Source organism: Pecten maximus, chromosome 15, assembly GCF_902652985.1.
Source record: "Pecten maximus chromosome 15, xPecMax1.1, whole genome shotgun sequence".
Taxonomy (NCBI): domain Eukaryota; kingdom Metazoa; phylum Mollusca; class Bivalvia; order Pectinida; family Pectinidae; genus Pecten; species Pecten maximus.
In genome coordinates, this window is record NC_047029.1 from 29976025 (window position 1) to 30102160 (window position 126136).

The 126136-nt window shown below is 36.6% G+C and overlaps 3 protein-coding genes across 8 annotated transcripts in view; 1 reads left to right on the forward strand and 2 right to left on the reverse strand.

Annotated features, from left to right (window-relative positions):
* The window catches only part of LOC117343979 (testicular acid phosphatase homolog), a 10597-nt gene extending 6889 nt beyond the window's left edge, over positions 1-3708 (reverse strand). For 2 of the 6 annotated variants that reach the window (XM_033906569.1, XM_033906567.1), the window contains exons 1-2: positions 3337-3696; positions 2132-2224 (exon numbers count right to left, since the gene is read on the reverse strand). In XM_033906569.1, the coding sequence (XP_033762460.1) occupies positions 2132-2224; positions 3337-3438 (195 nt within the window). In that variant the 5' untranslated portion in view covers positions 3439-3696. Of the gene's footprint in view, positions 1-873; positions 967-1674; positions 1839-2131; positions 2225-3336 lie in introns of all 6 variants that reach the window. The other 4 variants (XM_033906568.1, XM_033906566.1, XM_033906570.1 and 1 more) reach the window with 4 other exon arrangements.
* Positions 3709-30783: 27075 nt separating this feature from the next.
* LOC117343378 (suppressor protein SRP40-like) lies at positions 30784-31374 on the reverse strand. Its single transcript, XM_033905719.1, has one exon. The coding sequence runs from the start codon at positions 31372-31374 to the stop codon at positions 30784-30786; it is 591 nt and encodes a 196-aa protein (XP_033761610.1).
* Positions 31375-46174: 14800 nt separating this feature from the next.
* Positions 46175-117119, forward strand: LOC117343116 (melanopsin-like). The gene is made up of 4 exons (XM_033905430.1): positions 46175-46502; positions 89654-90461; positions 105065-105269; positions 116604-117119. Exons 2-4 carry the CDS (start codon positions 89667-89669, stop codon positions 117050-117052), a joined length of 1449 nt encoding a protein of 482 aa, XP_033761321.1. The 5' UTR covers positions 46175-46502; positions 89654-89666; the 3' UTR covers positions 117053-117119.
* The last annotated feature ends 9017 nt before the right edge of the window (positions 117120-126136 follow it).

Genomic DNA, 126136 nt, shown 5'->3' on the forward strand with positions numbered 1-126136 from the left:
ACTGAATCGATCCCTTATCAATTGTCCGATTTTTTTCACATATTTGCCTGTGAAATAAATCAAGGATATTGAATTGCTTCCCGTTCAATACAACATACATTTCAAGAGTGGCAGAAGTTCGATATGTTCACGAGTGCAAAGCACGAGTTCGATATGAAAATATTCTGTCATACGAGGGAAAACATATGTTATATTTAACGGGAAACCATTCAATTTTCTTTTTATTGCATTTCTTATACTTAAAAACAAAATTGAAAACATCGAAAAATCAATAGTTTCAAAAAGTATTGGAACAAGTAAGGATTTGGCCAAAAACGGAAACCTTTCATTTTCACAGAAAACTCTTATTCTTTCACTGCTCTTAGCTGTAGTAAAAATGCAAGTTTTATTAGTTTGATAAAAAACATTATGACACTAGCAAAAATTCAATAAAGATAGATATCTAAGTTTTTGTCACAGAATGAAATCAATTGCGCACACACTTTATTTTAGTAATCGTGGTAATACGGTATTTAAACAGCAGATATGTATCATCCTTATTGCTTATTATGCTATCAATAACACGAAGCATAACATTAATATACACGAATATCTAGAGATGCATGTCTTTAATAGCGACAAAAATATTAAATATTATGATTAAAGAGAATATTTTTATATTTTCAAAACATTCTCACTTCAAATAATGCAAACTGATTATGGGTTTCTTACAATATATTCATTATTCAATCAGAATCCAAATGCAGGGTTTTATATCGATATTATATATTAGTCAATTAATTGCTACATTTCGCTTTGTGTAATTTCTTATTGGCAATGCGATGATTTTTTTCAAATAAAACGTATAATTCTAATTTCGTTAAAGATACTCACCTCTGAATTTATGTATCTTGAACTCAAAAACTCTCCTTCTCCATATCTCATATTAAATAATTTCCCTAAGTTATATTCCTGACGCATTCCTTCCTGTTATTGTAAACAAACACTTCATCAAAAGTAAATAGGTAAATAAACAAGGTTACTCAAGAGAAACGATTCTACTCGCTATTCAACATTGACCAGTGTGCATCAAAAAAAAATGTTTATCTTATCCAATGTCTCTTGTTTAAAGACTGTTTTTGAGGTAATAAAAGATAATAGTTGTGTGTAAGAGTTTGAAATAACAGAACCTTACATGAACATATCCAGTAATTTACAAAGTTGTTAGATTGATGAAGAAGAAAAACTATTTCTAGTAAAAGAGTCCATAATTTGTATCCTATGAAATAGAAATACGAATTTATTCAGGTGATCATAGTTGTGAGTAAGTGTATGGAGTTCCAGCTCTATCTAAAACATAATGAAACATATAGAGTATGGACGTCAAAAATATATATGTAGTAGCAATGAATGCAATTTTAACCTCTGATGGATAAAATGCAATTTCGTAAAGGAAATGACAGTTGTAAGTATATGGAGTTTCTGGACAACTGGACCATTTATTAAATGGGTAGAGCGAGGAATCAAAGCATTTTTAGTAAGAGTGACCTAATTTGTGAACCCAGGTAGTTGAAATATTTACTAATACTAATAAGTGTTGTTAGTTGTGGGTAGGTGTACGGAGTTTCAGGACGGTTGGGCAAATTATAAAACTGGTAGAGCGATGACAACGAAAATCTATATTTAGTAACTAACCTTATTTTCCCCGGGTGGGTTGGGTCGCAAATTCGTACAATAAGCGATGGTTATGAAGCTTCAGGACATCTAGATCTTTTCTGAAGGCGGTTGAGCGAAGAGGTCGTTAAGTGTTATGTACAAATGTACATACATACGTTTAAGCCTTATCCTTTATTCCCGCGCTAACTCATTGTGGGGGGTAATAAATAGATACAATAGATATATAAATAAATCAATGCATAGATAAAATGACTACATTAATCAACACCAGGAAACAACATATTAAACAATTGGACTGCAAAACAAAGTACAGTATCCAATACTTGCTTTAGCCAGCGAACAATGAGATAATGATTTGATGCAAAATCAAATCAATGGAAGAAAACGTAACGTCCAAAGGATAAGAACAGAAGAAGTTTATATCTGATAGCTAAAGGCAAAAGAGTGTAATGTAATGTTCATCCTTTCCACTGACCTTGGTAAGTTGTCCCAATCCACGATACCAGTAGCTTCTGTGTTTATCGTTCGGAAATGTGCTTACTGGACTTCTATCTCCATGACGAAATATCTGCATTCAGGAATACAATATAATGAAATGAGTGATATTTTGTTTAGATCCATTACCCGATGCCTTAGTTGATTGCTTAATTAGATAACTTTGTGTCGCTTGTTAACTTTATCGGATAAAGTAATTATGCGAAAATAAAACTCAACATTGATATATCGTCATTACTGACGGTCTATAATTGATATTAATGTGTGATATTGATATGTGATATGTTATTTGAATATATCGATAGGCAATGGGACGGCAATGTATTGCATACAATATAATGACATTTTAAAATATCCTAAATAATAGATGAAGCATTCTGTTTTCGGTTCTGGGTTTGTTTGTTTTTTTCACATATGTACCCATACTCGCTACAACCAGGTTCTTATGAATTTTGATGTCAAAGAAACTCGAAAACCATCATTTTGTTTTAAACATTCTCCCAATGAAACATAAGTTTAACACCAGGTGCTCAGTTTAAATATCAAACACCAATCTATCTTTTTATTATTTTGACATTGAAGTAATATATATAAATAATTGCATCAAATATGAACACATTTTCCCATTTTTCAGGTAGATTTCCAAGTAATCATTTTTCCTTTATATACATGTATATATATATACCAAATACTGTAACACATCAAACGTCCAATCGAGGTTTTTTATTACGTTATGATTGGTATAGTGAAATATTGATATGGAAAGAACAATATCCTATTTGTTTGAATTTCTTTATTTATTAAAAAGAACAGCGGAAAGTATGTTAGCTAACATTCATGCTCAATCGAAGTAAAACAATACATTGATACTTATTCACAGAAAAGAATATCTATTTGCATTGGTGATAGCCTAAGTAATAGATATATAAGCTCATATTGATTCTCAGGCTCGTATAAGTAAAACGTATATTATTTAGCGTTGGTGCTTATTTACGTAAACAACGCATAACTGAAACTCGTTCAAGCAAGTTCATATACCAGACACATACGATAATCAGTGTAACGAATTCCAACGGAATTTGAAACATACCAAGTTTTGGCAAAAAATCATGAACACAACTTACCTGTTCGCATGCTCTTGATACCAAACTGAAATATATCATATGATAATAAATAAATGCTTACCGCCTGAACTAAAACCAACCGATCCTTTGCAGAAGATGTAATGGACACGACAAACATTACAATCACAACATTGTAACATATGGCTTGTTTGATATCCGCCATGTCTGCCTTTAAACAATCACATTTTAGTTGGTACAGATGAACAGGATCATTTCACACTAGTTGCTGTTTGTAATGTTCCGAACTTGTATTATCGACCATAATACAAAGTTACACCATACACCAGACGGATGTTTGTTTCATGTACACGTGATAGCTAGCTAGGTCATGTACACGTGATAGCTAGCTAGGCAAGCTGCTTGACTTTCCTTACCTGTACAAACAAACGTTGTCTTAGTGCGGTGTTCGTCATTCATTTGGTTGTTTTAAAGGCCGGTGATGACCTACATACATAAAAAAACCGGGTGGTTAGCAATTAAGCCGATAAGGGAGTAGGAGGGGCTACAACAGCCTTTGCTGCTGCTGTATACACAACCACATGGGCCTAAACCACGTGTACCTGGTCAGTGTTTATACTGTAGATATTGTAAACTGATCACTACATACTGGCATGTACATATGACCAATAGCAATATCCAGTATAAAGATTTTACAAATGTATTGTTGAACATAAATGCTTATTAAAGTACATCAATACTGACGCACTACAGTATAACCAACAGTCATTTATGATTTGATACCGCCTGCATATTTATTTAGAAATATTCAAATAAAATATAGACATTTCTATTTACTTGCAAAAAAAAAAAAAAAAAAAACTATTTGATTAAATATATCTTTATTTCAAATACAGACATTTATTTTTCTTATATATACGAGTTAAAATATCTTAATGAATAGGGCCCCTATTATTATTATGTACTATACATTTTTTTCAGTATTGAATTCATACATGTAAATTTATCTGAATATTTGTCAGGAAGAGATATCAATTTGTACCGTATTTAGCCTTCTAGATAATAATTATCTGAATAAATACTAGATATCTATAAATAAAACCTGAAATATAGTATATATGCCTATACCATAATCACAAATTATTAACCCACTTAGTCACATGATTGTTCTCACATGTGCAAGTAGGTTGTGGATTGTACGGAAGCGTATTAGGGCCACTTTAAAAAAAGTTAAATCGTACGTACGATTTACTAATTCGTACGAACGGATTACTAATTCGTACGTACGAATTAGTAACTCGTACGTGCGATTTACTAATTAGTTCCTACGATTTACTAGTTCCAGAGACATATACAAGAGAGATAAGTAACATCGCTATTTATTCGTGACCAATCAAGCATATCCCTTATCGAGAGCGTCTTGTCCCCTATCAAACACACGCGAGCACAGGTAAATCGGGCTTTGCGCAGGTGTGTATTGATGTACTGGAACTTATTCGACATGTTCTGGTATATCCACCATTACATCAAACCAAAACATAGTCAATTTTCAATACACACAAAAAGCACATGGTTTTATTTAGTCCACTACAAAAGTTACTACATAAGCCAAAGACTATAATACTTATATGATATAGTCTTGATAATTATGTACGCTGTTGTCATTAAGCCGTATTTTCGAAAACCCCATAGGTAATCGGAGATTCCCGCCGATCTTCCCTGTGGTGTGCTTGACTTTCATACTGACAATACGAACACTTTGACAGCAAATGTGATATATTTCATATTGATGACACTTCTGCATTTTGCTATTAATGAAATTAAAGCACATCATTGGATCTTTGTTATGATTTCAAATAGAAATTATCGAAAATTATGTGTCTGGTTTTCAAGTTTTCTCCATTATGGCATCAGGAGAAGACTGAACAGAGTGACCGCAATGGATTGTGGGAAGGTCAGGGGCCACCACGTAGACATAAGGACAAATAGAGAGCTGCCAATCTCTCTATATATGTCTCTGCTAATTCCTACGTACGAATTAGTAAATCGTACGTACGGATTAGTAAATCGTACGTACGGATTAGTAAATTGTACGTACGAATTAGTAAATCGTACGTACGAATTAGTAATCCGTACGTACGAATTAGTAATTAAAAATTAGTTTTTTTTATATTGGCCCTAATACGCTGCCGTAGGATTGACATTTAGTACCTTCATACAAATAAAAAAAAACTACTACCGTGTCCAGGTTGGCCAGCACCTATTCAAGTATTCTGTCCCGCCTGGTCGGACTCGATACGTAGTGGTTTAAGTAATGTTCACTTACTATGTATGAACGGTTACTCCTCCTAAACCCACCCCCCCCCCCCCCCCCCCCCCCGTTAGTTTCGTAAAATTTGTCGAAATACGATCATTCCTTAAAATGTTCCGTATCCAATATTTCACTGCTAAAAGCACCATTATAACCATATCTCCGTCAAAACTTTAATGTCAAAGCCTGTAAGACTGTTACACTTCTGACATTTTGATAATAAAAGTTGATATTGGTAGGACCAGGGTTGATCTCGACGTTCCCACACAAAAGCAAATCATGACATATAGTGGTACCAAGGACCGAGCGTTTGGAAGAGAAATGAATTGCCCGTAGAAGTCGGTAACTGTGTATTAAACATACATGATATTTTGTCATACAGAACAGAAACACCGAGATTTACCTTCTCATCGTTATGCAAACTGCAAATTAGTTCTTTAACTGGATCATGGACACTCACGTTTACTGAGTGGGACTCATTATCATTGAATAACGTCGGCGGATTGCGTATAGTTGCTTTGTCACATTCTTAGAACGATACCGATTGCGCGCACACTTAATTTAGCAAGCGTGGTAATATGGATATGAGCAGAGCAAACGTATCATCATTATAACTTATTATGCTATCAACAACGCGATGTATACTGTTAATAAACAAAAATATCAAGAGTTTCGTATCTCAAATAGCGACAAAGTATGAATTATTATGATTAAAGACCAATTTAATGATATTTTCAAAACATTCTCACTAGAAATCGAAATAATGCAAACTGATAATAGTTTTCATACAATATATTCATTATTTAATCAGAATACAAATGTAGTGTTTCATACCGGCATTGGCTTTTGTCCATATATTTCTACCTCCCACTTTGTGTGTTTGCCCACTGATAATGTGATGATTTGATATAAATAAAACATCTCATTTTAATTTCGTAAAGGATACTCACCTCTGAATGAATGTATCTTGAAATAAATAATTGTCCTTCTCCATATCTCACTTTAAAGAAGTTATTTTCCTGACGCATTACTTCCTAATATTGTAAACAAACTCTTCATCAGAAGTAAATAGATAAAAATCTACTCAATATTCAAAAATGACCAATGCGAAACACCAGATGTTAATGTAATGTAATGTCGCTCATGCAAAGACTGCTTACTAAGGTAACACAGGATAGCAGTTGTGAGTAAGAGCTTACAATAACAAAACCTTATAAAACCAGGAATTTACAAAATTGCTTAAGTGATGAAGAAGAAAATTATTTCTAGTAAAAGAACCCTGATTTGGATACTATGAAATTGAAATACAAATTCATTCAAGAGATCATAGTTGTGAATAAGTGTATGGAGTTCCAGCTCTATTAAAAACATAATGAACCAAATAGAACATGGACATCAAAAAATATATCTCTAGTAGCACTGACTGCAATTTTAACTCAAACTGCTGATTTCCTGTAATTTAATATTATCTTTTTCCCCTGCTTTTAAGTTTCTACAAACTTTGTGGACTGACAATAACCGGTAGCCAGAAACTACTTGCGACAACTTGGCCGAATATGTAAACATGGTTTGCACAATTATGGGAAGAAGAACACCCTATATGTTTGTATTTGCTTTGACGTTCATTCTAATTTGCTAAATAAAAAAGGAGAAAGTATGTAAGCTACCATTATACTCAATTGAAGTAAAAAAATAAATGTCCAAGCATTGATGCTTATTCTTAAAAAGGTATATATGTTCGCGTTTGTGTTTAAGGGGCATCTAAACACCAAATCCAGACAAAACAGGTGATATTTTACAAGGCTAAACAACCCTACAAGGGTGCAATTTGATAGAAGTTGCTTGATAATTTTTTTTGTATTATGTCAAACTGTGGGCCTTGCTGTTGACATTTGATTTGTTCAGTAGTTCGTAAATTCAACAAAACATGAGAAAAATGCAGTCTCAGGGGGACATAATTAAGTCATTTGTATCTCATTTATTGTGCAAAACAGTCATGTCGGTTTGCTCAAAAGGATCTAAAGCACAATACGAGCATTGCTTTGACTAGATTGGACTTTATGATATGGTATAACACTGATTTAAGTTAGACCTTGAAATGCAAATGGCGGTTGTGATAATAGCACACAACTGCGGCATATAAGAACGTATTTCAAACGTTAAAAATGTTCATATTCGATGCTATAGAGAACTCTAGACATGGCAGGAAGACTGTTTTTAGGAAAAAATGTTCATCAATTGCGTTTGGGGTAAAGATATATACTTCTGAAAAAGGTCCAAAACTCACCAGTTTCACAATTTGTCTTAAAAGGTCATTCTTACTTTAATCAGATGTTTTCAAAGTATGATATTTGAACATTTTTAATGGCTGAAATGCCTCCCTTTATTCCATATTTGTGTTATATCATCCACAGTCGCCATTTGCATTTCAAGGTCAAAACAAAATATTTGTTTATACCTACATAAAGTCAAATCCGGTCAAACAAATGCCCCTTCCTTGTGCTATAGACACTTACATTTTTGTATGAGTATGACATCTGGGCTATTTTTCAGGTTTGGTTATTTTTATGACTTAGAATTATTCCATGCTACAACTTACCACAAAGTAACTCTATAGAAGAAAATGTTAGCATCTACATCAAATTATTTGTGATGTTAAGACACTACATTTCCAAACAAACATTTTGGTATATTACATGACTATTTTTTTGTGCAAATTTTAAGATATTTATTCGTGTTTGAAATTCAACATTGTTATGCTATATAGATGACCCTTAACCAAAGTAATAGGTATATTAGTTCATGCTGGCTCTCTGACTAGTATAGGTAAAACGTATATTAGTTAGCGTTGGTGCCATTTAGGTAAACAAAGCATAACTGAAAATCGTTCATGCAAATCAGTGAAACGAATTACAATTTTGTATTCTAACGGAACATACCCAGTTTTGACTAAAAATCACTAACACGACTTACCTGTTCGCATGTTTGCCTTTCAACCATCAAATTTTAGTAAGTACAGGTGAACAGAATCATTTCATATTACTAGCTGATTGTAATGTTTCGAACTTGTCTTATCGACCATAATACAAATGTTTGTTTCATGTACACGTGATAGCTAGCTAGGTAAGCTGCTTGACTCTCCTGTCCTGTACAAACAAACGTTGTCTTAGTGCGATGTTCGTCATTCATTGATAGCTTTAAATGTGTTAGTAGGTTGTGAATTGACATTTAATGTCTTCATACAAGTCATACATATATATTTGTTTAAAAGATTTTTTTATGTTTAAAGTGCCAGCATGTTCGAAGTAACCACTCAACATGACATCTCTATTTAATTTCTTTACTTTCCTCATAGATAAAATGGTATTCACTGTTTTCCCTACCAAATGCTTGTGATTCAACTGAAATAAATCATGCATTACATTTAAACACACAATCGGTATTGTAAGACTATGAGGACCTTATATACATATATGCAAAAGAAAACTTGAATTCGAGTTATCGCTCCTAGGACGCAAGATTATTTGTCAAGCAACCTTCCCACGATGTAGGTAGTTTGTATATTTGGACTACATCTCGAAATTTTCTATTACTTTATCAAAACGACCCAACACATTTTCTGTTGCTTGCATGCTTTATACCAATTGCTATGGTGGTTTGTGCTATTTTTTCAAAAATATCTTATTTTTTACTGACAAGTTACCATGATACCGGGACAGAATATGTCAGTTTTCAGATAATAATGCCAGTTCGTAACTCCTGATGACACATGTTTTCTTCGGATTCGTTATTTCCTGTGTGGCTTAAACAGATGTTTCGTTCGCAGCATTTCTAACTCCTGCTGATGTCATTGCTGCACGTGTACTCAGAATTATCCTATCGGTTTCCTGTGGACATGTCACAAAATTGTAGTCGATCGAAGAATAACAAAATATGTTGATAATGAATTAATTGACCGAGTTATGATGAACGAGGTACATCTGTGTCTGTGGATCGTACATCGAGCCTTTGAGTGAAACAAGCGAATCCTTATCAAACCAGATTACCCATGGATTTCTTGTAACAACGAAGCCATATTATTTGTAGTAATCTTTGGTGTTTGAACCACTTGAAGGATGCGTGGACGCCTGGGGATGACAGTCATCACTTGAAGGGGCGCACTTGTTACCAATGTATATAATGATGTATTGACAAATGTTGGACACCAAATGACAATCCGTGGATCGGGACGGGATTAAAAGAATCTAAACAGGATGTTAGTCCATGGTTAACAAATAATTTATTATTAAGTACAAAGAAAATGTTCCCGAGAAGCCCGATAAATGCTCCTGGAGTCAAAAGTACTTCCATACGAACTAACAATTCTTTGTATTTCACCAGAGAAAGATTCCTTGATCAAACAGAGGCTTAGATGATCAAGTCCAGAGTGGTAATATTCATAGTGTATCCGACAACTTTTCCCGTGTAACACTATCACTGGAATCATATTGATAAAATAACGATATTTGATTACAAAGACCTGTTCCATGGGCCTGGGTATTGGTTCCTTTAACACAACAATACTGACATTGCACTTAAAACACAATTGCAATAAAATGGTGTTAGATGATTATCTCTGTAGTGAAAACGGAGTTTTTGGGAACTGTATTTCCGCTGATATATAAAATATTACCTCAATACGACCATATTCATATCCCAGTTGGTCGCATATTAAAGGAATAGAGAGACGTCTCAAACGGAACTATTCTATTGTAACGGGAATGGTTTGGCGAGTTATAATGTACCTTTATTTGAGAGTTGTATCTCTTATTAGAAGTTTGTATATTTGAGAATGTACATTTAACTTGTGTAGAACATATTTGACCTAAAGTTGTCAGGCGGGTGTTGTCGATGAAGCAGAAGATGCAGGCCCCGGAACACCAGGGCCCAGTTGTTCAGAAGGTGATTAGGCTAATCACGTTTTAAAAACCTTTTTCAAGGATATTAATTCCTTTTCATATTTTGTCCTTGTTTTATCCTATTCTTATCGTTTGTAAGAGTTATCATTTTCAAAGTTTCGTAATCGTAACGGTATACCCTGTTGTGTTTGTCCTCCTTTTTTCGATTTTTTCCCCTTTTTAATATGAAGACGTGCTGTCAACTTTTTCTTTTCCTTTAGGTATTAGTTCGTCCATAGGGATCATACTTGACAATTTAATTCAAATGAGGTGGAGGCCCGGTCATGGTCTTCCTTCATCAGTTGTGTGTTGCTATGTTACAGATAGCATAAAACCACGCTTGACAAAGAAATCCGTTTTGAAACGTCTGGGTCTTGATTTTTATGATCTAAGCAACCAAATCGAACTTACATATTCGCTGTGGAAAGTATGCAGTCGGCAGTGAAAGTCGATCCGAACCAGTGGATTCCTATGGGGTCTTTAGGGGAAATGACTACATCTTGCTTCAAATTCTGTCATATACACTTATTCTGCCAACACTCGTTTGTCATTGTTTCGGTATAAAGTGTATTTTAACCGATAATTGAAATTTGCATGTGAATGAAAGCTCTTGCCCTTCGTTGACAGAGTTCATTTGTTCTTTCATTCTTCTATGAAGAAACGCTTCCTTCAAATGGTACACTACTTGTGATTTTCATTACAAAAATGACCATTATCTGTGTGGTGTCAATATAAGAGATGGTCATAAATAGTCATTATGCAAAAGCAATTGGCCCTTGGGATCAATAACAGTTCCTGCGGTCCAAATACTCAACATGCATGACCCGTGGACAGATATTTCTATGTGGCGATGTATGCTGTTATATTATGTCATTCCGTGCTCCGCTACCATTAAGTGTGTTTGAAGGCGATAAAGAACGTCTGTTGTCAGTTTAGGTCACGTTTGATAGTACTCTGTCAGTTATTGTTTGAATACGCTGTCTTGTTGGGTTTGTGCACAACAAACACAATATATACACACTTTTATCACACATTGAGAGTAAGATAAAGTAAAGACAAAATAATTATACTGCATTATGCAGTCCTTCTCTCCTTCTCGGTTAATGATGCCAAGGTCCCAATGTGTTGATGTATAGAACATAAAAACGTCATGAAATGCGTTCCTTTCAAATCTTCAGTTCTAACTACATATTTTCGAATGTGATATATTGTTGTGTTTTAGATATTTTAACAGATTGTTTTTCCAACACTTGATTAATGGCCTTTTATTTTTTATGAAACTCGTCACCTGATATTTATTCAGACGAAGCGTATTAGATAATTCTTGTATTTCACAAATACATCATCTTGACAACCTCTTTTGATTAACATTATTATATGATCCGAGGAAACCATCATTAATAATTCTGTTAATCATCTTTTTTTTTTCGCTTAACAGGAATCATTATAACATGGTTCTTGCTAGAAGGATTCATCATAAATACGTCTAGTAATTATCAACGTTTGTTTTGCTACAAAACTGGATTTGTGATAACACATGCTTTATTATTGTAGTGTCATTTCGGGCCCTTATGTTGTGTTGTGGTTTCGACTGTGAGTAAGGTTCTACCCTATGGTACTGCAGATCTGCAGATAGTGAAACAACAGAATTGTTCCCGTTGAACTATTAAGGCAATTATATTTTGAATCTGACTTATTATCTTATAACAAAAAATGTTTAGTCCTTACGTCTCCCTTGATACTGTCTCTCTTTTGTGATTTTACTTATGCTGTTTGGCTCTATTCCATGGCCATGGAATATCAATGCTACTAAAATGGATTGGAACGGATGCATAGCGAAACATAGCTGATCCATGCCAATGGCAGCACATGTGGCCGGAAAGCGGTCATACCAGTTTGCTGTGATGTGAACTTTAACTGCAAACAAACTACCAATTCGCATTTAAGGTGGACCGGCTTTAAGGAGGTGTATTAATAGGACATTTCCAATGCTCAGGTGAAGATAAGCACATCCCGCAATTCAGTTGTCAATAGATCAAAGCAAACAATGGAAAATGTAATACACTGCGAGGTTTCCATTGAATAATGGGTATGTTCTGTAGCTTAATATATGTCAATTAACGCCGATAGTTTCCCGAGATAATTATCCATTAACGATTTTAGCGCATGTATACGGCACAGCAACACATAGTTTGTATTAATATATAGCTTTAGATTATGGATTTTCATATAGAATAATCTGTTTGTTGGATTATGATTAACAATATTGAAAACTTAGTCTCGGGAGTATTTAGCAAAGCCCGATTCATTCTGTAAAGCAGCATTTAATGTTAGATCAGATATGATGTCCAGATTGCACTTATGTTATATGTTATAGCCCCCGATTTTCTCGTTTCACCATTTATATATTTATGGAGTTATAATGACGAAATACAAACGTGTGTATTGTGTATGGTGATGAAGTCGTATAATGGCGATAATCCTATTAGAAATACATAGCAAGGAGGGACAGTGAGCAATATCTTCCACACGTGTCTTTGTTTTTGGAAAAAGTAACGGTGTGCTGACCTATGACTACTTTAGGACCTACGTGACTTCATTTTCCGTGAAGCATTGTTTACAAACATAAGTCGAGGTAAACAGTTTTTTTACCCGTAGATATATATTTATAGAACATTTTTACAGTATAGGCTCCTGTATCCCTATATCTTTAACCCATTTCACTGTTTATAAGACAAAATCGACCGTAATATCAGTATCAAATTTACAGTTATAGTCGCTTTAACTCAGGGAAACAATATCCTCCAGGCAATGCAATAAAATATTAGATCAACTGGGATCTGAAAAGAGGTACATTTTGAAATGGATAAATCTTGTACATTGAATGATGAGGTAAACAAGAGATAGCATGGTGCTGGTTAGTTCTAATGCTTCAAGACAAATAAAATAATAAAGAGTACGCGCTCATGTGATAAGAGGAGGATCTTAAATGAATGATTTTGTCAACTTAGTAAACAAGTTTACTAGTTAAACATAAGCCTTTATAAATCTGATATTTCTTATGTTTCTTTACAAAGACAATCTTATGACGTCATACATTATCTTATCAATTTTCGATTACTACAAAGCCGTACTGAACATGCTATTCATAAGGTAAAACATCTAAAAATCATCTAAGATCCAGTCACAACGTTGAATGCAACATTTCCCCTAAAAGTAAGAAACAGTATTTTTAACAATCATATGTACATCGATATATATTATTAGCCTTAAACTGTATAGTTTATCTGGTATAAATTAAATTCAGATTTCACATCAAATATATATGCATATGCATGCACATATCAGAATGCTGTAAAGTCGTATCTATTTTATTTGTATATTTATTTTATGCATTTATTCATTTATTTATTTTTTCGCTTAATGATGGTAGAAAAGAAACACAAGATATCATCAGAATATTTCAATACGAATCGAGGGTAGTATACAGTAGAACTAAAATGAAATAATCAGCCTTTTAGGACTCGTCAATGAACCGAGTCTCAAAAGCTTTGACACCTAGGAGACGACCAAACATGGGCAGTGAAATGGCAGTATGGAAAATTACTTTCTGAGAACCCAAACCTCAAAAGATGAAAATAGGCTGATAAAGTGGTATCTATCCTTTTTATGTATTCAGCTAAGAACACACATATATCGATAGCTGAATTAAGTATCGAGTATAATGGCAAAATCATTATCGGAATTGTCGGTGACAATCAGCTTTCAAGATCAGCTCACTTATGGAAATATTTATCATATATACTAAACTATCTGGGGATATATGTAGAGCACTAGTGGTAGGCGATACATTTAGATTAGCTCTCGGATACTGTAGTCAGCCCAAGATGAGAAGGCCTGGTGGAAATATGTAAACGACAGCTATAGAACTGCAATCAGACATCAACATCTTTTTATCCGCTGCTATAGTGAGTAAACGCAAAATGATCAATAGTGGCAATGACAACGTATGTCTCAAAGTGTCCATGTAAAAAGTGCCAAAATATAAGCATCAGTAGTTGTAGAAAATGAACGTGTGTCGATATTGACCCTCACCATATTACATATAAGAAGGCAACACTCAGGGTTTGATTAAGAAGATAAAGAATGTGACATATAATACCTTTTGATATACATTAAATAAAACGGGGGAACTGAAACTGCAGCACAGGAACCATTGAGTACTACGAACCGCAGATTATTAACAGCTTGATCTATTTCATATTTATATTGGGTATAATAGACATGTTTTACTGCCCTGCAGGTAGGGCGTAAGAATTGTACCTGCTGCCCCCATTGCATGATCGTAAGAGGCAACTAAACTTGGGATCTTATCTTTTCTCTTCTTTCTTAACAACTTTCTTCTTCCTAATGTCTCCCTTGACAATGCCTCACTTTTGGCCTTTAGTTGAGCGTTCGCCGCTGTGAGGAAGGTTTTGGGTTCTGTCCCCTGGCCGAGACATACCGGAGTCTTTAAAAATGGTATTTGCTACTCCTGCTTAGCGCTCAGCATATTTGGAGTGGAACGACTGGTTCGCCCGTTGTCAGTATAATGTGACGGGTGGGGTGTCCTGCTGGGTGTCTTCGGCAGTATGCTGCAGTGGGGTAGCACTATAAATCGTCAAAAGTTCCGGCCTATCACAAGGAGACTTAACACGAACATACCGCAGCCTCCCAAAACACACATACGCACTCACCACACGCATGCATGTCGCACGCACGGGAGGCCGTCCTTAAATGGCCTTAGCTGTTAATAGGACGTTAAACAAAATAAACCAAACCAAACCAAGACATTTTATACAATAAAATTTGAATGAGAGGCAAGTGGTGTTAAGGACATTTACTTTACGGGAAGCTTAACCTAAGACCTCTTATTCCTGGCAATCCTTATTTTCAAAATTATATTCACTCTGCCGTCCCTAAGATTTGCCGTAACCACTTTTATTTCATACAAATACTGACACAGGAAAACAAATTACATCTGCAAGTTTTTTTTTAAATTGATTAAGGGTCTGTTGCATCTCTTATTGAGATTTTGACATTCCTGTCACCTTCTAAAATGTCAACACTTACCAATACTGACAAGCCCTAAAAAGGATGAGAACCACTGTATTATGCAGTTTTTTATTGCACACATATAAACATATTTACATTTTCACTTCACTCCGCCTCAATGAACATAGTAAACTCAGATCACTTCATTTCCCGTTGAAGATTTTGGGTCGCGTGCTTCTGTTCTGAGAGACGAATCACTGTCTTGCCGGCGTGTGAATACATTCACCGAGTTTACAATGGCGATCGAGTTCTGTACCGCCTCAGACTTGAATGCACTTTCATGTTGTGAATTGTGTAACATTGTTATAAACGTATATGAACACAAGTGGAATAGCCGCTTTATGTGCTAATAAAAATGCCAGTATAATGCAGACAGTTTAGAAAATAGGATCTGACAGAACACTGACACTCTCGATAGCACCGAGCTCATGACCTACGTAGCGCAGTAGGTCTAACGTTAGCTGTATCTCGAATGCCATGCTTAATACCATTTCAGTGGTCACAGAAAACAAACCAAAGTTTAAACACTATTTAACAACACAAAACAGACTGGTAGCAGAAGTATGCTATATCGTGAACAGGGACACATTATTGTCGTAATTTGCACTCAATCTAAACATATGGAGGACACAAGTTTCCGGCCGTCGAATACCGCCAATTTTCAAATCAATGTTTCTTTACTTACTATTATCAGAATTTACATCCCAAAACGCCAGTGCGACAATGAAATCCAATATTTCAAGAACACCATGTACATCACCAGCTAACCTGCGACTAAAATCCACATTGTTACACTTTTTCTCGAGCTCTGAATATCCCGGCTAGACTGCATCACATCATTTTTTTAACCGAGTCCCTGTGTCTCGAGTGACCAAATCACACACATACTATATGGTCAACACTGCACTTAAAATTCGTATCTATATGGGTATTGCTAGGTTTGTATTATACAATATCATAAATATTTGTTATAAATGAATATTTTACCTTGAAAATATCGTATCTATGTGTATCAACATCGTAATAATCAAAAAGTGTATGGCACTATATTTTGTGTTGCCTAGGCGACGGGATAGTTGACTGTCTGCTGTTCCACTACAGTGCACACATGTACGATAAGTATAACAATGTTACAAAGTGACGCACTTACGTCACACTGTTGCGACCGAATTTTGCAATCTGGTGACAAAGTTTTAAATTTGGTTAACGTAAATATAAGGATTGATTGTCAATTTTGTTGCTTGCATGGACTGATGAAGGGAAGTGAACCTCGTGCAAATGAAGTGAACTGCGAAGCAGTTCATGTACCATTTGCACGAGGTTCACTTCCCTTCATCAGTCCATGCAAGCAACAAAATTGACAATCAATCCTTAATTGCTTGTTGTCACTCTCTACAAAGTTGATGTCGCCTCCATCCCCCAGCTCCCCCCCCCCCCCCTGTCATTCTGTCTCTCATATATATCAGCATGTCATATGGTGGTCATAACGCTGTTTCTATTAGGTCTTCATTGGTACATTATTGGACACGAGGAAAATACTAGACCATCCACCACCATCCATGGTGTCCCTGGATCCTCATAGCAAACGTTTGTCAAAACTGACATAACTTAATTATTCCTTCAAAGCAATTTGTTGATAATTGCATAGGGGAAATTGCATATTTAGAAAAAACTGGTTCGACGGGACGGTAACTCAATTACGAGATATACAGGAGAGTCGGTATGGTATCAAATGGAATAAAGAATGATTCCTTTGAGCGTGTTACAATACAATTGCATTATATTCAAGAGTATCTCCACTAATACTACCGGACAGCGCCATGTCAGAGATTGAACATTGATGAATGAACAAATGTTCTGTACTCTCTGATAGCTTTATTTACATTGGGAACACACGATCAACAAGTACATGTCTATGCTGTTTTTGCCCGTATGCATAGTCGATACGATATATATGTGTTTCCTGACTACCTAGATGTTTCGTGGTGGTTATATCTTTCCTTTACAGTTCTGTTGTGTTGGTAATTCAGCAATGTCATGTGCAGGCATGTAGTAGTAGTACTACTACCTTTATGTAACTGGTTCTATAGCTTGATCTACGTTGTTTACCTGAAATTGGAGATGATTATAATTACATGCATTTGTTTGGGGTTTTTTTTCTTCATGAACATTGGAATAGCCTTTGGTTGTTTCAAAAGCCTTAATTTTGATAGTATAACAATTACAATGTCTAAACAATGTAGTTTATTCAAGTACTCATGACTTATTTGGTCATCAAAAAAATATCGTCATGTCTCCCTACAACCAGGGCAATGAATTGTTTATTATACCGAAAAACAGAATGAACAAAAATACATACATATGCTTTGGAAACTATAAGTTTGTTTTCCTCGCTCCACAGTAAAATGATTTCAGAGAATCGTTAAGTAGGACTGTTCCGTACGTTTCAAAGTCGATGGATTTACCACATTCTTGTAAAACAAATCCCGGAAACATTTTACAGCACACTTTGTGGCTCGTTCTGTGTTTACTGCGTCCTTTGCCTGCAGAATATTGTTGTTGATTTCATTGGCGTCTGTCAAATGAAAGCGTCTGTCGTCTGCCATGTTTGATCAACGCAGGTCGGAACACCTCGGAGAATTCCGTATCACGAACGACAACTCTGTAGAAAAATCACGCGAGGGGCTCTATATGGGGTAGACATGAGAAATTGGACATGACTCGAGACACGCGAGAGAGACACGAAGTGTAGTCTCTCTGACACGTGACGGCTCTCAACCAATCCCTGACTGTGTTATATAGTTGAGATATAATACTACATGTTAATGTAGTACTCTGGGCTTATGAGGTCATATCTGCGCCGCGTTCATCTAATCACATTTGGTTCAGATCAACGGCTATGGTTTGTGTTTTGTCTCTGAAAGTCAATAAACACTTGTCAAAAGTGATCGAAAAGTGGCTTCTTTAGTACGGCAATGCCAAATAAATCCATATCAATTTAAACGCAATTCGTGCAATACATCATACAAAAGCCACTATTATTTTAATCAAGCGGCATCTCTTCTTCAGATACATTCATTTCTAAATTTAAGATGATTGAAACGTTTTGGAATGAAAGCGTGATCATATATCTATCATTTTCACACGAAAATGCATCATTCTGTAGCGAGGCAAATGACAATAGTGTTACCAAAGTACTCTCGACTCGATATTACAACTGTCCTCAATACGTACACCTATGCTTGGGACTATATTCCAGACATACCTACCCGAAAAGTGCCCCAAATTACTAGCCTAGGCTATGCTCACTATTCAAAAATATGAACAAAAAATTGTTATTTGGATAGAAAATACATTCCGATCTCTTCAAAGTGTCTGAAGTCTAACAATGATTTATCGTATGAAAATCGTATGAACACCTCGTCTTTATCTTTTGAACTCTGTCAGGAGTGACCATGTTAATATATCTACACATTTGTCCCCATTTAATCGACTTCAAGTTAGAATTGCGATTTTGTTTTACATGTCGGTAACCTCTGTTTTATTTTCTCGGTGTTGTATATAGTTATAAAACCAATTGGCTTTTCCTAAAGATAAATGTCAATGCAAATTTATCATCATAATAAAAAGTGTTTCGATTTAAGTGTAAACCAGGCATTCAATTGATCGCAATGTTCCCGAAATTCCGAGATTTCTGTTGAAAATGAATTAGTCTGGCACAAGATTGTATAGAGATTGGTAAGTTTATAACTACATTTTGTACTTATCTTCATGTATACACATTTCAAGATTAAATTTAACTACATAAAAAAGCGCATGCTGCCTCAAGCAATTCGTTTTGCATGAATATTTACGAGAATAGTAATGTGTATTCATATATTTTAGACTTAATGTGGAGGATATAGGTGATACGTCATTCTTATTGCGTCTTCTTAGGTTGGGAATCTTGTCCAAGGAGTCTTGGGAGTGAGACGAAAGCTTGCAAAGTCAATGTTTTCCCAACTCGTTCGCTTGACATGAATTTGTTTTTTCAAAGAGACAAATGTCTAGTCAATAACACTATAATAAAATGAAAATAAACAAATGCCCATTCACAGACAGACAATTGCTTACATAGAAATCTCTTTTAAGGGCACACGTTTTAGATCAATTTTGTTTTTCAGAAAAAAATTATGTAGTTATTGTTTTATCAATTTTAATAAATAATTATAATAAGATAGATTAAATTCAAATGATCAAATAACACAAATATTAAAAAAATAATGAATGCGACCTCGTTGGTATTTCATTAATAATATCTGCATATAATCAAATGAATTGTCATCATGTTTGTTATAATAATCCTCAGAGACTGAAAAATCCACCAGCAGTGCCTACCACCTGCAATCTCACAGCATTGTGAAAAGAAACACAAAACATGTTTTAAAACTGTTCCGTAATAAGAAGCATTGTGGTTCCTGAGAGTCTAGTCTTCGAGGTTTTCGATTATATATACATGTACATCCTATTAACAGGAATACATTATGCAGCATCACTATCCATTTCCTCTCTCAAACGGTATACAGTGATACTGAAGTTTGCCGTTACCTGTTGTCACGATTTAACTCTTTCCAATAGTGAAAAAAATGTAGAATATACACATGTACTCCAATATTGAAAATTGTGAAATTTATCTAATTATAGGTTATTTTCGGTGGCTGATTGAGGACACAAAAAGAATTAGATTTATCTCGTTATAACGAGTAACCATCTCGTTATAACGACTAAGTATCTCGTTATAACGACTTATTATCTCGTTAAAACGACTTCGTATATGGTTATTACAACATAGTAAATCGTTATAACGACTTCGTACATCGGTATAACCAGTTAGTCGTCGCTATAACGAGATGACTAAGTCGTTACAACGAGATACTTAGTCGTTATAGCGAGATATTAAGTCGTTATAGCGAGATAATAAGTCGTTATAGCGAGATAATAAGTCGTTATAGCGAAAATGCTTAGTCATTATAAAGAGATAAATTTGATATTTGGATGTCCTTAATCAGCCACCGTAGCCATTGCACCTTCCCATCTCATTTGTGGCATTTCTTTTGACCTATTTAATCAACGAAATAGCGATATGTAGCAGTTCAAGTCATTCCTATTGTCCCTACTGTACGTAAAACCTAAAAATTTGGGGCCGCGGTGACTGAGTGGTTAAGGTGTCCTGACACTTTAACACTAGCCCTCCACCTCTGGGTTACGAGTTCCAAACCTACGTGGGGCAGTTGCCAGGTACTGACCGTAGGCCGGTGGTTTTTCTCCGGGTACTCCGGCTTTTCTCCACCTCTAAACCTGGCACGTTCTTAAATGACCCTGGCTGTTAATAGGACGTTAAGCAAAACCAAAAACAAACAAACAAACCTAAAACTCAATTTGTGTCGGAATTTGATAATAACTTACGCATCTTTTTTTTTTACACTTCTCGGGAAGTGCAATATGTCATTTAGGGTGTTGCAATTTTTTCCAGATCTTATTACAATTTCCTAACCTCGTCTAAACAATGAATTGTTTTGAAAATAATGAATGGTCCACTAGCAGGCATTGCTATTGTTGTCAAAATTCATAATCACAAACATTTCATCTTTGTATATAGTGTAGTGTAGTTATGCTACTTCTTTCATCAGCTTTGATAGTCAATTTATCAAGGCCCTGGAACAGAAACACAAGAGTGGTCATAATGACATTCGTGACGTCACAAGCGTTGTCACGTAATCAGTTTGCGTCTGACAACAACTATCATATCCCGTATTCATTTCAAAGAAAGATGACAAGCAAAACAATATAAATTTTGAGTTGGACTAAATGAAACTGACAGCCCAGTGCGACAATGGTGAACGATTTATCTTTATTAACATTTTCCCTATCTGTTTTAGCGACGGTTTTCAGTCCCTAGAGCCCTCCTGTCGGAGTTCCTCCGATACCCCTTGTCTCGGAGTCTTCTCTATCCCACATAGATCGTTTCGCGTCTAATTTCATAGCAGTACGTGTTTACAAAACAAAGGAGTACAGACGTACAAACAAAACCGTAACTCATATCGATAAAACGAGGGGAAAACATTTACAAAAATAGAGAGAATTCATTCAAGGACACATTTGAAAAAAATAAATGATAATAGGACAAAACGTTCCGCTAGATCGTGTTATTATTGTATACAACATCTACGACTTACTTTTGGTATTCTGCTGCTAACGCGTAAGTTTAGTTACGTGAGAGGCAACGTAACATGTAAAAGATATGTCAATCGGTTATCTGTTTGGTTTTGTTTATTTTGTTTTACTTCCTATAAACAGCCAGACGTTCATTTACCGACGCCCAGGGTTTCGGAGGTGAAGGAAAGCCGGAGTACCCGGAGAAAACCACCGGACTATGGTCAGTACAAAGCAACTTCCTCACAAGGCCAAGAAGGGGGGAGGGGGGGGGGGGGGGGGGGGGGGCTAGTGATTAAGCGGCTACCACGACTCCTTCAGTTATCGGGAAAAAAGAACTACACTGTAATGTACAAACAAACGAATATCCGAGAAATACACCAAACAGAAATTTCTAGATTTCCTTTAAATTTGGCCTAAATTTGAGTGACTGAAAATCCAATTATATTATCGAAAAATATGTCTGAAACTTGTGTCTTTCACGGATTCAGTTAAAATACGAAACGTTCTACAAGGAAATAAACAATAAACATATTCGTGTAGTCATTGAAATTTGTCAAACGGTATACTTATCTCGCTTAAGTTGAGCTCTGAATGTATTCGGTGTCCAATGAATATCTTTATGTCCGTACGCAAACATCGAAGTCTATACAGCGTAGTAACGAAAGCATTCAAACAGTGTCGATGACGTAAAAAGTGAGGTTGTCTCGAGTTCCCAATGACCATTAGCAGTTTTTTTTTATTTTGTTTTATCACTGTTAATTTTTGTTTCCATAGCAACCGATCGCGTGTTTTACAATAGGTACATATACATTGGTTTTCGTCTGTGAACTGGCTAAAATCGATACAAAATATTTTGTATTAAATCAGACTAGTACATTTCTTCAGGTCTAATAAAAACAATTTACAGCAACCAACAAAACTAATCTCTTCGTTGTCTTTGAACTTACAAAATTATTCAAAATTCTTACATGTAATATAAGAAGATTAATATCAACTGATTAATAGGTAAACTTTACTACCGATAGAACAGGTTCAATTTACGCAGCATCGTGTATCACATCCTCTACACTGGCAAAATGTCTTGAGGTCAATTTGACCTGAAAAAAAATATTGAACCGAAATTGACCTGAAATTGATCTGATTTCTTTTGAATTTCGCATGGAAAACAAATCATGCCAAATTCATGCCGAGAAATCGTCCTGAAATTGTCCCGAATTCGGCCAAATTCAGGTTTTCGTGTAACCCCATTCATTTCAATTCCAGGTCAAAATTCATTCTCTTTAACTAATATGGAAACTGATGACATCCCGACTTAAGAAATATTGAATTCATACCGAGTATGAATTCAATTCACATAGTTTGTACAGATCGGTGTACCTTGTTTATTGTTTCTGGGAAATCGTTCGCTCCATAGTCTATTGATACGAATACATACTCTATCGGACGAAAGGATGGAGACAGAATATATTGATTCTACAAGGTTAACTCAATTCAGTACATAATCTAGTATTCAATATATCAAAATGGAAAAGAAAACATTGTTAGAGAAGTTATCAATCACCATCAATAACAATATCAGCAAACTCCCATAAATACTTATCGTATATAATAGGAACATAATTGATAAAGTACAATGAGTTCTGCGCCTTGATGTATGCGCCTGTCCTATCCGTCTGGGGATAACACATCCGGACAGTGTATAACGACCAACTGATATAGAAATCAAGATGAAGCAAGCTTACTAAGATATACATAAACAAGACGATGGACAGGCAATCAAACGTCGTGATTGTTTTTGTATCTACAGCCGCACAGCCATCATTATGGGAGCCAATAATCGTATAGCGCCAGGGTGGCCCCCAAGCCAAAGTCAGCTAGTACTACAGTAAGACATTCATCAGTGATGATTAATGAAACATGACAATTTGATGGACGTAGGGTTTCCTCCGAAAGAAATTACACGGTGATATCTCATTCTTACGACATGTTCCTTGGGTCTCTCTATATATAGCCTCATGTCACGAGCTGTTGCTTCTAATTTTCTGTACTTGATCTTCCCTTAAAGTGTAATAAAGACTTGATGTAACGGTAACACGACTTGATCCTTATATCTTATACAGTAGCCATTTGAGAAAGACATAAGATAAATCGTTCTTTCTTTGTCGTTTAATGATAATTACACAAAGGGGACTTTAACAAATGGCTGCTACTTGATTGAAACCCTACCTGACCCGGTATGGCACCAAACAGTGTTGGATATTACGCTCCCTATGAGCGCTCTACGACACAATTTTCTAAAATCGAACGGAGTCGCTTCTCATACTTGTAGACGTAGTCGCATCGGGAGACGTAGTGGTGTAAATGATCACGGTATTATACTTGTCAATAGTCCATGGCCTTGTCCTACGGTGTATACATAGCGAATCGTTAGCAAAAACACACGACATTTACACGTTGTGAATGATGCGTCCTTGACTGGAGAAACATCTGCGTGATGCAGTTTTATATTCATTATTTTAAAACAACACATGTATCGAAATAATGACTATATATTTATCTACAGTTTATTTTAAATGTTTTTTTTTTTTTTTTTTTTTACTTGTTTATCTTCTGAACAGTCTTTTAAACATTATAAATAGGCCCAGAAGCTATATATTCTTGTTCGGTGAAAGGCAAATAATTTAGGACTTTTTCTTGGAATGTGTATACTCCCTACCATAATTTACTCGGTTAATCCAGGCTTATCCGGTTTTCATTTATCTTGTGTACAACGTATGTTGATTCATTTCGGTTTTATTGGAGTTTAGTTTTGGGGACGAAGCTTCCATACTAGTTGGGTATTAATGTGCATTTTAAAAGAACATTTTATACCAATATCTTGTTAACAATATGTGTTGAATTAATATTACTGACAGTCCTAAATTTCTCCGGGAAATTTTTCCTAAATTATTTACACATTTTACTCAATTATATTCTTTTAACATTTTTTTCCACGCTGAACAACAATTGGTTCTTAAGTGACGCTGTCCTTCGACAAAACAATTTTATGTCGGTGATGCGCAAAATTTAAATGCCGTAAACTTGTTACGACTGGGATAACCAATAGATTTTAGCCTCGTGAAATTGAACAACTATACTGTATACTCTATATATTACTGGATTTTAATTCAGTTGCCTATCTTTAGAACAATCCTTCGATGTGAACATTACTATAATTTGATTTTTTTAAGTGTAGCATGCTAGCGAGAAATGGTCGCACTTGCGATTGTGTTCTGTTAGTGATTATCCTAGAGACGTTGAGAATGAGTGGAAAGATCAGCGTCAGCGACTCGACAAGGTAAATGATATACACGTACATTGGTCAGACAGACAAATGTCTGATCGTGGTATGTACTTTAGGGAACTAGCCGTACAAAGGTCCATCAAATCAGATATCAACCCCTAGTACAGTTCGTGCATCTGTCTGAAATTCTTGTGATTGAAATACACTACGACCAGGTGCTCCAGAATGAAGAGTACGCTAATCATACGTTATTGACAAAAATCCAGGTCATATCCAGTAATGCCACGTTGTCAAATTGAGAACCAGGGAAGTTCTACTGGAAACAATGTTTATTTTCTAACATTGAGAACGCTGAAACTTGATTTCACAGTTTTGTACATTAACACAGAATACTTTCTCGTAATAATTACGATACTTTTCAGGGAGAGCACTTCTTTTGGCTTTTAGTGGTTATCCCTTACATGTGTGTCATTATTTGACATCTTGCGAAAATATATTTGTTAATATAGATGTATATAATATACAAAATAAGGCACTGCGTCAGTAGTGTAAGATATACATGTAGAGCAATGTAATTCACATTATAACGTTCAACTGCGCATGCTCTGAAAGGCAGAACGTCGCAACACTTTACCGGAAAATGTCTAAACTGTTTCTTTTGAAGAGTACTGTACACACTCCTTATCAACTGAGGTTTGATCCATTAGGACAACGGCATTACAGAAATAGTAGGCTTTGTTGAGATAGCAGCGACAGAATCGTTTAAACTTATTGATGGATTACTTCAACTGTCACGTAGGCATTCGAACATATCTTGAAACAACCATAACCGTCATATTTCACTTGTGAATCCGTGGCTCCAGTTTAGATCGGCAATCTCTACATATAAAATGCATTTCCTGCTTTTAGATATTCTTGGATGTTTTATGAAATTTTATGTCCGAAATCTATTTAAGAATATTTGTACTTATTAAAAGACAGAACATCCTCACCGATTTCTAATGCTAATGATCAATGAATGCCAAATACAAACATAATGTTCCCTACTTAAAGAGGATATCAACATTGTGTAATGACGTGGTCACTATTGAAAATTATTGATTATGACGTCATCTACTCAAAACAGGAATAAACCAGAACAAACAACATCGAATTGACACTTCACTGAAATGTAGGTTGTATAATTAATTGTTGGCAGTTGGTTATTAGACGATCCCATATGCTATAAATAGCTTATACAATATTTGAGGTAAGGTTACCTTAATGTTGGATTTTTGATAAAACCATGTATATGCCATAGTCTGTCAATATACGTTGAATCCCTTTGCTGCATTCAAACAGTATATGTAAGTATTCGTATTTGTGTAAAATCGCTTAATATTGTCCATAATTTCCAATTAAGTGCGTAAGACGATTGGAAATAGGGGGTTAACACCCCGACTCCGTTACGGTAAAATAACATACTTCCTACAAATATTGATATTGGAGTAGAGGACGAAAAAGACTTAACTCTGTAACAAAAAGTACATCTATGTTTACAACTGAAGACATATATCAATCTGTCACAGATTAATACAACAGGAGTGTCTGGTACTCCTAAGGTCCAATGATCATCATTGGTTATCGGTATGTGATAGTCGTAATTTCATTTGGTGTCGGAGTTTCTAGTCAGACGTAGGGATGCTTGTATCTAAATACGTTACTGTCTCGAGGAGGTGTTCCAACTCCTTATTATTTTCTGTGTTACGTTCTGTGTGACGTAAACGGACACAATATGGTAATCCATATACACTAGTGTCAGATGTTTATCGTTTTATTTTCGTATGATTTTGTATTCACATCTTACATTAGGTGCTGACTCGTTTCTTTGTCTGGAGAAACCTGATGCATCTAATAATAAAGGTACCTTATTGATGAAAAGATACGCAACAACAACGATCTCCCAGATTAAAATATCTATCATTTCTACTTATAGATTTGGATATTTTTGGACATGGCTTTGTTGATCAATTTGGTTTTAAATAATTCCCATATCTGAGCGCCAACAGGGAATGCCCATCATTCAGCATAATTCAGCATTTCATACAACATTCATCATTTCTGTCATATTCATAATTTCTTAATGTAAGTTCATGCAATCGTCATTAAGAATCTCATAAAAAAATTCACCATTTTCGTCACCAGGTCGGCATTCATATTACTGATATTACTAATGCCTAAAGAGGCAAAAGCAAAGATTGCCGCATACCGTTTAGAAGATACAAATTTTAACTTCGCTAGCCGTGCCGAACCAAGGTAAATGTACGAGTCGTATGAATGTACTGTAACCTGAAGAGGCAACAGCGAATCACTGTGAAAATGAAATATCCAAGCAGCTTTAATGTGGAGTCCAGTTATATGTACAAGTCTTGTGAAATTACTGTAACCTGAAGAGACAACAGTAAATTACAGCACTGTGAAGGCGAAATGATCCAGCAGCTTCAAGTGGAAATGATGCTCAGACTGTGGTTCTGCATCGATTGTCCTGCCCTCTATATCAAAGAAACTAGCAAAGGGACATAATTAACTAGCAAAGAGAGATAACTCTTAATCAAAAACATATTTCTACAACTAAATCTATCAGAATAAAAAATGGCGATCTTTCCCTATAAAAGGTGTCTATTAAATATGATAATAACCGCTAATATTAGATACAATTTGTAACAAGGGTTTTCAACAGCTCATACCAAAGAAACCCTTCTGCAGGATTGACAAGCGAACGCTTTCAGAACACCTTATATTACTGGCCGAACCTGTTGATGCCTCCGGAACACCTTATCTTACTGGCCGAACCTGTTGACGCCTCCGGAACACCTTATCTTACTGACCGGACAGATTGACGCCTCCGGAACACCTTATCTTACTGGCCGGACAGATTGACGCCTCCGGAACACCTTATCTTACTGGCCGGACAGATTGACGCCTCCGGAACACCTTATCTTACTGGCCGGACAGATTGACGCCTCCGGAACACATTATCTTACTGGCATGACAGATTGACGCCGCCGGAACACCTTGTCTTACTGGCCGGACAGATTGACGCCGCCGGAACACCTTATCTTACTGGCCGGACAGATTGACGCCGCCGGAACACCTTATCTTACTGGCCGGACAGATTGACGCCGCCGGAACACCTTATCTTACTGGCCGGACAGATTGACGCCGCCGGAACACCTTATCTTACTGGCCGGACAGATTGACGCCTCCGGAACACCTTATCTTACTGGCCGGACAGATTGACGCCGCCGGAACACCTTATCTTACTGGCCGGACAGATTGACGCCTCCGGAACACCTTATCTTACTGGCCGGACAGATTGACGCCGCCGGAACACCTTATCTTACTGGCCGGACAGATTGACGCCTCCGGAACAAATTATCTTACTGGCCGGACAGATTGACGCCTCCGGAACACCTTATCTTACTGGCCGGACAGATTGACGCTTCCAGAACACCTTATCTTACTGGCCGGACAGATTGACGCCTCCGGAACACATTGTCTTACTGGCCGGACAGATTGACGCCTCCGGAACACATTATCTTACTGGTCGGACAGATTGACGCCTCTGGAACACATTATCTTACTGGCCGGACAGATTGACGCCTCCGGAACACCTTATCTTACTGGCCGGACAGATTGACGCCTCCGGAACAAATTATCTTACTGGCCGAACCTGTTGATGCCTCCGGAACACCTTATCTTACTGGCCGGACAGATTGACGCCTCCGGAACACATTATCTTACTGGCCGGACATAAAGACACTACAGAAACGCCTTATTTTACTGGCCTGACCAGGAGACGCTTCCAGAATAGGTCGGACCTATAGACTATTTCGGTACACCATATCTAACTGGATTGCATAATAGAAACTTCCGAAACAACTTATCTTATCGATTTCGGATCGAATACCTTATTTTACAGGTCTGGCCTGGAACGCTGACGCTTTCGGAACACCTTATCTGACTGGCCTGACCAGTTGACGAGTCCGGAACACCTTATCTTATTGGATTTACCAAAAAGACGCTTTCGGAACACCTTATCATACATGTACTTGTCTGACCAGGAAATGCTTCTGGAATACCTTATCATAATTGACTGACCAGTAGACACTTCCGGTACGCCTTATCTCACTGGCCTCACAAGGAGACACTTCTGGAAAACCTTATGTAACTAGCCTGAGTAGGAGATACTCCCGGAACACCTTCTTACTGGCCTGACCTGGAGATACTTTCGGAACACCTTCTTACTGGCCCGACCTGTAGACACTTTCGGAACACCTTATCATACAGGATTGACCAGTAGACGCTTTCTGTCCTCTCTTCTCTCTCTTTTGGCCTTTTCCTAGACATGCGTCCTCATATGACCCTGGCGCTTGCGAGGACGTTGAACTCCCTAAAAGAGAACAATCATATCATTCTATATAGCGAGGCGAACATTATTGTAAACACATTGATTAATATCTACCTAGAGGAATTACTGACCGAATTGGTTTTTAAGTATATATCTAAGCAAGATCTGATAAAAACAGAACGCCTAACTAGCAAAACCAGCGGGTGCTTACAAATGGGACCAATTAGCTAGTCTGTCAGATGTCTACCATAGCGACCCCTGACGGCCTCCAGACGAGTCCTTAATTACGCGGTCCTGTATCCCTTCCTTAATTGGGAGATTGTGGAATGAAGTACGGCAATGTTTTCCCCCACTACTACTTGTTTTCAGCCCTTGTCGACGACCGTGACTGATTTAAAGTTGTCATAACGATTTCTCGCCATGGCCAATCGGTAACGCAATCTCTTAAATCAAGACACACGCATCCTGTCCGAGATACACTTTCTTTGGATCCATACGTTCTTAAGGCAATAGACAAGATCCATTTTATGTCACTGATATTACATCATCGTTGTACATTAAATATAATTGGAGTTATACATTCAATATATCGCTGCAAGTTTTATTAACATAATGACGCAAGATAACTTGATGAGAAATGATATTTAGGTAGTGATTATATAGTGTACGTGACATTTGATAAACTCTATACTACGTCTTACACTTGGTTACTAAAATAACATTTTTGACTTTAATATTCAAGAAAAGGGCGGTTGCATTACGCGTTTCTGTGGTAGTCAAACACATTCCTGTAAATTAAACAGAGAATGTGTGTCTACTAATTGCATTTCGTTAAAATATTTTCGAAAAGTCCAATGTATCCGGGAGTGTACACGCGTTACTGATGTAATTCTCTAACATTATTTCTAATTGGAGACATGAGAATATGTCGAGTAATTACTGGCAATTGTTTTCTTCAGGAAGTCGTCGGATGAAAGCCAGCTTCTATTTCACAGACTCCGTTTTGTATTTTACCAGTTATGTAGTTGTACATCCTGATTTTATTTTCATTTACTGTGGTTGCTGATTGCGTATATCTGGTTTCAAGCCTCTCACTGGCCGTTTTCTATTTGTTACCAAATTATTGCTTTTGTTCACTTGTGCCATATTTCAAAGGTTTCACAATATATTCTCTCATTTCGTCATTTTTTATTATTTCTGATTTAAATCATAAAAATTAGGCATTGGTAGCTATGCATGTGGCAAACCATTTTTCTTAATAAAAATATGACCAGCATGGTTTCCATGATTTTAATTGCAATCTTTTAGAAAACAAACAATGCTGTGGCGGTAACTTTCATTTAGAGACTGTGTATCAATCTAATAGTCTTGTCACTAGAACTAATAGGCGCACCACAAGAACCAATAGTCTCGTCACTAGAACTAAAAGTCTCGTTACCAGAACTAATAGGCGCATCACTAGAACTAATAGTCTCGTCACAAGAACCAATAGTCTCGTCACTAGAACCAATGTTCTCGTCACTAGAACTAATAGGCGCATCACTAGAACTAATAGGCGCATCACAAGAACTAATAGTCTCGTCACTAGAACTAAAAGTCTCATCACTAGAACTAATAGTCTCCTCAATAGAACTAATAGTATCCTCAATAGAACTAATAGTCTCGTCACTAGAACTAGTAGTCTCGTCACAAGAACCGATAGTCTCCTCAATAGAACTAATAGTATCCTCAATAGAACTAAAAGTCTCGTCACTAAAACTAATAGTCTCGTCACAAGAACTAATAGTCTCGTCACTACAACTAAAAGTCTCGTCACAAGAACTAATAGTCTCGTCAATACAACTGAAAGTCTCGTTACTAGAACTAATAGTCTCGTCACTACAACTAAAAGTCTCGTCACTAGAACTAATAGGTTCGTGACTAAAACTCATAGTCTCGTCAATAGAACTAATAGTCTCGTCAATAAAACTAATAGTCTCGTCACAAGAACTAATAGTATCCTCAATGGAACTAACAGTCTTGTCACAAGAGCTTAAAATCTAGTCACTAGAACCAATAGTCTCGTCACTAAAACTAATAGGCGCATCACTAGAACTAATAGGCGCATCACTAGAACTAATAGACGCATCACAAGAACTAACAATCTCGTTGCTAGAACTAATGGGTTTGACACTACAATATCATTCGAAGGTTATGATGATATCGGGGTACTTAATGATATGCCAATATGACTATTCTTTAAAGTGAACAAAACAGTTGTCATTTTTGCCTCTACTTTATCTAACAGTCAGCAGTTTCAGTAGCTTGTGTGCACCAGGCCAAGTAACCTCAGGTGAGGGGGCAGCGATCGATAGCTCAGTCGGTTAGAGCACCAGGCCACGTGACATCAGGTGAGAGGGCCGCGATAGCTCAGTCGGTTAGAGCGGCAGGCCACGTGGCATCCGGTAAGGGGGTCACGATAGCTCAGTCGGTTAGAGTGACGGCCACGTGACATCCGGTGAGGGGGCCGCGATAGCTCAGTCGGTTAGAGCGCCAGGCCACGTGACATCCAGTAAGGGGCCGCGGTAGCTCAGTCGGTTAGAGCGCCAGGCCACGTGACATCCGGTGAGGGGGCCGCGATAGCTCAGTCGGTTAGAGCGCCAGGCCACGTGACATCCGGTAAGGGACCGCGGTAGCTCAGTCGGTTAGAGCGCCAGGCCACGGGGCATCCAGTGAGGGGGCCGCGATAGCTCAGTCGGTTAGAGCGCCAGGCCACGTGACATCCGGTGAGGGGGCCGCGATAGCTCAGTCGGTTAGAGCGCCAGGCCACGTGACATCCGGTAAGGGACCGCGGTAGCTCAGTCGGTTAGAGCGCCAGGCCACGGGGCATCCAGTGAGGGGGCCGCGATAGCTCAGTCGGATAATTAGAGCGCCAGGCCACGTGACATCCGGTGAGGGGGCCGCGATAGCTCAGTCGGTTAGAGCGCCGGGCCACGTGACATCCGGTTAGGGGGCCGCAATAGCTCAGTCGGTTAGAGTGCCGGCCACGTAACCTCAAGTGGGGATACAAGGTTCGTGGTTCGACGCTCCCCATTCGTTAATCTCTGTGTCGGTTTGTGTTTCCCGGGAAGCTGAGAAACGAACCTGTCTGTGCTGTCGTGATTGTGTCCTTTGGGAAGACACTTTACCTTTATTGCTCAGGATTGCATGCAGCGGGCCACCCGTAAGTTGTTCAGTGAGGTAGTCACCAACTACTACAATACCGCGCCTCAAAATGACCCTTGCTGTTCAGGGGGCGACATGCCCAGCAAACAAACAAAGGAAGAAAAGCTCCTACTAAACCGATAACCACATACTAAATAGAAAACACAGGGTTGAGAATAATAATGAATATATCTATGTGAAAAGAGGGTATTATTGTAACTATATACTTCAACATGTATGACAAAAATATGTATTAAATTAACGAGAAACATATAAAATACACAAATATTGTTTCATGCTAAAATACATAGTGACATTTTCTCACCTTCATCATGATTTGCATCATAATTTAAGTCTCACATATATTATACAAAATAATTACTCAGTTTGGTTTTGGGATTATTACTGGCGAAGACAGAAAGCTAACTCCGATTCCTGACTGGAAGATGTACAAAACCTGCACTAAACAGGATTTCATGTTCTCAAATTACTTTGCGGTCTTATGGTTTGTTTTGTCTAGACAAATCATCATGGCAATTCTTTAGGGGATACAATCTCATGCTGCTGATGTAAAATTTGATTAAAGGAACCGAGATCTATTACAGATGCATGCCTGAAATAACAATAGGCACAGACATTTGAACCTACTGAAATGTTTTTAGACTTAAGGTCATACAAATGTCTGAGACGTAGAAAAATCTTTTAAATGTCGATGAAGTTGGACGATGAAAGTCCCTTTATATTTGGTATATCAGTCTATATTTATAATACTGTCACATACCTACGTAAAACTATGATATAACACCGATATAAAAGCCGTCGAGGAAATTTGGACATTAATGTATAGATGCACCTTGCTATATGTAGTAAGACAAATGACGAAGGAAGACAATTCTAAGACTCGTGCCCTAACCGGGCCTCGAACTCACGATCTACGGCACCTAATCGCCTTGCCAGAATTATATATATATAACTGAAACTTTTTTCTTACCTCTGGGTTGCGAGTGCGAAACCTACGTGGGGCAGTTGCAAGGTACTGACCGTAGGCCAGTGGTTTTTCTCCGGGTACTCCGGCTTTCCTCCACCTCCATAACCTGGCACGTCCTTAAATGACCCTGGCTGTTAATCAGACGTTAAACAAAACAAACCAAACCAAACCATCTTTCGGGATAAATATAGAGAGACAATCTGAATTCCAGATATATGATTGCAAGTAAGTCGTAACAGACATGGCCACAATGAAGCAAATATATAAACAAGACTCCGAAGAACATATGTGGTCACCATCTTGATTAAGTTTGGAACTCTTCTATACTCGGTACCGTGCATGCCTATTTGTTTCGTTTCTATTCTCTTTGGTTTGTCGTTAACACGCATGCCATGTTGAAATTCTTATAAACAGCAGCACCGGGTAGGCATTTACACACACATATCTCATTATCTTAATCATTCAAGAGATATAAATACGAAATTGATTGAACTAAGGGCTAATTCTTTCAATATTATGATATTTATTTTGACATCCCTCCATGTTTTCCACAATTTGGCTCCAAAGATCGCTGATGAGTAGAGGGGCGAAACTGCATAATGTAGTTCTAAATAAAGTATTTCACTGATACCAATGTATCAGTGAATGTATACATGTTTCTAATGTAGTTTACTTGGCATAACTTTGACCTAACAGAGGTGTATGAGACAGGGAATGTGGAGATAATGTTGTATATCCGTCAGACACATACCATGGAACTCTCTACCAGAGGGCGTTGTATCGGCTCCATCTATCAACACCTTCAAGTACAGACTTCATGAGTTCTGGTAAGACCACCCGAAAAGGGGGTGTACAATTATTATTACGACATAACTATTGGTAAGGCTAATAAACCAATGTGTAAATTGTGTGTCCCCATTTGCGAGTTCGAAACCTACGTGGGGCAGTTGCCAGGCCGGTGGTTTTTCTCCGGGTACTCCGGCTTTCCTCCACCTCCAAAACCTTGCACGTCCTTAAATGACCCTGGCTGTTAATAGGACGTTAAACAAAAACAAACCAAAACTCATTAAAGAAACGATAAAAAAATGCCACCACTAAGCTTAAATAAAGCTTTCAACAACACGGAGACTGTGATTCGGTGACATGGTGATTTTTCTTCTCTGAGCAGAATCCTTTGATTGGAGAATTACGGTTTTATCTACACGTCAGAATCGTACTGGTAATGATATTAACAAATATTGTTATAAAATAGGCTGTTGGCTTCCTATTAGTAAGCACGTGTAATAAACTAATACATAAAGGCTGTCTATGTGTGTCATGGTCAAGGAAAGGCAGTACAAACATCAACAAGCATTCTGGTCAAAAGGAATTCTGCGAAACACTCATGGATATAGCACCAGAAGATGTTAGAGTGTCGTGAGGAAACTCCACATCTAAGAAATATTTAATGAACTTCCTTATTGAAAAAAACGGTAATTGGCTCCCCTGGTATTTTCATGTTGAGTAAGAACATATTATGGGACAATTGATAATTCTTTACTTATTTCTTACTGGACACAAAAGTTGTCAATATATCAATACTGGAACATGGTGTTTATATCTCAATATGCAAATCGAACGCAGTAGATTAAAAGAGATGAAAAAAATGAGGGAAATGGAAGATCCGGATACGAACAATTGTTCCAGTAGAGAATGTGTAGTTATATATGGCTCTAGCGAGGACGTTAATCTTCGGAACACAAAATTAAACTTTATAATATAATTCAAGCTCATAGTAATGCAAGGGAACATCCGCGGCACGTCGCATCGCGCCATACCTGTATACTTGGCATGTATTCAAATGGTTACAAACAGATGCCACCCTGCTCCTCCCTTGTTGTTGCAGTCTTGGCAGAAACAAACTGGATCGTCAATATTTTTAGCACAAAAAGACACAAAACTGCTTTGGATAAAATGAATGTGAAGCCCGTATCAATATGAACGACGTTGAAGACGATCCCCATATACATGTATACGTGTATCGACAGACATTTACGACAATGATCTAATACAATTACCTACATCACATTAGAACTGGCGCATTTAAAACAGATTTGGACTATAGGAATGTCGTTAATAAAATTAACTGAGACAGATTGGACCACTGTCGATAGTTACAGCTCCTCTGAGTAATCTAGGATGTTCAATTTTACGTGAAGAACCTCCGAAGTGATTACTAACTACATGCCTCTAGTTAGAATTAAATGGTAATAGCTCGTATACTAATTCATCATCTTCTTTCAAATCCCGCGTCGCCCATGTAATTACAAGCCGCTGGTACCGAGCACGCCTGTGATTAATGATCAGATCTGAACTAACCAGTTGGACCTTAAGATTCGTGTAATCACGAGCGGAATCGAACGCACCCGTCGTCGACAGATATGGACACACACGTAAAAGAAGCGTTATCTGTGATATTTTTCATCCCGTTTTTATCTTTATGAGAAAAATAAATGTTGTTCTATATAGGAAATCAATACGAAGACTCCTTCGGTGGTAAGATAGTCTTCTGTATTGATTTAGTGACAACTTTGATAAACGTAAGAGTACGTTTAAGATGACTGGTCAGGTCAATGTCAGCATCTACATCCTAATTCCTGTTGATTGTTGATAGAAAAATATAGTCAACTAGAATCAAACGTACGAAAACACGGCTAGAAGGAATTAACTCCGACAGATTTCCCGGATGTGCTGCCAAAATTACATGCATAACCAACCACGATCATTCTTGAACAACAAATTTGGGATTCTTCCAAGAAACGTGAAATTATCGACATTTCCATATTCAAATCTTTCTTCTTAAGTGTCAATACAGCTGTCAAGGTCAAAAAACCACTTCAAAATTGAGGTGAATGATGTTTCTGGCTAGTTTGGTCATCGGCTGACCAATTTATTGGACAATGAATGTCTCAAAACAAGGTCGTGCCACTTCCAAAGGCAAATTATTCCATCGTATTGATTTGACTGCTAAATTCTCGACATGCCTGACCGCACACTGCCAGTACTTGAGTGGGCGAGATAGCAATCAACATAGACACTTCATCATCAATAGTTGACAAGTGGAAAAAAACAAGGTCGCTTGTTGTCTGCTTGTTTGTTTGTTGGGCTTATCGTCCCGTCAACAGGATCTTTTTGAGGCCGGGTTTCCGTGTAGTAGTTGGTGACTACGTCACTGAACACAATACGGGAGGCCCGTCGCATGCCATCCAGAGCAATTAGGGTAAAGTGTCTTGCCCAAGGACACAACCACGACAACACAGGCAGGTCCATTTTTCAGCTTTCTGAGAAACACAAATGTCCTTTGAAATTGTACATACACATTTTAGCGGTAATCAGTTTTTAGCACTTTTCGTGTTGAAAACTTTCTGCGAAAACATGATTACACAAAATACTTTAAACGCATATCGGTTTCCACAACAGGAATAGTAGGCGAACAATTAAATTTTGCGTTTTAATCATTGATTGATAGTGCTGAAAGAAGTACTTTAGGAGTAAGAGTTTCGTGGAAAACAAACCGGTTGTTAAACGTTTAGGTTTTGTTTCAAAGAAATGTTTGCATCGTGTCCTTATTGTCCATATGATCATACACGGGTGGCTATGTCAAATGGAATTTATTGAACAATTTTGATTGCATTTCCTTTGACAAAGTCACGAGTCTAAGATTCTGTTTATCACATAACTTAACAAAATAAACGGAATCAAGTTTGATATGAGACATGCGAATTTCAACGGTATATATTTACATTTTCACTTCGCTCCGCCTCAATGAACATAGTAAACTCAGATCACTTCATTTCCCGTTGAAGATTTTGGGTCGCGTGCTTCTGTTCTGAGAGACGAATCACTTTCTTGCCGGCGTGTGAATACATTCACTGAGTTTACAATGGCGATCGAGTTCTGTACCGCCTCAGACTTTAATGCACTTTCATTTTGTGAATTGTGTAACATTGTTATAAACGTATATGAACACAAGTGGAATAGCCGCTTTATGTGCTAATAAAAATGCCAGTATAATGCAGACAGTTTAGAAAACAGGATCTGACAGAACACTGACACTCCCGATAGCACCGAGCTCATGACCTACGTAGCGCAGTAGGTCTAAGCTTAACGTTAGCTGTATCTCGAATGCCATGCTTGATACCATTTTAATGGTCACAGAAAATAAACCTCAATTTCAACACTATTTAACAACACAAAACAGACTGGTAGCAGCAGTATGTTATATCGAGCACATGGACACATTATTGTCGTAATTTGACTCAATCTAAACATATGGAGGACACAAGTTTCCGGCCGTCGAATACCGCCAATTTTCAAATCAATGTTTCTTTACTTACTATCAGAATTTACATCCCAAAACGCCAGTGCGACAATGAAATACAATATTTCAAGAACACTATGTACATAATCAGTTAACATGGGACTAAAATCCACATTGTTACACTTGTTCTCGAGCTCTGAATATCCCGGCTATTAGACTGCATCACATACGGTCACAGGGGTTCGGCGTTAAATTTTGAGTAACATATGACATCTATAAATAATCGAAAGACTAAAAATCCAACATTCATTCAAATTGTTAAAATCTTACAAAATCGATTTTTTTAAGGATTTAGAGAATATGTTTTTTAATGTTGTGATATTTCACTGAACTGTCGTCACGTTAACCTTGTGCTCATTTTTTTAACCGAGTCCCTGTGTCTCGAGTGACCAAATCACACACATACTATACTGTCAACAATGCACTTTAAATTCGTATTCATATGGGTATTGCTAAGTTTTTATTATACAATATCATAAATATTTGTTATAAATGAATATTTTACCTTGAAAATATCGTATTTATGTGTATCAACATCGTAATATTCAAAACGTGTAGAGACTATATTTTGTGTTGCCTTGGCGACGAGGATAGCTGACTGTCTGCTGTTCCACTACTGTGCACACATGTACGATAAGTGTAACATTGTTACAAAGTGACGCACTTGCGTCACACTGTTGCGACTGAATTTTGCAATCTGGTGGCGAAGTTTTTAATTTGGTTAACGTAAGTATAAGGATTGATTGTCAATTTTGTTGCTTGCATTGACTGCTGAAGGGAAGTGAACCGCGTGCAAATGAAGTGAACTGCGAAGCAGTTCATGTACCATTTGTTCACTTCCCTTCATCAGTCAATGCAAGCAACAAAATTGACAATCAATCCTTAAGTGTTTCTTTAGAGACATGCGTGCGACGTCATATACTTATTGTGACGTAATAAATTATTACGCTAATTGTGTGTCTTACATTTGGACGATATTGGTGACATAGCTGTAATTCATTGTAGAACAGCCAGTTATGCATGTGATAGATTGAAAGAACTGCCAGTTATGTGATAGATTGAAATCTTCATTAAAGACCTTATGTAGCTAACATCACGATTATGACATAATGACGACATCAATATGTTGCCAATGCAATTGGAGGATCAGTATAAAAATTATCCTTAAATTGGAAATATACTCTCTACTTAAAGGCACTTTTATCAGAGTTTTCCTCTATGCTTTATGTGTCTTAATTAGTACTAACCCTCCCAAGCAAAATAAATCAATAAACGAAATAAATACATACATATGTAAATAAATAAAATACTCCTAATATAGATATCGCTGTTAGATAACTTCCATCGCCACCTAGAACGTTGGCTTTACTGAGCTAATAACAGTCCCATCAAATCAAATGAGGTATACTCTCTACATAGCGGTACATTGTCATTTTATTGTTTATTTTTTAGATATAATTATGGTTTTGTTTTAACATTGTAATTTTCCTTGAAATTAATGGAATACCCACGGCAATTAAAAGTAATGTTATCTTATTGACTGCATGATGATTGTGAAATTAAAGCAATTGTTGTATCAAACCACTCGTTCGGTTCATAATACATATCTAATGTACAACGTATTAAAACTAAAAGCGAACATTTCTAAAAAAAAAAAAAAAAAAAAAACCTATAAAAGCCGTCGTGAAAGCTCAATAAATATTAGCCTAAATTCAGTCTGAATCAGTGTTACATGAGTGTTACAAAATAGGCCGAGCACGAATGAGGAATTTAATCAAATTGATTTCAGAACCAACAACAACAAAACCAACAGTATGCCTCTCAGGTATTGTATTTTCAAAAATACTGTCACTCCATTCCATAAACTTATTAGACAATTCCCTGTCGGTCATCTATTACAAAACCAATCTTGTTTTACAATAGGAAATTCCATTGTAATGTGGATTTCTGCCGCAACATAGATTCCCTATTGGCTTAAACATGTAAGGTATTATACTTGGATCAGAATGTCTACCTAGAGACACATTTCCCTGAAACAAATGTAAAATAAATTTCAAATCTCGTGTTGTAATTTATCGTCGTGTAAACACGTGACTGAAGCACTCTTTTCGTGTTTAATTTTGTTTTGATTTGATTGTCATTATTTCAGTAGATTTTATACCGTCATCGCTCGTTTTAGGTCCTGTGGATGGTTCTATTTATTGGGAATGGGAGATGAATGGTCTGCTCAAGCCAGATTTATAGTAGGACGAGAATTGTAGGGATACCAATAGAGAAAAACAAAGCAGACAAAATGAGAAAAAAAAAAAAAAAAAAACAGAAAAAAAAAAATCTAAATGTTACATTGGAGAGAGCAAATCAATATTATTGTCGTCAATATTCCCTGACATGGAAGGAAGATAACATCATATATCTGTACATAGAGATTCGTGATAGGTAGCGATTTGTTATACATGTATGTAGTGATGTCTCTGATAAATACAATGACTTGAAATACAAGTATCTTGAATACTGCTAAGGAAATGATATTACGATGAAAGAGATAGTATTATGTCATTTTCGTATAAAGGGATCACAGGTAAAAAAAATTCAAAGCAATTGTGTTATCTTTACGGTCCGTCTCTAATGTAAGATAATCTTCAACCTTATTTTACAATTCAATTAATTAATTTTATTAATTCTATTAAAGCCCATTGCGTGTTTAATTTTGCCGGTAGTTTTTACATCATTTCCCTCTTCTATGAGTCGAGGCAGAGCGTTTTATTATAATTAATAAAAATCTGGTAAAAGACAACCTATGATACACAACCCGACGGTTCTTGATCAAAGAACTAGCAACGTATTTTGAATGAGCTGTACAAAAAGTTATAAACCTTCAAATATAGAATGGACTTGATAAATCACATGGTATAACACGCCGATATCGCTGATCAGTAGAATCTCAACTTCAAACGAACGACTCACTTCGCTTCATCCGGAATTCATTAGAAGTTTTCGCTTAAATCACATTTACCAAAAAGGAAATGCTAACGTTCCTAATTTATATATTTCAATCATTTCCTATTTCTATGCTGTTTGAGAATTATATCCCGGGATTGTTATCTATGAAATACAGTATCCAAACCGTCAATATTGATGTGGAGAACTTGTTGGTTGATCGAGTGTAAACAATAATAATCTGATCAGATTTCTCTTTTGTAACTTGTATTTTTTCTGGGTCGCAATTTCGAAACCCACATGGGACAGTTACCTGGTACTGACTATGGCATAGGCCGGTGGTTTTTCTCCGGGTACTCCGGCTTTCTTCCACCTCCAAAACCTGGCACGTCCTTAAATGACCCTTTCTGTTCATACACTGTAGGACGTTAAACAAAATAAACCAAACCAAACCAAATGTTTTTTTTATTCTCCTGGTTAAGAAAGAAAGATGATATTCTTGTTGTTATCAGAAGTACAGACTATGCTTTGTAAATTTCCGGCAAGATCAATTACCATGATTCAAAATGTTTAATTGCTAAAGGCACACAATGTATGGAATCTTAGCCCTATATGTAAACCATGACAGACACACAAGTCATAGTGAGAAAGTACAGACATTGTTTCCGTTGTGTATTGAACCAGTAGATAATGAACAACGACAACATGACAACAGGTCCTATTATCTATAATCGTTCATTTCCCGTATAAAGATAACTTTAAAAAACTATCTTCCTCCATACGCTAGTGGGACGTCTTTGAAGTGTTACGCTGTTGCAGATTATATCGATATGGGGACATTTAATGGCAAATCAATAAACTTATTGGTGATTTACCAAAGGCTGCACGTATTGCTATTTACATGTTTAAACATTCAATTATTTCAAAGCTATTGGTTACATAATAGGGAAAGGCTTGGTCAATCGGCGTGTGTTTAGTTTGGAGTTTTGCTCTCTTTCATTTGAGAGAAAGCTCGCAAGCTTTATGGGATAGTGTCATTTTGAATATCTCGGCTCGTAAATTAGATGCATGAGTGGGCCTGATTGCTATGCAATGTTAAGATGTTATGTTTGATGTTTTTTCTGAAATAAATAGAATGTGCTGAAAAGGCAACAGCGTGGATGTTATGAATATGCACCATTGATGCTTTGCTTGCTGACTTTACTTTGTCTTAATTCAAAAAAATACATATAAGTAAGTAACATCTTTGAATATCAATAATTGGTAATCGATATAATGTATACTGCATGATCACATGTACAACTGTGTTGCTTTTTGAGGAGTCTTCAAATAATCTGTAGCCAAATGTGTCATTCCAGAAAGGAAGTAGACAGTATTAAGATAGGTTCAAACAAATGTAAAACATATATAATGAACAATATTAAGACAATTCAAACGGGCCACCATCTTGTATTGAATACAGCGCCAAAAACTCACCTAAATTTACAACAAAATGCACACTTAATTAACTCCCGCTGACAAAAACAAGCTAGGAAAAACACTTTTTTTTTCTATCTATTTTACATCTACATGTATTGGGCAGCCCCCACATAAAACTTTGGAAACTTCTCCAACCTTAAAATCCAATCATTAGGCCCTGATGCATTCACCTTCCTATTAAATCTTCTGCCCAAAGGGTTTTCTTAAACGGGGAAAACCCACAATCTATTTTTGATTTGGTTCTGTGGTCCCTATAGTGTTCTGGCTGTATGTTGTTTTCTGACAATAAATGGTGTTCTAACTTTCGGTTAGATCGGTCTAGTACATATTCAATAGAGAGTGTTTGTAGTTTCCGATATGATCGGTCAAGTACATATTTAATAGAGAGTGTTGGGAGTTTTCTGTTAGATCCATCTAGAACATATTTAATAAATAGTGTTAGGAGTTTTCGGTTGAATCAGTCTAGTGACATTTTACGCTTTATTTTATATTATATGCATTACTGTTCCGAACAGTAAAAAATAATCGGGCACGCTTGGGATGTTGCACTTTATTCTCTGAAATTCATTGTTTTTTAATTATTTAATGAACATCATTCCGTTGTAAGATATATCATGAATAACCCGTACAAGTTAAAACAGCACAAAAACACCAGAGAATATCGGCACAATAACACGGTCGTAATTCTAACTTAAGCTCGATATAATGTTTGGAAAATGTTAAATAACTTTGAAGCTGGCTTGTGGTTATCATGTTAATGTTATTTGGTTTGCTTAGATCTTCCTACATTACGTTAACAGTAACAGTAAAGAACATCGAGATGTAGATTTTTAAAACTTTCACTGTTTTGTAAGTTCAATATTTTTAAATTGTTGAATGTTATTTGTCATGATATGACTAATTCTTAACGTCTCCCGGCATAGGCAATATCCGGGTAAGGGCTTTGCGAACGAAAGTACAATTCAAACGTACATCTGACGTGGAACCCTGAGAACCCGCATGCAGGCCGTTGGTTACGTTCGCGATAGAGCATCAAGCTATATGCGGGATGAACTAAAAATAAAAGAGGTGATGGATTAATCAGCTTTATTAAAGAAAAGCGGATTTAAAGTATCAGTTTAACCGCTGAGTGTTTTAAACATATTGTAGAATTATTATTTGATATTGCTACTTATGGTAAGATACATATTGAAATTGACAGTTTCATCTGCGATGTCCGTGCCCTGTGCCGATATAATATGGTTTCCTTAAAGACTTTACTTTAAAACCTTTTCCTTGACATAAGCTTCGAAGGGGTGCTTATCAAAATATAGTACTTTAAAATTATGCTTTATCTCCTCAAATGTTAATTCGATAATGGAATCGTACAGAACGTTAGTTGGATAGACGCCTTGCGTGTAAATAATACTCATAGTATCGAATAGTGATGCTCAATAGCCAGTGTCCGCTCAAAGTATAATTTCCACAACAACGGCAATTACTGGGTGAGACACAAATTACACTGACAATCTCGCATACATACACAGTGATGATGAGACCAAAGTAATATTCACTTCTAGAATACATTGTCTTATATTATACGCATGTATTCAATAGTATATATGCATTTTGGTTTCTTTTTATGTTATCACGTGTTTCATTGATTTTGCAAAGAATAACGGTTGTTTCCATAGCATATTACATTTTCATTTCATTTGGCAAACCTATAACCTGAAAATGCTCTTTCTTAAAATGAATACTTCGACGACAAGAATATTCAATAAATAATCACCAAGTAATCAAAGGAATTCTATTCACAACGAAATTTCTTATTTTGAGTCCTTGGATGATTTCTACATGAATAATTTTATTTTCTAGTGTTCCCAATCATAGAAAAGGTATTAAACCATTAATATTGTCTGAGAAGAGGATGATAGCATATTGAATTTATTGTCAGTGATTAAATTTCTTGATGAGTATTGATTATGCATAGATGAAAATCTAGTGGGCTACGTTCGACATTACGATCAAATACTGAAGCATTTATGCAAAAGCAATTGCTTGTTACATGATGTTCCATAATTCATGTTACAATTGCGATGTTTACACTATTCGTTAATTCTGAATGTTTGTCTACAAGTCTTTGATTGCACAAGTTTTTTTTATACAAGTAAAACAATTTACATTCTATTATTCTATAATTTATTAGTTTCACGTCTATTCTTTTAAAGCAAACTATGAAGTTTTTGGAAGAAAACAAGTTTGTTTAGAAAAGTCAAGATCATAAATTTAGTCGCCTCTTACGAATCATGTAGTTGGTGCAGCAAGAATAATGTCTAAGCCCTACCTCTAAATACGATATATACCTAAGTGAATTACTTTATTTATCCTTTTCCAACAGATGAGACAAAGAAAATCAATCAATGTATCGACAGAATTCCAAGATAAATGTGATGTCTAACGTTATGTGGAATGCAATATCCCAGAGAGCATTCGAAGTCCGATCGAAGTACCAGACCAATTAATGTCGATCTACAGCAATTTAATTGTCGTCAGCTGACATTTTGTAAAATATTTCATTTCCTCCATTGTGCAATACCTATGTGATATCACAGTGTCACTTGTCACGTCCAGACATTCTTGTTAATATCGTTAGAGACTTTCTGTAGAAGCTCATACATACACAGACAGACTATGGCCGATTTGAGACTATTACTTACCACATACCAATTAGAGCTGGCTCTTTTTCCCGTGCTATGATTTCTTCTATGAATGTCCCTCTAGAATCGCATCCTTATATGACCTCATCTGTTGCGAGGACCTTTAATTCATGACCACTGCTTCACAAGTCTGATTTGCTACTTGTTCTGGTATATCACATAATGGCAACCTATGATAACAGTATTTAAGATAAAGAATCCATACCTACAGAAGGTTTGGACAAAGATAGGACAACAATTACAAGAATTGTCATTTATGAAACTAATGTTTTTTGTCCGATTATAAAGTCAATGCATAAACTGTCCGCAGTTTGGATAAGATCAGTTTTATTACAACTTATTGCCAAGTTATATCAGAATACAGATCCATTCACAGAATATCCATTAGTTTAGAAGATAGAAGCTATATGTGATATATAAGTTATCTAACCGTGCCAATTAAACTTACACCGAACAACATTACCTGAAGCAACTTGCACCAATGTTCGTGACATATTGAATATATCAAATCAGCATGTTTTTGTGGATCGAGATTTTGGCTTACATCGTGTCAGGTTAGAACCTATAAAAACTGGACACATTATTCACCGCTGGGACTATACTGTGACGTCATTTATATAAACGTCATAGCGGTTTTCAAGCAGTGACGCAGTAATCATTTCTATGTTTATTGTACGGGAACCATACTGTTTTTATGGGAACGTAAATATTCAACGGCAAATGATCTCTGTTATATAACAATAGGACGTAACATACGAACTTGTGAGCTCAAAGTTACTAGCGATCTTCAGTCTTCTGTTAGGCATCTTTGCTTTTTTGACAACCTGTTTTATGAAATTTCTTTAAATTTCGCCACATTTACATTATTAGTTTACCTATTAACTCGTTTATTATAAAACTGTTGTGAGTATATTATTTACCCAAGAAAGGATTTGTCCGTTATGCCACATTGACCGTATACGATAGTATGAGATGATTCATGTCTTTTATATTGGAGCGTTGTGCTGGCTCTGCTGTCTGATGTACGCGAGCATTCCGTTACGTATAACCATTCCCGGGATAGATAGAGCTGCTTGAAGTAAGACTGCTCTGTTGTCTGCGATCCGCTGTTGGTAGCAGACGACAATATTTAAACCATGGCGTAGTAAACCTTAGTATCATCCACATAAATAGACACGTCTTTTCGGTTTAGGAAAAAACTAACTAAACCAAAGTATACTTTATAAGGTTTTGTAAGAAAACTGCAAGCTGATAATAGACTCAAGGAATTTATCTCAGTTTGAAGTGTAGTGAAATGGTCGTCAAAGATTGGCCGAGATCTATCTGCCTAGCGATTGAGTGACAGTGACCAAGGGCACGTGCGCTTATCTGATCAACAGGTGGATAACGTATAAATCTATGGAATAACTACAGGTAAGTAAATATACCCTGTTAAATGGTTGATATAGAGAGTTCATAACGAAACAGACATCGAAATGTAGTATGAGCTTCTGTATTAGGGTCTTTGTTATGGAATTGGTCATAACTATGGTCTCAGTATTAATGTCACTGTTGAAAAAATAGCAAAATTAATTAAGTGCAATGCGTATATTGTTTTTAAGCAAATAGTTTATGGATGGAAGAAAGATAGATTTTGTGTTGTTTTGTACATGTTGTAGACAGAGAAGGTCTCAATCAAGTGTCAATATAATTAATCGGCTCGATTGTGACATTACCATTATCATACCACATTACTCAGATTTATGGGGGGGAGCGAACACGCCAAAATGAATTCTACCCAATACTGTATAGTTGCTAAATTTCACGGGCTAATATTTCGTGGTTGTCCCAGTCGATCGAATATGGTTCGCGGGTATTAAATTTCACGCTTACACGCCTGCAAACATTCTCAACTGTGTATATATTTATATATACATAATGTACATAAATATCGCTGGGTATTTATTTTCGCGCTATCAATCTAGTTCCCTTGCGAACATCAACAACTACAAAGTACGTTATTTCACTACCGACACAATCACATGACGTCATACATTCTGTACGCTACATGTGTCAATTGACGTCGCCGTGTGGTTTATATGAAATGTGCACCTACCATTATAAAACACGGGTGAAATGCAGGTACTCAAATTTAATGTTTGATCTTGAGGTTCATTTGAGTTTTCAAAAAAAGTGCTCCCTTAATATTGTTCTTCCTGTATCCATTTCATTAAATGTCATTTATAACAACAATGTATAGCAGTGTTACAATTATCATGAAAGGATTGCATTCTCCTTAACATTTGGACAAAATGATATCTTTTCTATTCATAAATAATCTAGCAATGTAAGGATTTTGTCAACATTGCTTTTTATTACTACAAAGAACAAAAAAATATGTACACGTTGATATTTGTAGAGAAAGAATATGTATCAAATTTTAGCGTTTTCGGCGAAGGATATTTACTCGTTACTAAAACAACACTCGTGCTTACTGACAATTTTAATTTAAACATCACTCTCTGTATGAATTTTAATTTGAAATATTACAAATATGTACATAAAGTGGGTAAATGCAGAAGTTACAATGTCTATGTTACAGAAATCCATTCATTGCATATACTGTACAAAATAACGTCAGCTTTTATCTTTAGACAAACATCCAATTATAACCTAATTGCACTGTTTCTGCATTAGAAATATTGCTATATAGTTCTCCCCCAATGCCAATTGCGATCGGGCATTTATGTACAGAGAAAATTATTTTACCTTTACTGCTGTTTGTTCTCCTTTGATCATTTGTACTGATTAGGTTTTGTGGAATGTATAAGGCATTTAGTGTTATTGGATATCATTTGTCCTTGAAACGGCAATTCGAAAGGCAATTTCACGAAACGAAGTTTAGTTGCAATCAGATCAGTGGATCTTATTAATGTATTTCTAATGCTTAACTAGCCTCGAGAGAAACGATAGCAACGTACGTTGTATAACAGTGCTATAATATAGAGATTTTCGTCGTTAAAAAAAAGAAATTTAGAATACCTACACCATGAAAATAGAAGGATGATTTATAGTAATGGTAGAAACATGTTCAATTCCACTAACAAAATTGCGTTATGTGTATGACTTCATAAAACAAAATGAAATCCCCCCTGCATGTTATACGATCATTTATTCCGCACAAAATGCCAGAAAGGATAAAAGTAACTGTTCTGATAATCAAATTCCTTGTACAAAAAGAAGAAAACCAACATCTAATTTGTATTTAATAATTACCCATTTTAGAGGATATTGCATGAGTTTCCTTTTGAAAAACGTTTTATGGAAGTGATCATGATATCGAAGAGAGCCGATCGCTACATAAACAAATTATAGTGACAAATTTGAAATGAAAACATATACAGGATTCTGCTTGACACACGAGCAAGATATAAACAAATAGTTGTGAAATAACAAATAAGCGTGATGGGTTATTTAATATATCGACTTGAATAACCTATCCGTTTTCACTGGTAACGTCACAAACCTATTTAACAGGAAAACTGTGGCCATTGAGGTACGCGAAAATGCATTTTTTTTTTTTTTTTTTTGTCATAGGTAACTGAAATTGTTTTATTGCAATGCTATGGAAATCATATCAGAACAAAACTGTGGTGATACAGGAGACGGACCTGGTTTTCCTGAAGGCAAACTGTTTTGTGCACCGCAAGTGCTACAATGTCTATGTAGCAGTCAGTATGTCTCCAGTTAACTTAGAAAAATAATATAGCTTTTATGTTAGTAATGTTCAACGACAAAATCGTGGAAAAGCTTCTATGTGATATCTAATAGGTAGGAGTAATGCTAAATAGCCTGCCATCGCGGCAAGGGTATTTTGCATTACTCGAACTGGGGCTCGATCTAGCGACCCCTAGGTGCTCTTAAGGCAAATATCATACCAGTAGGCAAAAGGGAAACTCCCGCTAGTCGGAGCTAGTAAGGTGACCTCTATTCCACTTTTTCAGAATTATTCAGCACGAGAACTCAAATAAACGACATATTAGAAATGCTTTGCTATAAATCAACAAACATTTGCATCAGTTTGTAGGTTAATTAATATAGTCCTTGGTCAAGGTGAAAGGTAACTATTAGATTGCAATGTTATTTATGTCAAGACAATTCGACATGAATATGTTACACGACGTTCATGTGCATGTGAGTTACGACTAAGGAAAACCTCGCATCCAAACCACAGAATTGTTATCCTGAAGAAAAGTCATTAATGATTGGCATTTGTTTAATAAAAAAATCTATACCACGTGCCCTGAAATAACTGTCACGACAAAGATTCGCTTGATTTATCATTCAAACTACCGAAATGGAACTGGCTGAATTAAAAAAACGATAGTGTTCAGAAACATATTTCACGGAACCCATAATATTTTCAATTGAAAAAAAAAAGGATCTGAAAGTAGATACGTTTTGATTCAGTCTCGGTCCTTACGATAACTAATGATATTTTGATATCAAACAATACACGAAAGAACGACCCAAAAGCTAGATCATGAGTAGGATAAGAAGTAATCCCATCATGTAAATGCAGAAATGTCATTAAATCGAATTAACTTTTCATTTTATTACAATACATGTACAGTAAGTACACGATTTATTTAAAAGTAGTTTTTGTAAAACAATAAACAAAAAATATTTCTGAGGAATGAAAGTTAAATATCCTGTAATTCCAATTGATCGGAAATAAAACTGGGCATTTAATCGAACTATTTTGCTGTTGTAATGCATTATGTGGGGATTTCTTATTTAGATATGTTACCATATTTTCCCTCTTCAGCTAAGTAAATTCTGACTGCGAATAACTTAGCGTAAACGCAGTGAAAAGAGGCTCAAACGATTAATAAGGGCGGGAAACGGTAACATAATCATTACGTCGTCTCTTTGTGACGTTACGGAACATCAACTAGACGGCGCCATTTTGAAAGGAATTATTAACGCAACTTTGGCGTTTCTCCTGTTATCCGACGATCTTTGTACAAACAAAACAAAGTCATGGGAGTATTTTGTCAAAAACTAAACTGAATAATACGGAAATGGGTGCATATTTAACGTCTTAAGGAGGTTCGGCTAACAACAAATGGATGAAGTATACAGCTCTTAGAGCATTAGACCACGTCTCTACTAAATATGCATCACCACACGCTGCACTTGACAACCATAATTAATCAGAGACGGAATTTGTAGATTGTAAATATATCAATAACTTAAATACGTAAAAGGCGTTAAAAAAGGTTTAGTTGTTCTTTTTTGTGTGTGATAAAAACTGGTGTTATTCACTGGAAATATATCATCTCAGCAACCGCCGCTGCCGTTGTTAACAATGTCGCAACTCATCCCATCTTGGAATTTCTTCCTACGGTATTACAGCGATTCGTTTGATGTAAACATATACATTGAATGGTGTTTTATTGTGCTAACAGGGGTATGAACGCATTGGGATACAGACATATTCAATATATAGCACTAACGCGATATATAGAATACTGGTATGTCTGTGTCCCATTGCATTCATACCAACTAAACGCAATAAAACACCGTGTAATCCCTATATGAAGCTCTAATGTGGTTATCAATGTCGTCATTGAATCCGACATGACATAAAAATGACGTCATAAACAAAGACACGGTCACGAAATGTCGTCAGTATTTCACCTCACGTTTGTACTAGCGTCAGCAATTCTAGCTAGTGACATTTGACACACATAACCGAAGACAGCGTTATTTGTCGGTTGAATTGTATATGGAGTGGAATAGGGATAAACAGTGTTTTGAAATGCTTGTTCTGTAGTAAGTAACCGTCGTAGTGTTGACAATGTCGGTGAAAGACATTTACATATCTACGACTGAAGACGACTATGGTAAATGCATGCTTACTTTAGTTCGAGAGAAAAAGTTACGGTTGCAGTAATATTGGATTATACAAATATGTAAGAATCGCCTTTTGATTATGTGGAATTCAACTTCAAAATATAGCAATTTACAAGCTGGCTCTTGATTTATTAATACTATCCTCTTTTTCAAACTGTCTACTCGTTAATGATATGTCCATCTGATGTTTTTACCATGGGAACACTAGCTATGGTTCTACCTGATTTATATAATATTTGATTGGATTAAGTCGATCACATTCCGGGCCGACAAAACATCGTGTCACCCGCTGGTGATAGAGTGCCCCCATCATGTCGCCCTTATTCGGAGCATCTCTCACATTTTATGTCTTTTCCCGCAAGTTCCGAGTGCAAAAAGACAACCATCAAATGGCGGCGTGCACGTTTCACACTCTTAATGAGTAATAAATGGAAAACATTCTTTTATAAAAAAGAATTTATATATTTCAAGACGAAAGAAGCAACACGGTCAGCTATGAAAGGTTTTTTATAGACAGAAAAAGAATGAGAAGATATTGAATTTAAATAATTTGAAACAACGGAGTTTCGACCGTACCTTGCGAGAATCCATAATCATGTTTTCAAGGGGTACGCTTGAAACTTAATATCTTCGATGCCGTATAAACAAAGGTATATATTTATAAAGTGTTGATGATATCTGAAGAAGTGTTGAAATTATTAAAAACAACGTACATATTCATAAAGGGTGGAGACAAAAGTGCATATCTTTTAAGTGTTCAAGACAGAAGAAGATGTTATTATTGTCACTTGGAAATAATATTTATTATATATAATCATTTTCTTTCTTAAAAAAGTTATTAATATCCTAAAGTCGATCCGTGTTTTATGGACGCATGTAAAATAACGGAAATTTCCCCTGGACTTTTGAAACCCGATCTCCAATCATGAACTTTAATTAAATTCATTGCAGAATTGATTAGTTTAATTGCAAACAGAAAATAACAAATTATTGTTTAAGAGTCCATTAATCTGAAATCTCAGACGTCATTTGTCAACACGTTGTGTAACAAACTGGTGTTTATTTCAACGGATTTAATTAAACATCACGTTGAGTAAAGGGCTTTTATTTCTGTTAAAACAATTAAAACAAGTTCGTGGTTTTAATTACGCCCGAGAGACTCCTTCAAGCTAGTAAACCGTACTTTTATTTGGCTTTCTAGTACGTACGTTTCAAAAAAGGAGCACGATTTTGCTAAAGTATGTTTTGCAAGCGAAAATTACACACATAGAGCGCTTGGCACCTGATTGAAGATTTTGTTTACGTCGAGAGAGAGGGAAGAATAATCAGATTCAAAACAAAAACATCCGAAGAAATATGCTTTAAACTATCATGGAAGCATCAAAACTCATTAAAGGACAATCGTAAACCCCCACGTTTTTAGATGATCTTATCAATGCCATTGGTTTGTTAGTCATCTTACATGTAAGTAATTACAAATGTACTTCTAATATACCATTCGCAGTGGTCTTGTTAGAGATGTCAATGGTGTAACAGTTTGGCCACGTGACCCTTCATTTTATCAAAAATTCATATATGCATACAGGGTTACATGATATATTTTACCTACACAAAACACTTCACTCTCAGAGTGCCATGATAAGAGGAAATTAATAAGATTGATAATCTATAGTCTCTGCTTGATAAACTTTTTATATTATTAAAAAGGACACCAAAAACGTACAGTGCAATATTTCTAACAAGATCCACATTTCTGTCACTATGACATGCTCATCTTCAATAATAGTGAAGAACGGCCCAGATTTCGATTTGTTACCATGTTCCAGTGTTACAGAAAGGTGCTTTCTTCTGCGAGAGAACGCAATGGAAGTTTACAGCTTATTTGCCAATCCAGCAATAGAATTGCTAAACAATAAATAAGGATGGGTGTTTAAAATAACATGTAATTCAAACATAAGGAATATCTACTGATGGGCACTGGCAAAGAGTTGTTATACGCAAGATATAATAGCACAACACTTGAACAGGACACATCCAGAATGGCCGCATGTCGGTCATATCGTTTGCCAATCAAATCTCGAAATTGAATAGCCATATGAGAAGAGAAGATCCATAAAAAAACTAAGAAATAGTTGATAACAAACTTTTGTCATCTGTCTGAAAATTAAAATAGAACAGAATTTAGGGATCAGGTGAAATCTACAAATGGAAAATCTCACTGTTACCTTACAAGAAATAGCAATAACAAAGATTGTTAACTGACGGATGATGGACGGTCGGACGAAGGGTACCTCCGCATCTGGATTTCTTTCAAACTTTTTAGCATTTTGTTTTCGGTCACCTATTAGTTATCAACACATCAGGTCATTAGCATCACAAATGAGTCCTAGAATGACGAAACAACATACCATATACTTCAATATTTGGCTCCACGAAATACTGTATCTGCCTATCAATTTATATTGATCGCAATAAAAACAACTCATACCCAGACTATCTAAACAGCACTACAAATTATTTGAATTTTTATTTGCCTTATCCTTAGTATTATGTGACCTAGTTCAGAATGGATCACTTCATGCAGCGATGGCCTTGCTGTTACACTTGATATAATTTAACCACAATTTATATCCCTAATTGAACATCTCATGCTACTCAATTCATAGAGAAGACCCACAATGTCGTTACGCTGCGATATGTCCTAAATCAAATTTCCCTGTGCCCCTTCTGCCATGTTTTGAATCTAGCATTAGTTGGCCTTACTCCGTAATGCTATTAATGTACGTAGCATTAACGAAGCATAGCTAACAATGTGTTTCCTGCATTTATCGGGAGTAGGTCTTCGTCTTTGAGCCAATTTTGAACGCTAGTTTGACAATATCTCAACTGAATGATTTTTTTCTGCATCAGACAAACTCCAATCCAATGTTATTTTATTTAAGAGGATTAGTAATGTATTGTCAGCGAACACAATCTGTGTAATTATGAAGTGATATGCAGGAAAGGAGAGGAAGAAAAGGTCATTCTGAAGACTTTGAAATGCAACGTACCTTGTTTATACCCAACTTAACCTCATCTGTTATAATTGATTTACGTTCATTATATAAAACAACTATTGCGACGAGTGGGAAAGTATCATTTTAAGGCATGTTTGATTTATTTTTATATGACGTTATTACCGTCTTGTAAACAGTGTGAAGTCAGAACACTGAAATATTCTATTCATGTCACAATGGTATGATATAAAACGATTTTGTGTCTGTCAGAGCCTATGTTATACAACTATGTTGTAATGAAGACATATCGTTGTATGTTCGTGTTAACTGGGTGATTTTTCTTTGTCTGTATGTCATTGTATTGTGATATAATATGCCAGATCTATATATATACTATACTTTCCATCCTTGACTAATAACCGGATACTAATTATTTGAAATAAATGTAATATGTTATGGAGATAACTTTAATATAGGCTTAGCCTGATGTTCAATCCATTTGATTTCCAATAAAATATGTTTAAATGAAATAATATGCCAGATTCCCACAACAAAGTTGTCTCCCTACATAGCCAGAGATACAAACAATCGTGTCCATTCAAGATTTTACATTAGACTTCTACTGTCAATAAGCGGGGGAGTAACGCTAGCGAGGACGTAACGACCTATAGGATGGTATGTTACATATTGGTCCACACAGACCTGTCCGGTGTGTATTATAATCATTTGAAGCTATTGACTGTTTTATTTCTTCGTTGGAACACCAATATGTTGTTGTTCTCTGCTCGATATGTACCATTCAAGCACCAGTAACAATTATAGCAATATTTTGCATCAAGTAAAAAAAAGAGAGGAATATTACGAACAATATCACAAAATTAAATGCAAACATGACGATTACAGAATAGATCTTAATAGGATCTGATATGTGAAAGATTATTGATGGACCCACGCGGTGGCCGAGTGGTTAAGGTGTCCCAACACTTTATCACTAGCCCTCCACCACTGGGTTGCGAGTTCGAAACCTACGTTGGGCAGTTGCCAGGTACTGACCGTAGGCCTGTGGTTTTTCTCCGGGTACTCCGGCTTTCCTCCACCTCCAAAACCTGGCACGTCCTTAAATGACCCTGGCTGTTAATAGAACGTTAAACAAAAACAAACCAAACAAACCAAATGGACCCACGCACGTGTTGCCTCTAAGTCCATATCAGTAGTATTATGATCTACATACATCTTGTTTGTTTCTTCCGCTAACAGAATACACTCAGGCCAAGTTTATTTTGCAACAAGTGTCCAATTCAATTTCAATTTCCCTCTGGTTGCTTGTACGACTATTCTAGACGTCAACAGGTCGATGACATCAGGAGTATTTAGGGATATCACGCTTCTGATACTTCATCTTTAACTTCCCTCAATGACTCTCCGAATGACGTGTCATTATTGAACATTCCGGTTTTCACTGCACTATCGTGGAAGTTGGTCATTGTCCTGAAAACATTGATCATGTCGCCTCTAAGTCTTTGATATGCAAGGGTTGCAATAGGGTAGCGGGACAGTCTTGGTATTTTCAATATCGACTAGTTTTAGTATGATCGACTTTTTTTACTTTTTTTCCTTTTTTTTCGTTTTGTGTCTGATGTCTAATTATGTAATTGAATGCTGCAAATACATTCGCTCAAACCAAACGTCTCACATACATATATAACAATTTTCATTTTGCAAAATATGCAATAGTCCGGTTAATTCGAAATATGAACCATATAGTTTGGGAATATCGTATTCTCTTCTATCGATCGAGGCCGTCCAAGGCCTTGTTAATATGTAACAACAACGAGTATATCATTATTCGTATAGTCGACAGGTGGTCCACTAGGGAAATCTACTCACTGCTACCGGCAATAAGCCCATGCCGGGTCGTAACCAATTGAGTGCTACCGTCTGAGCACGGCCTAGGGTGGTAAGGTTTTTCGTTTGGCATTGTCTTCTTGCCAATGCCAACATGACCTTTACCGATCTATTACATGCTGTAGATTGTCTGTGTTGGCAGGATCATTCCGTGTGGAAGTGAAGAGAAATTCGCGAGCAAAACCAGCGGCCGTTAAGTGTACATTCTCGAGAAATGATATTCTTCCATTTTTTGATACTTTGGATAATATTGATAAAATTAGAATGCGGTAGGAGTTGTTATAAAGATTGTCATATACTTTAAAGATGCGACACCTCCATCACGGTGTAACAAATTGTCATTATTTTGACAATAAATGGCATTTAGTCCATATATGTATGCCTATTTAAGACCTACATTACGAAGTTACGAACTTGTGAATATGCCTGCCTATGAAAGAAACCAACATCATAATCTTCTTTGCATACACGTACCTTGATTGCAGTGCATTTTGGAAGAGCATGCAGAGGAAAACAAATATTCTGGACTTCAGCTCGAGCAAATACTACCTGTTGCCCATCATTACTACTGATTTAAAAAACCGGGGTTTTAATGCAAAATAAAAAAAAAATAATAAAAAAAAAAATAACAGATAAACATCTCAATTATATTCATCGCGAAAAATCACGATCCTCTGCATGCTGCCACCCAGGAACTTATTTTTCTTTCTTAGCGTTACCCCCTTCGGCCCCATTACTCAAAATATGATTTATCAGTAAGTTTAAGCTGGTGAACGATACATAGTCAATCTGCAATCAATATATATCACAAAAGAAATATTAACCATTGATTCAATCACAGCATATGTTTACAGTTTTCCAGTAAAGATACAGACCGAACGTTACACTACTTACGTGTGTAAGTTACACACTTGCCTCGCCAACAAAGGCGATCACCGGATTCACCATTACATTTTGTCTGCATTGCTGCAAAGTTTGTTTTTTCTTCAAAAAATTAGAATTAGAATTAGGCATCATGCATATCACAAACAATTTTACCATAATATCACTATCAAAACCACACAGTTGTGAAAGTTATATTAATGAAACATGCTTATATCCAAGCGGACATTTTTAAGGAAAATGAAACACAATCAAACATGCGTCATACATATATCGTGAGCGTGTCTTTAGATATTAAAAAAATGATTATAGATTGAGAACAAATTCGCTTTGATTATTTCCGAGATTTCTGTATAAATATATTTATATATATATGTGTGTGTATAAAATAAATCTGTATAGATTGTGAACAAATGCACCTGTACATATCTAATACAGATGTTCTGCCCTGTTTATTTCCATGACATGTTAATACTCACCGACTCCCACGGCATATTATTGGCTTCACTTCTGTAGACAAATATTCTAAATAGAACAGGGAAGAGACAAAAACCGAGACAGATTTGTATGTTAAACGAATTGATCATTCAAATTATTTCCTGGACGCCATTTCTGCATGGAAGCATTTGGGCGCCCGTCGTATATGTTTTCTGATTAATAGACAATTTTCTTGCTGAATACACTTAATTAAACAGCCAGAGGTGACATACTGATGGAGTTTGTACGTTTTTACTGACTGTGGCTGTATGCTTCAGAAGCAACCATTTTAACATGTGCATTCAAATTAATATATATTGTATGTAAAACACATACACATACAATTAGTTTACCCTTTCCTTAAAAGCTTTTATATTAACTCAAATCTAGCAATTTAAAAAGGGAAGGTCGGTTTAAGCCCTAGTGTATATTTAACCTATTGAGCATGAAGGTGATGTAAGATTTCAATAATTGTGTAATCAACCTAAAGTCATGGACAAGTGTTGTTCTGTGTCGACAATTTGAGTACAGAATGTGAGTACATCATGTTTCCATCTTATCATAATTGATTTTTTGTTAATTTTCTTGCAAGATTAGGATTTAACAATTTCAGACACTCAATACTACTTTTGGTTACAGCTGAGTTGAATGTCTTACAAACATCACCAAATTGTCTTCAATACGTTTCAAAATTCACAGCTGAGTCGAACGAAATACAAACACCTCTAAAATCTCTCAATACATTTGTAATTCACAGCTGAGTCGCCTGTAATACAAGCACCACTGAAATATCTTCAATACGTCATTAAATTCACAGCTGCGTCGAATGAAATACAAACACCACTAAAATATCTTCAATACGTCATAAAATTCATGGCTGAGTCGAATGTTATGAAAACACCACCAACATATCTCATACGTCGTAAAATCCACAGCTTAGTTGAATGTAATACAAATACCGTCAAAATATACCAATACATCATTAAATTCACAGCTTAGTTGAATGTAATACAAACACCCGTGAATTATTCCAATACGTCATTATATTCACGGCTGAGTCGAATGTTATGCAAACACCACCAACATATACCAATACATTATAACATGCACAGCTGAATCAACTGTAATACAAACTCCATATGTCATACAATTCACGAATCTATTTAAGCAAACATATCTTAGTCCTCTAACGGGATGGATTTACTTTCCCGGTCTCTCCTTTGCATTGACATTGACGACAATTGGTTATATCGTTATAGAATAATTTCATACGAAATTCTATCTAATACGACGGTTAATATAATTCGATAATGAGTTAACTTAAAGCCCTGTGGAAATACACAGAACTGTGAAAACGTTTTACTGTCAGGAAATGTGGATACATGATTTGCTTGTGTATCAACACTAAATGTTTGTTATTTCATATAACGGCCATAATGTAATGGTTCAGCAATGCGATAATTATGATGGAAAGTTAAACAAAACTCATGTCTATAAATGTTCCTACTAGACAACTTAAACTATTTCGTCTGTTGTCGGTATCAATGTCGTAACATATCTGTTTACGTACATTAGGGAGTATGTGTGACATTAACACTGCTGTTTGTTAGTCCAATGATAGGTTTAGATTTACATGTCGTAACATATCTGTTTACGTACATTAGGGAGTATGTGTGACATTAACACTGCTGTGTGTTAGTCCAATGATAGGTTTAGATTTACATATCGATTAATACATTCTGTCATACCTAATCCCAGTTGGAAATTGACGTACAGACATATGACGATGCAAACTTCTAGAATTAAACTCTTTTTTTTACATTCTTATTTAAATCTTCAACATATGATCTCATATGATAAAAAAACAAGGATAACATCCATACACACCTACATATACAAACTCTATTCCAGGGGAGTGTTAAAGCTTGAATACAATATAACAATAAGTTGTGTTAAAAAGATAGCAGCATATATATACAAACTCAGGATTAAAGAATACATCTATATCTATCTAATCTATTGATTAACTATATTTTGCAAAAACCTTAATGTATATATGAAATAAGTTTGTTTACCATTGATCCTTGAGGTACACTTTTCCTAATTGTGATGGTTCACAATGTTTCTTTAAACATTTTTCAACAGGAGTTGTTCACTGTTAAAAATTAAACAATTACGTTATTTCAACATACGAAATCTGAACATAAATCGATACCAAAATCAGAAAGAACTTATTTAGATAGTTTCTCTGTAAACCTGCATTAATAGTGCTGAAGTAATAGTAGTATTGATATATTTTGAATCTTACAGTGAATGTTTATACATAATGATTAGTTCATATTAGACAGTATGCTGATTAAGCTCTACTTGAACATCATACGTTGATATCCATCTTGTTTCATGATTGAACGTTCATAAGTGAATTGTGAGCATATTTCTCTTATATCTTTCTGTAAACGTGTGCTGAAATGAACAACAAATATGTTGGAGGCTTTAAGTACGTTGGTGAATTTACAAAATAAAGTAAGCAGACCAAGGGTTATCAAGAGCATATTGGTTGTAGCCAGGACCATCGACGCACCGAATAGCCTTTAGTCTTTCTGGAATCCTGTTAGTGTATTTTAGCCAGAACTGATATCGATTACGGTGTATAAGCTATCAAATGCACCCCAGAAGGAGATAGTCGATTGATATTCCGTGTCTCCCTAATTACTATCATTGTGCCCACATCATTTCTAACACACTCCTCCCTCGTGGTCACAAATCGTTTATTAGTCAACTAAGGCCCATGTTGAATACTTGTAATGAGCCTTCATCCTACATCATGAAGGAGTAATTGCCTCGTATTTAAGCAATGGCGTATTAATATTTTCCCATTTGTACTATGGGAAGGCTTCCTCTTATTAGAAACTGTGTAGATCCATATGGTTAATAACGCTTAATATATACCACGGGAAGGTATGGCTTTCTAAAAAAAACTGACTTAATAATCATATTTCATAGGAAGTGACACCGTGTATGGAATGTTATTAGAATTTTTTAATAACATTTTTGTCTATGTATCATGTAGGTATTTTACAGAAAATTTATTTTGTCGTTTGCTGTGGTATATTCCAGTGATGCGACACTGTAGTGAATATTTCAATTGTGTTTAGTTAAATTTGATATTGCTGTAGTGTACATCTTTTATGATGTCACTGTTGTATATTTAACAGTTTTCCTCTTGTATGGTGTGGCTGTACTATATTTTGTACAGATTTCCTCTTGTTTGATGTCATTGTAGTATATTTTACAGTTTTCCTCCAGTATAATGTGGCTGTAGCATATTTTGTACACTATTTCTCATGTGTAAGCTATATCACTGGAGCATACTATTGAAGGCATCCAGCAGGACTTCCCATCTGGTCACATTCCACTGACCACGGGAGAACCATTCGTCCCGCTACCAAAATGCAGAGTGTTACACAGGAGAAACAATTACAGTTTATAAAGATTCTGACCAGGGGACAGAACAAAAATCCTTCCTCAGGTCAAATGCTCAACTCTTAAGCCAAAAGGTGAGGCTAAATCCAAGAAGAAATTAGAAAAAAAAGTTATTTAAAAAGAGGGACAAAAAGGATAAGATCCTACATTTACTCGCCTCTTATGATCCATTGTGAATAAGAATTTATGAATCAATATTTACATTTTGGTGGCAAAGCCGTGATATAAACTAAGTAAAAAGATTTGCAGTCTATGTGAGCATAATTGACACCCGCAACGTGACATCAATCCATGCCGCGCATGAATATATTCACCCACCGGAACTACTTGTAACTAACGTAAACAATCATAACGGCTCTATGAAAAAAGCATAGGACTACGTTGTTTTTTATGTTAATTAAAAAGTATTTTATGAATATTAGGATTTTTTATGCTAACTCAATTTCAGTTTTCAAAAAAAAAAAAAAAAAAATATGTCGAGAAAGTAAATATAAGCATTAAACTGTCTTTTTTGTCTATGCTCGATATAGATGCTAGAGCTTTGCAAGCAACCCTGTCATATTGTGCTAGACAGTTTAATCCTCAATTAGAAGTAAAGGTTTAGATATAAAGGAATACCGTTTACACAATAATATAGGATTTTTTTATGCTAATTACTTTCTAAGCAATCGGAAGTCTAGTCAACCTTTTATACCATCATTAGTCTAATATCCTGCAGTAGACGTCTTCATACTTTATTTGCAAATAACACTGGGCGCCAAACTATATCAATCTATCATACAACAACAATATAGTGAATAGCACTTTACATATCTTATGAGTAATAACAAATATGTGTATGCCATATTGCCATATTGCCTTTGCCATATTGTCATGATGCGTGTAAGTCTCCAACAGCATGGTTTACACAACAGCCATTGATAGCATCTTTAAATTAACCGTTTATTGATGTTTTGTAAGTGAATTCGTTTAATTTGTTAACAGGTCCAATATGCCATTATATCCTCGCTATATTGGAATGTCTTGTGTACTGAATAGTGATCAGATGTATATCTATCAGATGTCAAATGCATTCATATTTCATAACGTTACAAATAATTTCAATCGTATGCCAACACGTATTGAACTGATATCATGCGCTACAATAGAAATGTTATTCACTGTGAAACATGGAAACGAAATAAACATCTTATCAAAGCTAATATCAGTCGCAAAAAAATATATATTTAAATCGAATATCTGATCGTGTAATTGATATCGCAAGAAAACAAAATAACATTCTATGGTAAATTAACTTTTGGCGCCATCTAAGCCGTATCTTTAAAACGTAGATACTTGACTACGTTTTCTATATTAGAATAACTATGCTTCTAGCTAAATATATATCAACAAACGTTAGGACATTTTCTCTTCATCGCTGGCTTTAAACAAGAAACGAGTTGAGAAATAATGTGTTTCTTTTGTAGGAATTGAAATATAAATCTTATCATGTCGTAAAACACTTTAACTGTCTCGAGAGATTTTGTTTATTCATTTATCTTTGTGTAGTCTATTGAATCCTTCTATGTTGTCTGTACTTGAACATAAAATCCAATATCAAAGTGTTCCAATAAAGTTCTAGGTCCAGACATTGTTTATAAGGCTATCAGACATTGAGATGCATTTCCGTTCGAACTGAAAGTCAAAAAATTCTCAATGTATATCAGACATACGGAATTGGTATGTGATGCATGTATGGCACTAGTTTTTACGCTATGTTCGTTTTAAGTAAAGTAATCTGTGATGTTTTAGCAGTTTAAGTATTACCTTTTTAATGATTAACGGGAGCATCAATATCGGAAAGCGCAAATACATAGTACACGAGATAGAAAGGAAAAGACAAATTTTCAAATGTATCTCAGACAGAGAGGATAACCTATTACTCGTCAAGGCGTTGATTTGGTTAGTCATCTCGTACGAACAACATGCAATGCGACAAAACAGATCTTACACCCTAAACATGAGAAATCAAACCCAATACTGCAGGGCAATAGTCAAATATCCTTAATCCCTTGCTCCTAACCGGGATAGAACGGAAAGGTCAGTTCTGTCATACCCCGCCCGACTTTTAAGCTAAGAATGTTGTGGTCCAGTTAACTGTGGCCAAAATGACCTGCGGAGCCTACCTCAGGAATACAATACACATGTCAACAGGTTGTGCGACATGCACGCTTGGCATTTGATAGTTGGTGCAATTGTACTAATCACGGTTACTAAATGCCAGTCTCATCTGGAACATTATCCATTTAACAGCAGACTCACACATCTCGTAGCACCCTGGTAGGATTAGAATGGCTATTCAATCATTATTGGTTTTCGATCACCTTGTTCAGCCTACGTTCAGCCAGTCTCCCTTCTCTGTAATTTTATTTGTTTCCTGTCTTGTGATGGATGTGTTTCATACTACCCGAGATGGTGATTATCCACTACATCTCATGTGACTCTTCAATACCTTCTTATTTCGTCGGCACAGAATATTTTATATATTCCTCACTTATATAGACGTATTCAATAGTTTTCTCTTGAACAACATACAATGTATATATATTAAACGTTTATGACAATTCCCTCGTGAGCAAGAATATGACAGGATATCGATATTTTTACGGCAGATGATAATGAATGTACATTATAGCAATACAATCATCATTTCAAAGGGATTTGGAAAAATCTGCTTGCAAAACAATATTATTTTCATGAATAACAAAATTAAATGTCAAATATGTAACGTAATCTTTTGTTTATGATATGACGAGACAGTCACTAGATTTCTTTCGTTTTCTACTGATATGTATTAAGAAAAAGTTACTGCCAAAATTAGTATATATCTGATCAGAAATTAAATAGTAGCTGCGGCAGAGGTGCAGAGAAAAAAATCCTTAGCTTGATTTCAACTCAAATAGCAATACTCGATAAATTTCAATGTAGGGAATAGATATACAGATTTGTCGAATATGATAGATTAGATATGAAATTACCATTGCCACATTTGACAGTAGTGCCAAAAGAAAACAAAAACACTAATAGCTAATGTCACGTTTGACTAAAGCAACTCTATAGTTTTTCGAGAAAAAAATCGGTTATAATGGCAAAACACATTGATACATTACTATTGCAGTAATATGTACGTCTTTCGTGAGCTATACAATACAACTACTTGATGCTCCCATATAATATACCGTTGTGTATATAAGTGCGTCTATGATAGTAAATTGACAGTAGTTTATCCCTTGGTAATACAGACATTTGATGCTCCATGGGGCCTTCAGGCGAGAATTTTCCTCGTTCCAGTCTCTTTTTATGTTTTAAAGCACTTAGCCTTATTTTGTGATGAAATACGTCTCCAACATTAAATACTGTAAGAAACTCCCCAGACGCTTCATAACAACAATCAAGTCAGCTATAGATCGTATCCTCGTTTCAGTACGTTTCGTCTCGATATGTTGTAGCTGTCGCCATACGTTGACAAGATATTTCGACTGAAGCTAATTCCCATTCCTGTCAGTATGACATGGGAATACATTGATCCTAATTATTCATAGTACTGTTATCGATAATATTCTTAACTTTATTCTTAAAAAAAATTGTTCTGTTTTCGACGTCTGTTGCGTACTTTTGACTTCGCTTGTCGGTCCTACTGCAAGTCAATGCGGCTCGTATAACACTACATGTCAAGGGTTCTCGTAATCCTCTGTGTGTCAATGCGACGCGGATAACATTGCAGGTCAAGGGTGCTCTTAACCCACTGTGTGTCAAGTCGACTCGTATAACACTACAGGTCAAGGGTGCTCTTAACCCACTGTGTGTCAAGGCGACTCATATAACACTACAGGTCAAGGGTTCTCGTAATCCACTGTGTGTCAAGTCGACTCGTATAACATTGCAGGTCAAGGGTGCTCGTAATCCACTGCATTCCAAGATGACTCGTATCTCACTGAATGGCATGACGACCTAAATGTCACTGCTTAACAAGACAACTAGAATTACACTGCTTGACAAGGCGACTCAGTTTTTACTGTATGACAGGGTGATGGGTATCCCGCTGCATACCATAAGTGACACGCAACTTCCACTGCATACCAAGGAGACTTGCATTGCACTGATTGCTAAGGTGACTCGGATCCCATCGAATGCAAAAGGTACTCGTATCCATATGCATGCCGAGGCGGCTCGTACCCTACTGAATGACAGGACGACTTGTGTGTGAACCCTGCAACTGCGGCAAATGTTGTCTTCTCTGATCGTTTTTTGAGAAAAATATATCTTTCGCTTCCAGTTTTGTATTCATAGTTTTCGTTTATTCTCACCTGTTTACGGTTTCGTTGGCGTCTTCCTAGCTTTATATTATGACTTTTGATTTTGCACAGACGCAGAGCGGCAATTGTTTTGTGATTATGTGCATGTTTTGAGAGGCTATGCTTTCTTATCCTTATGATACCGCAAAAATGGTGCAGACTTTATTGTGCTTCCTCACTGAATTACACTGTCAACGGCATATGGCTGGACACCCTAACCGGCTGCTTGATAGTAACAACGGGCGAACCAGTCGCCTCACTCCCTAAAATATTGAATATTAAGAAGGAGGACCATTTAACAATTTAAAGAGACTTAGTATGTCTCGACCAAGGAACAGACCTTTTACGCACCGGCACAATATTTAAAACAACCCAAAAGTGAGGCTGTGTCAGAAGGGAAAAAAGGTAGCTCTGACTGAAGAGAAGGGTAAAGATTCTCGATTTAACCGTTTTGTATTAATCATGCAGTGGGGGCAACGCACATAATTTCTACGCTCTAACTTTATGGCGTAGTAAACACCATGCTTTGTTTGGATTCATCAATTTACAGGTACATCCATAGGCAATGATAACAGGAAACAGAACAGAAAAGTTACAAAATATGGAAATGTCTTCATGTAATGTATGAAACTGGTTACCTCCTTAAGTGTGCTGATTCAAGAGGAAGTAGTTTCATGCATCCATATAATATTTCAATTTCTTGATTGCAATGACAAATATGGCTTCATGTCAAATTGTGCGATATTATTGTTTTGCATGTTTAAAAACTATCGCACAATTGCATTTGAGACATACCAGACGTTGAACGGAAACTGGTTATTGATATTATCTGTATTTCTTTCCTGTGCGTGCAATTATATTTCTTTAATGTTAAGACGTTTAGCAAATCAATATTTTACTGGCATGCCTCTTTAAACTTAAATTACGTAGTAATCGCGATGAATATAGCATATTTGTAATCAATCCTTCATAGAAGTTTTTTCTCTCTCTTTGTTGCCTGACATTACTTCTAATTTTCCACGCAATCGATCCCTAGCATCACTGACGACGTGGAAATTTAAATACTGTATTACATGTATCTTTAAATTAAAACTATCTACAAGTATAAATCCCCTTAAATGAGGATGTACTTTTGTAGATATTCGCTATGAGTATCTGTTATATATATATATATATATAAATAATATTTAATTCACGTTAAATGAAAATAAAAATGTTCTTAATCAACTCGAAAACCTATTCAAAATGATTATGATTCCGTCATTTTAACCGTGCTATTTCATGTTGGAAAGCTTTGACAAAATATCAATAAAGAGTGGCAAAAACATGGATATGCGTGTCAATGCTAAAAGTATATATGATAACTGTTATAACAATACTACAAGTGTGCACTTTTAAAGTGATATTCGCTTGCGTGTCTTTTGTAGCGTCCATTTAAACGACAATTGCAGCCCGTCGAATAAGTTGTTACTTGGTAATATATTGTTTCAGGCGGCTAGTGTTGACATCCCTGAAAAATCAAGAATATTCACCAAGACACAAGATGATGACAAAATAAGATATCACTCGCTGTAGGGATTACTATCTTTATTTCCCCACCTGACGTGTTGATGTTTTATTTATAAATTACGTATAAGGTGATATCCCGAGTTTTACCTCCATGCTGAACGTTTGGAAAAGGGAGGGACATGTTATTGGTTCTGTTCGATGAATGAAAGAAATACGTTTTATAACTACCTGGATATCTACATTGACACCCATCCTGACATCGCCATGGATTTTGCGAAGTTTAAGTCAATAGGCTATTCCTTAATGGAATGATTTACCCAGGAACGCAAAGAATATTGTCATGTTAATCATATCTATGAAGCGATTTTATGATTGCTTAAATGGTAAAGATTATAACAAATCAGATTTCAAGTGTTATAAGTATTCTGGATATGTTAGGGAATAAGGAAATATATAAATATCTGATTGTATTCAAAGTGTTAGCTACTTGCTCTATGGAAAATATCTTGTGGTAGCTTTGGCTTTTTAAAAGAGAATCAATGCCTATCTCATATGTTACCTATCATTTGACCAAATATGAAATGCAGCAGCTGACATTGGTACTGCCTCAGGATAGATCTTGGTAACCAGAATGTTTGTTCCGAAGGAAAACCTTGTCGAGCTGACACATGATGAATGAGCCTCCGTTTCAGCCACTTTACTAATTAGAACTGTGTCTGACACGGCTTACCAAATGACTTGGTATTATAAGTGTGCTGGTTTACGTCCAAAGACGAACTTGATAGAGCAATATTTCGTATAGCCACTAACAAGAATATGTCATAGAGTAACGTTTTCATTTCTACAGGGAAAACAAATAATAATCAATCTTGGAACTAAATTGTATCGCTTGAGAAACAGGTCAATATTGATGATTGGATAGCTGATATATAGATACACGTGAGAGGAACTCTGTATCAGATGAGAAGAAACGTTCCAGGGTATGTTACTCTAGTGACATATACAAAGATATTACCCGGGCGAATGCACTGGATGACGAACCGATTAAATGAAAAACGTCTATTTGTTCCGATGAAAACGAGACGTTCCGCATTCCAATGGGATCAAACCACACAGTACATGACTGCTGAAATGATTGTTTTATCACTTCAGATCTAGATAATTACATTAAAATATCATTATAATGGAATTCCTTGTTAAAATATCATTACATGTTATCCTTCCCGGATAGTAAGGCGCGATTCTGGCTAATGTTGGTAGTCATTCATGGTGCCTGTGATATGTACGCTGTGGTTTGTTATCAAAGCTGTGTAATGAATCTCATTTAAACAGCAATTGCGTTGTTCTGATTGACCGCTTTACGACTATCATTCTTGCAGTTCAGGGATCAGAAAAAGCATACACTAGCCTTTAACCAATGGTATGTGCGTAATCGTGTATTATTGTACAAATTCATTCTGAACTGAGGATTTAACTCAAGCACTCTGAATACACCAAAGCAAACATGAAATGCTAATACATCCTTTGCAATATAGATATTACCCAAACGCTTGGTCCTACCGACTTTTAATTTACTTTGGTATGATATAGTCAAAGGAATTATCAAACAAACATATTAAAATTACATATCGTGCATCTCCAGTGTCTCCCCCAGACCATATACACAAAAGATGTTTTAATCATATCTTTTAGTGTCAATTATTTACTCTGATGCACACTGATATACAATGCACTCATGTTTTCATCGCGTGGCACCAATAGAGTAATGGGTTCATATTACAGTGGCCAATGGTAACATTTTGCTCAATCATCTTACCCCTAATCAGGAAAACTGTCTATATACTTTGATTCTGTTGATGATAGTCTTACAATCATTCAGGCAGTTTGGACTCATTTAACAATTTGTACTGTAATATGTTCATTAGCAGTTTGGACTCGTTAGACAATTTGTACTGTAATATGTTCATTAGCAGTTTGGACTCGTTTGGCAATTTGTTCTGTAATATGTTCATTAGCAGTTTGGACTCGTTAGACAATTTGTACTGTAATATGTTAATTAGCAGTTTGGACTCGTTAGACAATTTGTACTGTAATATGTTCATTAGCAGTTTGGACTCGTTTGGCAATTTGTTCTGTAATATGTTCATTAGCAGTTTGGACTCGTTAGACAATTTGTACTGTAATATGTTAATTAGCAGTTTGGACTCGTTAGACAATTTGTACTGTAACATGTTAATTAGCAGTTTGGACTCGTTAGACAATTTGTAATGCAATATGTTCATTAGCAGTTTGGACTCGTTAGACAATTTGTACTGTAATATGTTAATTAGCGGTTTGGACTCGTTATGTAATTTGTTCTGTAATATGTTAATTAGCAGTTTGGACTCGTTAGACAATTTGTACTGTAATATGTTAATTAGCAGTTTGGACTCGTTATGTAATTTGTTCTGTAATATGTTCATTAGCAGTTTGGACTCGTTAGACAATTTGTACTGTAATATGTTAATTAGCAGTTTGGACTCGTTAGACAATTTGTACTGTAATATGTTAATTAGCGGTTTGGACTCGTTATGTAATTTGTTCTGTAATATGTTAATTAGCAGTTTGGACTCGTTAGACAATTTGTACTGTAATATGTTAATTAGCAGTTTGGACTCGTTAGACAATTTGTAATGCAATATGTTCATTAGCAGTTTGGACTTGTTAGATAACTGCCAGTCCATGAAAAAGTAAACTGTGTCGTGCTACAGTGGCTAGACATTGGCCTTTTACTGGGAAACACAGTGATATTTTGTTGGCGTATTTATAAATTCCCAAAAAGTCCTCATGTTATCACTAGTTATCTCTAATCAGACCAGCCAAATAAGATACTCTGACAACTTACTGCTGTCTAGAAATGACGATTTAAGATATTTATATATTGTTATTACGCCTCATTATATGGTGTTTCTTATTATTTCGACGTTTTTCCGAATCCGCCTGTAACGACTCTGCGTTCCGACTTGCTTCTAGTTTGTTGGTTCTGTGGTTTATCATGTCTCTCAGGAGAATTGCAGAATATTGATACTTCCGTGAAAGCACAATGCATTGATGTATTCTGACATGATATACACCTACATATATAACTTCAAGCGGAAAATATTAAATTACATTTTCATTTCATTTTTTATTAGAAAAAAAAAATAATAAAAAAAAATTCCTCTCTCTAAAGGATGAAAAACAGCAGAATGTTTGAATGTTTACCTATTGATGAGGCAATTTTTCATCATTTTTTTTATACTGATAGACTGTAATTTGCGATATAATATGCCATGCAATGCAATGCACCAATTTCCTACTTGAAAGAATAAAATACATGTACTAAGAGCGAAGCTTTTCGGGCAGGGAAGCTCTTTACCGTTAACGTGCACGTATGTACAATATTCTAGTCCATCTTCGCATAACGTCCTACGTGATGGTACAGCCAGAAAAATTTCTGCCGGAAACCGAAACAGTAAGGAGCCCGGTGCAGATTTCTGCAGAAACTGGTAACTAAAAAGTCTAACGTTACGTAAATCCAGTTGGTGTGTTCATAATGCTGACTAATTATTTTTGTAAAAAATATCTCTTATAGCGTGCGAATAAAATGTAGCTCGAATTATGGTTTCGAGGACGGAACTGGAAACATTCGGCATATTTCCGAAGATTGTCGGAAATTAACCAAGGTGTTGTGAATGCATTTGATTGTGGACGGAAAGTACCGACAGTTCCCGGTTGCAGAATCGGTATATCGAAAATACCGATAGTTAACGACTCTCAAAGGTCATGTCATAAAAGGTCACATTTCACGGGTCGTCTGCTTCAACTATCAACAAAGCCGCACATCAACACAAATTCAAATGTTGGTTTTGAAAGTCAGCACAAATATGCAAAAGCAACGGAGATAATCAATTCAAACATTCCTGCAAATTCAAAATAAAATCCTTTGCATATTGACATTGACCATACATACTACATACAACCCAGGAAATCAACTAATTCAAGCATTTCACAAGTTGCATTTTCTGAGAAAAAAACACCTTCAGAAAAGTCTCCAAATATCAGCATGGCTCATACAAATAATGCGAATCCAAGGGAGACATCTCACTCAAACAGCACTACACGTTTGAATGCTGTACATGACAACAGCACAAGAACAAATTTTTATCCACCAAGTCACTCTCCTAAAACTCATAAAAGACAAAATAACAAATAAAACAACTTCTGATTCAATGTCATCGAAAACAAGATATGAAAATGACAGACACTTAACGTGTATCACTATATTTTTAATGTTCTACATTTGCATACTAGCTAGCTTTGCTCTTTTCAGGCATTGCCTGTTTCATATTATATTTTATTACATGTTTACCTGTAAAATATTGGAAGTTATTCATTCTATAGAGTGATTTTTGTTTTCTTCTGATATTGTTCATATTTTTAAAGGGAAAAAATGTCACTTTATCTGATTTGACCAATCAAAGCACTGCTTACAAACGACAAAGGAGGGGATAAGGATTTGCATATAGCTCTCCGTCATGTTATACGACGTCATAATGCGAGGTAGAATACATCATGTCATGACTTGGCGTACATTTGTGAGCCGTTGACAGGGGACCGCAATGTATTTAGGGAGGTATCGAGCTGTCTCGTAATAATTATGTAGCTAATATTTTGATATTTTTCACTCGTGAAAATATCAAAATATTAGCCACACTCGTGAAATATATTTGGTACCACTGAAGACACAGTCGATATCCTCTATGTAAACTTGTATATAAAGTATAGTATTCAACAACTGATGCAGTAAAACCCCACTTGTTTACACGCTATTAGAATCAGCCCAGTAATATCAGCAGATGTCTTTAAACCGAATAGAACGTACTGTTCTGGCAGGTTTCAACGAACACGATTTTACACGGGTTGTTTTTTGGGTTGTTTTTGTTTAACGTCCTATTAACAGCCAGGGTCATTTAAGGACGTGCCAGGTTTTTGAGGTGAAGGAAAGCCGGAGTAGCCAGAGAAAAACCACCGGCCTACGGTCAGTACCTGGCAACTGCCCTACGTAGGTTTCGAACTCGCAACCCAGTCGTGGAGGGCTAGTGTTAAAGTGTCGGGACACTTTCACCACTCGGCCACCACGGCCCCATACGATTTTACACAAACATAAGCGAATAGTACAATAACAGAATATAGAAATGAAGTTATGAAGAATAACAATCATATAGCATACATATATGTTTTTTTCCTGATTTATATAACATCAAAACAAGTGATATAAATCTGGATTTTATTCAGAAACGTCCAGAACGATATCTAATGATATAAGATTTGACCAACTTCACAATTTCATAGTTCTTGACATAATGTTTTTGAAAAGATATCCATTACAATACATGTCTTACAATTTAAACTTTATGGATATTCCATGCATCCAAGATAAAAACTGAATGAAAGTTATTGTGTTTTTTGCCGTACCTCTACCGACTGTGTCCTGAAGTCCGATTTTAATTGCCTGTATATTGACACTTTTTAATGTCATGTTTTGAATAGATGAATAAATTGTCCTTTTCTATTGACGATATTCTAATTGATCCTTTTCATTGACGTCGCTGTATGTTAAACCTTCTGTGTTGATGCTGGCGTATATACCAACAATAACTGTTGACACTGCTTGATGGTTTTGTCCTGGTGTGTTGACACTAATTGATAATTTCTTGTTGTTTATGTGTAGAACACCATAGAGAGCCTTCGTGTTCAGATATATATTTTGCCCAAGTGTAGCAACAGTAGTATACCCAACTCTTCTGCCACCCAAAACTTCACCCCAACGCCTCTGAATGCGTAAATACATCTTCCATTCCCTATTTACAACCTACATCCTCCCTTCTGTGTCAATGTGGCTATACATCTCCACTGTTTACTACCTCCATCCTCCCTTCTGTATCAATGTGGCTATACATCTCCACTGTTTACTACCTCCATCCTCCCTTCTGTATTTACTACTTCCATCCTCCCTTCTGTATCAATGTGGCTATACATCTTCCCTGTTTACTACCTCCATCCTCCCTTCTGTGTCAATGTGGCTATACATCTCCACTGTTTACTACCTCCATCCTCCCTTCTGTGTCAATGTGGCTATACATCTTCTCTGTTTACTACCTCCATCCTCCCTTCTGTGTCAATGTGGCTATACATCTCCACTGTTTACTACCTCCATCCTCCCTTCTGTGTCAATGTGGCTATACATCTCCACTGTTCACTACCTCCATCCTCCCTTCTGTGTCAATGTGGCTATATATCTCCACTGTTTACTACCTCCATCCTCCCTTCTGTGTCAATGTGGCTATACATCTTCTCTGTTCACTACCTCCATCCTCCCTTCTGTATCAATGTGGCTATACATCTTCTCTGTTTACTACCTCCATCCTCCCTTCTGTGTCAATGTGGCTATACATCTCCACTGTTTACTACCTCCATCCTCCCTTCTGTGTCAATGTGGCTATACATCTCCACTGTTTACTACCTCCATCCTCCCTTCTGTATCAATATGGCTATACATCTCCACTGTTTACTACCTCCATCCTCCCTTCTGTATCAATGTGGCTATACATCTCCACTGTTTACTACCTCCATCCTCCCTTCTGTGTCAATGTGGCTATACATCTTCTCTGTTTACTACCTCCATCCTCCCTTCTATGTCAATGTGGCTATACATCTCTGTTTACTACCTCCATCCTCCCTTCTGTGTCAATGTGGCTATACATCTCCACTGTTCACTACCTCCATCCTCCCTTCTGTGTCAATGTGGCTATATATCTCCACTGTTTACTACCTCCATCCTCCCTTCTGTATCAATGTGGCTATACATCTCCACTGTTTACTACCTCCATCCTCCCTTCTGTATCAATGTGGCTATACATCTTCCCTGTTTACTACCTCCATCCTCCCTTCTGTGTCAATGTGGCCATACATCTTCCCTGTTTACTACCTCCATCCTCCCTTCTGTGTCAATGTGGCCATACATCTTCTCTGTTTACTACCTCCATCCTCCCTTCTGTATCAATGTGGCTATACATCTCCACTGTTTACTACCTCCATCCTCCCTTCTATGTCAATGTGGCTATACATCTTCTCTGTTTACTACCTCCATCCTCCCTTCTGTATCAATGTGGCTATACATCTCCACTGTTTACTACCTCCATCCTCCCTTCTGTGTCAATGTGGCTATACATCTCCACTGTTTACTACCTCCATCCTCCCTTCTATGTCAATGTGGCTATACATCTTCTCTGTTTACTACCTCCATCCTCCCTTCTGTATCAATGTGGCTATACATCTCCACTGTTTACTACCTCCATCCTCCCTTCTGTGTCAATGTGGCTATACATCTTCTCTGTTTACTACCTCCATCCTCCCTTCTGTGTCAATGTGGCTATACATCTTCTCTGTTTACTACCTCCATCCTCCCTTCTGTATCAATGTGGCTATACATCTCCACTGTTTACTACCTCCATCCTCCCTTCTGTGTCAATGTGACTATACATCTTCTCTGTTTACTACCTCCATCCTCCCTTCTGTATCAATGTGGCTATACATCTCCACTGTTTACTACCTCCATCCTCCCTTCTGTGTCAATGTGACTATACATCTCCACTGTTTACTACCTCCATCCTCCCTTCTGTATCAATGTGGCTATACATCTCCACTGTTTACTAACTCCATCCTCCCTTCTGTGTCAATGTGACTATACATCTTGCCTGTTTTACTGAGCTACTTGTGATATGGCCTGGAAGAACTAATGTTTCCTCTTTATCGACGGATCAATGTGATATGCGTGTGTTTCATTACATCTTCACCACTCCGGAGAGACATTTGGGTATATCATAGGCCGGTCCACTGTACATTTTCCCCCATTATGTAATGTTTACGACTATTGTCTGCGGAAATATTTCGTGTTACTAACGGTGAATGATGGGTGAGATTCTGGTGTCATTTTCAAAGCCTAAACAGATTAAATATCCCGACATTGCGTCATTCATCCGAATGAAACATTGCATGTATAGCCTCTTAAATTCTTCTGCAGACACGTCACCGTGCTTTGCTATATACCTTATGGGATGTATGTTTTTCTTTATTATGACTGATGTTTGTAAAGTGACAGGTTATAAATCTTTGTTCTAGAAAACTGGATATTACCTTTTACATTTTCTGTTTAAATGTTCATTCATATTGCATTTGTGTTGTTTTACTATCTTTCTAGACCTTATATGTAATCTTCGTGACAAAAACTAAAGCTGTTCCATCGAAATTTAATAAACTGACGAAATTTAATTATATTGAACAAACGGTAAGATTTATTTTTCCATTAACCAAGTAGTGAGTTTTTATGGCCAAACATGGACACTAAAAGACAAGTATATATATACCTCGACCTGTATTTATGAACCATTTTCATGCTAAAACATGAACTCTGTGGTCCACTAAACTTTCTTTAAAGTCGCCTTCCAGCGCTGGTTTTATATGGGATTTTTTTCCCTCAAATCAATACGCAACGTCAATTGTCGTATTGCGACGTCACATTTTTCGCACCATTCTCGGGATTTTTTCATAATGGTATGAAAAAAAATCTTAACCAATCGAAAGCCGCATTCTGCGTACAAACAATGGAAAATTAATTATAATACAATGAACACACCACAAGCCCTTTATAATGTTTATATAAGTATTATGTCATGTAACATCTACCATAAAACATGGTTAGCAGTATTCTTCCCCCTTCAATAAAATCAGCATATTTGTTTATTTGTTCGGTAGAGAGCTCATTATCGGATGTTTGATTCACATGACAACTGTCCGCGGCAGTGAATTTCCCGACAAGGTAGCACTCCAGCGAGGGCCACATTTACCATCAATTAACATTGGCACAGAAGCGATTTTGAAGTTCCAGGAATGTGTCGAGATTACGAAGCTAATTTGGTTACGAATCCTTACGAAATACATTAGCAATTACAGTTATATATCAGTTAAAACCATTAACGAGAGGAGACTGTACACAAGACACACATGTAATGTACATGGCTGAATGAGGACCCGGATGTATATATAATGATAATTAGGTGTGTATTCATTCACAAGCACTTCCTGACATCACCTAATCATTGACATGACAGAACAGGTTAATGATGTTATACTTGTCCAATGGTACAGTGTATCGATGTTTGGCTACATACCTTTTTGGACTAATAACTAGAACTACGTTTCACTTGTTCGTAAAGCAGGCATTTCCCTTTTTAGTTTCTATGTAAATCTTAACTTCTATTTCATTTTTCTATTAATTTAGCGTCCAAAGTTAATTCCTTTTACAAGAAATCGCCATATATTATGCAGAAACAACTCTTGTGATGGACACTTGAACCCAATCAGATGAGTCGAATGCTTTGTTCGGTCATCGATTTTCATCTTATTTATCTAAGTGAATTAAAGAAAGATTTTTAGAATACTGCGATTGCATTAAAGATATTTTGTAGCCCGTCCCTTCAAACTTAAACCCACATTTCACTTTTTAAACGAACATGCATGTGTAACGTTGTCTAAGGTAAGATTTCCTGGCTCCGTCCTAACAGGGAATTCAAACATAATACCAAATCATAAATCTAACTCCTTATCGATAACAAACGAGTGCTTAATACGAAAAAAAAACCCATATGTTTGCATCTAAACCTTTTAAAAAGTCAAGGAGATGACGACCAAGTATTTCGGATGAGTAAACGTCTTGTATTTCATCAATAACACCTGTTATACAGATCTAGATGAAATGCATGTTACGTCTTAGTATTATCACAAACTCGTCACATAGTTTTGAAAAAAAAATGTCTCCCCAATAAAGACCTACAGAAATCAGAAGTCGTTGATATATTTTGCATGTTTTATACAAGACATCAATGTCGAAATTAGTTTACGAAGATGACGTTTGTCTTCAACTCTTAACATTTACATTTTATTATACTAAGGATGAGTAATAATTCTAATATTTGTATACCGACTAAGAAAAAAAATCACGCAGTCTGTAGGAATAGACATGTTTCAACTAATCGATGAATTGACACAGACCAAGCCGCGCTATTCTGTCCCTGAAAATTCTCGTGTCACATTATTTGTCAAAAACAGTAAACGCATGCCACTATACAAGGGTGCGTTATTGTTTTACTGGGGTTAACACCCTCAAAATAGCCAGAGTCATACCAGTACGGTGTCAAGAGACACTACATATGGAAATAGAGGAACGAAGAGCAGACAGGCAGGAAAGGGATACAATATACTTGTCTTCCACAGCGACAGGATATAAATTTTGGTCTCTCAAATAGATAAGGCATATGAGACACCATAGCCTAAGGGGACTTCCTTTTTGTCACCTTCTGCGATGGATTACAGCAAAGCTTTATTATAGGGTTTTATTTAAACCCACTAAACACAAGAGGGCATGGGCCTTATCAGTCATCTGAGCTCTGATATGTATACTGATAAATGGAGTTTTGCTTTTAAAGATTTTACACCCATCGGATCTTGAAAGTTGGTCAAGGTTTGTACGTTTGACATCATAGTATGTTACTTGACTAGTACCGTGACCTTAAACCTTTTCGTTATTGAGTAGAAGACATTTAAATATTTCAACATATTTGAACCCTCCGACCTGGAATATAGGTCAAGGACACTCATTTTAGCAAATTTGGTAGCCCTTCATCCAAGCATATTACTGCCCTAATATCATCACCCTTGGCATTTTGGTTATTGCGACAAAGTTGTTTCAAGATTCTTACATATTCGACCTCTGTAAAAGTAGTTCAAGGTCATTCTTCGTCTCAGGGGACATAAAAGACATCGGAGTAAATTACCAAGATTATGCATAGACCAAACATTAAGTTGCCTCTGATGTCATAGGGCACGTAAGTTTTTTCTCCTCTTTCGATTCAATGTATAATTCAGAAATTCCATACGCAATATGTGAGAAGATGTCAGAGAATTAACGAGAGGAAATAAAGTATTGATCTACCAAGAGATTCAAATATAACTAGATATACATGTATCCTTTGCAAAAGGATAGCAGGGGCCAGAATCGGGCCGACGGTCATGTTATGATATGCAGCTGTTGTGATATAAACAGTCATCAATTTCATATAAAACTCTATTCCATACCGATACATACAAATGTACTGATTATATACACAATATATGTATGGTATAACGTATCGCAATTCTGTCATTGTAAGTGATGTTAAACGTTTTCTCAGTCTGAGTATTACTGAGTAAATATATGTACATAGTTCCTCTATTGGTAATTGTAAATGATACGCAACTGTCAACAAGATCAGTCCTGCGATGCCATTATATGGTGTATCTGCTTTAACAATAGAATGTTATTGTCGCATGTTAAACATTTCCTCCGTTGATAGTTAAGTCCTAATTACCGAAAGAATAAAGTGAGAATAGAGCGACTCTCACCAAATGGGATAAATGTATAAAATTATTAAAACCTGGATAATATGGGGTCACAAGTGTAATAATAAAGATTTCTGAACCTTTAAAAGGAAGAAGTCAGCCCGATTTTGTGGCATAGGATGTGCATTACACTGTTGAACAATTATTAATAGTCGATTTACTAAGGAACTGTATCATTTTATTATAACAGTACTTGTACAATTTTTACTAATATTGGCACCAGTTCAAATATCTACACATATGGATATTCGATAACCATGTGTGTTGTGAGTGTGCCAATCCCACGCGCGTTAAGCAGGAGGAGAAAGTACCAGTTTTAGAGACTCTGGTGACACATGGGGCAACACCGAAGACTAAAAGTGTGGTAGTGTCAAGGCAGACATTAGTAAAGGGGAAAGAAAAATTATCACACGATTGTGCACTGCAATATTCCCATTCTCTAGGAAAACTTTTTTTTTTTTTTTTTTTATTTGTGTGATTTAAGCAAAAAGAGTGCAAGTGACAAATAACCATGCCTTGCAAGTTGAGAGTACCACAGACTATCTATAAATCTATAAATTGTCATTAGAGTAAAACAAACACAGTCCGAATCATATACGAATGTTTCTCAACTTTTTTGCATACAAATGTAATAATCATGACAAATATATCATTTGTTTACATCACTGAGGGAGTAGCTATATCACGTTTTGGTAACCAGAAGCACTAAATGAAACTAGATTTACCCGCATGATTCTACTACATAATATCGTTGCCGTTATATTGGTAAACATCGACAAATCAATATCAACCAGTTTTGGATATCTAGATATGAAAATAATTGCAAAAAAGAGCAGATGTTTAAACATCATAACCAGCTCCACTCCGACATCCGATTTCTTAGTATTGCCTAGTCTCTCCTCACTTTTGTTACCGGGATTCATAAGTTTTATGCTCTCGTTTTACCGTCTCTCATATTTCTTAGTTAAGTGCCAATGTATTTGATTTCTTTTATAAAACATGAAAATAAGATACCAAAGCTTTACTAGAAACCGTAGGAGGACAAAAACTGCTGCGAGAAACGGTTTCATATTTGACACGCACTGCCAGTCATTATCGCAGAACACACTGAAAAGTGATCTTCGTGTCTGTTGTACATTCCTCGTTTTATATACTGGGGTTTACTCTGATCGAATTCAAATGATACTTGCAAAAATAGACCTGTTGTCTCCATTTTAACACTGAGATCTTTTCATTTCTTTACAGCATTTCCCCCTGTCTCTTGTCCTCTCTTTTCCTGTGTTCTTTTTTTATTTGGTTGGTATCGCTTCGATAACAGTCCTCAGACGATTCAATGTTGCGTGGACATTTAATCAGTTTAAACAAAATAAGTGTACAAATTGTAAGGTCCTTTTACGAAACAGAAGAAAGTAACACTGTGTTAGGGGTAAAATGCACGGTATTAAAAGCTTTGACAATTTACTTTCGTCGTTATCCATTTATATCAAAATACATCCAACTTGTTGAAAAACGTGAAAGCCATTGTTCCGTTAAATTGCTTTTAGTTGGAAATTAGAATCATATCTTGAATCGTGAATACAGAATTTAACTTTCCTCTCTTTTGACTTAAAGCGATATTCCTAAAATATGTAAGGTAACCTTTCGTCATTCCTAATCTTATGACGCTTGAGCTTTCGTTAAAGTATCCAATTTTTAGTTCACGAACACTTTTAACAACTGCTTGTAAAGAATAACGTCGTATTACCATTTAATTAGAGCTGTGTAATATTCAACTTCTCAATAATTAGAAACGGTAAGTGTGTGCTGAACAGTCCATGCCTATCCATGTTGGTAAGTATGCATTTAACCAACTAATGACTGGGAAAGCTTCCACTAACAACGAATTACTTTAACTATTGTTAAAAATGTAGTGAAAAGGCTGAAAATAGCTACTACAAGTTATAGCCGTCGTGGAACGTGATGAAAGGTCGTTCTATGCACACTTAGAAAGTAGAATATAAATCATCGTTCGTTGAACAAATGTATGGTGCTTAAATGGGTTAGTGAAGATGTATTGTTACCTAATTTCTCAAATGTCAAAATTTCAAGAAGAAAACAAGATAATAGTAGTTCCCTTACCTATATTTAAAGCAGACTTTCGCATACCGACAGCAACATTTAAATGACAGAAATCTTAATTTTGAGTTATGTTTGGTATGGTTTTGTGACATGTTAACACCGTAGGGTAATACAAGGACGGCGTTTGTGAAGTTGCCGACTCTTATGGATGCTTTATAGTGTAATCACCATGAATGTCAAACGTAGACACGATAGAGTCACCTCAACCCTACCACATGATACTGACGACGGACGATCCAGTCCTTACCGCTAACTTCAAGGCTGAAAGTCAAGCAGAGAGCAGCTATGTATGTCAATTATATAAAGTCTTGTTGGTGTCGGCAAAAATACGAAACCTGTAACATTCCTCGAGGGTAACATAAAGGAAAACATTCGAAAGGAAAGAAAGGTGTTAAGAAAGAAGTTAAAAGATGATATCTTAAACGGGGTGGGCTCTTGCGAATCATGTAATGGGCACAGAAGCTGTAATTCTTGCGCCCTACTTGCAGGGTAGTCCTGACTTTTGGCTGTATTTATCTATTGCATAACACAATGCAGTAGTGTCTGGAATATTCTGTAATTAGCATGCTATAATTTCGCTTTGAAATCCAATTAAGAACGCCATACCGTTCTTTATGCTGAAACCCTTATTTAATAATCGTGTGTAAATGTTTCTTCTTTAACGTCCTCTCATCAGCCTGGATCATATATGACCACTGACAAAGAGACACCACCATTCAGGGTTATATGCGACGGCTGACAAAGTAGCTCCAACATCCAGGGTCATTTGACATGGCTGACAAAGAAAAACTATCAGCCAGGGTCAAATAAGACGGCTGAGAAAAAAACACCAACATCAAGGGTCACATGAGACGGCTCGATAAGAAACACCAATGAAGTTGACAAAGCTCATGCACAAGCGAATATAGGAAAGAAAGGAAAGGACGGGAAGGAAGACTTAAGACATGGCTTATTCATGTTGCCTTATTGACTATCATTAATATCAAATAAAGCTGTCGTCTTGTTATAGCGAAATGGTGAACTTTTACTTAACGGTTCTGATGGGGAATACTATATACAGCAGGCCCAATTATTTATTCCATTATGGTGTTTACACGCCTTTGTCATTATGTTATTTTAATGACATAAATAAGAGAACTGTTTCCAGTATGGTGTCAACACGCCTTTGTCAATGTCGTGTGTAATGACGTTATTTAGTACACTGTTTCCAGTTTGGTGCCCGGACGCCTTTGTCAATGTCGTGTGTAAGGACGTTATTTAGTACACTGTTTCCAGTATGGTGCCTACACGCCTTTGTCAATGTCGTGTGTAATGACGTTATGTAGTACACTGTTTCCAGTATGGTGCCTACACGCCTTTGTCAATGTCGTGAGTAATGACGTTATTTAGTACACTGTTTCCAGTTTGGTGCCCGGACGCCTTTGTCAATGTCGTGTGTAAGGACGTTATTTAGTACACTGTTTCCAGTATGGTGCCCTCACGCCTTTGTCAATGTCTTGTTTAATGACGTTATTTAGTACACTGTTTCCAGTATGGTGTCCTCACGCCTTTGTCAATGTCTTGTTTAATGACGTTATTTAATACACTGTTTCCAGTATGGTGCCCACACGCCTTTGTCAATGTCGTGTGTAATTGCTTTACTAAGTACGCCATTCTCAGCATGGTGCATACACGCTTTGTCAATGTCTTTTGTAAATTATTTTAATTGGTACACTGATTCCTGTATGATGTCTAAACGCCTTTGAGAATATAATGTTTTAATGACTTTAATTAGAATGTTGTTTCGAGTATAATTTCCGCACGCCTTTGTCAGGGTATTGTATAAATGACTTTAGTATAAAGTACACAATTCCCAGTATACAGCGATGACACATTTAGCCATACATTCTCTTTCTATTATGTTAGGCAGATGGTAAAAGATGCAGGTAAATAATTTCAACCAAATGTAGAATTCATAAAATGCATTAAAGAATATCTAGATATTATCAACACGAGTGAAGTATATTTGGTATTACTGCAGACACAGTTAGATATTCTGTTTATAACGTTTTTCAACGAAAACTCCCTGTGTGCTCACTACGTCAATTGGGGATGTTTGCATACGTTTACCGCTTTGATATCTAAACACTCCTACGCAATATATGTCGGGCTTTATGGTTGGTCAATTATTATGGTATTTCTAACCCTTTTTTATTATTCAAATCTGCAAAAAGTGATATTTTTTCACTAGAGAAAATATCACTTTTATGGAATGAATAATGTTTCTATGTCACTGGTAAAAATGTAATAATAAATAGTCGCCCTGTGCACACTTATAAAGAAGAATATAGATATTCGGACGCTGAACAAATTTATAGTGGTCGAATGTGTAAGTGAATATGTATCGTTACCAAATGTCTAAAATGTTAACATAGAACAATAAGATAACTAATTCTCTTACCTATATTAATAGCAGACTTTCTAATAGTAAACGACATTTACGAAGGTTTTATAGTGTCATCACATTGAAATGTCACACGATGACACAGTACACGGACACCCACCTGTCAAATAGTTCCGACAACGGATATCCCGTCGTTACCGCTTACTTTAAAGTTCATGATTAAGCAGACAGCAACAGTTGGAATTTAATAGACTTCTGTGTATCTCGGTCAGAGGACAGAACGTTACCATTTACCTTCCTTCGGGGCTCGAGTGTTCAGCTACTGACCAAAAATAAGGAAAATTGAATGGTATGGTATCCGTACTAAGGAAGTTAACACAGACCAAAAGCTTGGATAGAGAAGGAAAATACATGAATGTAGGCATAACATCCAATGTGTTGTGAAAATGCTAAAATGTACATTAGATGGCAAATCATGTTGTCTGATAGATATAAATAAATATGACATAACGGTACCATCGCGAAATTATGAAGATCAATGGGGACATCAGGAAGACAACAAAAATTGTTAATAAATATGTTAAAAGAGCATATACTGGTCGATTCTTACGAAACCTGAGATGGGCGCAAAACGTGTAGTGATATTAAGCCCTACCTGAAGATTAGTATAGACTTTAGGTGGCATTTATCTATTCCATAACAAAATACAAATTTTGTAACTTTCGGTTAATCTTTACAACATTTTTTTTTGTTTTTAAAGACAGCAAAATCACATCATTGAGATGATGGTTAACAATGATCGTGAAGATTATTAACAAATGGTATCAGCATATTGAATGGGAAGTGTGTTAATGGTTTTTAAAGTAATGTGATAATTATATAAGACGCTGTATCGTTTTCTTTTCTTACAATTGCACTGTAAAATGAACTTCTGCTCATGCTAAACCTTAATTTAAGGACACAAGATGGATGTTGTATGTTTCCTTGAAGGGTGACATGACATCAGTTATCAAATCAACACGAACGGCAAGTCATATGAGGACTGGTGTCAATGAGACACCAACAGTCAGAATCATAAGAAAACGGATAGCAATAAGACATCAACAGTAATGGTCAAATGAAAAATGGTGTCAAGAAAACACCAACAATCAGAGTCATATGAGGACGGGTGTCAAGGAAACACCAACGGCAAGGGTCATGTGAGGACTTGTGTCAAGGAAACATCAACAGCCATGGTAATATGAGGACAGGTGTCAAGGAAACTGCAAGGGTCATATGAGGACGAGTGTAGGACTGGTGTCAAGGAAATACCTACAGCAAGGGGCATATGAGAACTGGTGTCAAGGAAACACCAACAGTAATGCTAAAATGAGGACTGGTGTCAAGGAAATACATACAACAAGGGTCATATGAGAAAGGGTGTCAATTAAACACCAACAGCAAGGGTCATGTTAGGACGGGTGTCAATGAAACACCAACAGCAAGTGTCATGTGAGGACTGGTGCCAAGGAAACACCAACAGCAAAGGTCATATGAGGACTGGTGTCAAGGAAACACTAAAAGCCATGGTCATATGAGGACTGGTGTCAAGGCAACACCAACAGTCAGTCTCATATGTGACCAAGTGTCAGGGAGAAACTAAGGGAGTGGACAAAGCACAGACACAGAGATTAGATACAGAAGGAAAATACATGAATGGGGGCATAACATCCCATGCGTTGTAAAATTGCAATAAAATACATTATATGGCTAATCATATTGTCTCATAGACTATCATAAATATCAAATAACGACACCATCACGGAATGATGAGCTTGTACTTAACAGTTCTAAAAGGAGACTCTAAATACACCTGAGTCCAATAAGCTGTCTTTATGCCGTTGTTAATGTCCTGTAATGTACACTATTTCAAGTGTACATTGATGGTATATTTTACCATACTAAATGACATTGGCAAAATTACAGGCAAATTATTCCAATATTTTCATTATTTTCGTTAATGGCTCATTTCACCACGTCATACAAGTAATATGTCGTCGTGGCATGCACAGGAAGGCGTAATTGTATCTTAAAAAAAACAATAAATGAGGTAAATGTATAAACAGATATAGATCTATAGGTTTGGGAAGACTTTAGAGGTGAGGGGAAATAAGACCAGATGTTCCTCAGGTGTAAGCGTACTCTGACTCATCGACGACTCCTGCCAAGCAAATCTAGGTCAACTCCTGGTTAAGGTTTATTCACATTATGGAAATGAAAACAAGGGAAACGGCAACAAAACAACTAGTCATTGCAATAAGAATATAACATGTATGTCTGATTCATATCGCCAAAGGAAATATAGAATTCCAATATGACCATGCTGTCGACTATAAAACGCAAGATCACCATCGGCCTGTCTCGATGCAGGTTTGAAAACTGCGTTTAGAAAATGCCTTGCAATCTTTGTAGAGAAGAAACGCTTTGATGAAATGACTTTATGAAAAATGGTTCCTGCCTACAGACACCAGGCTGACGACATTCTCTTTGTAAGAATGCATCTTCGTGCAGCCTTTTTCATCTGACAGTAAGATAGACAACATTCCGGTTTTCGAGATAGATTGATGTAGTTAAGCATAAACAATGGAAATGTGTATTGCACTACGTTTCTTATAGTGTTTCTCATGGAAGCCTGTTGTCCCATTTTATTTGGTTGATTCTATGACAATATTAATGCTTGTCTATGCTATAAATACTTGTTTGTACAAAGTCATAAGTTTTTTTCTGTCAAGTTTCCATAGAAATTAATTCATATTCTATATAAAAGACTCTAATTGATAATGTTGTGGATATTTCTGTATCTGCTATCAGTCTAGGAATACGTTATGAAGCGTTTATAGATATCTGCTTTTATCAGGAAAAATACATAAAACATGTCTCAAATGACATTTGTATTGGCATAAAGAATTCTTTCCCTTGGAGGATATGAATTCGAAAAAAAAAAAAAATTTGTATATATATCCATGTATGTTATATTGACAGGTTGTGACAATACTTTGGTATTAATAATAGCAATAATAACCCAACATGAGTCTGTTCTGTTGACAGGGATTTATCTACCTGAATATATGGTTGGCTGTTCAGCTTAAGCTTAGTTTGCTGTTTTTACACAGTAATGAATTTCAGTCCAAATAAATATATCTACTTCGTCCATCAACAATAAAAGAGGGTTAAGATGGTGTGTGCGTGGAACGGGGGTTGACAGCTAAATTTTACGTCATAGTACTGAGTGTGGCAGCATTCTTTCCAGGGCAATGTGAAATCATTAGAATTATGCATTAAGTCTGTTCCGGAACAGGGGTTTGATTATTTTTCTCACATACTTCTAAATAAACAAATTCCAGATAGAATACAAATCCAAAAGCCCTCAGGTTGAAGGGGGTGGGGGTCAGGGGAGGGGATAGATTCCTAAATAATGTTGAACGTCGGGGAAACAATACGGTGACATCACGTTGAGAAGTCTTATTATGACGTCAAAGCGTATCTCAGCCTTCTTTCCTAATCCATGTAAGATTAATAGAATATCTCTCAATTTCATAGGATGTGATAGATAAATCTCCAGCCTAAACAGTAATGTTCTTGGTTGTCTTCCAGAGGCTCTGTCGATGGTTAAAGCATCGAATATCACGCCGAGGGTTGGACATTTTTCTGTCACATCCTCAAGGTTAGCGATATCTATTTTTCTCCCCACATACATACTTTTTTTATTTAAACAGTGTCCAATTTAAATATTTCAGAAATATTGCAATGCAGCATATGTTTGACGTGACGTGGCGTGATTGAAAGGTTGGCATGACGTCATGGTATTTTTGCCAGCTCGTGTTTTCTAGGTGTGACAGAGAAAGCTTGAAAGAGAGTTCTTTCTTACCCTGGACAGGGATATCAGCAATTTTACAGGTGTGAGATTCTCTTATCTCATCCATTGGTTGAGACAAGCTCCACGTTCTATTTGCACGTTTTCAACAATATTAATGACGTCGTGGCAACAAAACGACGGAGTTAAAGATTAGGCTATATTAATCACTCCCTAACTATTATAACCAAACTGGTTATTAACTTTGTTCACACCAAGCTTCATGCTTTTACCACAAAAAGTAGTTTTTTTTTTCTTATCTGCTGTACTAAACGTTGAGACATAGAGGATATCTAACAGTGTCTTCAGTAATACCAAATATATTTCACGAGTGGGGCTAATATTTTGATATTTTTCACGAGTGCGCAGCACGAGTGCAAAAAAAATATCAAAATATTAGCCGCACGAGTGAAAAATATCACTTTTATAGAATGAATAATTTTTGATATTTCACTGGTAAAAATGTAATAAAAGCTTTATATGCTTTTTGCAAGTTCCTTACAATTTATGACGTCACTGCAAAATAAAATGACGTCACGTCGACAATTTAATCACGTCACGTCAATATTGTTTATTATATGATTGGTTCATCTTGTATGTAACACTAACACTCATTGGTCCTAATAAGGTCACATGACATCAATAATTACCTTAGATACCCCATGACATCACCAAGGAGTCAATATAATGTTTTGTCAGGTCTGTGGAATCTTATATTGACTCCTGCTAAAAATAGAAACTCTGTAATGTGTGCTGATATGTATTTTAGTAGAGGTCAATATAACATCCCCGGACCTGGCGAAATGTTATATTGACATCTCGGTGATGTGATGAGGTATCTTAAAGGAACTTTTCTCGTTTTTTTTTTTTTTTTTTTTAATATAAATCATATAATAAAGTAAATGCAGGCTATAGTTTCGGGCGATCCATGGTTTTACGCACCTTTCCTGAACCTACAACCCCCTTCGGCCTCAGAGAATATTGTCCAGGTCAGGTCCGTAAAACCATGAATTCCCCTCAACCAAAGTCTATATAAGGAAAGTATTGATTTAACATCAATATTAGATACATAACAGGGTAAACAGGGTAGGATGATTCCTTCAGTCCCTTAAGAGTAAAGCAGGTGGATCTCAACCATCGGAGTAAGATTATTAAACTGCCAAAAATTCGGCATGTTCTCCTTCGTGTTCAGATTCCCCTTTTTTTCACTCCCAGGAGGTTGAAGCATTATATCAATATTATCTAAAGCAACAAAATGATCACTCAGTATAGTATATATCTATCTAAATATTTATCATTCCTAGTAAAAACGAGATTGTGAATGTGGAGCTATCCGGCATTTTATCACCTATATACCTGTCACCTGTCACCAGTTCCGCTTCCTGGGTAACAATGTAATCAACAGTAATATAAAGAAAATTAATTTCTTTTCATGAAAATAAAAAAAGGAATAAAAGTTTATTTAATTTTCCTGTATGGAGTTTTAAAATGAGTCATAATATGCCCCACGGGAGTAAATATATGTCGTGTTATCCGGAATTAAAGTTCAATAGATAGGTCTATTGTATAGTAACGTTGAATTGATTTACCTCTCTAGCTGAAAGAAAAGTTCTTTGGTATGTCTTAAAATGAATCGAATATAGCTTCACTAAATCTATCACTTTGCGCAATATAAAACCGACACAAATCCCTAAAACTAATTTGTTTTTAAATGGTTATTGTTTAACCTGGTTTAATGGCATATACAAAAAGGTAATAGAATGTTATTGAACAACCAATCTTCTAAGCCTGTATACTTTTTTAAGACATATATTTTGTGCAAATATATGATTCCATAAAAATATTGATCTTAAAACGATTAGACTTCGAAAACCCACTTCTTCAAAATACGATTATGTACAGTGCATTGTGATATTTCCCAAGCGACTCTGAAAAGTCTCTGGAAAACTAATGCAGAATTAAAAACCTTATCTACTGTATCATGGAAATTCCACGTCTAATCCTATCAATGCCAGAATGGAGCAGAAAGTACAGCCAGCCAGATGTAATGTAGAGCATGTGTCTCGATCGATCAAATTCAATTTCCATATACAGTAAAATCTCGATAAAGGGACTCAACGATTACATACGGAAAAACATCTTAATATCATTGGCATCTTTCTAATGCCGCATCGATAATTGCGAAGTAATATCAAGGTCCCGTATTTCCTTTTTCTCCCAGTTTCACCTCTTACTATGCCAAAATATAAGCTGTATTGCAATGATTGATTACGGACCATGTTGATTACAGTCGCCCGTTAAAACGTATTGATGTTTTCAGTACAAGAAAGTTATTCTTTATCATTTCACATAGCAGCATCTAATGCCACTGACATGGAAAATGTCTTTTGGAAATTGTATTTTCACTTTTATGTGGAAATATACGACTTACGAATTATTTGGATGCCAAATTCTAAGATTTTCATATCCGAAGCTTTGCCGATTTATAAATGTCTGTCATGAGGTTTGGTTTTCTTCCATTTTCTATTACAAACATACAATTGTGAAATAAAAAAAATTGTAATGCGGCAAATTATTTGTGGTGTCGAGTAAATGTTTGACATCGATCTGTATTCATGAATATGTCAAGCGTCTAAGTGGATTTAGCTCAGAGTGTCAGTACTGCTGGAGATCGCCGACAAACAAAATATAGCCAAAATTTACAAAGGAATTTATGTTCATTTATTTATTAATTTATTTATTCCCAAATATTTTGGAAAATATGTCGGGAAAACGGAAGCACAGATGATTTTTGACAAGATACAAGTTTGAATTTTTAGAACAGATAATGTTTTATGCTACGTATCTGGCTACGTACGGTGAATATGTTGAGCAGTCGTGATAATGAATAATTCTTTATTCTGAATGTCATATATTGTACAACGGTAGACTTCCGATATCGGTTATAGTATAAGTATTTATTTATGACTATTTAATAAACCCGTCATCACAAGGGAAAAGGCGTAGAAAACATTTAATATAAACGTAGTGTCTTGTTCGCCATGTGTATTTCATATCATAATTTTGAAGTAATGTAGGAAATAATAATGAATTATATCAATAAACGGGAATTTAATGTAATTCTAAAACAAAAAATAAATCAAAACAATGATTGTTTTAATTCTTTGCAGGTAACAGAAGGAGATGCCGTCTCTAAACCAGTTCCGGAAACCGGAAGGGACTGCGTATCAGGATATCAGTGGCACATTCAGCATCATTGTGGAGCTTGTAATGGTGCTGGTCAACTTCCTGCCTCTGATCGTAATCATAAAATGGAAGAAATATCGGGAACGAACGACGACAGACGATCTGGTCATTGTCCTCAGTGTGTCATACATTGTGTCTGTTCTAATACCAACTCCTCTTGGACATATCAGTTACTTCCAACAGAAATGGTATGGCGGGGAATCTAGCTGTAATTTCTATCAGGTAACCAGCACGTGGTTTCGTTTGACGTCACTCTTTCTTGTCACTCTCCTTTCCATCGACAAATCGTTCGCCATTTACCTGTATAGGGCCCATAACTTTACAGCAAGGTATCATGGAAAGTTAAAAATAGTAGGAAGTATAACGGTAATTCTTTTATTTACTCTCATTGTATCGTGTTTACCAGTCATGGGATTTGGACCCGATTCATCTACCGATACCCGGTGCGAGTCATGGATCAGTGCATCGCCGAAAAAAAAGCGGGAACATTTATTTTCGTATTTGTTTTTATTCTGTGGATTCGGAAACTTTTTGTGTGTGTTTGTAACGAATTTTTACATGTCATGGAGTTTGAGAAAGTTAAAGAAAAATCTGTATGCAGGAGATCGCTACAGATCGACTTCAAGCCAAAGTGCCGTCAGGTGGCAGATTGAGGGAATCGTCGTCTTGCATGGAGTAAAAATGGTCATAGCAGTTTCAGTGCTTTTATACATCACATGGTTCCCGACACTGGTGAGTAATATTATCCATACTTAACTGTATAGTTAGCAAATTTAGCGGTCATCAAATATAGCACCAACATGTACCGTACGTTCGGGTGTTTTACTGCCATAATTCTTCTAAGTCTTCTTAATTACTCGGCCAATCATTGGAAACAGACAAACTTGAATACATCTGACGAGGCATTACACAAGCGTGAATAAAACAAATAACAGATGGTATTGCTTTACAAACAAATCGTAATCGTATTTATAAAAATTCTCAAATATGAGCAAAACATAATTGAATTGGGAAAATAAAACCAGATGTCCCGAAAGAGTAAGAGTCATTCGCTTCATCGACGAAACACATCATGCAAATCTAGGTGATTACAATACCATGTTATATAAAATGACAACCGAGAGATGACAACTGAACTAGCAGGCATATCAATAAGCAACTATTACATTTGTCTTCATTTCGCATACGAAAATTTAATATTTCCTAATAAGATCACGAAATCGACCATTATGGTTGGGTCATGTCACATCCTCAGAACTGGAGTCTTGCAGTGATAACGGAAACAACAAGCATGCACAAGGAAATACAACACTTATTAATGATAGCATGGTGTCGCCATTGCGGCTACCTATATGCGCAGGGTACAAAAACTCGAATTTGTACAACATTATAAATAACATCATGCCGTCTCCATGTAAGTTTCAAAACTATCCCCAGGGACAATTCACACAATTAATATGAAACGAGCGCGACAGTTTTTGTGTCTGTAAAGATGTTGAACTATGAAATGGTATTAAAGTTGTTTCGTGATCCACGTGCACTGGCGTAATACCATATTGTTTTGCGAAGACATCAGCCCCAAAAGTTGAACCTCATCAACTCTCAGTTGTTTATCTGATCTTTGATATGATCATATGTTTTATATTGGTGCGTGGATTAGCAAGTCAGTACTATGAAGTAGGCGATTTGTCATCACGAATTGTGTCAGTAGATATTGTCTATGAAATCATACCAATAACTCTACAGTAGACGAAATGTCTGCAATACTGACCCCAACGAGACGGTGTCCATAACATCTCTATAGACGTAAAGTCAACAAGAGCCTCGGTTATCAACAACTACGCTCTCTCCTGGGAGATTAGATTGCTTTTCATATCTTGAAGAAATTACAAATTACCCGACACTTGGATTAAGATGCGTTGCACGTTCGATGGGATTGCTTGCCTAGCGTAATAGACAAGTGGCTGAAATAAGGAACACTGGGCGGGTTATCGGCTATAACGACACTTGACCAAGCCTTGAAGAGCATATGTGATAGATTTTGTCTCCTAAAACCTTACAACAATCTTCTCAATGGTTTATGGTTACATTGCTAATCTTGTTCCACTTCGCAAGATAAATTGGCAACACACTCTCCGCTTCGGCAGGATTGGCGATGTAGGGTATATCAAGGTTTTCTCAACGTTCACATCCGAAGTACATAACCATGGATACTAAAACTAATCAAAATGTTTGCTCTCTAGTATCTTTATACAAGACTTCACATGTCTAGATTTATCAACAGTTTGTAGGTTGCAGGAAATATCGCGATTATGGATTAGTTTTAAGTAAACCTTTGACATATCACTGCTGAATGCATATCCAGCGTTTTATGTTCGGGCAAGAATAGGCATGCTGAATCCGACATCATGTTATCATATAAGGTGACTGGGGTGAGCACCTCAACACACATTCGTGCTACATCTCTGGGGACACTTGTTATATATTCTTCTCGGCGACGAATTCAGTTTTTTTCTTCTACAATATCTCAATTGCGTTCGCCTTATTTTATTCATCATTAATGAGAAAGGTTACGGATTCCGACCAAGGCATACACAAGTTCCATGATGAACTCTCCTTTCCTTACACTCCCTGTACACATTCTTTGGTTGAATTAATATCTGGAGATGTCCCCTTTGGTTAATGTAAGGACTATGGAGTCATTTGCGTATTACCATTGCGGACTGTTTGTCGTGTTTCTCTTTCAAAATACTTTCCATACTTCGCGAGGATACTAAAGTTTCAGTTAATTTCGAGAAGACTGTATCATGCCTTTGAATTCTAGAAAATTGTGTCATATAACTTCGACAAAACGACATCATAGTTTCCAGATAGCAGTATGATGCAATTCTGAGAAACAGTATCACATTACTTCAGCTATATGAACGACATACATGGAAAAGGTACCTGTTCAACATACTGGATGTGGTTTGTCGTCCTGTCAAGTTTAAAATCGATACAAGCATTTTAAAAGGCATTTGGTATATGGAGTAAACATGTAAACTTGTTCATGATAGACAAACGAATTTTGTTTTGATATATACATTTCCAGGTGTCAAAGTTTCAGTTTACATTGGGATAAGAAAAAGATAATGCACTTTCGGTTTCTGAACATTTTTCGGAAGTACCGTTGTGCTTAACAATAATGCTTCAAGTAAAAAGGACTGGTTTCTTATCTCAATATTGTTTTGGACTGGTTTCTTATCTCAATATTGTTTCATATTGGTAAAGAACAATTTAACTTCGTTAAAAAAAACTTCCATCTAAGTTCAGTAAATATCATATTGGATATGAAAATAGCGTGCATTTCTTCACAGTTTCTAGTTTAAAACTCTCAAAGTTAAAGTTCTGTATATAGTATTCAACATCCCACATTCTATATTTGTTGTTGTTTTTTACATATTCGTGAATGACGCCATGGTATTTTAGAACGGGATGTTGTCTAATCATACTTCCAGATTGTGGTATCTTTATACCTCATCACCCCTATGCCCTAGGACGATTTTGACAAAAAAGAAGAATAGTCGACAATCGACATTTGTAGAAAAAATACATTCAATCGCAATGGAACTCATCATAAACTTCTCTTTATTTGGCTCATCGGATCGCCTACGTGACCAAAAGAGAGGCATGAATTATATGTTATGAAGAAGTAATGAGATATTATGACACGCTAGTTGTAAGAGAAGAGAATCTCAAACGAGGTACCTTATGACAATGTTGTATTCCACTACATAAAAGTAATTATAAAACATGTCAAATGCAACATAAGTAATATTGATTTCGCTGTCATCGTTTCCGCCAGGTCTGTCCCAAGACCTGAATTAGAATTTTCACATGCGTAACAATATTGATTTTGATTATTATATTTGTTTCCCTGGTTGACATGCTACAAAATTCGCACTCAGAAAGTTAATCATTTTGACGAAAACAACGAGTGGAAGGAACCCTTAACGAGCCGGGATATAATGACGTACTCGAGAATCCTTAAAGATTCTAGTGTCAACATTGACAAACATGCGTGATCGCTCAATTACTGTGGATTAAACGCAGAAATCGGTTTTGAAGGAAACATCAAATTTGCCAAAGCGTACAAAGATTCTGCTAAGCCTGTAAATCCATCATGTTTTAAAGTTATTTAATACTTCAATCCTAGAAAGCCGAAACGCAATTATATAATTAAAATCAACTAAATAACCCTGGATTGGAAAATAAATTGAATATTATCGCTTCAGAAAAGATGGATTTCAATGACAAATACAGATACAAGACTTGTGTTCAGGCGATAACAGAACGCGCTCAGCAAAGATGTGGTGTATTGATATCTGAAGGTTTTGAACGATTGGAAGGAAGTGTAAAAATCGATGAACTTGTTTTACTTTAGATTGTATTTGCGATATTTATCCGACACGCATTTGCGATGTGCGATACGGTATATTACCAAATTTGTAATAGATATAGCTTATTCGTTCTGAGCGCTCAAGAAGCACCTCATTTCGGGACCGATGATTGCTGGTTTCATTGCATGTTTGTATATGTGATTTTGATAAGTCTTAACTTAAAAATTCAGTCGTCTCGACAGCAAACATTCTACAAAATGTACTCGGTTATTTTTTCATGGACCTCGCTGTCTTTAGGATAACAAACTCGATGATTTACGTATATCACCACGGTAACGCAAACTCGAAATCAATAAAACGAGGTGAAAGAATGAACAAAACATTATTTTCATGGACAGCATACTTATTAATAAGTGTTACATGTATGCATGTCAAATATGGGTAATATCACTTTGTCGGTAACAACATAGAATACAGATGACAAAACCATAATTCATTCTCAATGTCACATTATCACTTTTCTGTTTTCATGGCACTGTGGTACGTACCGCTGTTTTCTTTATGAAAAAGGACTAATTTGAAGCCAACAATATCAAAACAACAAAAGTAAGACAAATCCACAAGTGCACAATTTTTAAATTAGCATGTTCTTTGTTTCTCAGCGATACGTATGACTTAAGAAAACAATTACTTATCTTTTTCTGTTCCAAAACAAAGTTTAAGGAAATAAAACTTACATGAAAACTTTAATTTGGAGATAAAATGATTAATTGCATTATTTTGGTAGGATTATTTGTAAATTGTTCAAACAAAACCTTGTATTCACAGTTTATTTACGGTACATAAAAGTAAGCCGTAAACTTGCAGAGTGAATAAGAGTTTATGTTCTTACCAAGGCAAACGTGACGAGATTAAAGCATGAAAAATTATCTACAACAACATTCACTGGCTATAAACATAAGTAATCTTAAACGTCAAACTTCCAATAAAGCACATATTCTAAAAACCCGTCAGCTTGATTTACAGATATTGAATAATGTTAAATGGAAATGCAGCAAGCAATTACATTTCGAAGCCAACAAGAATATCCATACTGCTTTCCAAGCGGGGAGTGCGGTGTAATAATGCCAATATCTTATCATTCATCTTCTGCCATATATATCCGGAATATCTGTTTTAGGTTTTGGTATTTTGGACTTGGATTATATAGAATGTGTAGATCAAAGTAACTACAGCTGATATTAGGTAAAGCTCAGTGTTATTTGAATGTCAGTTCCTCTGTATAAATTGGAAATATGCATACCCACGTCGAAAACAGTATTGTTAGATAATCATTGCGCTAAAGTTTCAGGAAAGATTGGTGTACAAATTGTTCATTTCTCCAGTTACATAAAGCAGTAATATATCTTACGGTACCTGTCACCTTTTACCGCATTTTGTTCCTAAATTATTAGGCAGTTTGCACTTACAGTTAAGTACATACATTAATTGCGTGTATGGTATTGAGTATGGTACAAATGTATATAGAACTTATCAAACTGATAAAACTTGAGCAGTGAAAATATAAGTTTTTCATTTTTGACCAATCAGAGACAATCGTTGTATTCACCTCATCGAAACTTGCCGATTTTTCCAATCGAATCGAGAAATAGATGGAAGTTACTGTCGATATTTTGTTATACTTGTAATATATATGTTATAGTCAACGGAAACCACTCAACATGTATCAAACTGTCAAAAACAAAGGGGTTTTTTGTCGTTTTTTTGTTGTTTTTTGTTTGTTTTGTTTTTTGTTTTTGTTTTGTTAATTTTTTGTCAGATGTTCATACAAACTATAAGAAGGAAGTAGGAAGAAAACATGTCTTAGAATTTTATATACATGAAGAAGCCGAAGAGGGCAAAAAGAACTTGCGGTAAACCTCAGTTTTTGTGTTATTTTCTTACATTTAACCCTCGCAAGGAATTTACTTCATTTAATTTATTTATATATATTCTTGTCCTGTTTCAAATGTACCCAACTAGATATTCTTCTGTGAATAAATGCTTATGTCTCCATTTCTTCCTAACTATGCCTTGATTGTTGTACTCCGTTGATACTTGACCTTTGGGTCAAGATCAAACTGCACTTTGTCATCGGAGTGATACAGATGTACCGCCATTTTCATTGACGACAACCTATATCACTTACAGGTTATCGCTAGATAATATTTTTATAGAATAAAACACTTTTTCCTTTAGAAAAAAAAAGTGAAATATGACCTTACAGAAGTGCATTTTATATCGGCTTTTTACAAGTCTAATCATGATGTCTCGAGACGTCTTAGAAGTTAATGTCCGGGACGAAATTCGCACATATGTGATCTGAAATTGCGATGAAGGTTGCGATGATTCTTCGTCAGTGGGTGATAAAGGTAAACGACAACTTTCATTAAGATATTTCTAATGGTTTAAAAGTTTTTGCCAGGACAAACTTTGGAATGATTTTTACTTATTTGACCTTTGACCTTGAAATCAATGCCTTGCATGGTGATATATTTTCCCTGGATACCTCAAAGTATTGATTACGTTTATAACTGGTGTATCAATATATACACCTTATGAGCGTACGCATCTACCAGCACCGTTTCTGCGTACATTAAAATCAGGTTTTGTAATTGTATATAGTACTTTTGATGGAACTAATTTAATTCTGAGGAAGCAAACACTAAATTTACCCGTCTGACTCGGGGAGAGCTGCGACAATGAAATATACCAAGATTTATTTCTTTATTAATGTTGATTTATTGTATCACTGCTGTTACGATGGGTTTAATCAAGATATGTCCTTTCATTTGAAATAGGGTTTTTGGTTTATACAGATTCTGAACACCAGGTGCAAATTGTTTTATTTTAGGTCTATGTTATGTAAAATCTCAATACGCGTCTCTTTGTTTTACGGAGTTTAACACCCTCGCAACAGCCAGACTCATATCAGGACGCGTAATATGGAGGACACCAACAATCAGGGTTATACGAAGAAGGGTGATAAGGAATCACCAACAGCTAGTCATAGTTATACGTGGTCAGGGTCATACTGGTACCAATGATGATACCGATACTCAGGATCATACAGGTACCAATGATGACACCATTAATCAGGGTCATACTGGTACCAATGAGGATACCATTAGTCAGAGTCATACTGGTACTAATGAGGACACCATTAGTCAGGGTCTTACTGGTATCAATTAGGATACCATTAGTCAGGGACATACTGGTACCAATGATGACACCATTAGACAGGGACATTCTGGTACCAATGATGACACCATTAGACAGGGACATACTGTTACCAATGATGACACCATTAGTCAAGGTCATACTGGTACCAATGATGACACCATTAGACAGGGACATACTGTTACCAATGATGACACCATTAGTCAGAGTCACACTAGTACCAATAAGGACACCATTAGTAAGGGACATACTGGTACCAATGATGACACCATTAGTCAGAGTCACACTGGTACAAATGATGACACCATTAGTCAGAGTCATACCGGTACAAATGATGACACCATTAGACAGGGACATACTGGTACTAATGATGACACCATTAGTCAGGGTCATTACTGGTACCAATGATGACACCATTAGTCAAGATCATACTGGTACCAAAGTGGACACCATTAGTCAGGGTCATACAGGTACAAATGATGACACCATTAGTCAGGGTCATACAGGTGCAAATGATGACACCATTAGTCAGGGTCATCATGGTACCAATGATGACACCATTAGTCAGGGACATACTGGTACCAATGATGACACCATTAATCAGGGTCTTACTGGTACCAATGATGACACCATTAGTCAGGGTCATACAGGTACAAATGATGACACCATTAGTCAGGGTCAACTGGTACCAATGATGACACCATTAGTCAGGATCATACTGGTACCAATGATGACACCATTAGTCAAGATCATACTGGTACCAATGATGACACTATTAGTCAGGGACATACTGGAACCAATGATGACACCATTAGTCAGGGTCTTACTGGTACCAACGAGGACACCATTAGTCAGGGACATACTGGTACCAATGATGATACCATTAGTCATGGTCATACTGGTACCAATGATGACACCATTAGTCAGGGACATACCGGTACTAATGAGGACACCATTAGTCAGGGACATACTGGTACCAATGAGGACACCATTAGTCAGAGTCACACTGGTACCAATGAGGACACCATTAGTCAGGGACATACTGGTACCAATGAGGACACCATTAGTCAGGGACATACTGGTACCAATGAGGATACCATTAGTCAGGGACATACTGGTACCAATGAGGACACCATTAGTCAGGGACATACTGGTACTAATGAGGATACCATTAGTCAGAGTCATACTGGTACCAATGAGGACACCATTAGTCAGGGACATACTGGTATCAATGATGACATCATTAGTCAGGGTTATACAGGTAAAAATAATGACACCATTAGTCAAGGTCATACAGGTACAAATGATGACACCATTAGTCAGGGTCATACTGGTATCAATGATGACACCATTAGTCAGGGTCATACTGGTACCAATGAGGACACCATGAGTCAGGGACATACTGGTACTAATGAGGACACCATTAGTCAGGGACATACTGGTACCAATGAGGACACCATTAGTCAGGGACATACTGGTACTAATGAGGACACCATTAGTCAGGGTTATACAGGTAAAAATAATGACACCATTAGTCAAGGTCATACAGGTACAAATGATGACACCATTAGTCAGGGTCATACTGGTATCAATGAGGATACCATTAATCAAGATCATACAGGTACCAATGAGGACACCATTAGTCAGGGTCACACTAGTACCAATGAGGATACCATTAGTCAGGGACATACTGGTACCAATGATGACACCATTAGTCAGGGTCATACTGGTACCAATGAGGATACCATTAGTCAGGGCCATACAGGTACCAATGAGGACACCATTAGTCAGAGTCATACTGGTATCAATGATGACACCATTAGTCAGGGTCACACTAGTACCAATGATGACACCATTAGTCAGGGACATACTGGTACCAATGAGGATATCATTAGTCAGGGTTATACAGGTACCAATAATGACACCATTAGTCAGGGACATACTGGTACCAATGAGGATACCATTAGTCAGGGACATACTGGTACCAATGAGGATACCATTAGTCAGGGACATACTGGTACCAATGATGACACCATTAGACAGGGTCATACAGGTACCAACGAGGACACCATTAGACAGGGACATACTGGTACCAATGAGGATACCATTAGTCAGGGACATATTGGTATCAATGAGGATACCATTAATCAGGGTCACAATGGTACCAATGATGATACCATTAGTCAGGGTCTTACTGGTACCAATGAGGACACCATTAGTCAGAGTCACACAGGTACCAATGAGGACACCATTAGTCAGGGTCATACAGGTACCAATGTGGACTCCATTAGTCAGGGACATACTGGTACCAATGATGACACCATTAGTCAGTGTCCTATCAGGACGGGTATTAAGGAAACACCAACAATCAGGGTCCTATCAGGACGGGTGTCAAGGAGAAATAAACACTCAAAGTCATATTAGGACGGCTGTTAAGGAGACACCAACAGCCATGGTCATATCAGGACGGGTGTTTAGGAGACACCAACAGCCATGGTCATATCAGGACGGGTGTTAAGGAGACACCAACAGTCATGGTCATATGAGGACGGGTGTCAAGGAGACACCACCAGCCATGGTCATATCAGGACGGGTGCTAAGGAGACACCAACAGCCATGGTCATATCAGGACGGGTGTCGAGGACTATTCTAGGGTTATGTACGGTCTCCTCTACACAGGTTATGAGTTTGATTGGTTTTTCGTTCAAATTACATATAAATAACCTTAGCACGTCACCCCTTGAAATTCCAATGAACTCTTACATAACCATTTAAAGCTGGACCTGATGCAGAACAATATGAGCTGTTTTTAATTAGGTCAGTTTGTCTTAATTCTGTGATTTAACTGATTTTAATACTTTATCCTTATTTGCATATTTATCAGAAAATAGCGTTGTGGAATTATAGCGGATGGTCATATTCTCCTTGTACTTTTTCAAATGACGTCATGCAAATCGATATCTTTGTTTGGTATTTTGCCTTCGTTATATCGATTTCGAGTTAGAATTACGGTTTCGTTTCAATAGCTGTATCTGCCTTTTTTACTGAAAAAAAAAAGAAAACCGGGAATTCAAATTCAAGAATGAGCATATTAAAAGTTTTGTAAACAGGTAATTATCAACGGCAACCTTCTTCTTAATTACCATATACTCCTGCTGAATTCACAGCAATGACTGGAATCAAAAACATATCTATATTGCTTCGAAACCCATGAGCATGTTGCAATTATGCTATGCACTTTTCTAAAGTCATATTTTAATATATCCTTATTTGGATTGGTTTTGTATTGTTGTGTGTAACGTCCTATCAACAGCTAGGGTCATTTAAGGACGACGTCCCCTGTGTGCGAGATATATGCGTGTAGTGAATGTTTCTTTGTTTTGGGAGTTTGCGGTATGTTTGTGTTTGTTTCCTTGTGATAGGGCGGAACTGATGCCGACTTCATAGTGCTAACTCCCTGAAGCAAACTGCCGAAGACACCTCATCAGTTTACATAATATTGACAACGGGCGAAACAGCCGACCTACACCAACTCAACTGAAGGTTAAAAGTGAGGCATTGCCGAGGGAGACATTCAGAAGAAGAATGTTGTTAATAAATAAGAGAAAAATATATAACCCCAAATTTAGTCCAATCATACGATTTGGTATGTCCTACCTGCAGTTCAGAAGACAAATTTGATTGTTGTATATTTCCGTTATATATATTTTGATAAAAACCAGGTTTTATAGTACTTGACAATAGAATTGCAGACAGTTAGTGAGTATCCACAGTATATGTGTGAATGTCAATTCGTCTGGTCGATTTGGCACTTTTTGGGATGCTATTGAAATACGACCATATGTCACCTTTCCTTATGAAGGTTTGGCGCGACATCGCGATGATTTAGCGGTAATTCTTCGCTCTTAAGCAGTTTTTAATGATATTGGTATGTATATGAAACTGTGATTCACATGATGCATTAAGTTATTATGAGAAGATAATACTATATTTTTAGCCCACCATCATCAGATGGTGGGCTGTTCAAATCGCCTTGCGTCCGTGGTCCGTGGTCCCTCCGTCCGTTCGTAAACAATTCTTGTTATCGCTAAGTCTGAGAAAGCACTGAAGGGATATTTCTCAAATTTCTTATATGGGTTGCCCTTGGTGCCTAGTTATGCATATTGTATTTTGGAACCAATCTGAAAACAACATTGCTGACAGGCAGCCATCTTTGATTTTGACAATTGAAGTTTGCTATCGCTATTTTACAGAAGGTACTGTAAGGATCTTTCTCAAATTTCATATGTAGGTTCCCCTTGGTCCGTCGTATTGCATTTTGGTACCAATCTGAAAACAACATGGTCGACAGACAACCATTATCGCTAAATCCCAAATTTCATATACAAGTTCCCCTTGTTTGAATAGTACTGGAGGGATGTTTCTTAATTTGCACAGATTAGTAAGAGGAAGAGGAAAATAGAGAGAAGATCAATCTGACATGGAACCTATAAAAATCTTCCAATGGTGGGCGCCAAGATCCCTCTGTAGATAGGTACTCAATCTAGGTTTATACAAAATCTTCAATTTACCTGATCGCACGCTGTTTTATTTTCAACAGGAGAGCTTGGTTTGTTTCTATATAATATTTTAAGTACTTATCTTGGCGCTCTCAATTTAAAGAGCAAACCCGAATTTAAACAGATAAGCGTAATTATGAATTGGTGCCTTTACAACACGTGCCTTTGTAAACAAGAACGTGCAATTAGCGCAATAAGAATTTAGCAGAAAATAGCTAAAGTAATATTACCGCTAAATATGTATGGTTACAATATGTCAATGGTTGGACACACTCATTAATTATATTTTGGATATTTACCAATCAGTGGTAGTGCTTTGTTTTGGTAAACAGCATGTTCCCTTTTCCCTTGGATATTTGATAAAAATATTGATTTTGTCTTTGGACACGTGCATTTCATATACACATTAATTGCATACACTTTTTATGAATATATATGTATATATATATATACTTCCGATGAAACTAATTAATTTTCAAGAAATAAAAAGCTACATTGAACCTTCTAGCTGTATACAATAACTCAAATGAAAATAGATACTCTGGTGATGTAAAGGCGTCGGATGTATTGTGCCATTACGATTTACAGTATGCTTGTTTCTGACATTGGTTTTCATTACGACATCCGTTCGTGCAGATTCTTTAGACTGGACGCATAATATTTAATTAAAAGTCTATTCTATGAAGACGTTTTAAATGCAATGTCCTATTCTAGCATGTGGTGATGCAGTTTGTCTACGTTTCGTTGGGCTTAGTATTTCTTCATCATCTTACTAATTTCCTTTTCCTAAAAATCAATGTTTTTTATTATTATTATTTTATTACAGTTTTATAAAATTAATTTTAATCATAATAAATAATAAATAATTTTAAGAAATTTTCAATTTGATAAAAGAACGTATCACTTTTTCTTTTACCCTCACTTTTTATTCAACTATCCTTTGACAACAGTTTTGCAAACTCAGTTTAGCAGGTAACAGCAGAACACCATTGGAACGGCACTGCCTTGTTGTCAACGTCACAGGGGTATATTTACATTTGCTCCGCATTATCCGATAGACACATTGCTAAGAGGAAGCTGCCACCATACGTCTATAACACTCAGTGCCTCAGGCTATAACACCCAGTGGGTCATGTGACATTAAAAAGGCAGGATTGTTTTTGTAGGTTCAGTTTTTTTTCAAAGTTGACGAAAATGGTAAGACAATGTAAATATAAGTATTGAACAGTGGTTTTAATGTTGTTATATCGATATGGCACCAAGATGTATGGTGGGCAAATGTAGCAACCATGTCATTTGCCCACCATACATCTTGCTGCCATATAGACAATAACAACATTAAAACCACTAGTCATTGCTTAAATGACGTCAAGGAGTAGGCTGCTGATTCCTGAGCTTTTCGACACATATATTATTTTTTTCTAATAATTCTTCTTTTACAAGCAAATAAATAGAAACTTTATGGTTTCCCTTTTTAATATATCATATTGTAAGAAAATTACAAAATTTTGGTATATTCTGTCATACAAGTGTAGTTTGCTATTAAATGTTGTATTCACCAGAAAACCATTCACAGTCCTGTATCTATTAGTGAATGGTATATTCAACAGGAAACCATTCACAGTCCTGTATCTATTAGTGAATGGTATATTCAACAGGAAACCATTCACAGTCCTGTATCTATTAGTGAATGGTATATTCAACAGGAAACCATTCACAATCCTGTATCTATTAGTGAATGGTATATTCAACAGGAAACCATTCACAGTCCTGTATCTATTAGTGATATATTCAACAGGAAACCATTCACAGTCCTGTATCTATCAGTGAATGGTATATTCAACAGGAAACCATTCACAGTCCTGTATCTATTAGTGAATGGTATATTCAACAGGAAACCATTCACAGTCCTGTATCTATTAGTGAATGGTATATTCAACAGGAAACCATTCACAGTCCAGTATCTATTAGTGAATGGTATATTCAACAGGAAACCATTCACAGTCCTGTATCTATTAGTGAATGTTATATTCAACAGGAATCAATTCACAGTCCTGTATCTATTAGTGAATGGTATAGTCAAAAGGAAACCATTCACAGTCTTGTATCTATTAGTGAATATTTTATTCAACAGGAAACCATTCACATTCCTGTATCTTATATTAGATGATATATTCAACAGGAAACCATTCACAATCGTGTATCTATTATCAAGATTATGTCAGTAGAGGTTACTTCCTCTCATCAGAATATAAAGAAAAAGTCTAGACATGGTAGCATGCGTATCATGAAGACATGTTTCCCAAGATTGCGGAGTCTATTAATGAACATGATGTTTTACTCCAAGATTGATATTACAACATTCCCTGGTGTTACAAAGGCAAAGAGTATGTCGTTGAAGTATTCCGTATAGCAATAAAAGGTAAAATAAAAAAAAGAATTTCACAAATATCACACATAAACAATATATCTCTAGATACGAGTTCAATTATACATAAGTCGAATAATGAAGTGTCATCAAGACATGGTCACCGACCAACTGACAAATTGGTTCAAGATAGAGCGTTTTCAGCCGATTTATAGTACGTTTCAAATAAATTAATTATATAAGGTTTTTTTCTATTGTTTAAAGTCCAATCAACAGCTATAGTTATTTGATTGTATGCTAGGTACATGCGATTAGAACATCTGAGTGTGATTTGAGGGGCTGCGATATGTTGTATTGTCTTCTTGTGATAGTGCGGAACTGAATTTAAAGGGCTTCTTCACTGAGGCATACTGACGAAGACACCCAGCAGGATACCCCACCCTGTCACATCATACTGATAACGGTCGTCCCACATATCAAATTCTGAGCGTTAAGCATTAGTCGCAATTGCCATTTTATAGACTCTGGTAACACTCGACCAGGGGACAGATTCACACCTGACAGGAGTGAACGCTCGAGTAAAGACCAAAAGTGAGGGAGTGTCAAGGGAGACATATTGAAGAAGAAAGTTGTTAAGAAAGAAGAGAAAAGAAAATATCCCAGAATTTAGTCGCCTGTTATGTTCAGGCAATAGGGGTAGCAGATACATTTCTTGCGTTCTATCTGCAGGGTCTGATCAGTTTTGCATAATCTTAAATCATCTTTACCTACCGATAGATGTCCATACTTTAATGTCGTATTATCTTTCAGGTTCTGATCACTCTGCGGAAGGTTGGGCTGAAGATAAGCGATATTTCCGTCCTGTATGCTCTCCTCAGCACATCCCTATCTGGACTCCTCAACCCAATAATCTTCGGTCTGTTCGACAAATCCTACCGACACGGCTACAAGAAAATACTGAAGTCTATCAAACTCACCTGCAAATGTAGAAAAGGCGAATTTCAACAAATACAAGGTAAGATGATTTTCGGAAAATTTTGTTTAAAAATATATCACCTCTTATATTGTGTGTAGAGCAGAGCAATCAAATCCCGAACAGGTTTAATATAGTATTTATTGATACAAAACATGTTTGTTAGTAAATGTAAGTACATAAACTTAGATGTGTTGGAGAAATACGAATGCTCCCATCAGCACCCCAAGAGAAGTTTGGAACTTTTCTGGATTATTGACATTGTTAATACGTGTAGGTATACTTATAACTCATATGTATTCGTTGACCAAGTTTCCTAAATCATCTGCCGGCCTGGTTCAAATTCCATTTGCGGTAAAATTAGTTTAAGCTGATAATTATGATACTGTTTAAAGTTTGATTGCCAATTTTGTTGCTTCCATGGACTAATGTAGGGAAGTGACCCTCGTGCAAATGAAGTGAACTGCGAAGCAGATAATGCACCATTTACAGGAGGTTCACTTCCCTTCGTCAGTCAATGGAAGCAAAATTATTGACAATCAATCTTTATATCTACGTTTACTAATTTAAAATCTCCATTGTCACATTGCAATAATCGGTCGCAACGGTATGACGTGATTGCGTCACTGTGTAACATTTTTCTACTTATCGTTCATGTTTGCACAGTAAATGGAACAGCAGTCAGTCAGCTACTCTAGTCATCAAGGCGACACAAAATACAGTTTCAGACACGTTTTGATTATTACGATGTTGACATACATATAACGACTTTTTCAATATAAAATACTCATTCACAACAAACATTTAAATACTCTATGATAAAGACTTAACCATAGTCTTATCAATACGAATGTAATGCGCAGTGTGAACAGTATAAAGTATGTGTGTGGTTTGGTCATTTGAGACACAGGCGCTATGAGACAACACTGAAATACTACAATATTCGAAAACCTCTTAAAACTCGATTTTATAAGGTTTTGGAATGTGAATGTATGAGCTCAAGATCATTCGAAAATGTTCAACAATGTGGACTTTTGCCGCAGATTAGTGCAGGATTTATATGAAGTTCTCGAAATATAAGACTTCCTTGTCGTACTGTGATTTAAATTCTGATACAAGTCAGTAGAGAAACATAGATTTAATAATGGGCGGTATTCGACGGCCAGAACTAGTGACCTATAAGTAAGATGGACGCTGACGATAGTAATGTGTCCATGCACTCGATATAACATAATGCTGATACCAGTCAGTTTTGTGTTGTATAACAGTGTTAAAATTGAGGCTTAGTTTTCTATGGCCGCTAAAATGATATCCTGCATTCGAGACAGCTTCTCTGCTACCAAACCGTAGGTTATGAACTCGGTGCTATCTGAGTGCCAGTTCCCTGTCAGATCATATTATTTCTAAACTGTCATCATTACACTGGCAATTGTTTTATCACATAAATCAGTTGTTTCACTTATGTTTATGTACGTGTATATCTATGCTACACAATTCACAAAATTAAAGTGCATTCAAGTCTGAGGCGGAAAAAGCAGGTCGTCATCGCAAGCAGTGAATGAAAAGCGGTTCGTCTCTCAGAACAGAAGCACGCGACCGAACATCATCGGGAAATAAAGTAATCTGAGTTTACTAATTTCATTGAGGCGGAGCGAAGTAAAAATGTAGATATAATACTATGAATTACTTTGAATACATATTCTTACTTGAATAAGTCTGGACAATAAGATGAGATCAATAATTACAATTCATTACCTTTGCACTGTCGATGGAAATGAATGAAAGTAACTCGTGATTCAAGCATCACAAGCCCTAAACAGCTAAACCTTATAGTGTCGTGTGTTAAAACATAAATGTAACAAATGTTGAGAAAATGCCTTATTGTTAATACTTTTAGAGTCTGAAATAAAGAATAAAGTTCATTCTGCAGAATCCATGGCAACAAATCTGAAATATGACTCTAGCTATGTCTGCCTACAGAATCGATGGTATAGAATCTGAAATAAAATTAATTCCTACGGCATAACCTATGATAAAGAATTTGGCAAGATCTCAACCAGCACAATTGAACAGTGAATCAAAAATAGAACTGAAGCAAAGACATCTTCTACACTTTTGATATACATATATCTACTTTGTTCATTAAAAATATTGAGCTACAATCTAATACCCCTTTAAAAATGTTCGAGGAAAGCTGGATTCTACAGGGCGGGTCCACTTGAAGTTTTCTCCTCCGATCAATGAGATACTATTGGTTTCATTCGTATAACTGACGATAAACCCCTGCTTAACGTGCAGTATTTTGATAGTTGGGTGACCGTTTCGCCCGTTTGCTTCAGTGAGGTAGTTCAACAATGTCAGCATCAGTTCCGCGCTATCACAAGGAGACAAACACACTCACAACACGCATGTATCTCACAGGCGAGGCCGTTCTTAAAGTGGCATAGCTATTGATAGGGCGTTAAGCAATACTAAACAACTTTATCCACACAGGGGAGGCCATCCTTAAATTGGCATAGCTATTGATAGGGCGTTAAGCAATACTAAACAACTTTATCCACACAGGGGAGGCCATCCTTAAATTGGCATAGCTATTGATAGGGCGTTAAGCAATACTAAACAACTTTATCCACACAGGGGAGGCCATCCTTAAATTGGCATAGCTATTGATAGGGCGTTAAGCAATACTAAACAACTTTATCCACACAGGGGAGGCCATCCTTAAATTGGCATAGCTATTGATAGGGCGTTAAGCAATACTAAACAACTTTATCCACACAGGGGAGGCCATCCTTAAATTGGCATAGCTATTGATAGGGCGTTAAGTAATACTAAACAACTTTATGCAAACAGGGGAGGCCATCCTTAAATTGGCATAGCTATTGATAGGGCGTTAAGCAATACTAAACAACTTTATGCAAACAGGGGAGGCCATCCTTAAATTGGCATAGCTATTGATAGGGCGTTAAGCAATACTAAACAACCTTATCCACACAGGGGAGGCCGTCCTTAAATTGGCATAGCTATTGATAGGGCGTTAAGCAATACTAAACAACTTTATGCAAACAGGGGAGGCCATCCTTAAATTGGCATAGCTATTGATAGGGCGTTAAGCAATACTAAACAACCTTATCCACACAGGGGAGGCCGTCCTTAAATTGGCATAGCTATTGATAGGGCGTTAAGCAATACTAAACAACTTTATGCAAACAGGGGAGGCCATCCTTAAATTGGCATAGCTATTGATAGGGCGTTAAGTAATACTAAACAACTTTATCCACACAGGGGAGGCCGTCCTTAAATTGGCATAGCTATTGATAGGGCGTTAAGTAATACTAAACAACTTTATGCAAACAGGGGAGGCCATCCTTAAATTGGCATAGCTATTGATAGGGCGTTAAGTAATACTAAACAACTTATGCAAACAGGGGAGGCCGTCCTTAAATTGGCATAGCTATTGATAGGGCGTTAAGTAATACTAAACAACTTTATGCAAACAGGGGAGGCCATCCTTAAATGACCAAAACTGTTGATGGAATTTTAACAAATACAAAATCAAACTGAAATTATTCTTAGACTCCCGGGTGTCTTCAAAACAAGAGACATTGTAAAAACAACCCTGCTATTGCAGAGGGACGCCACTGCTAGTCGCAACATATGACATTCAGTGAGATAGAGATGGCATAATTTCCTTTGTTCATGCACGGTTGGGATGAAAACGAAATTGCGCATCTGTCACATTCGGGGTTTAGTAGAATTGACCATGAAGGGTATCCTTCCGATTCACCTGCGACATATTTGATTCAAACGTAAGCTTATACTTTCAATCTGACGATATTTTTGTAGGTTCATATAAACCGTCCTTAAAATACATGCATGTGTGAAGTTATCGATACACACATGCAAACTCGTACAGCAACCTGTCGATATGGATACGACTATGTCAAAATTATATACATGTATATGTAGCAATTATATTAGTACAACTGTAGCCAAATAAGATGTTTTAAATGTAATCTGAAATAAAATGAAAATAAATAAACAAAAATACTCTTGCATCATTACCATCTTACAAGCGTAATACAATGTATACTAATCAAACCGAAACAAAGCATTCATTAAAATATGAATAAGAATTATATTTATCTCCTAATTTTGATTTGACGTATTTCATCGTCGTAACCACCATGAGAGTGATTTTATACTTAATAAAAAGCATATGAACCCATAAACGAGATAATTACGGGCACGTGATCACATGTCACGTGTTTGTTATCAATAGGTTTTATGATAATCGGTTCGCGCTATTATTTATAGTAATTATTATCAAAAACCGGACGGATGATGGCGTCTTCTCATCATGAGCACCGCCTCAGTGATCTTAAGCTGAATAAATCCCATAATTGTGGAACGGTAAGGCTCTGAGAGGAATGTATTTGACTTGGTAAAAGATATCAATTCTTTCTGTTTTATTGAAATCGATCATTTATCAAGTACCGTGGGTGTGTATATTGGCGTATCGAAATCTATACCGAGTTGTCCATTATCAGAGATTGACATCGGTGGAATTTGACCTTAGGTGGTTCGAGGAGCAAACGTCAATGTAACGTATGTGATTGGATCGGATCCAAGTGATTTGAGATGAATAATGTCTCTAAAAATCTTAAATATCAATTCAACAAAACCCATTCCGAATTCAATTTATATTCAAATGATGGACCTGTTTGGAAAAGGGGATGATTTTACAATATATTGAACTAAAATTTATCTTTTGAAATGTTGCTTGCATGATACAATTTAGATTGCCATTCACATTTCAATCTTGTTTATGCAAAGTGTATTTAGATTAATGTTATTTTCATGCCCTTTCAGACCCAACCGTACATGTTTCCGCAACATTGGATTATCTGAAGGAATATATTTTCTAATAAAATCTAGATACAAAAATGTAGCGATTTATGTTTTACATTTTTATAATGTTTCGCACTTGTTGGACGTCTTTTGGGTCCAATGTCCTTAGATGTTGCTGAGCTGTTAAGCTTTGTATATCAATCAATCAATTCAAAGCCGAGAAAGATCACACGACGTTTAAGTATTCACGTAAATGCCAGGATGCTAGGTTGTAATTCCCGTGAGCAATTTTAAAGAAGAGGTTTTTTCTGTACTAGAGGTTATTCGCGTTAATGATAGTGTTAATGTACCCTTATATCCGGTTCATGTATAATTAAAATGTTTCGTTCTCACGATAACAAACAACTCGTTTAGTCTTTACAACATCACGGAGTATTCTTGTTATTTCAACTCAGATTCTCTCTCACGAAAAACCAAGAAAAAGATCGGTGACAATTGAATTAACCCAATGAAATAATCTTTTGTATGATTATAAAGCATTGAAATAATATCATTTCTCTCACGAGAAACCCTCTAAGAAAAAGATCGGTGACATTTGAATTAAACCAATGAAATAGTCGTTTGTATGAATATAAAGCACCATAATAATATCATTTCTCTCACGAGAAACCCTCTAAGAAAACGATCGGTGACATTTGAATTAAACCAATGAAATAGTCGTTTGTAGGAATATAAAGCACCATAATAATATCATTTCTCTCACGAAAAACCAAGAAAAAGATCGGTGACATTTGAATTAACCCAATGAAATAGTCTTTTGTATGATTATAAAGCACCATAATAATATCATTTCTCTCACGAAAAACCAAGAAAAAGATCGGTGACATTTGAATTAACCCAATGAAATAGTCTTTTGTATGATTATAAAGCATTAAGATAATATCATTTCTCTCACGAGAAACCCTCTAAGAAAAAGATCGGTGACATTTGAAATAAACCAATGAAATAGTCGTTTGTATGAATATAAAGCACCATAATAATATCATTTCTCTCACGAGAAACCCTCTAAGAAAAAGATCGGTGACATTTGAATTAAACCAATGAAATAGTCGTTTGTATGAATATAAAGCACCATAATAATATCATTTCTCTCACGAGAAACCCTCTAATAAAAAGATCGGTGACATTGGAATAAATCCAATGAAATAGTCTTTATATAATTTCTCACACGAGAAACCCTCTGAGAAAAAGATCGGTGACATTTGAATAAACCCAATGAAATAGTCCTTTGTATGATTATAAAGCACTAAAATAATATCATTGAAGCATGCCGTAATCACAATGTTAACAACCTAGGATAAATGTCAAAATATCTACACATTATACTGGTAAACGTCAGCTGGATTATGTAGGGTTTCCAAAACGAGAAACATAGGAATACTATTGAACACATTTTGTGAGAAAATGTCTTAATACTCGAACTCTTTTCATAGTAAAGCAGAACTCTTCTTCTTCCACTGACACTAAAATGAAAAAAAAAAAAACACGAACATTTTTTCTTTATGCTTTCCGGAAGAGAGTGAGGACTTAATCTGGAGTATTATAAAAGTATCTTACTTTCAATTGCAACGAGCAGACAACATGTTTCTGTATTAACGTCGCCAGATAGTGCGGCCTGTTTATGGGCATTAAATATTGAACATTTTTCTCCTTAGTTATTATTTCGGTTTGGACAGACAATACTCAAACATTGCACTTCATATTAGAATTCATGACATGTGGTTCCGACAGGTCGGCATCATGCTGCAATACGACAATGTAAATATTTTATGTTCGGTTTTGTTTTTGGATTTGAGTTTTGCTTTTCATTGACATAGCAAAAACCCAGTGGTAGAATTGATGAGATAATCTTGTAAATAGGACGGCTGTGGAATTCAAGTATAGCACTTTGGTTCCTGCAAAATCAGTAGCATCCAAACCACAAGCCAGTGTAGACCCATGGGTTTGAACTAAATCGAATCGTCTAGCCATTTGGCACATAGCTGTCTTCTGTTGACATTTGTGTATCATATAGGGGCGATATTGTGTAAATTATGAAAGACACGCATATTCTGGAACGACCCTGCAACGATTCGCACTTTAACACGAGTCAGCCCAGTAAATATCACACAAAGCCATTTACAGCCGTCTCAAACTCACATTTCAACTCAACCCTACAACGCAAATCTCTCGTGTGAGCTCAGCTCAATTTTACATTTCAGCTTAATCCCACAACGCAATCTCATATTTGAGTTCAATTCCGCAACGCAAACTTCTCAATTCAGCTTATTCCTATAACGCAGTCTCATATTTTATGCTCATGTATACAACACAATCTCACATTTCAGCGCGACAAACCACACTGACAGACCGGCAGAACCCTACCGACTCCAAACACCTTAATCAAAATCATCACGCTGTATCGATCTCTCCCAGAGTGCATTGCGGTATCCTGTAATGAAGAGAACCGCAATGCACTCTGGGAGAGATTGACGCTGTATAGTAACTCGGCACACTCTTTCTGTGGTTATATATATGAGATGCTATAATATCCAACGTGTGCTATGAAATTTTACCGATTCCACCTGCCCATAGAACAAATGCCGCAAAAAATCGTACGCGACGTCTTTTGAAAGTGGTTAACGGACTGATCTGATAACACTTAGTGTATATATGGGCTTGTCTAAGTGCAAAGGCCTTACCTGTACCTTCTAGACTTCGTAAATGTTTATTTCTAGATAAATATACTGAAACGAAAAAGAAACGCAACATGGAAAATTGTGATTAATTTTGTATTAAATATACATATCTGTATAAAAATCGCAGAAATAAACATGCACCCTGCCTAACACCCATACCAATCTTCAAAATCACCCAAGTGTGACTAGAGACCTATGCACTTCCGGCGCGGTAAAAACATCAAAAACCGTGCCTGTACAAACATATGCGTTCTTTTTTCATTCAAACCAGTATCAATTCATCACTAACATTGAGCCACATCATCGCCAATACTTTTGCAAACAATAATTCCTTTTACAATTATGCCACGGTTATCAAAGGTTGATAGAGGACGTGCTATAGCGATGCTTCTGGCAGGGAACACGCAACTTCACGTCGCTCGACAATTCAGAGTTCACAAATCGACTATTAGTCGATTAGTTTCACGTCTTAACGCAACAGGAAGAGTCGATGACCAGCCGAGATCAGGACGTCCACGCGTAACGTCGCGACGTCAAGACCGGGTTCTTAGGTTGGCACACCTGCGTAACAGGAGATTAACGGCCGCTGAAACGGCAAGGAATACGATTGGTAATCATAACCGTCGAATTCATCCCCAAACAGTGATCAACAGACTGCGTGAGGCTAATTTGCGTGCAAGGCGACAGTACGTTGGTTTACCACTAACACCGCAACGTCGAGCACGTCGTATGCAATGGGCAACGGCACATATGCCCAGACGTTTTCCTATGAGACGTTGGAGGTCTATGCTCTTCACCGATGAATCTCGATTCACGTTATTTCGAGCAGATGGCCGTCAACGTGTGTACCGGCGTCGAGGCGAACGTTTTGCTGACGCCTGTGTTTTGGAACACGACCGATTTGGGGGTGGATCAGTTATGGTTTGGGCGGGAATCTCCCATGGTTTGAAGACGCCTTTGGTGATAGTCAATGGGAATTTAACGGCCGTACGCTATCGGGATGAGATCCTTAGGCCCCATGTTGTGCCGTTTGTTAGGCAGCATCATCTAACCTTTCAGCAAGATAACGCGAGACCACACGTTGCAAGAGTCTGTAGAGACTTTCTTGCGACACAGAACATTGTTCCTATAGATTGGCCTCCATATAGCCCCGACCTGTCCCCAATCGAGCATTTGTGGGATGAATTAGACAGAAGAATTCGAAATCGCCGTAACCCCCCAAATACCCTCCCTCAGTTAGCAAATGCACTCGTCCAAGAATGGAATAACATTCCAATACGGAAAGTCAATGCCCTGATGAACTCAATGCAACAAAGAATTAGAGATGTGATAACTGTTCGAGGAGGACACACACGATATTAGGGCACGGTTTCAAAACTGCTGCCATTTCAACTTGGATTCACGTAGGGTACTACCAATCATGACCTTCTAGCAAAGTGACCTGTTCTTAAAAATCTCTAAACATTTAAAGGATGTTACATCAATATTCAATATTAACTATTACATATGAAATTTAAACATAATGCTCACAAGTATTATTTTATTAAACCTACAATTTGAAGTTGCGTTTCTTTTTCGTTTCAGTATATAACGTTTTCTTGGTTTTATGTATGAACAGATCGTGCAATTCGAATGTCAGTTTTTCGCGATTTTATTCTATCCTCGAAAATAATAACTACAGATTACATCTTCAACAGTAGAGTCATTTCCATAAAGATAAAATGTTAATTATTTTTTAAAAAAAACTGCTCCCTTATGTTTCCCTTGACATTGCCACACTTATTGCCTTCAGTTGAACGTTGTCGGGAAGGCTTTTGGTCTTGTCGCCTGGCCAAGACATGAAACTCCTGTTTGGCGTTCAGCATTTTTGGAATGGGGCGACTGGTTATCCCGTTAATGTTGTCGGTATAATGTGACCGGATGCAGGTCCTGCTGGATGTCTTCGGGAGAAGGCGACATCAGTTCCACACTATCACGGGAGACAAAAAAACAACAAAACGCAGCCTCCCAAAACACACATAGGCCACACCAGCATTACACACAAGGGGAGGTCGTCCTTAAATGACCGTAACTGTTCAAACCAAGCCAATTATCTTCCTTATACTTGGGGCGTTTTGCATTTCTCAGGAAAATTTGATCATGGACTGTCCTGTAACGTCCATGGGCAATATATTTACCTCGTGATATCCTGAATAGAATGCGACATGTCCCTCGTATGTGGTTCAGTTAAAGTGGCTACAAACTACAACATAGATAAATCGCCTGAAAATGTCCCTGAATGTCTGGTCACGGGGCAATAAACCTGGCCAACTAACAAACAACACGGATATCAACTCTTAACGAATCTGAATCAGAACTACTTTGTATTCGTGAATATGGTTGAAATATTTATTGATTAGCAATACCCTGTGTCGAAAGCCTACGTAAACGGTATCATTGGCAATAATGCATTAGCTGTATGCCATAAATTGGCTTTCATTCCGACCTAACAACTGACTATTATATCACATCATGATAAAAATATAATTATAGAGTATGGCCAAGTACACAATACATAGTGTCGTTTTGATGTGATATAAGGCACACATAATGTTCGTTTCCACTATAGAGATTTTGACATCATAAAACCATTCTGAATTGCTGGCTACAGTATCTGTCACAAAACGTCATCTATGTCATTTTATAAATGGTTGAACTATGTGTATCACTGGCTAGTATTTAAATCTAGTAATTACTCATATCGTGTCTTTTCAAAGTGGTTTTTCTTTGTATTATCAGTGATCTCGTGTCCTGTAGCAACAACCGTAGATAGTAAAGACTTCTCATCCTGGATATTCCAGAGTGAACGTCATGAATCGAAGGCACATGGCTAGATAATTTATTAGTGTCAGGCCAAACCTGACCAATCGCAAGGCGTTTACATTTCTGTTGATAATTACAAAAGGGCGACACCGAGTTCAAAGACAGTATTTCAACAGTAGGGTAACTTAGGGGTTCGTTTGATGTACACAAAAGTATCAAATATGTCTTGTTACCCACCAGTGTCAAGACGTATTCCATGGGTGAAGAGGGCGAGGGTGAATGTAACCCATGGAACATGGACATATCGAGGATGAGACTGTCTGCTATTTTTTGTTTTCAAACTTCTGTAACCGATAATTTGTCAGCATATTGCTAGCTTTTGATGCATTCCAAAGCATCCATCTGTATTTATAATGTCAATAAGGAAGCTTGGGTTACATTGCATAGATGTCATTAGTTTGAAGGGTCATCTGTATAGCAAAATAATGTTGAATTTCAAACACGAATTAATATATAATTACACAAAAATAGTCATGTAATATACCAAAACATTTGTTAGGGCATGTTGTTGTTTACAATCACCAAAGATTTGCTGTAGATGATATCAGTTTCTTTAACAGAGTTACTTTGTGATAAGATGTAGCATGGAATAAACCTGAGTCACAAAAATGACCAAACCTAAACAATTTACAAACATCTTAACAAACATCTCAAACATCTTAACAAACATCTTAACAACTACAGGTCCCACGGTTTGCCATGATATATACTAAAAGTTCATCATGTAACTTCTGTTAAATTGCATCATAGTAGGAATTTATAGGCTTGTAAAATATCAGTTTTGACTGTATTTGCTGTTTAGAAACCCCTTAATGCATATAATGGACAATTTGAAGTAGTGCAGTAAAGAAGACTTAAGAAATATCAAATATATTTAATACTAGTTTTCATTTAGACTAAATGCTTGGGTTATCTATTTTTACAGCTGTATCATCGGACCCAAACGTGCCTAGATCTGCTTCTGACGCTGTTCAGCTGTCCACAAACAACTACCGAGACCCGCTCCCTCATTCCGCTTCGACAGGTACTTCCGCTTCCGGTCTAAACAATGCTGCATTCTGTGACGTCGCAACACACAATCTGGAAGACAGTGAACGAAAGGCAGAAAACAGTGCTCTTTTAAAATATATAGGATCAGACAAAGGCAGAAAAGACAACGAAAGAACGGGACTACTGGAAAATTCATCGTATTTTGCATCGTCGTCGGCGTTCGGAGGACCTGCAGACCCCAATGATGATTCTCATTCATCGTCTTCGTCGCTATTATCATCTATATGTGATTCACAAGACGATCGATCTTACTCATCTAGTGAGGAAGAAGATGATGACGAAATGGAATTCGATGAATCTGTTGTAGAGGAAAGTACGATGTAGTTCCCTTCTACTTATCTGAGATCGATTATTACTATTTCTGAAATAAAACAAATTAATATATACCCTTTGATTGCATTTTATCTCGTTTTTGTAAGTGTTTGCTAAATCTACAAACAGGACTATGTAATTATGATACAGCTTCCAAATTGGGAATACCGAATGACGTCACTTGGTGCAAAGTTGACCCTAAGTTACACAAACGCTTTGCGTGCCTCAGATAACACTTTGCCGCTTTTTATCAAGCATTTAGATGATCCAGTAAATAAATATACAAGGAACACATTGATGATTTTGATAAAACACGCACAAGAATACCACAGTGAAATCACAGGCGCTTGCATAGAAAATGAGAATTAAAAAAAATAATGATATCAGTGGTATGTGTACTGTGTAATAGGGTAAATCACATTTTCAATGCAAGCGCCTGTGCAGTGAAATAAGTTATGAAATTTTAAATGGAACTATTGAATGATTATAAATTATATATATTGTGAAAATAATGAATGCAAACTGGGTACACATTCTCGCAACAGTCCTGACCATATTCGGACTAACCATTTCAGGTTTATCTCGGCCAAAAACCACAGTTTGGTTTCATAATGAGTCGTGCAAAGATAATGACGGCGCAATGCAGAAGTAACGGCAATTGATATCTTAAATAGTATCCGTCCCGGTTAAATACATGAATAGTATGCGTGGGACAAAAGCACTTAGTACAAATTTCCATGTCACGGCCCGTAAATGTATCATAGACCAGGTCAGCTAAAAACAACATGTCACCTTCCCTTCCCCCCCCCCCCCCCCCCCCCAGGCCCTATGCCAACTTAACCATGAAGAACTGTCATTGACAACCATGACTATAGGTTTCTCTGGATCCCATACTGCCAGAGTTTGAATAACAATCCTTTACACCAAGCTTAGTCGAGTGACTATGAAAGGCCAAAAACACAATGCGTTAATATTCTTTTCTGTCAATGGCATAATCAGTTGGTATATGAAAAGTTCGATCAGCTAATGCACTGACGAATGACATGGGAGAAACAAAGATTGGTACGGTGAAACCTGTATAATCCGACACCATGTGGGAGTGACACTTTTGGTCGGATTAGACAGGGTGTCGCAAAAGTCAGGTATTTGTTGTTGACTACACTTGGCATCACGGAAATACGGTACAGTGTCGGATTTGACAGGATGACGGAAACGTCAGGTGTCGGATTAGACAGGTTTAACTGTATTTGTGAAACACCTCATTGTCCCTTGTATGGTTATGAACATATTTAAAACACACTTTCCCATTCCTTTAGAAACTCGGCTTAATGATATGGCCTGTAATTTTTAAAAAGATGATAATCATCTTTCTCAAATAAAAGTAAACCACACATCGGCTTCCTTCCATGCATTGGGAAAGGACACCCATGGATGGACAGTAAGCATTTTTGGAATACCTAAGTATTGTGCTTGCTTTTTCAATCCATTAACTTTATTTCTGTGTTTTTGATCTTTTCTCTAATCAATAAGGCTACTGTTATGAGAGCCTTTTTTCAGTCTTTCGCGAATTTGACAGTGTTTATGTACGTTAAGTCGGGTCAAACCATAGAAATAATCTGTTACTCGGAATCCGTTTTATCATCTTATATAACTAGTTACAAGATATAACGAGTTAGTTTTGCGTTATAATGCGTTAGTTTAGCGATATAACGCAAGATTTGATAATTTTTATCATTTTCATCATTTTCTCCTACGAAAATGATCCCAACCGCCTTTCGTACTAACCGGACCATTGTCGCAAACTTTAAAGCTAAACATCATAAAAAGAGCAGTATACGGACGATCAACACGTAGGCCAGAAGAGAGGAACTGCAAGTGAAGCGCTCAGAAGGAAGTTCACGAAACAATTAAATACATTGAGAGCTAGTCAGAATAGAGCCACAATATACAAAAGATTTAGTTCAAACATACAACGTAAGGAAAGATAAGACTGTACATAGACATTGTTCATTACACATGACTTTTGTCCACTGTCGTTTGATTGCCCGTAAGTCCCTACGTAAAACCCGTATGAAATACTTTATCTAATAATGTAATCTATTCTGCAATTATGCCTTTATTCTAAACTCCAATATTCCAATTAAGCCACTAATCCATATATCAATTATGCCTATTATGAATTACAGAGATCCGGATTTTAATGCCGGTTTTGCTGTTGAATATATGCTGTTAAACTATCGTTAGAATTTTGCAGTAATTTAGCATAGTAAGCATATTTTTGCAACGACATAACTACACTGTACATGCACAGGTGCCTGACTCGTTTTATAAAATAATAACACATAGTACATGGTACAAAATGTAGTGATAAAATTTCCTCCCTGATAGGTATGCGTAAGAAGAGCACGACCAACCGGATACGTATTGAAAATTAGATAAGCCATCGTCCAATAGTTTTCAAACGACTTACATATGTATCAACTGTGCCTAGGATACCACAGGAGGCTGCATACTTTTAGTCCATTATGTTTCTACAGATCTACTAACTGGGTACAGGCGCCTGTGATGAGTTATTTTCTGAAGGCACAAAACATTTACATTGATTACAGTCTTTATATTTCTGACGGAACTCGGTGTTTTCCTTAATCAATTTGGAACGAAAAGCTTTCTCGGGGCTAATAGCTTTTTTAATGATGAATGAGAAATATTTATATAAGCTGTTCTCTGCCCAACAACGCCAATTTTCACAAGCCAATTTAGAGTTAAGAGTGACGTGTCCCGATGTCATGTTTCAGAAACACATGTCAAGAATGATATGAAATTATTTGTGACTGAAATTTTAAAATGAAATCATATGTACATGACTGAAGTCAATTCTAATACCTCTTCACCGGCCACATAAACTGCATCAGCCTGTCTCTGGAAACACATTTAAACTAGCAGTGTGGGCTTATTTGAGGTAGTATTTCAACGTCTGGGGCTATCTGGGTGTGTTTGATACATTTAGATATCTGCCAAGGCTGTCGACAACATCGTCAGGTTACAATTCGTCTGCCAAACAATTACAACAAAACGTTTCAAATATTGATAATACTCATCATTACACCCCTGTATGGCATCAATCCAATATCCACTTTTTATTATTAACCATAAAACGATACGATACATTTCTGTCGGGAGAGATCTAGTTTTTGGACTTTCACCAAATCGGCGTCCATTCTCTGGAGTAATATGAACAAACGCGTCCATATTCAGTTCCTAAAGATGTTGCTTTTATCAGAAAACACGCATCATCAAAGCAATACAAAGGGACCCATTCAGCCTGTATCGCCCACCTGTTCTAAAACTTACAAGATATTACTTTTTAGAAGACTTAATTCATGTGACTTTCAAAAGTGATGGATTTTTTTCTTATGCACACCAAATAATAACTCATCTTACGAGTATTCAGTAGAATATATGAGTTTCAGGATTCGACACCTGCGACCTTTGGTAGCAAGGTAAAGGTCATTCAATTGAACAGAATTAAGCAGCACTGCATGCCACTCAACTGACCAAATAACATGACTTCAAGTAAGAAGTTATTGAATGATTTAAACAAACTTTACATATGTGACCTTGAAGTGGGTAAAGGTCATTCACTTGGACAAACTTCTGTTATCTTCATCCTAGGATGCTTAATCTGATCTTGAAAGTAGGTGAAGGTCATTCATTTGATCAGACTTGTGTAGTCCTTCCACTCAGCATGCTACTGGCCTAATAACCTTAGACCTCTGGGGTTTAAGGGAAAACATCAGTTAATAACGTTCTGAGAAATAGTGACAATTTACTCCAGCATCAATCGAACATGACAATAATATTCTCCATGAATTCACAAAAAAAAGGAGATTATACAGCAAGATCTGTAAAAGATTTTCAGGGAAATAGAGATACCAAACTGACATGAAATTTAAGATACTTTTCCTATTTTCAACAAAACAAGAGGCCCAAAGGGGCGGAATCGCTAGTATTAAGCTTAATGGCAAAATAAAATTCCCAGTTTTTAGGTTCCAACCACGTGACCTTGAAATCAAAGTCATTTATACAGGAAACTTTATAACACTCCATCCTAGTTACCTACTGGCAAAATATCAGGTTTCGGAAGTTTTCAGTATATCCGACACCTGTGACCTTCAATATAGGTGAAGGTCATTAGTAAGAGGAAACTTTGTAGCACTCCAAAGCAGGTATCAACTGGCCAAAGAGAAGTAGCCTGGGTCTTGAAGAACGTGTAAAGATTACAAAAGCATGTTCTAACTACTTGATCCCCATGACCTTGAAAATAAGTAAATGTCATTTATATGAGGAAACTATAAATAACTCTATTCTGGGTACCTGCTGGCCAAAATATCGGGTTACTAGATCATCTAGAGCACTGCCAAAATATTGAGACCTCGGGGTCCTCAGGAACTTGAGAAAGGAAGATTCTTGGTGTTTTTAACATATTCAACCGCTGTGACCTTGAAAACAGGTGTGATAAAACTTCATATCACTCCATAGCCAGTACCAAAAGGTCAAAGATTATTCTTTGGCTTCTATAACCAGAGATTATCGTAGGAAATTGTAACAATTTGACCCGTGACCTTAAATATAGCCAAAGAGTATTTAAATATGAGGACAAAATATGGATAAAGGTAAAATTAGATCGTACCTTATTGATAAAGTAACAGAACGAGAGTCGTTTTATATACACTGCCATCCATAAGTTTCTATACACTCTGTAGAAGTTTTGAAATTCAGTAAATATTAAAATAAAGTGTATTGTATCTTTTTCTTATAGGTAATGCATAGTCTCTTGTTAATGATTTAGTTATTGGTGATCAAGATCTACAAATCCTCAAAATGCACCATTTTTGCAATATTTGTTCTTTTTAGAAATTAAGAGCGTGATTTAACAGAATAACATTATTTTCCAATGAAAATTCATAGAGTTAAATGTTATGGTACATCTTCAAAAACAAAACAAAATCTGTGCATTTTTGAAATATTATGGACAAGAGACCCATGGGCCTTAACAATTTGTTTTTAAACTGAGAATTTAATACACATGACCAATGTGACATTGAAGGTAGGTCAAGGTCATTCAACTCAACAAACTTCTCATTCTGTTCAAATCATGCCACAATCCCAATTTCCTGACTCTTGCGTGGTTGTCGTGAGGTCGTTTGAATATTTGAACAAATTTGAAATCTGTGAACTTGAAAGTACATCCAGGTCATTCACTTTACACCTTTGGTAGACCTGCATTCGAGCATGCTTCTAGATCATATATATGACTCTAGGTCTTTTTGATAATGAGAATAAGTCATTTACATACATGTATTATGACACATTTGACATCTGTGATCTTGAATGTAGGCCAAGGTCATTAATTTGAACAAACTTTGTAGCCCTTTATCCCAGCATGACACTGTCCAATATCCTGACCCTGGGGATCAGGATTGACAAGTTAACAAGAGGCCCATGGGGCCTGCATCGCTCACCTGGTTGGATTAGGCCAAATGTCAAAATAATGTTCATATTCAATTTGTTTTATTTGTTAATCTCTAACAATGCTATATATGGTTATAGTGTGGGAATCCAAACTGCTTTAAAGATTAATGAAGTCCTGACTCTCTAAGGTCTGAAAGACCTCAAGAATTGCTTTTAGAACATGCATTCCTCACTTTATGACTAGTAGTGATTCAAAGGAATTACCTCTATTTCACCTATTGGGCCCCGCCCCTTTGGCCCCTCGGGGGTCAGAGTCACCATTTATGCAAAATCTGTTCTTCTTCCCCCAAGGATGTTTCTAATTAAATTGGGTTCAAATCCATTCATAACTTTATGATAAGTAGCGATTTAAAATAATTACCCCTATTTCCCCTATTGGGCCCCGCCCCTTTCGGGTCAGAGTCACCATTTATGCAATATCTCTTCCCCTTCCCCCAAGGATGTTTCTGACCAAATTGGGTTCAAATCCATTCATAACTTAATAACTAGTAGCGATTTAAAGGAATTACCTCTATTTCCCCTATTGGGCCCCGCCCTTTTGGCCCCTTTGGGGTCAGAGTCACCATTTATGCAAAATCTGTTCTTCTTCCCCCAAGGATGTTTCTGACCAAATTGGGTTCAAATCCATTCATAACTTTATGACTAGTAGCGATTCAAAGGAATTACCTCTATTTCACCTATTGGGCCCCGCCCTTTTGGCCCCTCGGGGGTCAGAGTCACCATTTATGCACAATCTGTTCCCCTTCCACCAAGGATGTTTCTGACCAAATTGGGTTCAAATCCATTCATAATTTTATGACAAGTAGCGATTTAAAGGAATTACCTCTATTTCCCCTATTGGGCCCCGCCCCTTTGGCCCCTCTGGGGTCAGAGCTACCATTTATGCAAAATCTGTTCCCCTTCCCCAAAGGATGCTTCTGACCAACTTGGGTTCAAATCCATTCAAATCTTTATGACTAGTAGCGATTTAAAGGAATTACCTCTATTTCCCCTATTGGGCCCTGCCCCTTTGGCCCCTTTGCGGTCAGAGTCACCATTTATGCAAAATCTGTTCTTCTTCCCCGAAGGATGTTTCTGACCAAATTGGGTTCAAATCCATTCATAACTTTATGACTAGTAGTGATTCAAAGGAATTACCTCTATTTCCCCTATTGGGCCCCGCATCTTTGGCCCCTCGGGGGTCAGAGTCACCATTTATGCAAAATCTGTTTCCCTTCCCCCAAGGATGTTTCTGACCAAATTGGGTTCAAATCCATTCATAACTTTATGACAAGTAGCGATTTAAAGGAATTACCTCTATTTCCCCTATTGGGCCCCGTCCCTTTGGCCCCTCGGGGGTCAGAGTCACCATTTATGCAAAATCTGTTCCCCTTCTCCCAAGGATGTTTCTGACCAAATTGGGTTCAAATCCCTTCATAACTTAACAACTAGTAGCGATTTAAAGGAATTACCTCTATTTCCCCTAATGGGCCCCGCCCTTTTGGCCCCTCTGGGGTCAGAGTCACCATTTATGCAAAATCTGTTCCCCTTCTGCCAAGGATGTTTCTGACCAAATTGGGTTCAAATCCATTCATAACTTTATGACTAGTAGCGATTTAAAGGAATTACCTCTATTTCCCCTATTGGGCCCCGTCCCTTTGGCCCCTCTGGGGTCAGAGTCACCATTTATGCAAAATCTGTTCCCCTTCCCCCAAGGATGTTTCTGACAAAATTGGGTTCAAATCCATTCAAATCTGTATGACTAGTAGTGATTTAAAAGAATTACCTCTATTTCCCCTTTTGGGCCCCGCCCCTTTGGCCCCTTTGGGGTCAGAGTCACCATTTACGCAAAATCTGTTCTTCTTCCCCCAAGGATGTTTCTAATTAAATTGGGTTCAAATCCATTCATAACTTTATGATTAGTAGCGATTTAAAATAATTACCCCTATTTCCCCTATTGGGCCCCGCCCCTTTGGGGTCAGAGTCACCATTTATGCAATATCTCTTCCCCTTCCCCAAGGATGTTTCTGACCAAATTGGGTTCAAATCCATTCATAACTTAATAACTAGTAGCGATTTAAAGGAATTACCTCTATTTCCCCTATTGGGCCCCGCCCCTTTGGCCCCTTTGGGGTCAGAGTCACCATTTATGCAAAATCTGTTCTTCTTCCCCCAAGGATGTTTCTGACCAAATTGGGTTCAAATCCATTCATAACTTTATGACTAGTAGCGATTCAAAGGAATTACCTCTATTTCACCTATTGGGCCCCGCCCTTTTGGCCCCTCGGGGGTCAGAGTCACCATTTATGCACAATCTGTTCCCCTTCCACCAAGGATGTTTCTGACCAAATTGGGTTCAAATCCATTCATAATTTTATGACAAGTAGCGATTTAAAGGAATTACCTCTATTTCCCCTATTGGGCCCCGCCCCTTTGGCCCCTCTGGGGTCAGAGCTACCATTTATGCAAAATCTGTTCCCCTTCCCCAAAGGATGCTTCTGACCAACTTGGGTTCAAATCCATTCATAACTTTATGACTAGTAGTGATTCAAAGGAATTACCTCTATTTCCCCTATTGGGCCCCGCCCCTTTGGCCCCTCGGGGGTCAGAGTCACCATTTATGCAAAATCTGTTCCCCTTCCCCCAAGGATGTTTCTGACCAAATTGGGTTCAAATCCATTCATAACTTTATGACAAGTAGCGATTTAAAGGAATTACCTCTATTTCCCCTATTGGGCCCCGCCCCTTTGGCCCCTCGGGGGTCAGAGTCACCATTTATGCAAAATCTGTTCCCCTTCTCCCAAGGATGTTTCTGACCAAATTGGGTTCAAATCCCTTCATAACTTAACAACTAGTAGCGATTTAAAGGAATTACCTCTATTTCCCCTAATGGGCCCCGCCCTTTTGGCCCCTCTGGGGTCAGAGTCACCATTTATGCAAAATCTGTTCCCCTTCTGCCAAGGATGTTTCTGACCAAATTGGGTTCAAATCCATTCATAACTTTATGCCTAGTAGCGCTTTAAAGGAATTACCTCTATTTCCCCTATTGGGCCCCGTCCCTTTGGCCCCTCCGGGGTCAGAGCTACCATTTATGCAAAATCTGTTCCCCTTCCCCCAAGGATGTTTCTGACCAAATTGGGTTCAAATCCATTCATAACTTTATGACTAGTAGCGATTTAAAGGAATTACCTCTATTTCCCCTATTGGGCCCCGCCCCTTTGGCCCTTCGGGGGTCAGAGTCACCATTTATGCAAAATCTGTTCCCCTTCTGCCAAGGATGTTTCTGGCCGAATTTGGTCAAAATCCAATAAGAACTTTTTGACTAGTAGCGATTTGAAGCAAATGTTGACGGACGACGGACGGACGGACGACGGACGGACGGACGGACGGACGTACCCACATACTGACCTTAGGTGGAACTTATCTTAAGTGGTACGGTTCTTAAGTGGTAAAATTCTAAAGCGGTATTTTATTAAGCTCAATAATTGCTTAAATGGTATAAAAATAATTAAGTTCAACGATATCTTAAGCAGAACAAATGGACAGTGGCGCCCTCTATCACAATGTGTATTGTCCGTCTTAAGA

Coding starts and splice junctions, on each gene's coding strand:
- LOC117343378 (XM_033905719.1), bottom strand. CDS start 31,374: ATGAGTTTTAGTCACGAACCTATTAGTTCTAGTGACGAGACTTTTAGT.
- LOC117343116 (XM_033905430.1), top strand. CDS start 89,667: ATGCCGTCTCTAAACCAGTTCCGGAAACCGGAAGGGACTGCGTATCAG. Junction 90,462..105,064: donor TCACATGGTTCCCGACACTG/GTGAGTAATATT, acceptor ATTATCTTTCAG/GTTCTGATCACTCTGCGGAA. Junction 105,270..116,603: donor CGAATTTCAACAAATACAAG/GTAAGATGATTT, acceptor CTATTTTTACAG/CTGTATCATCGGACCCAAAC.